The sequence below is a fragment of the Sinohyriopsis cumingii genome, chromosome 3 (assembly GCF_028554795.1).
Source record: "Sinohyriopsis cumingii isolate HCF-2022 chromosome 3, ASM2855479v2, whole genome shotgun sequence".
NCBI lineage: Eukaryota > Metazoa > Mollusca > Bivalvia > Unionida > Unionidae > Sinohyriopsis > Sinohyriopsis cumingii.
In genome coordinates, this window is record NC_142963.1 from 127,055,189 (window position 1) to 127,199,367 (window position 144,179).

Consider the following 144,179-nt stretch of genomic DNA (forward strand, 5'->3'; position numbering starts at 1 on the left):
ACGATTCAGTTAAAAACCTTGATATACTCTATAATGGCACGATGACTGTAAAAAGCACGTTTCAATTAAAAACCTTGATATATTCTAGAATGGAACCATTATCACTATGAATGCAAAAGGCGCGTTTCAATTAAACGTTGATATATTCTATAATGGCACGATGACTGTAAAAGGCACATTTCAATTAAACCTTGATATATTCTATAATGACGCGATGACTGTAAAAGGCACGTTTCAATTAAAAACCTTGATATATTCTATAATGGCACGATGACTGTAAAAGGCACATTTCAATTAAACCTTGATATACTCTATAATGGCACGATGACTGTAAAAGGCACGTTTCAAATAAAAACCTTGATATACTCTATAATGGCACGATGACTGTAAAAGGCACGTTTAAATTAAACCTTGATATATTCAATAATGGCACGATGACTGTAAAAGGCACATTTCAATTAAATTTTGATATACTCTATAATGGCACGATGACTGTAAAAGGCACATTTCAATTAAACCTTGATATACTCTATAACGGCACGATGACTGTAAAAGGCACGATTCAGTTAAAAACCTTGATATACTCTATAATGGCACGATGACTGTAAAAAGCACGTTTCAATTAAAAACCTTGATATATTCTAGAATGGAACCATTATCACTATGAATGCAAAAGGCGCGTTTCAATTAAACGTTGATATATTCTATAATGGCACGATGACTGTAAAAGGCACATTTCAATTAAACCTTGATATATTCTATAATGACGCGATGACTGTAAAAGGCACGTTTCAATTAAAAACCTTGATATATTCTATAATGGCACGATGACTGTAAAAGGCACATTTCAATTAAACCTTGATATACTCTATAATGGCACGATGACTGTAAAAGGCACGTTTCAAATAAAAACCTTGATATACTCTATAATGGCACGATGACTGTAAAAGGCACGTTTAAATTAAACCTTGATATATTCAATAATGGCACGATGACTGTAAAAGGCACATTTCAATTAAATCTTGATATACTCTATAATGGCACGATGACTGTAAAAGGCACATTTCAATTAAACCTTGATATACTCTATAACGGCACGATGACTGTAAAAGGCACGATTCAGTTAAAAACCTTGATATATTCTATAATGGCACGATGACTGTAAAAGGCACATTTCAATTAAACCTTGATATATTCTATAATGACGCGATGACTGTAAAAGGCACGTTTCAATTAAAAACCTTGATATATTCTATAATGGCACGATGACTGTAAAAGGCACATTTCAATTAAACCTTGATATACTCTATAATGGCACGATGACTGTAAAAGGCACGTTTCAAATAAAAACCTTGATATACTCTATAATGGCACGATGACTGTAAAAGGCACATTTCAATTAAACCTTGATATACTCTATAATGGCATGATGACTGTAAAAGGCACGTTTAAATTAAAAACCTTGATATATTCTATAATGACACCATTATGTCTATGACTTTAAAATATACGTTTCTCTCAAGCCTAGATATACTCTGTAATGTCACCATTACGTCTATGATTTTAACAGATATGTACTGTGTTATTGCATACCCATTTAATCTTATGCACTTCTTCTGGTGTTTCAAACAGATGTTCAATCCTTATTTCCGTATCGCACACCCAGACTCAAACTATTTAGGTTTCTTCTATGGCATCCATGTATGCATATTTCTTGACACAGTACATCAAAATTATATGAATCCCAATTAATTTTAAATTGCATTCATACAGTAAAGCTAAAAATATTTAGAAAACGTAAACGTGGGGGTAGGTAATTAACGCAAAACAGCATTCGTGTTTTGTTCTGAGTAGGGGAAAGACCTCATTTATATGGCGTATGAATATGTCTCGGCCTGACGACTTCGACATATTCCTACTCCGTATCAAATGAGTTCTTCCGCCGTTTCAGAACAAAACGCGTTGCAGTTTTATGTATGTATCAGGTCTTACAAAATCCATTCCCAAATGTACGCATGAATGATTTTGTATATATATATATATATATATATATATATATATATATATATATATATATATATATATATATATATATATATATATATATATATATAAGATTTACTTATTATATACTTTAATATATTTAATATACATCGTGCAGACATATAAAAAAATACAAGCGATGAAGTAATTACAAACTCGCTGCTTATTGTATAATACAATGCCAGATAAGTTGCAGCATCTGCCGCTGAAACCAGGTGATACGAAAATATGATTAGCATACAACTGAAAGGAAAATTTAGAAAAGAGGGACAAATTGCAAAATAAGATATATGGCATCTCAAACATTAAAATTTACTAAGAAAAGACGTAAAATTCAATGCACAAATTTGTTAATATATACTTGAATTAAACATCTGGCCCAGTAATGTCATGCCAAAATATGGTCGAAAATAAATAGCGGAGGAGAGAAACAGCGGGAAAATTTATGTTCCGATTCAATTGCTTCGTTGAAAGCAAACCTTGATTAGTTATATGCTAGTTGATATTTGTTTGAAAGTAGTACAACTGTGCATGAAAATTCTCATAACAAGTTAATTTGTTTAATGACGCAATATATTACTATATCAATTACCCCTTGTATGGCCTCTAAGACTTGTTTTTTGCCGTTTGACGTGGTATTCTCTGGTTGAGTGATGCTGTGGTTGTAGGAGTTCTTGTTTCGAACATATTCATCCATCCTATGAATTTCCAGAAGCCAGATAGATGGAACCGTCCCCAGCATATAAAAGAAGAAGCATGGACAAAACCTGCGATGAAAAATGAAATCAACAATCAAGTACACCTTTATCGAGGTGTGCAGAAGAATCATTGAACAGAGGATAATATAAAACAATACAGATTAATAGCGGCTAAAAGTGAATAAAAATAGATTTCTGCATTCTAGAACAGAATCAAATAATCTAAAATGTTCAATTTTACATATATACACATATCACCGTTTGTATTTTTTTAATTGTTTTCCTTTAAAACAACGTTAAATCAGAAATCCATCTCGTCGGAGGATTTAAAAAAATCTTGCAATAGAAAGAACAATTACTCTTACAACACTCTAATACTTTTTGCAGTCTTCGAACGAAAGATTCCATGATTCCATATAGTGACTTCAAATATTTCAAAAATAAGGGTGTTATTCATACTGGGCAAAATACGAGGAATGAAACCTCCACCAACATACTTAAAAACGTCAAACCCACTATTGGAGAGCGCCATCCCTCAGTGAGAATTTGTTTGGCTTTTGTGAGTTTTACGCTGTTTTTCAGCGCATGATAGGCTATACATGGCGTAAAGCATATTTGGTAGAGGAAGAACCCGGCTAGACCCCGAGACTCAATGAAGGCTACTGACAAGCTTTCTCACATACCCACGTTATTTGGATGAAGACTCAAACACACGCGACAGACGTGAGATGCGAGTGATCACTAAAGGCGAGTGCTTAAGACCATTCGGCCCCCACCCCCCTCGCTAGGTAAGAATAAATAGCAGAGATGATGTGGTATTTTGCCGATCGCATGTCGGCCACATACACCTGACTCGTGCATACCCCTTGAAAGGTGAACCTCGACCAGATTGCATACTCTGCCAATGGTCACTGACAGTGGAACACATTCTTGACGAATGTGTCGACTTCCACTCTGTGATGCAGAAAAAGTTTGATGCGCACTCGATGAAAAAAGGTTTGATGGTGCACCGCCGGAGAAATCTTGGGCTTTTTGAGGGAATGTGGCTTTTATGACAAATTTTGACCAGATGTATTAAGGATTTTATACCAATTGTTTTTATCTTTTATTTAATATACATTTTGAAGAATTCGAAAAAGTTTAACTTTTGTATTCTGTCTTTTCCTACTTCATGCTTATATTGAATTGGAAGAGTTTATCCTTTTAGAATTTATATGCGCTTCTTCATTTTTACATTTTCGAATTTCACTTTTAGTTGGCACCAAATAGTCACTATATTCATGATGTGCCGTTAAACACCTATATATGCATACTGAAGATTTCTTTCTTTTCATGTACAGAAAACGTTCAGAAATAGAATTCTATTCTAAATAGGTTTGCACATATTCTCAATATTTCATCATCATCATCATCATCATCATCGTCGTCGTCGTCATTATTATTATTATTATTATTATTATTATTATTATTAAAGCATTTACCATTTCCATTCCTTGGCTTTCTTGTAAAAAATTGTTACAAATCCTTCCAATATGATTCCAATATCTGCTGCAGCTAATAGCCAGAAGACTCGTCGTTTGGTGATGCTTGTGGTCAGCCAGATAACTAACAGACTGTGCACTAGAAGTACGAGACGAACCAGTACGGCACGAAGGACATCAAACAGATTCATTTCGTCATCTAAAGAAAAATTAGTAATTGAATATTCTTTTCCGTAGCTATACCACTCGCGTCTAAATGGATCAAAGTTTCAAGTAAAAAGTATGAACTTAAATATGTACTTGGAACGAATTAGGCGAGTACAATTTTCCTTGCGATTTATCCGTAGGTCTGTATGACATTGACGTGTGCATAAAAATTATAGACAATACAATAACAAAACACATACAGACACACACAAATCTTTCAGAATATTTCAAGAAACTTTATTTTCAAAATAGCTAAAATAATGTAATAGTCTGTTTTGTAGAGAATTTAGTCAAACTGTATAGAAGCTTTATTTGTTAGAAAAATTATTATCAACAGATCATGTAGCCTTGAGAATTAGAGAGTAGGCATTGAAGGCGTCTGTTTCAAGAGTTTCATATGTGGTTTTATTCTGAGCCAATTAAGCAGTGATGTATTGGATATAGAATAATTTTTCATTGGTGGAAGGCAAAGTCGTATCTTCACGTTTATATTCAAATGTTCGATTCAGTAGTATTTGCATAACCTAGTTACATGATGCCATAAATATAACGATGAAAGTAACGTTTGATGATGAACAATTCAGGGTCCATAAGTACTGATGGAAAGCCCGGGCAGCGAGAGCTCCGACAAGCCATTAAAATAACAATATATGTAAAAACAGAAGCCTTTTTCAATGCAAAAGCTTTCATTGAAAGTAAAATTATTCTGCAATATACACTGAAAATTTCACCGCCCAAAAATGAATAAAATTTTGATGTTATGACATCTGAATTATAAATGTTGTTATTTTTGAACGATTCATTGATGCTGCAAGAAGACATACGACAAACATTTTCGACCTGACTATAATCACGTCACCATCACAGCACTGGCAGCAGTCGGCAGACAATCGCTGGTTGAACTTTTTGAATGTTTGACCAACAAGTGGATCATTCATCGATTGAAAAAGATTAATATAAGTCAGTCGAACTTTAAAGTACGCAAGTACCAATCGCTGACCAATACTACCGGTGGAAAGCTGAGGAGCCTTGCGAAAATACGGTGGATTGAAAGAGTTTTGGTTCATTCAGCTCTGAATCTCCGTACACCTTGGGTATTGTCGTTACTTTTCGTATACTGTTTCAGTATTCATAAAACATTTTCCAACTATTTGGCATGAAATGTCTAGTTTATACTTATCGATTTTACTACTTCAAATTCATGAAAGTTTTTTTTATAACGTGCCATGCTATTGTTTATCTCAGCTCAGGTTATAAGTCAGTTGCTTGTGTATAGAGATGGACATTATTTCCAGGTAATTCATAGGTCTTAAATAATAATAAAAAAATAAAAACTCTCATAGCAAGGTACACAACAGTGGCTGTCCAACAAAAGAGGTCTTTATGGCCTTGAGGACTCGCTCGATAATTTCATGAGAGAAGCCGCAGTCGCCCAGTTGTTAAGGCATTAAACTCGTAGCAGCAATGTGGCAGGTTCGCTTCCCACCAACGAATAAGCCATTTTGACAAGGGACATTAATCTACTTTCTTCCGCACGATATAACCAACAAATTGTCGATCTAGAGCAAAACGCGAACAAATAAAAATAAAAAAAATTTCGCGGATGTGACGGAGCATAAAAATCATACAAAATAATTTAGAGTATTGCTCCCTAAAAATTCAAAGACTATATGTTTTAATTATTGAGAAGAACTCTACAAACATTTTCTTGTTATAAAGAATTCTTTTAAAATGTAATGTGTTCCCTATCATCATTTTCCATCCGAAAGAAACAACAACAGCTTAACGCCGTTGGGAGTAACACTGCAGTAACGGTCCTGTTATATGTGTGGTTCGTTCATTTGAAATTATCTTCATTCGCCACTTCAAATGAAGTCTCACATGAAAAGCACACACACACACACACACACACACACACATATATATATATATATATATATATATATATATATATATATATATATATATATATATATATATATATATATATATATATATATATATATATATATATATATATATAAATGTGTGTGTATATAAAATCATTGGGGTTTTTTCTCTCTGAGACCAGGTACGAGATATTTTATTTACAATAGATTATTTTGGAGTATTTTTTACTAATAAAAAGTCCAGTAGAGTAACTGTTTACCACTTGACTATCTGTTAGGCGATTCAGACTGATCAAAATGCCCCCCCTTCAAGCAACAAATTACAAATTCAAATGAAACAAAAATAAAACATTGACTAAAAACGTGTCAATATTTTGCTATCCCTCGTTCACGTAAAAACCCTGATATCCATATTTTTCAGAAACTGACCGGTTCTAAACAGTGGCGCACTAAGGTTAAATGGCACCCTCGGCGACGATGATGGCCCCAAGGTTTTTTTGGGCGCACCTAGACCTTTGACGCCCGAGGCAACCATCACCCCACCCCCCGTTAGTACACTACTGGTTCTAAGTACTAAACATAATTTTGCAAACTTTCTAAAAGGCCTTGGACCACTGTACTTGCATACACAAACGAGGTGGCTGTAGTATGCAGTCCTATGGCTGCATTATGTAAACGTATGGCTGCAGTATGTAATCGTATTGCTGCATCGTACAATTATTTGGCTGCACTATGCCATAGATGCAATCAAAGGGCTATACTATGCAATCGTATGACTGTATTATGCAATCATATGACCGCAGTAATGTAATCATATGGCTGCATTATTTAACAGTATGGATGTAGTATGCAAACGTATGGCTGCAGTATGTAATCATATGACTGCAATATGTAATCATATGGCTGCATCATGTGCTAGCATGAATGTAGTATGCAAACGTATGGCTGCACTATGCAATTATACGGTTGTAGTAAGCAATCATAGGGCTGTACTTTAATTGTATTGCCGCATAATGCACTTGTAAGACTGCATTATATAACGATTGAAAACTGCGTAGCTTGTCATTCAGGATAAGCCGACAAATACATAGGCTCTTTCGTTTCTTTGATTGTATCATAAACTGTTCAAGAGCCTAGAATATTTCATAATCCATGTCAAACTATATATATACACCACGGGTCAAACATGTACTGCGCATCGAGTAGTAACTATTAATATGACCGATCTATATTACGCGTGCAAACATATCCTCTGTACGTTGTTATCATTACGTCCTTATTGATGTAGGCCCTAAGTGCTGAAGTGCATTTTTTAAAAATAGTATTAACATTTAGTCTACGAATTACAAACCGTTAGAAGTACTGACCTAACCAAAGTCATCGAGTTCGTTACTATTAGTTTTTGGTATTAATTATAAAGAATTTTATATTTCATTTCCGTGCATATTTCATCTCATTTCCGCGAATAAATGATAATGAGATAAGAGTAAAAGATGGAGTATTATGTCAGAGCGACCTCTATTAGAACTTTAGGCGAGTACTTTAGACACGCAAATTACTGTACGCTGGGAGTGCTGCATTAAAAAACGATACTTTTGTTGACAGAGAATTGATATAATTGTGGATTGATTTACTTTTTAATTTTCATCAAATGCCAATATTTCTGATGGGATTAAATACACTGACCGTGAAATTTACTGAGCTGCTTATTTGGAATGAACAGTCAACAAATAAGTCTGATTCTCTCTAAGGAATAATGCCAGATAATTCAATATTAGACATACACGAACGACACAGAGACATTAATTACTAATATTACTGATAGCTATCAATAGTTATACATCAAATACTGATGAGTCAATATATGAGTATTCATCAATGCATCTTTCTCTCTCTCATTACTTCTACACTTCGACAAACATTAATATTGTTAAAAAAGTAGGATTGAAAATACTGATTAACCAATCGTCAACAGCTGAAAATTCAAAATGTACTTAACTTAATTTTTGTACAGGTCGTGAACATGATTTAATAAATTAGTCCAAATATTGTTTGTTTATAAGATTTCTTGAATTTCACCTCTTTTTGGTTTTTCCAACAACTTTTTAGTGACAAAATCATTGAGAAATGTTTTGTTATGCTTCTTGAATTTGATAAAAAGCAAATGAATTGTTCAGTGATCAAATCATCACTCGGCACTTATTCAAATCTCGTTGGGAATATAATTTTTGTTCATCACATAAGATAAAAGTATTGATCTTGGCGTTTTGTTGGCGGCAGGTGTTTGAAAATATGTAGCTTCGACAGCATTACAGCCAACTCTGTGTTGCTTAAAGTTATATTATCGAGTGCTTTATGACGTTTTATTCAGCTTAAAGTAATATCTTTTGAACGACTGATTTCCAGGCTCAGTAATTTCTATCTAAATAACATTTTGAAATAAATAACGTATCTGTGAAAAATGTACTTTTGTATTTATCATGACTTGATCCCAATTCCACGAGATCAATAACTATCACTCTACGCTCATGTTTTTTGTTTTCATTATTATTTTGTTAAAATAAAACAAATACCGATTGTTCTGACTTTACTGTATGACAGTTCTGGGCATTTGAACACACCAACTTCATATCATTTTTAAAAACTGTATCACCCTTCATTTTTGTATCATCATTGTTGAAGTTTTATCATCCTCAATTTTAGTCATCATTTTTTAAAAGTGTATCATCCTCCATTTGTTTGCATGATCATGTTTTAAATTGTATCATAAACCATTTTTGGATCATCATTAATTAAACTGTGTTATTCTGCATTACTAAAATAAACATTTAGTAGTAAAATAAATATTTAGTAACATACTTTCGCTTCTTCATTTCCGCTACAATGTGATGAAAGTTTCTCGCAAACTTGCCTAATATACTGAATAACAAGTCTATCAACTATTTATCTGAAAATATAATATACTTGTAAATTAGTGATTTTGTGATAACGGTAGATAATTGAAAACAAATGAAGAAAATAAATTTACTGTTGCTTTGGCTGAATACAGCTGAATTGACGGGTTTTAACATTTATATCAGTTGACAACGATTATGATGATCCATCACGTCAGTTAATGCGTGCCGTTTAGGGTTTAACTCGAAGTATTGTACACATGAAGGGTAGAAGCTAAGTCCTTGGTCTCTTGTTTGTAGTTTTTGAGATGTGTCCTAGAATTTACATGTGGACTATTCTACGGTGATGCTTTTTATTTCCCATTCTGGTTTTCCAGAGTAATGATTTTAAAACTAATCATTACACCACCCACCCACCCAACAAAAATGACTACCTTTCACTATATTTCTCTTCTGGAAATTGCTCTATCGCAGTTTTCTACCCAAAGTAATCAAGTAACCTAGAGTAAATTTTCTTCAGAATAAAAAGATCTTCGACAGTAAGTAGTGGCCCATTTAACGTTTACTAGTTATTGCGAAATGTATGGCTTCCTTTATCCCAAAGACCTCGTATTGACTTCGACACTGATCCGTCTAAAGATTGTTGTCATACTATGTTTGAAAAGACACGATGATATCTTTGACTTTTTTTTTTCTCTTAAAGCATTTGTTCACCCACAGTGATTTTGTTGGTAATGTTTCTTCCACAACAGAGGAATCTATCAGTCTTTGCTCATCGACGACATAAAACGCGCAGACGAATTTCGAGTGCCTTAATGATTAATTTGTATTTAACACGCTCATGCAGCGTCCTTTCTTTATTGTCACTGCTATATTATTAATGTCTTATATTCATGTGAAGGAATAATACATTCAAAATAGAAAAAAAAATAAAAATAAGACAGCGACATCGCTCAGAAGTAAGATAAACTACATTGTACGTCCATTAATTTCTGGCCGGTACCATGAGTGATAACCTGATCACTCAGTGTGTAATGTCTTACATCAACTCAGTCAAACCAGAATCTTGTAGTCGATTAAGACTTCTTGTGTTATAGTATTACGAAGTAAATGTCATCTACAACTTCTGCTTCTGGTCACGTTTCTATATATAGAATGAAAACGAGGATTTAAAAGTTAGTTACGTTTCTGACACAAAATGTCAGTCTCGATGAGCACCTAATTCAAAGGTTATTCACAATTTCAGCCAAATGGTTTCGCTCATTCATTTCAATTATGTTCAATGGCATTTTACCGTCCATTATATGTTATCAGACGTCGCGCGAACCTTATCAGGAAATGAATCGGGATCCGTTAGGTAAAATGCACGCGCTCGAACAACTCTAAGGCATTAAAGATAAAATGAAAGACTCCATATGAATAATATTTTTAAATAAAGTATACTTTAATATGCAAGCGTCAATTACTGTGATTTTTTTTTTATCCAAGGATCTCAGAAACCCAATTTTAGCAAGCGGATGTTATCATATACTGACAGAATGTACGTTTAGCCAACTTCTGAATTAATGTTACAGTTTACGTTGATTACAATTTGAAGATTTAAAAATGTAAATAAAAAAAGAGGCACAGGTTGTTGGCTTGAGATCGCTAACCTGATTGATATTAGTGAAAAAAAGAATCGTGTAATCTCTACCAGTTTTTGTCAAAATCAAATAAAAATTTCATGCCGAGTAAATTCTTGTTCGATTGGGTCAAAGTCTGTTCAGCGATTTATTAGAATAGTTAGTTTTAGGTCCTCATAGTCTTGCTAACGGCAGCCATATTTGCCAGTAGACCATTATATTTTGAACATAATTTTTTACGGGCTTTTTCACAATTTGGTCAAATTCTCTTGATTGCATTTTGAGAAGAAATTGATGAAAGACTTATTCTATTGTGCAGTTTTTGCGGCCATTTTTTATTGCGGATGTGAATTTGTTGGCGGATCAGCATTTAAAATGCCTGTTGACCAGAATCCATTCTTTAAAATGTGGTCCAGTGATGATTCGCTCATTTAAAGGAAGACGAAAATAGGAAATGTTGACTGACGGATAACACAAGACGCAAGACGATACAAGAGCATGGCGTAAGTTCAAAAGACATTCGGATGGTTGAAATAAAATTACATTACAAATTAAATTGAAATTTGAAGAAAAAAGTTAAGTCCAGTTGCTGGTTTAATTTCTCTTCATGCCTAGTAATGAAAATTGAGATCTATTTTTAACATCTTTTTCTCTCTTTTTTGAAAGGAAATGCACTGATGGAGAATCTCTGATACATTTCTGTGTTTGATTTTATATTCAATGCAAGAAAGAAAGAAATATTTCTGCAGAAAAGCCACAAGTACACTATTCAAAATATTACATCACATAATAGTACAACTTTCAACCGTGAAGCAATTTATTTGACGCACTGTTTTCTCTGTGTGTGTCACGTATCAGTTCTACAACTTGGGCAGAATTTGTGAACAAGTTATCAATATCGAAGTGTCGGTTTTAGACTCAATGATTTATACCGTTGCGATATTCTCATAGTTAATATTACTGAAGTATTGCTTTTGTTAAAGGTATCAAGCAGGCTACTTATGCAACAGTTACATACTTGAAGTATTAAAATTCCTTCTATAAGTAATAGCAGTCAGAATGATCGAGTTTAGTCGAATGAGCACAAATACTGACGATGATAAAATTAGTAGCAAAAGTAGTTATTGTTGTTAATATTACATGAATTGTGGTTGTAATGCTACGTTATGTAAAGGCTAATAATAGAAGTTATGGTTCTTGTTGTTACTGCTGCTGTTGTTGCAATTTGCTCGGTGTTGTGGCAAGAGAAAAGTTGTTGATAATCGTTGTTTCATGACTGAAAACAAGACCTAATTTTGAATGGGTGTGTGTTTGTGTGTGTGTGAGAGAGAGAGAAGGAGAGAGAATGTGTGGTGTTAAACGAAAATTATAAACATGTATACTTTACCTGTGATGGTTCAGTCCAGTGAGTGACAGCCTCCTACCGTGTTGCCAGTTCCCAGTGACTATTGACAATGTGCCGCTGTCAAGCGTGTTGCAAATATAATAGAGGCAGAGCGATTACCGTATCGACATGAATGTATTTCCTTTATAAGCACCGATCCATCCTGAGATTGCTTCAGCCATTTGCAGAAAAGCATGTAAAAGACAAAATCGAACCAATTAGTGCTTTAACAGATTACATATTGTTTGCAAAATATTATATTTGCAAGTTTAAGTATGAGATGAATTTGAATTAATTGTAGTTTGTTTTTTCTTTAAATTGTTAATTGTTTCTCTTTTTCATCTTATCGCAATTTGGTTGCAAGTGCGGTGGCCCTAAGACACCATGTATTCAAATCCACATTCACTCCCAGAATCACAATGATCATCCATTGTTCAAAATATTAAAACATTAAATGCTGATTCCCTGCTACATTTAACTACGTGTACATGGTTTTTACTCAACGTGAAATTAATTATATAGTTGACGTTCTTTGCTTACAACCTCACTCGTAGATAACTAAACATATTAAATATAAAACGTTCCTAGGATTTGTAAAAAGAATTTTCTTCATATTAGTTTACTGACTTAATCAAGTACATTGTTTAATTGTCTGTCTGTGACGCAAATGAAACATGGCAGAGGTTGGAAGGACATAAAGAGGTGTCAACTGGACGTGGGTCAGTCAAAGCTTCAGAAAAACTAATTATTTGTGACGTAAAATACTATTGGCTAATAAAACGTAAAGGAATTTGAATTTCGTTAAAAACAAATGAACAAAAGAAGCGCTGTGTTCTGATACTGCCCCCTCCCCCCGATTTTTCATGAAAAAATAAGAATTAGATTTAACAGTTCGGAATTTTTTCATATAATGCTCATGTGAATTAAAATTAATAGGATTTTCAAATCTTGTTTTTCTACATAATAAGCTGTTAAAAAGTAATTTTATTTAGTGTATGCATTTTACATTCCCGTTTCCTTCAAACGCAAGTAAAATCTTCATATTGTCCAGCCGATCTTGGGTATACTGCTGAAGTGCTGTTATAATGCGAAAATTGGAACAACCGAATCTGCCACTGACACTCAGATTGATCGTGATTAGGAAGTGTGGACCAATCAGGTCAGTTTAAGTTTAAAAAATGCCAAGGCCCCTAAATCCCATCCCATCATTGCCAAATTTGTTTTTAACGAACAGAAGGAATAATGTTTTCCGAAAAGAGGATATGAATCTGAGCACCACTGACCAATTTCCAAGATGTATATGACTTAATCGCAGCGTACAACTAACGAGAACAAATTTCCCAAATGTATATGGCTTACTCCCAGCGTACAACTAACGAGAACACATTTCCCAGATGTATATGGCATACTCCCAGCGTATAACTAACGAGAACCAGTTTCCCAGATATATATGGCTTACTCCCAGCGTACAACTAACGAGAACCAATTTCCCAGATGTATATGCCTTACTCCCTGCGTACACCTAACGAGAACCAATTTCCCAGATATATATATATATGAACCAATTTCCCAGATATATATATATATATATATATATATATATATATATATATATATATATATATATATATATATATATATATATATATGGCTTACTCCTAGCGTGCAACTAAAAAGAACAAATTTTCTAGATATATATAGCTTACTCACAACGTACAACTAATGAGAACCAATTTCCCATATATATGGTTGTAATCCCAGTGTGCAACGAACGAAAGAGAATCAATCTCCCAGATATACCTGCCTTTACCCGCAGCGTACAGCGAACTAAACTAATGAGAATCACAATCTTCCACATGTATCTGGCTTAAATTCCAATGTACAACAAACTAAAGAGAAACAATTTCTCAGATATATCCGGCTGTAGTCCCAGCGTACAACAAACTAACGAGAACCATCAGAAAAGCAGTTTTACATAAATCTGTAATGGATAGGACTCATCATATTAGCAAACATTAGCCCTAAAAATTCGTGTTGAAGGATTTTCTAGGCATTTAAATGATGATGACTTTTAATATTACTAGCTAGAGATTGGTATATTGCTTAATGACGACGACGACGATGATGATGATGATGATGATTATGATGCTGATGATGGCCTTTAATATCACTAGCCAACGATTAGCATATTGCTTAAAAAAGATGATGATGATCATGATGATGATGGCTTTCTAATATTACTAGCTGTAGATTATGATATTATTTCAGTTGTTAAAGCTTATCAGAGAATACAGGATGAATATTTTTATGGAAGGATATGAGGATATTTCGGTTAACTAAAGAAAGAGTCTCCAAATCAAATACAAAATATAATGGTGGATTACTTTATTCTATAAATGTCATCGTGATATTATTTGGGGGAAATATAAAGAGCAGTATTTATATTTGGTTTCCATGTTTTCTTGCTATGGTGTATATATTCTCTGTAGATTCGAAATGTTAATAGCATGCCGACCTCGATTTTGTGACCTTTTGGAAATTGACCTTGGGCAATATGATTAAAGGGGATGTGTATGTCTATGGTGACTTTACAGAATATCAGACTGTATAAGAAAACATATATATTGATAAGCATGTATGTCATTGGCATGCCAGAACAAGAGTGATCTATTGACATTGATAATCATGTATGCCATTGGCATGCCAGAACAAGAGTGATCTATTGACATTGATAATCATGTATGCCATTGGAATACCAGAACAAGAGTGATCTACTGATATTGAAAAGCACATAAGCCATAAGCATGCCAGGACAAGAGTGATTTATTGATACTGATAATCATGTATGCCATTGACATGCCAGAACAAAAGTGATGATTGCATTGGGTAAAAAATACGATAACTTTAAATAAATAGATTAATACACGTGGCCAAAAGTGGCTAATTCGGTCAAGTAATTCATAGTCTTATGGTTGAAAGCCTTTAATATAGAAAAAGTAAATGAAATGCAAAACTTAGCTACGGAAATCAGTTAAATCATTTGGAAAGAAATATATTAATATTGCTTCAGAAAACCAAGAAATAAAAGAAATTATACTATGCTTGCAAGTTAATGATTTTCTTTTCTTTGTTTTTTGCTGTTTTTTTTTTTCATTTTTGTTTATGTTTAAAATAATGACAATCCTTAAAACACTTATTCAGTTGAAAAGAAATCCTAAGACATAATCAACTCTTAGTAAAACATTCGACAATTTAAACGATAACTTCATTGAATTTGAAATTATAGATGCAATTTATACTTTTTACAATAATAGAAATGCTTGGCTTGATAGAGTAATAAGTGGAATATATATTAGGTATATAAAGAATTTCTGTCTTCAGTTTTGACAGGAAGTTTTAGTCGTATGTATGTAAATTGAATAATTTCTGGTGTGTGGGCTATAATCGTAACTGTTTCGATTCCCATGCAAATGGTTACTCCCTGATCAATGAGCTAAAGGCATTACAGTTTCTATTCCAAATTTTTTCTACATCCTAATGAGTGGGCTGAAATCGTAACTGTTTATATTCCAAAGAAAAATATTCACATCCTGATGAGAGGGTTAAAGGTACAACAGTCTCTATTCCCAAGAACATGTGTACATCCTGATGAGAGGGTTAAAGGTAAAACAGTCTCTATTCCCAAGAACATGTGTACATCCTGATGAGTGTGCTAAGTGCATAACTGTTGATATTACGAAGATAATGTCTACATCCTGATGAGTGAACTAAAAGCATAACAGTCTCTATTCCAAAGAACACGTCTACATCATGATGAGTGGGCTAAGGTGGCGCTCTACAGTCTCGTATTTTGCATGGGTTAGGATTTTAAAGAAAAATAATTTCCCCAGCTTTCCTCACTGGTTATACTGGCTATTTAAAAAAAGACCTTAAATATCTTAGGTATAATTCAAAGAACCTTTAATTCCCTTTATTTTGGTGTATGATTGATGGGTGTAATATGGGTTATAGATTATACAGCTTGGCCTTACTCCAGATGTGCACCTTTCAAAAAAGTGCTAGCTCCACTTGGTCATTTTCACTCACTGAACTTCAGAGGTAAATTGTATACAAAAGAGCCGATATTTTTTTTTTACATTTCATGTATTTGGCAATTCATTCATTGCGCTTTCAGAAGCTGGTATTGTCTAGTCTGGCAAAATTAATTTTCCCTATTTTAATAGCTGCTATGGATAGTGTACTTTAGCCTAAATCAGGCCGATTTTTTAACACAAGGGAGCAGTCATTTTAGTTAGCAGTGTGTTTAAATCATACACAATTTCCAAAAGTACAATATCCAAAGAAATATCATCCACATTACAATAAAGTAGCATAGAGGTATGCCAACATTCTCTCCACTGTGCATGTTTTAAATGCAAACAACTTCACCTTATATACGCCACTCTCTCAAAAGTACATAATAACTGGTGAGCATCCCCTAAAGGCATAACAGCTTGTATTCCCAGCTTGTGTCTGGATATTGATTAATGGGCTAAAGGCATAACCGTCTCTATTCCCAAGAAAATGACTTCATCCTCATGAGTGGGCTAAAGGCATAACTGTTTATATTCCAAAGATAATGTCTACATCCTGATTAGTGTGGTAAAGGCATAACTATTTATATTTTAAATAGAAAGTATCTACACCCTGACGAGTGGTCTAAAGGCATAACAGTCTTTATTCCCAAGACAATGTGTACATCATAATGAGTGTGCTAAAGGCAAAACTGTTTTTATTCCAAAGAAAACTTCTACAGTTAGATTAGTGGACTAAAGGCATAACAGTCTGTATTCCCATGAAAATGTGTACATCCTGATGAGTGGGATAAAGGCATAACGGTCTGTGTTCCCAAGAAAATGTGTACATTCTGATGAGTGGGCTAAAGGCATAACGGTCTGTATTCCCATGAAAATGTGTACATTCTGATGAGTGAGCTAAAGGCATAACAGTCTGTATTCCCATGAAAATGTGTACATTCTGACGAGTGGGCTAAAGGCATAACGGTCTGTGCTCCCAAGAAAATGTGGACACCCTGATGAGTGGGCTAAAGGCATAACAGTCTTTATTCCCCCAAAAATGAAGAACCCTGATGAATGAATACAATGCATAACAGTTTATATTTACAAGGCCGAACACAATGATGTCGAAACATGTAGTAATACTTCAGTCAGAATGTTTGCAGAATTATTTTCTATCGTGTTAAATAAGAGGCTGAAAAATTGTTCTGAGAATAATGTATACTTAATTTTCAGTTTGAATTCAATCTTGATTATATATCTATTACTTCTTATATTTATAATAAGATTTTGTAATTAAAACATAAGCTTTATGTAGTGTTCTATGGACTTTCGGAGAATATTTGAGATGGTATATCGCAGTGGCATTTAGTTCTCATATGAAATTAATCAGTTAGTATGTTTCCAAACTTTGCAAGAAACTCAAGTATTGTGTCACGTTATTTCATCTTCTAAATATTATATATATATATATATATATATATATATATATATATATATATATATATATATATATATATATATATATATATATATATTGATATAAAGCGGCAAGTCAATGTCGCCATTTTGTAATGTATGTATGCATGTATGTATGTATGTGTGTGTGTGTGTGTGTGGTCAACGTCCAATGGTATACTGGTGTATCCTTCAGTCGATGCTCTTATTTACAAGCATTAATCTTATCTGACGACGCCTGGAGAGTAGAAGCCCAATCAACAAATAATGCTACTATCAGACATGTAATTTTGCAAGAGAAACGCATTTGTGTTTTAGCATTCACCACGTTCCAATCCTCAAAAATACCGACATTATACTTAATACAGTTGTGTGACGCTCAGTGTTTTGGGATTTCGTGTATTCAGACTGTATTCCACATTTTAGTTACTTTGAAGCCGGAGAAGCTTTCACCAACGTGAATCGGTTTTCACTTCAAAATTATTATATTACGTTACAGGTTTCTCTCGAGATTTGTTAAAATGTTCGAGTATTAGCTCATGTCTAATGTAAACATATTTTATTACCCCCCTATAGTACATCAGACTCCGCTATAAACGTAACAATATGTTACGTTTATGTGAAGCATGTGAAATATGGAATTTTGAAAATAATTTGATCACTCAACAATCCAGATATACACTGTTGATTTTATCTGAGATTTATAATGATGTGTAGAACACGGTATATATTATGCAAAACTGATATGGTAATTATACATAGTACACCACTTAACGTGTTGTAATTCATACTCTTTATCATTCAAATATTTTATCATATCCATTTGGAAGTGATTCTCAATATTAAAATGATTAACATAATCGCATAAATGTCAAGCTTATAGTTTTCTTTATTTATTTGTATTACGAAATAACAACAACATCAATAATAATAATAATAATAATAATAATAATAATGATAATAATAATAATAATAATAATAATAATAATAAAATAAAATTGTGTTACGACAATGTATATCATGATAGTTCTAATAATAATAATAATAATAATAATAATAATAATAATAATTTATTATTATTATTATTATTATTATTATTATGTACGTTGTATTACAGCTTACAACTGGTAGGTTGTGTTTATAGTAACGGTAATTGTCACGCAAAATTTGCTTTTGAGCAAATTTACAAGTTGTAAATTTGTTTTTCATTTATTGCTTGTAATTCTGTCATTTCTCGCCGATTGTTTCGATTTTGATATCACCTCGATATTGGTCTTTTTCGAATAACATGACCAAATTCTAGAATAACTATCAAGAACTTTTCCAAGAACTTAAAGTTCGTTGTTGTTGTTGTGTGTGTGTGTTTATGTGTGGAGAAAATGTGGACCCTTTGCACTAAGGCCCCATATACAGGATAAAAAGGGTTCCTAATCACAATAAATTTGCCTTTCCAATAGTGTATCATAAAGAATCAACATCCGTTATTGTCGAATCAATATAACGAACGCTGTTAAAGAAAATCAATAGCAATGTTAATTTGACAAAAATAAATATTAATGTCAGCTAATTAAAGGATATAAAAATACTAAGTAAACAGTCAAATACGCAAATATGAACGTATACTTTGAAAGGTATGAAAAAGCACTGCTTCCTGCGAACAAATGTGTTAAAAGGTGCTACAGTTGGTTGTAGGGTGATATATTTGCCAAAAACTCTGATTAGCTCAAATGCTCGGTATTTGTATATGAAAACATGTTTGCAATCTGGCACTATTCAAACTTATTACTGGGTATTATATCAATAGAAAGTTCTTCTATTTTAAAAGTTTGGTTTAACCTTTGGCAATTACGTAATGTATTTTTACATTCTATACCACACACACACACACACACACACACACACACACACACACATATATATATATATATATATATATATATATATATATATATATATATATATATATATATATATATATATATATATATATATATATATATATATATATATATATATATATATATATATATATATATATATATATATATATATATATATATATATATTCTCAACAATTGTCATATATTTACATTCATGGTAAGTTCTTAAGCTACGGTAGAGAAGTAATTTTTTATTTTAAATAATATATATACTAGACTTATCCTCTCTCTCTCTCTCTCTCTCTCTCTCTCTCTCTCTCTCTCTCAATGACCATCAAAATGTCTGCTTATTTAGCATACACTGTGTATTTATGTATTGTAAAACACTATCTCGTTTTGTCTCAAGGAATAGATATTTGTTGAAAATAATGACTAAATTGGGCCAGAGTGTGCAAAGTGTGTGTCAGGTTGTTATGTATATTCAATCTGCATTGTTTGTTGGTTAGTTTAATTTGATTTTTTTCATTACATGCTATTGTAATGTAACATTGTATGTTCGGCTTGAACTTTTCCAAAATTGAGTTTGTTTCTGATTGACCCAAGTTGATTTATTTTATTTTATTCATTGTCAACAACTAATACATAGCTAATTTTTTCTCTATAAGTATGGGTTTAAAATCAGTGTTATTATTAATAGAAGAAGTAAATATGTTTATTTGGGTCTAGGTTTCGGAATTTTCTAAGTGAATTATACATAATCCAGGTTATTGTTTTGTAAATATCAGGATCATTCTAGCAGGTTATTTTCCATTAGGTAATTTATATATGTATGGAAAATGCTAATTGTGACCTGAGGTCAAGTAGAGAACTATATATAGAGTAACTGAGAGGATTTTATCAGTTGCTTTAAGATCTAGCACCTTGAAATTGTATTACATGTTGTGAATAGTAATAAAACCTGAAAGTCAGTGGAATCAAACGCACCAAATATGTTACATAGAATGGAATTTTTCTGCCTATTAACGTAATTATCTGTTTATGGATGGAAGCGTGGTTGACAAGGGTAAGTCTTGCCGATAGAGGATCGCCAAAGCATATTTTGTCTACGATGATTGATTTGACGTTGATGGAGTGGGCTTAAGTCAATATTGCAGGATATTTAATCATTTAGTAATATCTACTAAAGTCCTTTCCATGGGATCATGTTTTCCTATCACGGAAAATAGTAACTAATTAATTATCATTTTGTTTGATTTAAAACAACCTAGTGAATGATCATATTCGAACAAATATTTTCAGCCCTAATTTACGCAAAATATGAATGGGCCAAATCAATCCCATTGCGGTAACATGAATGAGTTATAATCATGCAAAATGGACAACATGTCTGGGGGGATTCATGACTAATGCTTATAATAATATTACACCAATATTGCTAATTCAGGCTGTCTGTTTGACTGTTAGCAATTCAGTAGTATAGAAAGTGTCGCTCCTCGACCAGTTAGCGAGATTAAACCAGACAGTCATTTTTACGATTTTAAACCACGTATACCTTTGCGAGAACGTGTCTGAACAACTTATTTGTTCTGATAAACAAAATACCCACAAATCCCTAGCCCAAGTATACGTTGGTGGTACCTTCACATTGATATTTAGAACTACAACTTTAATTCTGTTTCTCTTATACAGCATAAATAATGGTCAAGGTAATATATCTTAGTATGTGGGGAATGCTTTTAATACTAACTTTTATTGCTGGTAGCATAGTTATCGGAAGTTGAAGTAGGTTACTTTCCCTATACACAACATGTATCAAAATCAGAAAAACCAGTTCAATAAATGTATTGCGTTGTAGTTTAGTACGTCACCGTCTTTGTTTTCGTTAAGTTTTCCGTACAATTATCTTGGTACAATCATTTCCTCTAAGGATAAAATATGTATAAAAGCTAGTGACAAATATGGACAAAACTGATCATGTAATTCAAAATACAATTTAGATAGATATAGTCGTTTGTCTAAATAATATTCGACAAAGATTGATGATATTGGTAAACAGTTGAAAATTATATATGTGGCGAGAAATTGCAACAATCCTGTTAGATAAGTGGAAAAAGAGAGCCAAAGAAATTGTGACATGCAAATTATATTTAAATGAGCTGATCCTAACGAGGATAAAGACTTGAAGTACCATAATGCTGGAAAAAGATACTTCCCAAATTTGTTGTCTTTACTAATAAAGAGACATGAAAACATGTTTGTAAAAAAAATTTGTTTTATACAGCAGAAAAATTATCAAAACACAAAAGACTATATTACAATGTAAATAACTAGATATAATGCCTAAAAAGGTTCAGTTGTGTGTTTTTTAAAAATATATCTGCATCAATTAAACGTTTCATATTGTGTCAGAAAGATCAGTAATCAGACTGAAAACCAATAAAATCAAATTAACCAAACCTGTTTGGAAGATTTACGGCGTGAGTTTTATTCAAATGGTTGATGTATGAATTTTATGACAAGATGAAAAATAAAAACAGTGGTACATTGAGACTGTTAATGACAGGTACTGATGCATTGTTGTCTACTTAAGAGGCAGAAAAGATATTTAGAAAGACGTAAATGATGACATAAAGTTCAATGACTCCAGAGAGTTTTTATGAACAAAACTTTATCCTTTAAGACGTTCAATGTTTTAAAGAATGTTTGTAATGTAATAAAATAAAATGCGTTCAAGCAAATTTGACATAAAAAATAAGCAAATATTGCCTCTGTAATCGCAAGGAGAATTACGACGAAATTAATTTACCTGGATGGTATCATCAAGATATGTACAGCATCACAATAAAGAATATCACTGACTATAATGCATGATGATAAACATTTCCCTCCTGACAATGAAAACATGTACGGTCACTTGCTCACTCAATAGTCATTCACTTTAGGAACAGTCTTTGCCCAAAGCAAAGTCAAAACGATACTCAAATCTCACTGAGCGTTTGTTTATTTTGTTCTGTTTTAAAGTCTTTAACATTTCTGCTTTCATTTTTACCACTTGTGAACTAGGGGATGTAGATTAGGACAGATTAACTCACCTGTGTTTTGTAAGATTGATATTTCGAAGAGTGTAATCAGTGATACAAATTCGAGGATGAAGAATGGAAATCTTAGTGGCTGTTTGAGAGAAGAAACTATGATGTATTAAACAGAGAATATATATGTTCACAAGATTATGCGAACGCTGCGCATCCAGCAGAGAAGCAAGCTAGAACATTCCTGGCGTATAGGAAAATATGAATAGATGATTCCTTATTGTACACCACGGGAATGTAAAATGAGCTAGAAGATAAGAGTACAGAAGCTGATATCATGTTACTAAGCATACATTTTAAATGAGTATTAGGGATATAGAACACATTGTATATCATAATGGTGTCTGTCAAACGTTTTATTGTGTACTTTTTCCATAGCAAAGCATATGCTTCAGTTGGTAAAACACCCAGTAAACTCAGTGCAATATCAGCTTAATGCAAAAACGATGACCTCTCTCTAATGTAAGTATTTGCTGTGGGCTAGGGTTGCACCAGGTTTCAGAACCATACAATGTTTCATACAGAATGTTCTTTGTGAGTGGGTTAAAGCCATACTCATTAACACCAATATCTATAAAGCTGAACAAGCGTCTCTCTATATTATCTTTAGCCTCTTATATCCTACTATCAATATTTATGTACATAAATGCCTTTATACCTAAATCTCGACATGGTTTTGTTTCTAGTAGAGCATCATATCAGAGGAACCAACGCCTATGTCTCTTTTGTAGTCAGATGAGCTTACATTAAAAACAATAATATTACTTTTATTGGAATTGTATCTGAATCTCCACTTTATAGAGTACTGAAAAAGTTATCTTTAGATAATGATCCAAGCCTAGTTTTGAAAGACTCAGAAGAAGCACATCAACTAAAACAGCGGACAAGGACACGGATTGTCGAGGATTACAAAGCCAAAGTTGCAAGTTGTTAAAATATCAAGCAGTTGATTGATAAAGACACTATAAAGCCAAGGGGATAATAATCCGCCTTGCGTGTGACTTTTAAGACGGGAAATCGGTAAGAAATTCTTCTTGAATTGAAAACTATGCTGTACATATTTTATATAGATTGACAATCGCAATCCATAAACTGTGAGTGATACCGATCTGTAATAATTTATAGAATAATCCCACATGCCATAACGTGTCAAAAGTTTTGTCGGTATGAACTAAAGCTGCGTACAATTTGTTTTGATTTTCATTGACATAACTAATTAGCTCGTTACCATAAATGAAGTCATACTGCAACCTAGACCCTTCTGAAAGCCCCCAACTAAGAACAAATTATGTTTTAAATCAGTTTGTAACCAACTTAATAGAAAAAGATTTAAAAATTTTACCAACAACTGGGAAAAGTGTTATCGCCCTATAAGTGTTCGGTTCTCTATTATTTTTATTTCCTCCTTGAAAATGGTAATTATAAGACATATTATGCTTTAAGAAGTATATATTTCATTTTTGACGTCATCTGTCTTTTTAGGTACCTTGGTTAAATTATTCTTTATTCTGCATCTCTGACACTGTAATAGTATCTGGTGTTATCATGTTGTGTGTTGTTGAAGTCTTCAAGATTTTTACAGACATCATTTATTACCTTTTTAATTTTACGGTCATTTTGTTGGATTTTATTATTAAAGTCTTTTAATAAATTTGTATAGATGATAATGGAGAACGCCATCCTCTTCCTGCGATTTTCAAATGTATTTTTTTTCCATGTCGCTTTCAATGGCATCTATCTCATTTTTTTACTTTAGATAAATATATTCTCTATCGTTATGTAAATCATCCCTTATTTATCTTACCACGCGCAAGACTGATATAACTGTAGATTCCTGTGTGATTAATTCCGGTGCATTTCTCGTCAACATACTTTAATAGATATAGTTCTGTGTTACTTCTTTAAGTATCACACTCTGCTTTGTTCAATTGTAGTAAATATATTGACTGCATTAGTTCTCAAAGTCTTAATATATTTCAACGGTATTATCCCCCAAGGTCTTGATTATTTCAGTGTACAATTTTTTTTAAAACTTATATTACTAGCAAAACGTATATATTAGATTTTAGTGCATCTTCGTCTAGTAAAGGTTTACAGCGCCCATTAAGTAATGTCTTAATAATTAAGTAATTTCTTAATCTGGAAATAAATATGAAATTTGTTTAATTATTTGATTAGGTCATTTTTCTGGAATTGTTAAATGTTGTTGTTGTTGTTGTTGTAGGGTTTAACGCCATTTTTCAGCACAAGATATGCTATACATGGCGGCCAGTATAATTGGTGGAGGAAAACCCTGGAAAACCCCGGAAAGAACCACCGACCCACGAGAAGCTACTGGCAGGCTTTCTCACGTACCCACGCTAGCCGGACAGCGGTGAGATAGCAGTGATCCGTAACGGTGAGCGCTTTAGACCACTCGGCCACTCGGGGCCCCCTAAATGTTCTTGACATCCAAACTGCCCACTTTCGTTAATTTTGCTCAAATCTCATCTGACACTGTACTGTGCATGTTTTTATTGTGATTCATTTAGAGTATATGTGTAAATGACGAATGGTTTGTGTTAAAGAAATTGACTCAAGTGTTTACTCCATACCCTGATCAATTGGTGCAATAAATATACTTAGAGGGAAAAAAATTGGGTACTGTACTTATTATTCTTTGTTTTTAAATTTTAAGTTTAGTGCTATTTCTTATATGACATTAACTTTCTTTTGCAAATACATTGAATCTTTTTACTGTCATCCAACATTCACAAATATCATTTAAATCTTTTCTATTTTACGAAATCTTTAAATCACTGGTATTTTGTATTCAATCCTTTTCGTTGTTGTATTTTAACAGTTTGTAATTTGCTGTACCATTTATTTGTTCAGTTTAATTTTAAATAGCAAATGTTACAAATGTAAAATGAATGTTCTGATATATATATATATATATATATATATATATATATATATATATATATATATATATATATATATATATATATATATATATATATATATATATATAAAATCCTTAATTATTATTAATAAGCCTACATGACTTCAAAAGTGTGAATGATATCAGTTTGATGTTGATTCTTTGCAGACTGACATCGTAAAATTTACCAAATTTTCAGGTTAAACTCTCAGTTTGGCCGAATACAAATTTTTGTATTTACCTGCATCAAAAATGCATAATGTATTCCCTCAGTATACCGTAGTATTTGATCAGGGTTTATGACGTATTTCATTAAAATATGTTTTTCATTAAATGTTATATGTAAATCAGCATATTGTCTTAAATATTGTAATATATCTTTTGCAATGCTTGAGATAAAAGAATTAACATTTGTATTGTCTTGTGTGTCATTTTGTAATACAACTAGCTTTAACCACACATTTACTCCATCCGAACCCGTACACAGCTTAATAGCGACATTGTTGCTTGCGTGTTATACTCATGAAATGTTACTTGCATGTCTCTGAAAACTGGAATTTAATACAATATATAGTTTTTTGCTACGATTCATGTGGTATACAAATTTCAGAATAGTATTGTATATTATTTTAATTAAATATAACAATTATGCATTATATGATTCCCGGACCTGAGTTTTTTTAATTATTAAATTATAATGACTGTCTGGTTTAATGCAGTTTAAACTGGATGATTGGTCCAGTAGCAGCCATTTTTATACTCTAAACTTATAAAACTGGTGTATTATGCAGATCCTTTTCATCAGGACAGCAATAGATCCTTTAATTTATGCCCAGATTTCATATGAATATTAATAAATATTTACAGCCTTGGTATCCACTGATTGCCATTCAGTAAAGGAAAGTATGAAACATTCGAGTTTAATCCATCCACTGTCCCGGTATTCAAGAGCACAATGGAGAAAAGATTCTCCAATTAAACTAATTTCGCTTCCAGTGAGATAGAATATATTTAAATTTCCTTGTTGCCATAATGTTGATAGGTCTACATTAATGTCACATTTTATGAGTATCGAGGAGAAAGTTTTGTGCTCAGACATATTCAGGAATATGGGGACTGATATGTGTCACCAATATACCAGGGGAGACAATAACAGAATTCTATGAAATCTCGAGATTTCCGTTGCGCACAAAAATGGGCATAGTATATAGACATCTAAAAGAAGTGCAGGGTGGATATGTACTGAATTAATTGGTATAGATATTTAAGTAATAATATTGATCGAAGTAACTGCGGTGGTGGAGTGGTTAGTATGCGAACGAAAGGGTGGGAGTTTGTATTCTACCATCGGATCAATCTATCTAGAGTACCATGACTTGCCTTGGACAAATCACTTTACTGTAAATGTCTCGGTACTAAATAACCTGCTAACTGTGCCGTAAAGAACCAACCACACGAGATCAAACTATGCTCGTGGAAATTAACGCAAATCGATAATCTCATTATGTAACACTCTTCATTATAAATGCAATGCAACATTGCGAATGCATTATGCGTAAAGAAGTCGCAGTCACAATATCTTGTTTCACAAAGAAAAAGCACAACATGGAATTTCGAGCTACCGGAGAGAGAGAGAGAGAGAGAGAGAGAGAGAGAATGTGTGAATGAGAGAGTTTCTGTTTTTCCTTTATTCAGCTTACATATTGGGCCTAGGAAGATAAATCGTTTAAGACAGATGATAATGGATGTCCACTAATCCTTGCTATCTCATCGGGAGTCGAAAGCAGGACCATATAAACGCAAAACTAGTGGCTGAACCACCAAGCCCAGCAAGTTTCCTTTAAGCAACAAATACAAAGTACGCCATATAATATTTTTGTCATATGGTCTGTGCCTTGTGTAATTGATTAGCCTTTTCTGGCAATGACAAGCAAAATTTGATTAATACTGTCTGTAATGGGGCAATATGCGGAATGATAGCACTTACAGACATGTTTATTGTACTGTGTCAAGTCATGCATGTTTGAAGCGTACTCAATGATAAAATAACGCAATATTGCACATTTCCCTTGGGGGTCATAATATGATTTCTGTCCCAGACCAATATTTTTTTGGCACATTTTTGATAGCGTTATATGTCCATAAATGTATGATTACTTTTCTCCCAGTATGACCGAGATGTAACTCGTTCACACATTGACGACGAATAACGCAAAACTGCATCTCACCAGGCACATGAAAATCTACAAAAATAAAAATATTACTTTTTTTTCTTCAAGGCATGGATCATAAAGATGTCCCTGAATAAAGGACTCAACTCGAGAAAGGGATTTTATTGAACTCAGTACTTACTTACGTGATTGCTCTCCGTTGTGTCTATTTCTTGTATTTTATAAAAGTAATACTCCTTTTGTAATAAAATGTTAAACCACTTCAGGAGCTAGAATATATAGGAAAAGCAACATCAACTATCACGTGAAAAATAGACGTGACGAAAAATATAAGCGATTGGAATTTTTCCTCCTGGCAAAAAGAAGTTTACAGGTGAGAGACTGTATTTGGGAATATATTTTCATCAACCTATTCACAGAAGGCATTTCTTTATGAAACGTCGTTGTTTACTTATATCCCGCTTGGTAGATATTTTATCAAGACGTCATTTTGACTTTTTTCTAGCTACTTTAGAAAACTGTTTTTGTCTATTCTAATACCTTTTGGAGAAGGGCGGGAAAACCACTCATTCTGCCAACAATCAAGACATGTATCACTTCGCCTGAAACTCTTTACGTAAAGACTACAGCCAGTGTATTGTATTTTATAAAATTTCCAGCATATTTAATTGAGTACGGCATAAATGGCAAATGCAAAATGGAAACATATGAAATATACATCGTACCTTATTTTAAAATAGCTTTAAGATTACAGCATAATTTTTTTATAAAAAATACTCTCCACCATAGCATGCTGTATGTCTGGAATGGATATTCTGCTGCAGTTTCCCTCAGTCTTATTTCTTATCTATCCTGCTAGTAGAAATAAATAGAGGATCTCAAACGGACAATGATTAAATATTGCATTTTCGAAACGAATTGCATCAATGTTTTGTGTCAGATGGTCAGGTTAAGATTAAAACCAATCAGTCTAAATCAATACTTTTTTAACCATGTATAACCATATTCGAAAGAATCCTATAAGATTGTAATATTTGGAGTGACGAATTGTGGGAAACATTTTGGTATACATCGTTAGCAGCCAAAGGGCAAGTTCTGAGCTACTAGTTACTGTGGATCAAGACGTACGATACAAAGTGGCTATTCAAAGATGAAAATGTTATCGCAATAGATCCAAAAAATAAATTAGATAATTGGGTAGAGTCACTGCTTGAAACGTACAAAGAGGTACATATGCTGTTTTCATAATTGATGACGTTGGGAATCTTGACGTCGTAAAAGTAAGCTGCTCAATGTTCGTGGTAGACATTTTGAAATATATGTATTGCTGTACAACTCTGCGGTCAAGGACAACAAGTCTCTGAAAACTATCTTTATGAAAACGATCTCATCACAGATGATGTAGAAAGAGCGATTGAAATATGTTACTATGAGTAGTGAAGTGGGACGATTTGGCGTCAATGGGAATTAGCATTACAGACCCCCCCCCCCGGGACTATTTAGCGTCAATGAAAATGTAACATGGAGAAAAATCGTGGGACTGTTTAGCGTCAAGGGAAATTAACATGGGAAATAAATTTTGGGACTGTTGAGCGTCAAGGGGAATTGAACATGGGAATATGGGACTGTACAGCGTCAAGGGAATTTAAACAGGGTGGGACTGTATAGCGTCAAGGGAATTTAAACAGGGTGGGACTATATAGCGTCAAGGGAAATTGAACATGGGAAAAATTGCTGGGTCACTCTAGGGACAAGGGGAATTGAACATGGGAATAGAGTGTGGGTCTGTCTAGGGACTAGGGGAATTTAACATATGGAAATTGAACATGGTGGGTCTGTATAGCGTCAAGGGAAATTGAACATGGTGGGATTGTCTAGGGACAATGATGGTAGAGGGTCAAACACAACAGAGACAGAGACATACATACACTAGTACAAGCGTGAGACTTATATATAAAGCATTACCAAGACCTGAAATCTTGCTGGGGTGTTCAAAAATTTGCATAATTGTAATGATGCTATAAATAGCTATAATCAAGGAAATGCTCAACGACAAAATGGATGTGACTAAAAGTAACGCTAAAATGACGAAATTGTCCCAGAATTTAAAGGAAAATAAACATATCCCCGAAAATTAAGTTACAATGGTTTAGACTAAAATGGATAAAATTAGCAACTACTTACAATATCAACTTGTGTGACGATCGTGGATAAACACCCATGTATCTATTTATAGCTATAATCAGCTAAAATTCATATGAAATCCCACTATCTATTTATACTACAACTTGTGGGTTATTCCTTTGGAAAACCCCACTATCTTTTTATAGCCTCAGCTTGAGTGACGTTCCTGTTTATGAACTCTAGTACATATGTATAGCTACAACCTGTGGAAAACCCCAAGTCCATATTTATAGTATCAAAATTTCCAGCGTCAGTGACGTCACTGTACTGGAAACTAGGGGATAAATGGCAACAGTGTTGCAAGTGGCTGACCTGAATATGCGCTACTGTAGGTAGGTAGGTAGAATGTATTTGATAGGGATAAAGGGAGTTTTATAGGGACAAACAGAGACCAATACACACACACACACAGAAACACACACACAAACAGACACGCACACCACAGAGGGAAGAACAAAAAACAAACCCAAAATATACTATTTACACAGGGAAGAGGAAAAACCCAACAAATATACTATCCAGACGTTCTTACACTAACACATACACACACACACACAACAGATCGAAGAATAAAACCAAAATTAAAATATAGTATCCATACAAACGTACGCTAACGCATACAAACCCCAAATATACTATCCACACAACGTCGCTAACGCATACAAACCACAAATATACTATCCACACAAACGTACGCGAACGCATACACACCCCAAATATACTATCCACAAAACGTCTCTAACGCATACAAACCCCAAATATACTATCCACACAAACGTACGCGAACGCATACAAACCCCAAATATACTATCCGCACAAACGTATGCGAACGCATACAAACCCCAAATATACTATCCACACGTCTCAAACGCATACAAACCCCAAATATACTAACCACACAAACGTACGCGAACGCATACAAACCCCAAATATACTATCCACACAACGTCGCTAACACGTACAAACCCCAAATATACTATCCACACAACGTAGCTAACGCATACAAACCCCAAATATACTATCCACACAAACGTACGCGAACGCATACAAACCCCAAATATACTATCCACACAAACGTACGCGAACGCATACAAACCCCAAATATACTATCCACACAACGTCTCTAACGCGTACAAACCCCAAATATACTATCCACACAAACGTACGCGAACGCATACAAACCCCAAATATACTATCCACACAACGTCGCTAACGCGTACAAACCCCAAATATACTATCCACACAACGTCGCTAACGCATACAAACCCCAAATATACTATCCACACAACGTCGCTAACGCGTACAAACCCCAAATAAACTATCCACACAACGTCGCTAACGCATACAAACCCCAAATATACTATCCACACAAACGTACGCGAACGCATACAAACCCCAAATATACTATCCACACAAACGTACGCGAACGCATACAAACCCCAAATATACTATCCACACAACGTCTCTAACGCGTACAAACCCCAAATATACTATCCACACAAACGTACGCGAACGCATACAAACCCCAAATATATTATCCACACAACGTCGCTAACGCATACAAACCCCAAATATACTATCCACACAACGTCGCTAACGCGTACAAACCCCAAATATACTATCCACACAAACGTGTGCGAACGCATACAAACCCCAAATATAATATCCACACAACGTCTCTAACGCATACAAACCCCAAATATACTATCCACACAACGTCGCTAACGCATACAAACCACAAATATACTATCCACACAAACGTACGCGAACGCATACACACCCCAAATATACTATCCACAAAACGTCTCTAACGCATACAAACCCCAAATATACTATCCACACAAACGTACGCGAACGCATACAAACCCCAAATATACTATCCGCACAAACGTATGCGAACGCATACAAACCCCAAATATACTATCCACACGTCTCAAACGCATACAAACCCCAAATATACTAACCACACAAACGTACGCGAACGCATACAAACCCCAAATATACTATCCACACAACGTCGCTAACACGTACAAACCCCAAATATACTATCCACACAACGTAGCTAACGCATACAAACCCCAAATATACTATCCACACAAACGTACGCGAACGCATACAAACCCCAAATATACTATCCACACAAACGTACGCGAACGCATACAAACCCCAAATATACTATCCACACAACGTCTCTAACGCGTACAAACCCCAAATATACTATCCACACAAACGTACGCGAACGCATACAAACCCCAAATATACTATCCACACAACGTCGCTAACGCGTACAAACCCCAAATATACTATCCACACAACGTCGCTAACGCATACAAACCCCAAATATACTATCCACACAACGTCGCTAACGCGTACAAACCCCAAATAAACTATCCACACAACGTCGCTAACGCATACAAACCCCAAATATACTATCCACACAAACGTACGCGAACGCATACAAACCCCAAATATACTATCCACACAAACGTACGCGAACGCATACAAACCCCAAATATATTATCCACACAACGTCGCTAACGCATACAAACCCCAAATATACTATCCACACAACGTCGCTAACGCGTACAAACCCCAAATATACTATCCACACAAACGTGTGCGAACGCATACAAACCCCAAATATAATATCCACACAACGTCTCTAACGCATACAAACCCCAAATATTCTATCCACACAACGTCGCTAACACATACAAACCCCAAATATAATATCCACACAAACGTACGCGAACGCATACAAACCCCAAATATACTATCCACACAACGTCGCTAACGCATACAAACTCAAAATATACTATCCACACGGAAGGGAGGGAAAACAAAACCAAATATACTATCCATACAAACGTACCCGAACGCATACAATTCCCAAATATACTATCCACACAACGTCGCTAACGCGGACAAACCCCAAATATACCATCTACACTCGGGAGGAAGAAGAAAAAAACAACCAAATATACGATTTACATAACGTACGCGAATACACACACACAGACACACACACACACACACACACACACACACACACACAGGGAAGAGGCAAAAAACAAACCCCAAATATACTATCCACACAGAAGGGAGATAATACTAACCCCAAATATACTATCTACACATGGAAGAGGAAGAATACAAATCCCATACCTACTATCCACACGGAGGTGAGATGTAAAAAAAATAAACCCCATGTGTACAATCTACGCAGAGGGAAGAAGAAATAAATAACCCAATATACGCTATCCTCAAAGAGGGAAGAGGAAAAAAGCCATAATATACTAACCACACAGAGGGAAGAAGAAAAACATTATACACTATCCACACGGAGTGAAGAAATAACCCTTTATATATACTATCAACATAGAATGAAGAAAATAACCCATTATATTCCATCAACACAGAGTGAAGAAGAAAACGTTTTTTGAAAGCACCTAAACCCTCACCTGCAATGACCAACTCTGCCAAGCACCTACACCCCACCCCACCCCCAACACTACAAAACCCATTTAACCCGTTATTTTATGGTATCAGTGTGTGATTTAGGAAACATCAAGACACAAAATGATGGATGAATAGACTGACTATTGTTTACCGACTTGCATGCCTAAAGAGCGTGCGTGAAGGAAAACATCCTTTCATTTCAATTCTAACTAAAACATATTCCAGAGGGATAGAGATAGGTGAAAGAGCACAATTTCATAAAGTGCGAGTAAAAAACAAAACACGTCATCCTTATTATAGAATGTCAAGACTAAGAGACACTTACGTTTTCTTTCTGGTCTATTCTCTTTTAGAAGGTAGTGTGAAATTTCACATCAGGGCCAACGCATCGGCTCACATTGTCAATTTTTCCATTTCCATGTCTTTACTGGCACAAGTTCTTCATCATCTTCAATTTCTTCTTCTTCTGAATCCCTCTTCTCTGTTTCGTTTTGTTTCTGTTTCTTCTCTTTACTCGTAGGGCACTCTGAATCCCAGTGTCCTTTCTCCCGACAGCGATATTAGGCATATTGACTTTTGTCTCTCTTTCTTAGACGAAGCAGGTATTCTGGAGACAAATACCCATTTACCTTTGCAGATATAGCAAACTTCATCAGCACTTACACACTTTCGTATGACTCTCATCAAATCAACGACCAAAAGAGTATGTTTTGTTGCCACTTTCGCCTGTGAATTATGCTTTCGTATGACTTTTAGCAAATATTTGACCAGCAGGTCGATCTGTGCTGACTCTTCCATCTTCTTGATCGTTTGAGAGTGGAATGAATACTCTGACGCTAAGATACTCTCCCTATGTACAGGGACCTGCTGCGTATGAAGCCTAGTCAAATGTAATTTTGCAATAAGATGAAACGATTTCATTGAGAAAGTAAAAGGCAATGACGTGCCGTGTCGCCTCACACAAGAGCTGAAGTGTTAGCTCAAATCCGTGTCAGCGATTTCGAAGACGACACAACTGAGCTTTCATCAATGTTCTCCACATACGCCACAAAACCACGAGTCCAGCTTCACGCCAAAAGAAATTTCGTTCAGTCCGTAAAATATAGTATCACATCTGAGAAACGCAAAAACGAACTTCCAGAAAACTGAGAACGACGACTTACACATACAACGTAAATGTATGAGTTCAAGTAGTGCGTAAAACTTAGTCAAATTAAATTTTTATAGTCAAGACGAAACGATCTCTTTTCGAACAAGAAAGCAGACACCAAGCGACAATGGCGATCCGTGTCACACAACACTTTTCAAAATGTATATTATCAGAGGTTTGTTCTTGTTAGAATTGAAATGAAAGGATGTTTTCCTTCACGCACGCTCTTTAGGCATGCAAGTCGGTAAACAATAGTCAGTCTATTCATCCATCATTTTGTGTCTTGATGTTTCCTAAATCACACACTGATACCATAAAATAACGGGTTAAATGGGTTTTGTAGTGTTGGGGTGGGGTGGGGTGTAGGTGCTTGGCAGAGTTGGTCATTGCAGGTGAGGGTTTAGGTGCTTTCAAAAAACTTTTTCTTCTTCACTCTGTGTTAATGGAATATAATGGGTTATTTTCTTCATTCTATGTTGATAGTATATATAAAGGGTTATTTCTTCACTCCGTGTGAATAGTGTATAATGTTTTTCTTCTTCCCTCTGTGTGGTTAGTATATTATGGCTTTTTTCCTCTTCCCTCTTTGAGGATAGCGTATATTGGGTTATTTATTTCTTCTTCCCTCTGCGTAGATTGTAGATATGGGGTTTACTTTTTTTACATCTCACCTCCGTGTGGATAGTAGGTATGGGATTTGTATTCTTCCTCTTCCATGTGTAGATAGTATATTTGGGGTTAGTATTATCTCCCTTCTGTGTGGATATTATATTTGGGGTTTGTTTTTTGCCTCTTCCCTGTGTGTGTGTGTGTGTGTGTGTGTGTGTGTGTGTCTGTGTGTGTGTATTCGCGTACGTTATGTAAATCGTATATTTGGTTGTTTTTTTCTTCTTCCTCCCGAGTGTAGATGGTATATTTGGGGTTTGTCCGCGTTAGCGACGTTGTGTGGATAGTATATTTGGGAATTGTATGCGTTCGGGTACGTTTGTATGGATAGTATATTTGGTTTTGTTTTCCCTCCCTTCCGTGTGGATAGTATATTTTGAGTTTGTATGCGTTAGCGACGTTGTGTGGATAGTATATTTGGGGTTTGTATGCGTTCGCGTACGTTTGTGTGGATATTATATTTGGGGTTTGTATGTGTTAGCGACGTTGTGTGGATAGTATATTTGGGGTTTGTATGCGTTAGAGACGTTGTGTGGATGGTATATTTGGGGTTTGTATGCGTTCGCGTACGTTTGTGTGGATAGTATATTTGGGGTTTGTACGCGTTAGCGACGTTGTGTCGATAGTATATTTGGGGTTTGTATGCGTTCGCGTACGTTTGTGTGGATAGTATATTTGGGGTTTGTATGTGTTAGCGACGTTGTGTGGATAGAATATTTGGGGTTTGTATGCGTTAGCGACGTTGTGTGTTTAGTATATTTGGGGTTTGTATGCGTTCGCGTACGTTTGTGTGGATAGTATATTTGGGGTTTGTATGCGTTAGCGACGTTGTGTGGATAGTATATTTGGGGTTTGTATGCGTTAGCGTACGTTTGTATGGATACTATATTTTAATTTTGGTTTTATTTTTCGATCTGTTGTGTGTGTGTGTGTGTGTGTGTGTGTGTGTTAGTGTAAGAACGTCTGGATAGTATATTTGTTGGGTTTTTCCTCTTCCCTGTGTAAATAGTATATTTTGGGTTTGTTTTTCGTTCTTCCCTCTGTGGTGTGCGTGTCTGTTTGTGTGTGTGTTTCTGTGTGTGTGTGTATTGGTCTCTGTTTGTCCCTATAAAACTCCCTTTATCCTTATCAAATACATTCTACCTACCTACCTACAGTAGCGCGTATTCAGGTCAGCCACTTGGAACACTGTTGCCATTTATCCCCTAGTTTCCAGTACAGTGACGTCACTGACGCTGGAAATTTTGATACTATAAATATGGACTTGGGGTTTTCCACAGGTTGTAGCTATACATATGTACTAGAGTTCATAAACAGGAACGTCACTCAAGCTGAGGCTATAAAAAGATAGTGGGGTTTTCCAAAGGAATAACCCACAAGTTGTAGTATAAATAGATAGTTGGATTTCATATGAATTTTAGCTGATTATAGCTATAAATAGATACATGGGTGTTTATCCACGATCGTCACACAAGTTGATATTGTAAGTAGTTGCTAATTTTATCCATTTTAGTCTAAACCATTGTAACTTAATTTTCGGGGATATGTTTATTTTCCTTTAAATTCTGGGACAATTTCGTCATTTTAGCGTTACTTTTAGTCACATCCATTTTGTCGTTGAGCATTTCCTTGTTTATAGCTATTTATAGCATCATTACAATTATGCAAATTTTTGAACACCCCAGCAAGATTTCAGGTCTTGGTAATGCTTTATATATAAATCTCACGCTTGTACTAGTGTATGTATGTCTCTGTCTCTGTTGTGTTTGACCCTCTACCATCATTGTCCCTAGACAATCCCACCATGTTCAATTCCCCTTGACGCTATACAGACCCACCATGTTCAATTTCCATATGTTAAATTCCCCTAGTCCCTAGACAGACCCACACTCTATTCCCATGTTCAATTCCCTTTGTCCCTAGGGTGACCCAGCAATTTTTCCCATGTTCAATTTCCCTTGACGCTATATAGTCCCACCCTGTTTAAATTCCCTTGACGCTATACAGTCCCACCCTGTTTAAATTCCCTTGACGCTATACAGTCCCATGTTCAATTCCCGTTGACGCTCAACAGTCCCAAAATTTATTTCCCATGTTAATTTCCCTTGACGCTAAACAGTCCCACGATTTTTCTCCATGTTAAATTTCCATTGACGCTAAACAGTTCCGGGGGGAGGGTCTGTAATGCTAATTCCCATTGACGCCAAATCGTCCCACTTCACTACTACTATGGCATAGGAACTCGATGGTATTTTTGTTTACATGCAACGCTATAGAATGCCCAGAAAATCCTATATCGGATTAAATTTAAATTAAAAAAATCCCAAAATACTAATACTCATCAATCGATTTGGTTTCACAGTTACTAGTAGCTCAGAACGGGTCCTTTGGCTTCTACTAACTCAACCGAATCAAAAAAAATACTCGAATATGATCACGAAGAGCTTCATTGGTTGTGAGGATGAGGTAACAACGGAAATGCATTGCATGAACAATTTCACAATTTTATCATGAACAGTGCCTAATAAATTGACATCAAACAGAAAATTTAACCCAAGTCAGTGAAATGTAATATACGGGCTATAATGACCTACTTATGCTGTGAGGTGGTAGTTCTCAGCAAGATACATCCCCTTACAATGTTTCATTATTCTACAAACGATACTATGTACATTGTATAGACGAAATCTACCTGGTCGTGGGCTAAATACAAAAACTTAACCTAAACCAGTAAAATGTGAAATGAACGTCACAGTGGTATTTTTCTTTGTTTAATGATTCTAGTATGAACAATTAAAATGTAAAATGTAAATATTTAAAGCTTGAAAGCTGGGTTACACTGACCTACTTGTGAGACGAGAGTGTAATGCTCATCATGCACGTAAAAATATTTGGGTATGAACTAAACGCAGAAATTTAATTATAAAAATGGGAAATGAATGTCACAGAAACTTTCTTTTGATGTATGGGTGTGGTGCTCATTGAGATGCAAATATACATTTAATATATCTATCTAGTTTGAACAGAGCTTGAGTAATTAACTTTAAACAAAATTTAACCATGGTCAGCCAGCATAAAATATGGCTCATATTGACCGCCTTTTGGGATGAGGGTGTTGTGCTCATCAAGACAAGTATTATTACATGATGAGTACTACTCTTGTAATAACAAGTATTATTACAAAATGTGTCTAACGGCACAAGCGTGACAACAAAAAAGCGACCATTTCTTATTTATTTGTTTAATATACTAAGCATTTTCCGTATGTTCTGATTCCGTGTATGTATGTATGTATGTATGTATGTATGTATGTATGTATGTATGTATGTATGTATGTATGTATGTAATTTGCATTGTTTGTTACTATTTTTTTAAATTCATTATATGCTATGGGTTATGAAAAACTGTATTTTGTAGCTGACCTTGCCCAAAATCAAATTAATTGTCAACCTTGCCAGAATAATGGATCTTTCTTAATTCTGCATACAACTAATACATAGTTTATATTTCTCCGTTAGTGTAAGTTAATTATAAGGATCGTTACTTTGGTCTGAGTAAAGGACATTATGTTTATCATATTCTTTATGTTATGTATAATTGATCAAATTTATATTTGATTTAATTTAATTGTTTGTAAGTTTTAAAATCTTTTTATTTTTAATTTCATTGCATGTCAAAATAATGTAGTTTTGTTTTCCAAGAATTCGATATGTTTTCAGAAAATAGTATGACCTTGACTGTTCATTTGTAAACATCTAAAGCTGATCTAGTTCCCGACCTTAATTCAGAAATCGGTGAGAGAAGTACACAACTTTTTATTTTTATCTTATTTCTTAGAGTAAAACGATTGGTTCTTGTCAAGATCATACTGGGTTTACGTGGGTTTTTTTATATACATAAATACTTCTCTTAAGGTTCTGGAAAGTTGACCCTCAAGGGATTTGTTTTGGGTTTCGAGTTACTGTATAATAATTGTTTATAGAGATATTTCTCAGTCTGGCTTCTAAATACTGGGACGTAAAGGTGTTTCTTTTGTTGTGTCAGTATGGAGTTATATTAATTTTTATTCGAATTGTTTGGATTCAAACTGATTAATTCTTTCTCCTGAAAATAGATGAGTGCTCATACAGAATTCTAGGTCAAAGGCATTTCATTAATTCAAACACCGGCATATTGTTTGTGAATAACACAGAACTGTAGACATTACCACAGCACAAAGGATTCAGTATACGTCATCGCCTTCCATCTTGGATTCTTCGCCGGGACTCGAACTTGAATTAATTAGAACATTTTATTATTAGGACTTCTAAAATTTAATTCGTGGATTATTCTTGGATTATTTTTGGATTTGATTTTTAAAACCTTAAATTCTTTTTTTCTTTCATTTTTACAGTATTTTTCCATGGACATAAATTATTTGTTAAATTTTTCAAAGCTTGTTCTTTTCACCCTTTCTTTTGTTACTGTTTATTCGAGCCTAAACACGTAACATAACATTTATTACAATTTTAGTAACAGACCATGTCCAATTATAGCATGGATTGTTCTGGAAATGATCTTTTATCCTATAGCCATGCTTTTCTTTTGTGTCCTAATTTTTTTAAATTAAATCTTTTTTATATAGAAATTATTCATTAGTGGCGTAAGATCTTGAAGAAGAATCAATGTTGTGTTCAGAATTTGATTTGGCTGGAATGTATTTATTCACTGGAAATACAAAGTGCTTAAATATATTCTTGGACAGAGACATTATTCTTGAATTATAGTGAATTCAGACAACGAAACTTTCGATAATATTAGAGTGATTCAACAAACGACTGTTATTACACATTATTATCACATTATTACAATTCAGGCCATTTGTACATTTTTGTATTAGATACTACAGGACACTACAGGCACGTCAACACATTCAGCGTTGAAAATTAATTGGTATACCATTACATATTATTCGGAACGTTATCCATAAGGACTTGTGTTAGAAATTCTATGATTATCTGGGACTTAAGTCACAATGACGTAGGATTTGTTTTATACAGTTTCACTTTCTATTAAAGGTAAATAAATTATTTGTTGAATTTTACAAAGTTTGTTGCTTCTTATTATTATCTATTAATTATCCTAAGACCACAGAATCGTAATAAATTGACGTTCCCGTAGTGTAGCAAAAACAAAATTGATATGTTTAACAGCTTTTAAACTAGTACTCAGTGCAGACCGATAATTCCAACTTCAATAACACAAAACAATTGTTATATTTTACAGATTTAAACTAGCACTCAGTACATGCAAGGTAATCCCATATTCAATAACACAAAACAGTTTATATATATGACAGATTAAACAAACGCTCAGCGCAGAGAAGAATTATCCTAACTTCAAAAACACAAATAGAATTAATATATTTGATAGATTTTAAACTTGCACTCAGTGCAGACCGGGGGTAATCCCAACTTCAATAAAAAACAAACAGTGAAGTATCTGACACAGTTTGAAGTCAGATCCTCATCTTCCTACTCATACAATAATGTTGTCAATATGTAATTCAACATCTAGTAATCACTTTGATAACTTTGCAACTCTAATATTTACAACTATTTCATGTGTCTTCTTGATTTGATTTTGCCTGTCTATTTTGTCCATTTTTTAGTCAAATGTTATCCAGTTATCTCTTTGTATGTCCTTTTGTAATACTATGCTCAATTCTTGCTTGTATTTGTTTTCAATTGTGAATATAACTAACCTGATATGTTGTCATTTTAATTCTTTCTCCAGCTGACGTTCACTCATTTACCTAACGATAAACTCTTTAATCTTTAAAAAAAAAGTAAAACTGGCAGAACGTGGTGATACTTTGAAGATTTTGAAATGTTTGATGAATACATTATAGATGATTATGAATACATCCAGCAAATAAAGTATTGAATCAAACGTTTATGGGCAGCAGAAGATTTTACAACCCCTCAACAATGTCTTCAAGAAGAAATTATCCATAGATAGGAAAGTGAAATTATTTATAATTTTTTAAAGGAATCAACAACATCAGAATTGAAGACAATACGTTATAGTTTGTGATAAAGGGGTACAAATATCACAAAATACAAACATGGAATATATTGACTGAAATCACAATAAAAGCTGTACTAAGCATATGTAGATATAAAATATCAAAAATAGCATCCAGACATTTCGTTTCAGAGTGATTGGTTTATGAGAAACTCGAAGAGAAACAATTTATTAACACCGGTTATTCAAAAGATGTGGTTCCTACCGCAGCCTGTTTGATTCTTACTCCTGCAATAACAGATAAATTTCATAATATATTTAATTGATAATGTAAAGTACACCAGAAGCAAACTATTTGTTAGAACCTTTTAATGTACAAAGGTAACAAATTCAAGTCCCCGAGGATATCGACCGGCCCTAAATAGGCACAGATGAACCGTTTGATCAACTATTAAATGCTGAAAAATAACCAATCATTACCATAAAAAATAAAAGCAGAGAACTTTCACCTGCATCTAAAATATTAGTTAGTACACAAGAGGAAAGAGAATTGATGGGCTATGTCAATACTGTAGAAATTGTCAAATAAAAACTATCTATTAAGATCTCATCTTGAAATGTAATGACATGTATTGTAGAGCTTTGTAATTAAAAAAATACACAATCAAACTTTGAGATCAAAAGAAAGGAAAGTCGGAAAATGTTGAAATAAAAAGAGCGCAGTTAGTTGGAAATCTAACACAGAGAGGCATTTAAGAATTTTTTTAAAGAGAAAAATGTCTGACAAATGAAGGGTTGAAACAACTGTTTAATGAAAACAGTATTACAATAGCTACTACAGCCACCACAAGAGGTGTGACTATATAAAATATTGCTTTTATGTTTGTTCACGCAATCTTCAAAATACATATTACATAAGATATAATGCTTTTGTTTAATTCTGTCAGTCCTTCTTCTCTGGCATTACTATGTGGCATAAAAGGAGTAAGTTAATCATGTTTTTTCATGAACTGTTGCCAATGAATTAACCTCATCAACTGTTGCCAATGAATTAACCTCATCAGCTGTTGCCAATGAATTAACCTCATCAGCTGTTGCCAATGAATTAACCCCATCAGCTGTTGCCAATGAATTAACCTCATCAACTGTTACCAATGAATTAACCTCGTCTACTGTTATCAATGAATTAACTTCGTCACTTATGATGGTCTTCAGTATTCATCCGTATCTGCTCCAGAGTCGTAACTACACTAGTAAATGTTTAACACAACAGCTAATATAGGCTCCCAAACATTTTTGTGCAAAACTGTATGTTCTTCTGGCCTTTTATCGATTAAGTGTATGTTTGATATGTCTGAATTCTTTGGAGCATTAAACTCAATTGCATGGCAAATGTAACTTACTGTAAAACTACCACCACCCCACCAAAAGAACGAAGAATGTAATGTTACATTACAAGTAACGCCTATTACTTTATAACCAGAATCCACTAATTTAGTACTAGTGCTTATTACTTTAAGACTATTGCCTATTACTTTAGGACTACGTCCTGTTAGTTTTGACTGGAATCCATTTCCTTGGGGTCTAAAAGTAACAAATGTGTGTATGCTTGTACCTAATGTCCATTATTTACATTCAAAGCTTGCATTTTTTCTTCCATTTTCTAAATCTTTTTTCTATGACGCATTCTTGAACTCGATGGACTTCGTCCGTAATGTCCAATAATGGCTGTACCATTTATTTGTGCGGTTTAGCTAAACTGTACTAATAAACGTCAAATTAAGTTCTGAAAAGTTGTAACATCATCACATCTTCGCAATGGATTTGATTTGACCATATGACGAAAAATCTCTTCCCACATAACATTCCCCTTTATTCTGTTGTCAAAATCTTACAATTTATTAACTAGGTTGTGGTCTTTTACGTCATATCTGTTTCAACTTATTAATTATGCATATGGAAGCAATTTAATATTGTTTAAAATCGATTTCCATTTTTTCTTATTTTATTTTCATTATTATTTTGTCATTTTGCTAGGATATTGTGTAGACTGTATTCTCTTTATTGCGTGTTTGATGCGTACCATTTTGGTATTTACCTATTATGTACCTTATTTTTGCCTTTGCTTTGTGGCTAGCACAAATTCACATACCAAAAAACAAAAACCATTCTTGCTTTGACGCTCCATTCTTTTTACGTCACAATATAGAAACTCTTCATCTTTCAGTATCTCGATGTTTTCCTTTCCTTTCTATGACATGTGCTTATGCTGTCTTACACAAAGATAAAAACTAAATTACAAACTTTGACACTTCCAGATGCAATTTAAAGCTAACTTAGTGATGACGCTGGTCCGGTATCTAGACCTTGTTTTATGGTTCTCCCTGATGCGCAAGCTCCTAATCAGTTGATATAAATGGCCACTGAGCAAAGGGCATACATTCATATAGCTCTCTCTCTCTCTCTCTGGCTGATTATAAGACCTACTTGAATCAGATTTACAGATATAACTCTGTCATATCGTACAACTGGAGGTGGTTTCATCGTTCTAAACAATTCCGAGAATCCATGAAATATTACCCAAGTTTTGATCATCATTGTCTTCTGATGGGAGGTTTAAAGTGGCTGCTGTGAAGGGACAATTTATGATGTTCAATATAGAGTGGAAGATTTTTGTATTGTCAGAAGCATTTATGTCATCTGTTTTCAATATACTGATGAATTATTTAAAACTCAGAAAGGTTTTGCGAGATAAGTTCCGCCTTCTTAACAGTTGCTATGAAAAACACACACACACACACACACACACACACACAAGAATCGTGTTGAAGTCGCTAAACAGCTAATGGCACAAAACTCAAGAGTGACTAGGAAAGTTCTAATGAGATCGTCACTAGAGGTGAAACATAGATTTTAATTTTTTTAAACTCCGCTCAGCAAAAAAAGAAAGTCTGGATCGAAGAAAATGAGAACAGACCTAAAATCACTCGACGTCGTCGGACTTTAAAGAGAACTGAATACGGATTATTTTTCTCGTTACAAAAGGACCAATCATCCAAGTTACTGTCACTGATTCTGCTAGTGTCACTGGACATTTTATGCCTCCAAAGTATAGCAAAAACCTGCGGAACATGACTGAACCACTACGCTTAACTATTTGCATAAGTGAGACTCGTGTGCACTGACTGATTAAAAGCTGGTCGTGATCACTCCACACCCTTGGAAAATATTAAGAAAGTTAAACGTACCAGAACAGTGCCTTCACTAATTACATCTTTAAGTTTAAGCTGTGGGTTGTTTTTGTTTTGTTTTTGTATCTCTCTCATTTTTTTGGTAGCAATAGGAATCATACATTTTGTTGATACTAAGAAAACAATAAAATCTAAGTAGTGATAGGGGATGCTTTAGTGTCAATGGAAAATACATTAAAGACCCTCCTTGGGAAAATTTAGCGTCAGGACTTTTCAGATCACCCTGGGAACGTTTAGCGTCAAGGGGAATCAAACATGGGGGACATTGGGCCTGTATAGCGACAAGGGAAAGTTGGGTTGTTGTATAATGATAATAGGAATGGAACAGGTGAGGTGACGTGACGGTACTGAACATTGGTAACAATGTAGCAAGGGTTTGACCTCAATACGCGGTACTCTAGCAAGAGACCAATACAGAAGAGATATAGACATATATATATAACATATACAACACATAGACATAGATTGATGAACATCAATCTGTCATACCATATCTATAAAATCGACTACAAAATATTTTAGGCAAGAAAGCAAATCGTTTAGAGGCACGTGAGTGGCCCTAAAAAGGGCCTTTTGGTTTTTGTATGCTAACATCATTCCGTTAACATAGAGGGCATCGCATATGTCTTCTTCTCTTTCTCAAACTTCTTCTGATTTCTGGATTGTAGATAAGGACTCTCTTCAGACAGCCATGTCTCTCCACATAGATTCTTCTTTTCCCAACGCTCGTATCGGTGATCCGAATGATTGTCCATGATGATCTGACATACATGGGCAAGTCCGTACGGAACAGCAACGACGATAGGAGGGTAGATGATTCAACGTTAGTCCACATCTTGTGACGAGAATAGGAGAAGTGAATCAAATGAACCGCGGTTATTATAGTGGAAGAGCGTATCGAAACGAATTGAGTTTTTTCACCAATCCAAATCAATGTGCTAGCGTCTGTGCGCGGTGAATCAATGCGACAAAGTTTTCAAACATGATGGAACTAAGAAGACAATGAATTGGAGTGCACCTGCCGTGGAGCCGAGAAGCAATGGCATAGCAGCGGCTACCAAAGTCAACACAGTCCTACTTCCCGAAGAGACCGATTTTAATTGGGATTTAGTGGATTATCTCTCTTCTTCGCAAGAATTTGTTCTGGTATCAGCACCTTCGCCACGTTCTCCTTTTTTACCACAGGTCGAGCATTTTAAACAGAGACACACAATAAAAAAGAATTGGAAAAAGTTTTATAGCAGCAGAAAGAAGCAGAACAAGCTTTTCTCCTTCAACAACAACATCAACAACGAGAAGAAGAGACAAGAAGAACGAAACGATAGGAAGAAGAAGCAGCAAAAAAATTCTAGGAGAGAAGGAGGACGGTACAAGTCAAATGGTCAATGTAGTCAAAGACATTTTGAACAAATGCATCAGACTTCTTGAATACAACCCATAAGAGAAAGACCGTCCCGAGCCAAACAACCCAACCCTCTTACTACACGTGAGATACCAGCCCATGTGATTCTACCAAATCATCATAGACAGGAGCAAGTCCAGAAGTAGGTCATATCCGTGGCAAAGGCTTAAGGCAGTTAAAGCTGATTACTTCCCGTTCCTGAGCTGTTGTTTTTAAAATAAAAAAATTCCAACAGTCCTTTTAAGGGCCACCCACTTCTCTCGAAAAGAGATAGTATTCGTTTTGCCAACATCAGTTAAAACTCAAAATCCCCTTTTTGCCCATGATGTACGTGTTTGAGTGCGTGAATGTAGTTCCTTATTCTAAAAATTCAAAACCAAGAGACACGTTTTTCTGTCTGGTCTAATCTGGTACATATTTTACAATCCAGTTCACAACACATCACTTTAAAAAAGTTCATAGACTTCTTCTGTGTGTTTGTTTACTCTCTGTTTTTTAATTTCTTTACTTTCACAAGTTATTTCCTCCTCTTTTTCCTAAACTCTCTCCTCGTCTTCTTTTCTTTTTTCTCCTTCCTGACGTGACGGGATTCTTCCTTTAGGGAGTGAACATCTTCTTTCTGTTCTGAACCCTTCTCTTCCTCTTGCTCCTGGTGTTTTGTTAAGGCATTCTGAAGACCAGTGTCCTTTCTTCTTACAGAATAGCAAGTATCTTGACGTTGATATTGAAAGGATGGGGAGTAGTCCGTCAGCATGTCTGAAGAAAACTTTCGTGTGACATCTCGCAAAGCTCTTATCAGAAGTTCGATCTGTGTGGGCTCTTCCATCGTTCTAATCGGATTGAAATGAATACTGGGAGGGAAGACACTGGCCATTTATATAGGGAAGACACTAGTCTGACATTGATACAGGGGACCCATGAAGTCATTTGACTTTTTGCAGTCAAGATGAAACGATCCCATCATTTCGTGGAGAAAGGAGAAGAAAGTAAGAAGCAGAAACTTGATTTACCGTCTCGCACAGTAGCTGAAGTCTTGGCACAAATTCATGGCAGCGAATTTGAACATGACATGAATAAGCCTGAATCCAGACCCAGAGAGTCTACACCCAACCAAAGTTCACCAGTATCACCCGAAATGTACTACAACATTCGAGAGACCGAAAAGCGCTCCTTTAAAAAAATTTAGAACCATGGTGAAGTTTAAAGATTTGAAGTCCGACGTACCGTTTTAGAATGCAGAAGAGTTCATCACCGAGGTGTGAGATTCCTTGTTAACCACACTGAAACGGCAATGTTAAGCCAACGAAGACAATCGCATGAGACTTTCTATTCATCATGCCATCGTCGTAGGACGAACGTTGGCGACAAGGACGACACAGTAGAATGGAAAAGAGCCTGGAAAACTATTCAACAATCGGACCGAGCCAAACAACGAAGAGAAGCAGAAATCCTGTTATAGCAAGCGGGGATATCCAGAGACACACCCTGTGGCACTCCTGAAATGCAAAAATTGCTAGATCTCCTGGCTTCACGCTACACCTTGAAAGTGCACCCTCAAGAAATGCGCGGACCTCTGTTGTTTCTAGGCAACAATTTCAAAGACGTAAAATACATTCACGTCTATAATTACGATGAAGATTTTGATGTCATCACCAGTATCACTGCATTCCTGGAACATAGTTATTATTATGACAAATGTGACTATGACTATAACAATCGAGAACAACACCACAAGTATTGTGGATCGAAATGCTCAGGATGTTTTGGCCTCTCAACCCTGTCTTGACGAATGACAAGAACAGATGCATTGCCCAGCTTGTCGGCGCACTTTTGTCAGACATATCCTGTTACTAACAACATCTGAAGACCCATGTTTCATAGCAGAAAAGTGCTTGACAACTCCTGAGATTGTGCCCTACTTGTGGACAAGGCATAAGTACCAAAATTGAAAAGTTACGAGTTTGTCGAGGTAAAAAAAATGATGTCACATTTGGCGCCAAATCGTGGACTTGGAACATGAATGCTACAGTCAAAAATACAATTCCAAATATCAAGGGGAAGACGATGACAAGAGGAAAGAGAATTTCATCTTTTTCGATTTCGAATGCATGCAAGAGACTAGCATTCACATTCCTAATTTCTGCGTGGCTCACCAAGCGTGCGAGAAGTGCATCCAAAAGCTTATCTTCGGTCATTGCCCTCACTGTAGCAAGATTCCCGGAATACGTGAAAAAACCTCTCGGGGACCAAACACGATAGCCGATTTCGTCCAATGGATCTTGGACCCTACCGACGAGACGTGGAGCAAGGAGGACATCGAACATTTCGGAGATTGTCATCGCCATGACATGGCTCACTATTTCTCGTTATACGATGGACAGTTTCTTTTGAGATAATATACAGAACAAAGTACCGAACGTCCTAAAGTGACTTCAAATGGAACCAAAATCATTTCCATGCAAGTGGGACAAGTACAGTTTAAAGATTCGATGAGTTACTTGGCCATGCATTTGAGCCGAATGCCTAAAACGTTTGGAATGACAGAAATGACCAGAGGTTATTTCCGCACTTTTTCAATACCAAAGCCATTCAACGTGCCATTCTACCTCATTTGTCTGAGGCTCAATACTACGACCCCGACCAAATGCGTACCGAACAACAAGAAGCTTTCTATGCTTGGTACCAGACTCACGCCTCGGATTTCTTTGACTTTCAGGAAGAAATGTTCAAGTATTGTCGTTCCGATGTGGACATTTTACGGCGTTGTTATGGAAAATTTCGAGAGTTATTAATGGGACATGGCAGGATCGATCTTTTGAAAGAAGCCTGCTTCATCGCCAAAGCATGTTCCTTAGTATACCGCCAACGACTCATGCCTGAAAATACCCTGGCTGACATAAGCCCAAAACGACGAACTTTGTCAAAGGTCGATAATCGGTCAAAGCCCTACGCGCTGGCTACATTTATTGTGCGACAATTAAGACAAATGGATCCAACATGCCTGCAACGGAGGAGGCAAAAAGACCATCGGAATGTATTCGGTGGATGGTTGGGACTTAGAAAATCCCATGATCGTGTAAGAGTTTAACGGATGCTTATTTCAGGGATATCTCCTCTGCTACCCTGAACGTGACACAAAAAAATCAGTTTTTACAATGTACCATGGAAGACTTGTACGATGCCACTTGTCAGCGACGCTTGAAGTTAGAACAACAAGGATACCAAGTGCTGGAAATGTGGTAACACGAGTACGATCGAAAACAAATCCCGAGTATAAACGTATCGTGGAAAGTTACAAGCTGGTGGACCATCTGAACCCTCCGAATAGTTTGTACGGCGGACGGATGAATGACACCTGTTTGCTGTACCACGCCGACGAGGAGAAATGAGAAGAAATCAAATACTTGGACGTGTGGTCGCTGTATCCGAACTTGTGCAAATATTTTAATTTTCCCGTAGGTCACCCGCATTAGCTGGCGGAACACATCAACCTGGACAACATTCGACAATACGAAGGATTGATTAAATGTAAAATCCTACCTCCCACGGACTTGTACCATCCCGTCTTACCTCACCAGTTCTCTTGTTTCGTACCTGTGCCGACACGTGCAACCAAGACCAGCTTTGTCAGCACACCAAGGAAGAAAGCGCCTTCACGGGAACAGAGGTCAGCGTGGAATTGTTTAAGGCTCTTGATCTGGGATAATAATTGTTAGAAGCGTACGAAATTTGCCACTTTCCCAAGACAGAACAGTACACAAGGGTGACGAGACTCAGAAAGGCATTTTCGCAGACTACATGGATGAGTTTTGGAAACTGAAACAAGAAGCCAGCGGCTATACTTCCTGGTGCCACACACCCAAAGACCAAAAGATATTCAAAGAGAAATAATGGGAGCAGGAAGGCATCCCTTTAGACCACGTGGAGAAAAACGAAGGAAGGCGATCGTTTGCCAAAGTGATGTTCAATTGCTTGTGGGGAAAAATGGCACAACGACCGTGTTTATCCATGACGGAGTATTCGTCCGATCCATCCCGCTAGTTCCAGATGATTCACGACAAAACCAAATATATGAAACATATGGACGTCCTTCGTGGGGATTTGATCTTAGTCAATTACGAAGAAGAACTGGACTTTGTAGAAGCTCACGAATTTGGAAATGACATCATTGTGGCTTACGTGACAGCCCATGCTCGCTTAAAATTGTACAAACTTTAGAACTGTTAGGAGATCGTGTGCTGTATTTTGACACAGACAGTTACATCTACATCGATCGCCTCGGTCACTGTTGCCCTAAAATTGAAGAAGATCGTTGAGGAGCCTGGAAGGACGAGCATCCCGACGACAAGATTCTACGTTTGGCTAGTGGCGGTCCTAACAATTACGGCTACGAACACAGAGACCCACAAGGAGAAGTTCACACCAAATGTAAAGTCAAAGGATTTACTCTCAGTTATCGCACAAGTCGAGTGGTGAATTTTGGCTTACTGAAAGAAGCTTTGCAGTCTGGACAGGATTAAAACTTTAAAGTAACCACCTACGAACCGTACAAGATTGTACGTTAACCCATACACCAAATCGTCAGTCGACCTTTGGAAAAAGTGTATCAGTTCGTGTAGCAGAAACGTGTACGGCTTCCCAATCGACTTCATTTTTTTGCCGTACGGACACGCCGATATTGGCTAGCATATAAAGGGGAAAACGTCCAAGACCAGTACCTCATTGTAACTACCACCGTCAATTGAGAAAGATGAATACTTTTAAACAGACATCATTCAAGGTCGGGAATTCTCAGATGGTGTGCAATGCTGTGCCTTGCGATTGCAGGGATGCCGTACTCTTTGACGTTAGGGATTCAGTGCCACATCATGGAAACTTTGCTATGACTACTACGACTACCATACCTACGATGGAAAGTGATGATATGCGTGTCAAACCTGACGGATGTGAAAGCGATGCCACCCGTTACAGAACACCTTATCACTTTACTGGTTTTTATTGTCGGTGTCATTCTCCACCTGAAACCATGCACCTACTACCCTACGTATGTCATCCAACCCTAAGTAAACTCGTGCGAATTTCACCTTATCCTCTTCGAAATGAACCTGTGAAAGATGAATATTCGATACCTGTGTGTTTGCATGAATACTGCAACTTTGAAAGTCAATTCCAAACCTTCCAAGGAAAATGGCCTAAATATATATGAAGACATATCCCCGATGAATTAGCCAGAGCCGGATTTATCTACTTAGACGAAGAGGATAAAGTCAAGTGCTTCAGTTGCGGTGTCACGAATGGGAGCAGAAAGATTCGGCTTTCCTAGAACATGCTCGATGGTCTCCGCATTATCATTAGTTACCTTTAGTCTGACGACCTCAGTAACCTCTGGATGGATATTTACAAGATAACATTTATGGTTTTCCTGTAGAGTTGAAAGAACGCATTTACCAAGAGTTAATCAAAATACAAGTGAATCGCGCACTCATTTTTCGATTTATAAACTACGCTCTTTACCAAAGTAAACAAAGACTGATTATGGGAGGATACTAAGAGACTGCAAGAGCATTTATACACTTGGATTTTGTGTATTTTTGTCTTTCGTGTTGTTCCATTTTAAAAATGTGTTGAAATAAACGTGTCCTGAAAAAATTATAAAACTCATGCCTTGTTTGTCTTCGTGTTAAAAGTGAAATTCCATGCACTATGTCTACCTCTACTGCAGGGGTGTCCAAAGTCCGGCCCGCGAGCCAATCACGGCCCGCGGTAAGATTTCATACGGCCCGCAGCTTCGGTCATATAATGTATTATTTATGGCCCGCTAGCACGCGAACCCTTCTCCGCTCAATAATAAGATATTTTTTGTGTGAAAAGGGGCAACAAATGGAAGAATTGTCCGATCCTGTATGGCTGGCAGATTTGTCTCTTTTGGTTGACATAACGAAGCATCTTAATGGGCTGAATGTTAATCTTCAAGGACGAGATGCAGTGGTGAACCAGCTATACACTCACGTCAAGGCTTTTGGAACGAAGCTGCAACTTTTCCAAAGACGCTTGTCCCAAACAGAACCCTGCACCGCGCACTTCCCAGCTTTGAAAGAGGTAATTGACAGTTTCCCACAGAACAACATTGGTGTGCAAATGAAGAGTTATGCAACAGCTATCGCATCTCTTTCTGTGGAATTCAACAAACGCTTTCATGATTTTGCAGTTATTGAAAAGGACATGTTGCTTTTATCTTCTCCCTTCTCCGTGGACCCTGATGATGCTCCTCCACAACTGTTTTTTTTATTTATTGTTCTATAACAGTGTATATTTGCATGTAACTTTTGTGGTTAAAAAAAGATCAGAAGGAACGATTGGCCCCCGGGCATCTTCACTTTATCAAATCTGGCCCTGGCCCTCTTTGCAAAAAGTATGGACACCCTTGCTCTACTGTCTTTGCTTCCTCTCCCTCTTCTTTCAAAGTCATCTACGAACACTTAAATCGTGCCAGTTGAGAGGCCTTGTATCTTCGCTATCCCTTTACCATGTTAATTGCCGAACCCAGCGGTTTAGGCAAAACCGAATTTGTCAAACGTTTGATCGAACATGAACATCACTTGATAGATCGCCCACTACAACGGATTGTGTGGTGTTACAAAGAGTTGCAATCGGTATACAGACTCTTGCGAGAAATTCAAGGCGATTTCATCGTGTTTGTGGAAGGCATTCCTGGCGAAGACGACGGGATCTTGTCTGACCCCAGTCAAACCCATCTGGTTATCTTCGACGACATGTTAGGAGAAGACGAAGAAGAAATGAAACTGTGGTTTACGCGCAAAGGGCATCATCGTAATGCCAGTGTCATTTACATCACTGAAAATTGTATTCAACAAAGTAAAGCCAATCGCGTCATCAGTCTCAATGCTCATTATGAGGTCTTGTTTAAGATCCCTAGAGATAAATCGCAAGTGCAAGTATTAGCCAAAGAGTTAGAAACGCCTTGGCTGACTCATGCGTACGACGATGCCACTCAAACCCCACACGCCTATTTACTCGTGGATTTAAAACTTACCAACCTCGATTATTTGCGATTTCGTACCCATCTGTTTCACCACTGGTGCCAAGTTACCGTCGACTTAACAAAATAATCTATAAAAACAACGGACAGTTTGGGTCTGTCTCATACAACGTCAACATGACATCCCTTCAGTCTCATCTTCCCGTCAAATTGATTCGTGCCTTGTACTGCATCAGTCGCATGGTGTCCAAAGCTCCTTCACCCTTGCGAAAACAACTCAGTCAAACAGCCCCCAAAGATGTCATCTATACCGTGGGCGAATATTGTCTGACTGTCTTGAAAAGAACGATACCTTTGTCTAAACACCAGAAAGAATGCTTTGCCAAAAAACGACACATTCTTCGCCAAATGGTCCAAAAGAAATTCCCCCATCATTCAAAAGAAAAAAATGATGGTGCAACGCAGAGGATATTTTAGAACCTCTTTTCAAAGTAATAGCGGTAGCCATGCTGTGACGACTGTTGGAAGGTGTTTTACCCATCGGTCCAAGATAAAAGGACCAGGACGATAAAAGCGACTTCTGGAGTCAAAAGATCTCAGACTCAGACATGACCTTTGGAATCTAATGGAAGGACGAACACTGGCTTTATTGCCTTACAACGATGGATGGAATACCATCGTTGGAAGAACAACGGACCACGCATTTGCCTCCCAATTCGCATTTGACCGAGATGTCCCAGTTACAACACGATTTGCAATCGGTGATGGATCGCAACGATTTGTCCGAAACAGAAACATCACAAAAGTTCTGTCAACTGTTGCAACGACTGCAACTCTTTCACAGCTCAGCCGACCCTGAGGAAAAGTCTACCACCACCACTACCCCAGTAACAAAGACAGAAAAAAAGAAGAAGAGTTTCAAACTTTACCAGAAAAAGTACGCAAGTTAACAACACCACCAGAGAAAGTACTCAAGTTAACAACACCACCTACATCCAGAATTGGATGGATTAAAAAGATAACGGTCACCCCTTCTTCCACAGAGGAGAAAAGGAAGGCGAAGATAGAAGTTGAACTAGAACCGATTACCCCTGTTCAGACATCCACCTCCTCCTTGACATCTATTGCTCCCCGGAGACGCAAAGTATTACAATCCAAGAAAATACCACACGTACAAAAAAGAGTAGCATCAGTGAAGAGTGGATGTCTTATTAACAAAAAATGGAGAAGATGTTAGCCAGCATTTATTACGATCCTGAGTGATACCGAAGAGTTCAGAAATTGTATCGTTCTGCCAAAACTCGTCTGAAAAGTATCCGTTTACCTCAAGTGCATCGATGGTTACAAGAACAAGCCACGTGCACTTTACACAAACCCATTCGACGATAATTTTCCAGAAGTCGTATCCGAGTGGAGGGCATCGATCATCAATGGCAAGCCGATTTAGCCGATGTCCCTCATTTGGCCACTTACAATCGTGGCTACAAATATTTTTTTTTGTGTGTCATCGACGTTTTTTCTAAATTGCCTGTGTCGTTCCATATACTTCCAAATCGAGCAGTGAGTTAGCGCGAGCCCTCAAACTGATGTTGAAACAAAGTGGTCGGCACCCTCTCTGATGACAAACCGACAAAGGCACCGAATTTCTGAACCAAGCTTTCCAAATAGAATTAAAGAAACGTGACATTCATATTTCTACCGAGAATCCCGAAATCAAATGATCAACGTACCTTGAAAGATCAAAGATCATCTATTCCAAGGACAGTTACCCAAACGTTTGATCATTGGTATCGTCAAAAATATATCCTTCAATGAAGCATTTGAGGAAAGTCCTTTTGAGTTTCAGCACTACGTGTCCAAGATCGAAGTCAGTCGAGAAGGAAAACCTTATGTACTAGGCCTTTCGAACCTGACTTTAGTGACGAGGAGAAAAATTACTTGAGATCGTACTTGTCCATGTACGAAGCCACGGGACAGTTACCAACCAATACCAGTCACGGCATTACGTGCGAGGATTATGCAGATGCTTACATGTTGTGGGCCTTTGATTGCACTCCAGACCAAGGCAGCAACGAGGGATATTTCCACCCTGTAAATTCCGGCAAAATACGTGTTGAACTTCGGTTTACAAAGCCAATACCCGTAAACAACACGGTGAACGTCATCTTGCTTGCCTAATTCGACAATACAATAGAAATCAACAGTTTGAGAGAAATCATTCTAGATTATTAGAAATTATGGAAGACACTTATCTTTCTTTGAATGGTCGATAATCAGTGAAGAGGAATGGGAGGATACCGTGGAAGAAGAACCCCAAGAAAAAGACGAAGAGGACATGGTGATGAGGTCCAGATGGCAGGAACGAGAACAACATTTAGTCTCCTGCTTTGTCAAACACCTGGCAGAAAAAAACATTACAGAATTGATCAACAAAGATTGCTATGGATGTCAAAATGATCATCCCAGTCAAATTCAACACGATAAATGTATGATGATCAGTCAAGAAGAAAAATTGTACTAGTATGTGGAGGACACTTGGAGTCTCATCTCGGAAGAAGCCGTGGTACATCAGTGGTATAAAGACTTGCGTGATCGTTCCTTTCCTCCACTGACGGCTCAAGAGATCGATCACATCGAAGCTGTCTTGGCTCAAAGTGTGGAGACGAAACGAAGAAACGAGATTTTCAAGCAAAATGTCAGGATTGAATTGATGACTTATCATTACCTGTGAAACAAAACAAGAAGAAAAAAGAAACACAACAAATGGATACCTGGGCACTTTTTACCTTTTGAATAACATTTCGTACACTGCTTCTTGGAATCCAGTGGTGTGTGCTAAAGATGATCTGCCTCATCGCAAACCTCAAGACCATCAATCTTTTGTCATCAACACGGACGACAGTCATCTCCCAGGAACCCACTGGGTAGTCGTATACTTCCCTGAAGTGGTTGTGTAGAGTATTTTGATTCATATGGATTACCACCTTGGAAGACATCAGCGACTTTATGAGAAGAAATGCCCAGAAGACACGATAAATTAATGTGAAATTACAATGCACAGATTCCATTGTGTGTGGACAATATTGTGTGTATTTTCTTCATCAACGCAGTCTTGGATAATCTTAGAACATTTAGTGACATATTTTGATCGTTACTCTTCTAGGAATGATGACAAAGCAGATTGATGGTTTTGTGACCATTGTGGCTATCTCTTTCCTTTAGCTAGGAAACGTTGTACATCAATGGCTCAATGACTTCCATCAGTAGAAATCTCACTTCACTTAATGGTGTCACCTTTGCCAAAAATAGTTTATTTGTTTGAAAAATTGTTTGTTTGTTTGTTTGAGAAAAAAATTATGGTTAATTGTTGGTTGTTTTTTTACTTGAACAAAAAAATGTTGCGTTTTGAAAAAATGTGTATGTCGTTGTTTGTTTTCAATTTGCATCATTTTACATGCTCTTTGACTCTCTCTAACCTAAATTCAACAATCATAGCATTACGACCAAACAAAAATCGTAGGGATGTTTTCTATCGTGTCCGCGCTTGAACCATATAAAGCCAGGCAATCTCCAGTCTGACTATCCATTGCTAACTCATCCTCATATGAAGATGTGTACAAGACTATCCAAGCTGAACGAAGCTTGCATGAATTTACGTCATGTCAGGCAAAGCCTGATACCAAAGCCTAAAGAGGTCGAGAATGTCAGAATGTTAAAATTGACCGAAGAACCGATAGAATAGCTCTTCAGAGAGGAAATCAAAAAGGAGAAAGAAGAATGGACGGAAAGGTACAGACTACAGAAGCAAAGAGAGCAGAGAGAACAGCATCAGCAGGAACCAGAGGATCTGTCGACTGCCTTGTAGACATGAAAGAGTTCTCCTTCTCTTTCCGAAGAAACAGACCTTATCCTCTGGGAAAGCCTGCCGCCAGATGGGGACGCAATTTTAGACGATAAAAGGTTGCCATAACTCCCCATCCACAAAAACAGCCCTTTTGAGGGCTACCCCAGTACTCTAGAAAAGAGATACTAGTTCAATTGCCAAATATTTGTGCGTTTGTGTTTGTCTGCACGTTAAAAAAATAGAAATTTGTCTATAAGCATTTTGTTTCTTTTATGTTAAAAATATAGAAGAGTGTATATAAGCCCTTCGTTTCTTTGTTTTATGTCAAAAAATAGAAGTATGTCTATCAACACTTCCTTCCACTGTCTTGTCAAATAGTCAGTGTGTTTTTGTAGGTAGTTTGTGATTGGAGATACAAAGTGCGTGAGGTCAGCGCGTTCCATATTTGTTTTGGTAATGATATGGGTCTTGCAAGTTTTGGTATATGGGGATGTTTTCCTTCACGTTCGTGCGTAACATATATAAATGGAAGCGCTCGTCACTCTGGCTACTATGATGAACACCTAAATTGTGGCCACTATTTCCAAAACCTGATAAATAGCTGCATTAAAGACCTAAACCTGCTTAAAAACCTAAAAGTAACCACATGGGGATCCAATCAAGAAATCTTAACAAATATATACAGATCTCTCATCAGATCAAAATTAGACCATGGATGCCAGGTATATAACTCAGCTAAACAAAAATGCCTTAAAAACATGACACAATACGAAGAAAAGCACTGGCTATCTGTACAGGCACCCTCCCATCAACATCACTAGACGAAATGAAAATACTCACTGGAGAACAACCGCTGAAACTAAGCCGTCATGAGCTCATCCTAAAATATGCAGCACGAATATCAACCCACCCAAATATGCACCCCACCAGAATAGCCATACAAAAGTGTGATAAATCATTCAGACGCAAGCTAGTTCCAAATATCGCTGGAGGGAAACTAATACATGAACTCGTAAAACAATTACCAATCAATGACTATAAGCAGAACTATTTGAATACCCCAACCAGGCCTCCGGGATAACGTGTAAACTAATAATAAATATCAAAGCAACGGAACTTGGCAACAAAGTAGATCAAGAACTAAAGATGAAATCAGCTATTACAATGGAAATACTGAACACTTACTCCAGCTTTGTCAACATCTACACTGACGGCTCTAAAATTACTACACCACCCACGACAGCAGCAGCTGTAGTAATCCCAGAATTCAGCACTCACATGGGTGAAAAACTTCCTGACCACTGCTCCACCTTCATGACAGAATTCTGGGCAATCGTTTGAGCACTTAAATGGATTAAAAATGATAACATAAACAAATCTGTAATCATAAGCGACTTGTTCAGAGTCATATTATCAATCAAATCAAACAACACTGACTCAAGAGAAAATTTCCTAAGGAAAACATACATACTGCTAAAGAAACTTAACAACAACAACAAAAAATACAATTTATGTGGATATCATCCCACATAGGAATTTGAAGAAATGAATTAGCTGATAAAGCGAAGACTGGGATGATGAGGCCACTCAACCCGACTTTGCACTCCCAAGAACAAACATCATTTGGGAGCAGGACTGGAGTAGACGTTGCGTGTGTGGTCCCTAGGCCTGAGAGATGTCAGCATTAAGCAGGTGTATCTGAAGCTTAAAAAAACAACAGCCCTTCTCAGGGCTAACCGAATCTCTAGAAAAGAGACTATTCAAGTTGCCAATTGGCGTGAATGTGATTATAAACACTCACTCCTGTCCTGGTGTGATTGTGTGTGTTTGTGTCTGTATGCATTCGCGTAAGTTTGTGTGGAAAGTAGTGCGTATGCGTGCGCTTACGTTTGTGTGGATAGTGTATATTGTTTTTCCCTTCAATTCTGTGTCGATAGTAGAGTGTGTGTTTGTATGCGTGCGCGTATGTTTTTGTGGATAGTAGATATTGTGTCTGTTTTTTCTCCTTCCTGTGTGTGGATAGTATGTTTGTTTCTTCTTCTTCCCGTCTGTAGATAGTAGATATTGTGTTAGGGGTTTTTTTTTTTTCTTCTTCTTCCCGTTTGTGGATAGTATCTTTGGGGTTTGTATGTGTTTGCGTACGTTGTATGGATAGTATATTTAGGTTTGTTTTTTTTTTCCCGTGTGCGGATAGCAGATATTGTGTTGTTGTTTTGTTGGGTTTTTTTCTCCTTCCCGTGTGTGGATAGTATATTTGGGGTTTGTATGCATTCGCGTACGTTTGTGTGGATAGTAGATATTTTCCTTCCCTTCTGTGTGGATGGTAAATATGTAAAGTTATTGTAAGGGATGTTTTCGTCCATGCTTGACACATAAAGTCGAGCGTTAGTCATTTGCGCCATTCAACATTGAATAATCTAAGAAGATGGCTTCTAAAATAATGGACAGAATGAAGACGTTGCAGAAGTCGTGGATAATATGGGAATAATAGAAGAGATGTTGGCCAAACTGGATGTGGATTACTATTCTTATAGGCCACATCTACTCAAAATGGAGATCAACAACTTGAGAAACTCCAAGGAAAAACTAAGGGAGCTGATGAAACAAGAAAAGGAGGAAAAGGAGGATGAAGGAGATCGAATAAGAATGAGCCTGGAAAAAAAAGCTAGAAAAAGAAGAACAGAATGAGAAGAGGAAGAAAGAGGACGAGGAAAAGAATGAGAAGAGAAAAAATGTAATACAAAAATTGAGATGCTGGTGGTGCCTAAACATTTTTTTAGTTGGTTGTATAGTTTTTTGTTTGATAGACTGATGTTCATCAGCATATGTCTATGGGTTATATATGTCTACGTCTATATCTCTCCTGTATTTGTCTCTCACTAGAGTACCACGTATTCAGGTCAGAACCTTGCTACATTGTTATTATTATGAACTACCGTGATGTCACCTCACCTGTTCCATTCCTATTATCGCTATACAACAACTCAACTTTCCCTTGCCGCTATACAGGCCCAATATTCCCCATGTTCTATTCCCTTTGATCTGAAAAGTCTTGATGTTAAACATTCCCAAGGGGGAGGGGTCTGTAATGTATTTTCCCATTGACTCTAAAGTATCCCCTATCACTACTAATATATGCTCCCTATATTGCAAAATACTTCAGCAAGTATTTCCACATAATATGTATTTCATAGAAGTAAAGTAACTTGCTACACTCACATACTGAAAAAAGTCTCGAGATGAAATAAAATTTTTAAAAACTTGTGCTCATGCCACTCCCCATCTGCAGTTAAGAAAGTCAAAGCATTCCTATAATTACCCTTGCAATTCATATTAACTGATGTAAAATGCTTCAATCATACTGTAAAATGCTTCAATCATACTGTACAATGCTTCAATCATACTGTACAACGCTTCAATCACACTGTACAATGCTTCAATCATACTAAACAAGAATGTTCAACAGCAAAGGTCTTCTTCTTAAGAAACATTCTGCAAGCAATAAGGAGTATAAAATAGTCATATCATCAAGCATACTGAGATTTTTAATTACTTACATTGCATGCATCAAGAGTATGGAATGACCATCGTAATAAAGCATCTTCAATTATTACTGAGACTTAATTATTTCCCTTGATTCTGCAGGCATGAAGGAGTACAAACTGACCATCATAACACAGTATCTTCAATCTTATTTTGACTTAATTATTTCCCTTGATTCTGCAGGCATCAAGGAGTACAAAATGACCATCGTAATACAGCATCTTCAACGTTATTTTCTCTCCAAAACATGTGTCTGAATCTTTAGATTTCCCTCAACTCTTCTATATCAATAAAAAGATCTCTTGTGTACATCTGCATAACCACAGACTTTTTATAAAAGAATCTTTTTACCGTCACTATCTCTAACTAAAATCCCAATATTAAAATTATTATAAGCAAAGAGAAAGAACAAATCTCTATTTAGGGAGAAATTTAGTTAAATTTAGTGAAATCATAGCTAGAAATTTGAAGAAAAAAAACACAGGACTACATATGTGATTTGTTCCACGTTAATAAAAAGAATGAGTTTGCATTTGCACTGGAATATTTGAGCCTATCAGACTGCAACATTTTCACACTCCATATCAAAGTTCTTTCCCTTGACACAGAAAAAATGTGAATGCAGTTTTTACTTTATTACATACTCTATCTACAACCGTTTCCAACCTATAATAGATATACAGTGTGAATCTAATTTATAAAATAGGGATTTATCAAAGATTGATTAAATTCTTCCCAGAACATCAGCATGCATACCCCAGCAAAAACACGTAAACTGTTCCATTCTCAGTGTGAAATAAGGAAACAGGGACTAAACATTTGTAATAATACCAGACCAACCAATAGAAATTTAGTATCTGATAATATATCATCTAATAGATTCTTGTGAAGAAAGAAAATAAACAAAAAAGTTAACTCAGATTAATTTATTAATCCTCATAAAATTTAAAATACTGGTGTTTATCCGTCATTAAACAATGTTTTATCTGAAACAATAATACATATGCACACAAAGTACACATTATTTTACACAATATTAAAGTAGTAATACATACGCACAAAAAGTACACATTATTTTACATGTGTAAAGCAGTAATACATATGCACACAAAGTACACAATATTTTACACAATATTTAAGTAGTAATACATACTCACACAAAGTACACATCATTTTACATGTGTAAAGGGGGCAATGAGTGGTCTAAAGCGCTCTCCGTTATGGATCACTGCCATCTCACCTCTGTCTGCGTGGGTTCAAGTCTCAGATCTGAGTATGTGAGAAAGCTTGCTAGTAGCTTCTCGTGGGTCGGTAGTTCTTTCCAGGGGTTTACCCGGGTTCTTCCTCCACTATTAATACTGGCCGCCATGTATAGCCTATCGTGTGCTGAAAAATGGTGTTAAACCGTACAACAACAACATGTGTAAAGTAGCAACATAAGATAGCTATTCTTACTAAAAAATATGTACACAAAGAAGATTAGTTATTTGTGGTCCACAAAATTAAATTACTGTTCAATTTGACATAACATATTGGGTTTCTTTTACCAACTTTTTACACAATTATTTTTACAGACAAAACCACAATCTTTTAAAACAGTTTGTTTACAACAAAAACAATAAGCACAGTTTTACATTAGATTTTAAATAGACGACAGTAGTTACCTGTATTATTGCTCAGATTGAAGCACATTATATGGCCACATGTTTAATGGACCCCTGTGTAGATTCCTTCTTTTTGGAAAAAAAAAACATTTTTCTTCTTTCAAGAACACTGCTGTGGACCATTTGACATCAAAACTGAGAGGTTTCTTCCTTCCCCAAAGTGTAAGCCATTAACAAAGGTTGTTTCAGCTCTGTGATGCAAAACTAACATTACTGTGTGGAAATAATTTGTATTCTTCAGGCACAGTGACCATGGCCTCCGACTTTTTGCTCCCCATAATTAAAAAGCTTCTTGTATATGCCAAAAGGTTTAGCCTTGGTAAGTGAAGCAGAAGTAATGCAAAGTTTGCTAACTGTAAATGGTGGAAAACTGAAATGTTGTGTAAATCCTGCTTAATCCACTTTCAGTCATATTTTGAAACCAAAATTGATACAGTTCTTTCTTACTTCAAGTGCAGCCCACTGGCAACTGAAACTATTGTGCACAAATAATTTTATTTTCTTTCAGTTGGTGTCTTGTACCCATGACCATGAAATCATTAGTGTTTTACCTTGCTCCAAATATGTCATCCATAAAGTTTGGTAACTGTAAACAACCAGAGTCAATGTGAAGAAAGAGATAGACATCATAATACACTTCACCTTCTGGTGGTCTTATAAATATGATTTTTCCATAATGCCACATTGATTTTCACTTTCCTTGAATACATGACTATTTCATTTTAAGTGAACTAAAGCAAGATGCACACATATTAATCAATGTGCTGCAAAACTGAAATGAAAGAAAATGCTTTATAGCTTTTATTGTTTGTGACTAGACAGATCACTGTCTTGAAGTAACAACTCATTTTCATACTTCAGGTCTTAATTTATTTCACTAAAAACCCTGTAAAATGCAAGAACGAATAATTAAAAAAATTGTGGATCTCACATTTAGATTTCTAACTGAATGGCATGTATACATGCTACAATACTCACTGACCACTTCTTCTAAAATGAAACCAATGTTGAAAGAAAACCCTACGTACCTACATCTATACTGATCTTGAACAGAGAGGAAAGGTACTCTAAGGCAAGATATGTACCATAGGACGTATATACTTAAGTTCAAGAATGTATGGAGTTACTTGATATAAACGAAGTCAATTAATGCCCATATCATGAAATGGGTGCAAATGGAGCTGGTACTAAGATTTTAGCTATCAAATTTTAATATATAAATTAAACCTTTTAGCTGTCAAATTTATATAAACAGAACAATTTAGGTATCAGATTTAAATATAAAAATAACACAAGGAAAACCCAAAATAAAATCAAAACAAAACAAACATGAGCAAAGTTTGTGAGTACAAAGATTATTCCATCTTTGAATTTATACAAGCTTCAAAACATAGACTGATAATTTACTCAGTACTTATATAACTTCAATATTACAAAATCAGCTTCCCTGCTGTATCTGTATGTCTGTCAGTATAACCCTTGCTTCTGAATTTCAAAACCTTTCACACCGTTTATTATAATGACAGTGTCGCCATAAGATGACTACTACAGATCACCATGCTTATGAAGGTCAGACAACAAGTACATTTATAATATTTGCCTACATATTTCAGCACACGCTACTTTTCTCCCATGAAATATTTCTGCAAATTCTGGATGCTATTGCTTGTGTGGAACTATATTTCTAATGACTTTAGTAAATATCTAGGTCGTCTCTTTAAAACTTCTATGAATTGCAGGCAGGCTGGAATTAACTTGGGGTCAATAGTAAGTAAAAGTCATGCAATGTATACTGAGAAATGACGAGATTATGTGGAATGCTACATTTATACACTATGTATTGTACAGTTTCACATTATACAAATCTTAATGAAATCTTTAATAACAATATACTGTTAACAATGAATACATAAAGATCAGTCATGACAAATACATCTTAATACAAACTTACAATGCTATATAGAATCAATTTAAAGAGAACATGACAAATACCACTTTAAAACAGTAAAACATAAGCCAAAACACTTTTTAATTCATCTCAGTATAGGGCAAGATCTTGAGCATAAAACAGAAAGTCCTAGAAAGGTAACACTACAGCAACAAAATAAAATATCAGAGAAATTAAAATAACAATAGATCCCAACAAAATACATTTAAAGTATGTGACAAGTTGTCTGGTTAGGAAAAGATGGTTACTGTAACAAAGTAAAAAATATTTACAAAATGTACTATTGTGAAACTGTTTAAGAAATTTTGTACACTGTTATATGGGCATTTATTTATGATACAAAGAACTCTCATTCTGAAGCAGAAAGTTGGGAGTGAAATCTAATAAATACAGTAAATTCTAGATATAATGAAGTCCAAGGGACCAAAATATCATATCATTATATCAAGGTTTCGTCAAAAATATAACACAGAGAATAGGACTTTATAACAACCCTTATAATACATTATATTTCTGTATATCTGATTTTGTTTTCAGCTGAGTTTAATGTATTATTTTATCTCTAACAAATAACTACAAGGACATATTATTTCACTTTTTACAATATAATACTCATCTTTCTAAACCTGACTTTTTTTTGACTTTCTATGATAAGGCATGTCTTAAAGTGAATCCAAAATAATACTGAAAATATACAAGTTCTTGAATACTTGTTTGGCTACAGACAAAATATGGCCATTATACATACAGTATTTATGGTGCATTAAAATAATAAGTAATAAAAAATGATTCCAGTACACTAAGACATATATACATGTTCATATGAAACTAAACTTTTACGAATTATTAGTTCATAAATGATAATAAAAACAAATTATAAAATGTATATAAAGAAGAAAATATAACTGATCCTACAATATTTACATTAATTTGTAGAAAATTTATCTCTTATCAAAATCAACAATAACTGATTCTGTAATTATGGTAAAACCTCAAGTATCCAGACATATCTAAAGACACAGATTTTGTCCAGATAACTGGCCACCCAGATGATCAAATTCTGGTCTAAAAGTAGAACTGTGGACAAGTGTGAAAAAAACACTGCTCTAGGAAAAGGTGACTGACATTGATAAAGTGACTGACACGGATTCAGTTCACACCTGTACTGGAAGGTGATTAACTTTTATTCCATCAAATGACCACTGAGAGCTGACTGACAGTTAATTACATAATTACATAATACCTTTGATTGGACTGTTACGAGTCCTTAATCCTTCTCGATTAACTTGGGATTTCTGTATGACAAATTTCATATAGTCAGTGTCGAACTCACATAACAAATGGGTACTGGAATAAATTTTCTCTGTAACTTCCTCTCTCCTAATTACATTTATTTTCACTTTAGAAATATAATTTACTTATTCATAATATCATTATTTTGCATGAGACTATAACTGACTGTGTTTGTTTCTGATTTCTGCTACTCTGTTCTATGCTGGTGTAGTGAATGGCAAGTTACTTTCATTTATTGATACATCTACCATCTACACTGTAATAACCAACATTGGGGGTGGGGATGGGGGGTACTGTAGTAGTCCAGATGAGCAAACAATCTGAATAATCAGTGTTGGGTTAATCAATGTTTCACTCTATATATGTATGAACAACTGAAAAATCACAGGCATAGTTATTTCATTGTTACAACAACACAGAAGGCAAAATGAAGAAATAACAGTTTAGGACACTAAAATTGATAAAGTTGTATAAAAAAATTATCTGGATGCATACAAATAAAAAACAACCAAAATCTTAAAATAATTGTTCACTAAATTATTTTGGCAAATATTTTTTTCCTTTCTTTAAAAACTAAATAACAAAAACAACCAATGTGTGCATATAGTGTATAGATACAAATATGGGGGGGGGGGGAAGGGGAAAGCAAGCAATATGCATCTCTGGCCACTGTTTCTTTTGGGAACATAAAAAATATTGAATCCTTTGGGGAATACAGAGTATCTTACATGTTGAACTACTTAAAACTGCTTTGCTTTAATTTTCACTCCTGTATAACTCTTGAGCAAAGCCATCCTTTTGGGAAGTTGGGATTTAAGGGGACTGAGGAGTATCAAAATTTCAATTCAAGCCTACTGATAACTTCTGAAGCCCCTGTCAAACAAGGGCAATACTTCATTAGAATTGAAATATTTCTGAGAAAAACATGAAAATTGAATCAGTTAATTTTGTAATTATTATGAACATACCAACAGTTTTAAAATTTGCTCTCAATCTGCCTGGCAAGCTTGCATAAGAAAGTCTTTTTAATGTACCAATACGTATCATTTTTTAATAGATAAAATGTTTTAAATCAAAGTGACAACATCTCCAAATCTCATTATGATCAAAACAATACTTTCTATGTTTGGTCTGATGAAAGTTAAAACATTTCCTATATTTCAGTCAAGAAAATATAAAAAATGAACTGTTTTCAACCAAAACCTTAATGCAAACTTTCTATGACTGACATTGATGCCAAGATCTATGGAGCAGAAAAACAATATGCAACCTTCTGCTATTCCAATTTTCTCTTCACAAACAGCAAAAAGTAAGCCACATATTAAGCCTCTTGTCCAACATGATGACAAACAATTTAAAACTTGTCATAGTCTTGATAATTGAACAATAAAAGGCACATTAAGTTCAAATCTTTCAAGTAATATGAATGCAGCATTTCCAGATCATGATTCTATTCTCTGACCACTTCTTTTGTCCAAAATTCCCCATAAAGAAAGTTTCAGTAGTAAAATAAGGAGGGTCTTCTCAGTTCACCTTTTATTTTCTCACATTTTTGTTAACTTCTTCACAAAATTCACGAAACATTAAAATACTGCAAAACTGGTCTGTTCCCTAGCTTGAATAAATACAGACTGTACTTTATTCTGAGGCCACAAAAAACATCTGGTGCCAGTAACAGAGTTTTAAAAAAAACAGGATGGCCAATACAAATTTTTGAAAGGATGTGTTTTTTATCCAGTTCATACTAGTTCACATCACAGTTTTACCAATTCGAAGAAGAAAAACTGAACAAGTTCAGTACCAATTTTTTGGGCGTGTGTACATGATAAAAATGTATAGGGTCAGGACCAATAAAACAGGATAGATCAAGTAGCTGCATATATTTGTTTTGTGTGCCTGATAAAACAGTCTGTAATGAGTGGCATAAATTCATAAACCATGCTAAATTTTTTATTTATCCCTTTTGAATACCTGTATGATTTGTATGCTATTTCAAAAATTAAATTCTCATTTTATCTGCCTTTTTCATATTGCTTTTAGGACAAACAGATGTGTATCATTGCTACTAAGCGGTTTTTTTAAGGCAAGGGAGACAACTCTAATTTCCATTCTCCAGTTGTACTTTTTTTTTAACGGGTATGGTATAGGCATTATTTTGTACTACATACAAACGTGCTCCCTGCATGAAAATGAAAAAGAGATTATACAGACGATATGAGATTAATATGATGAATTATTATTAATGTTTGTTTTCACATTTCACAACTGGTCCAAAATAAAAAAATAAAATAAAAAAATCAACACAAATTCCAAACAAAAAATGACAGTAATGATGATATTTTAAGCTTTTCTCTCATGACTTCTAACGCCCAGTTTCACATAAACTGCTCATCTTGTATGATATGGTTTGACCCCTTCACTTTACTGATAGACGTAACAATCTTGATACAGTACAGGTCAATTTGTTTGCATCTACTGAGAATTCTATCTTGGCAATATTCAATAAGCATGCACTTGACAAAAGACTGGACTGTATATACTGGCCAACAAAAATTAAACCTGCCTCAAAGAATGTCATTAAAGACAGTTTTCTATATGATATCCATCCTGTGATTCTACCTAAATTACATAACACCGTTACAAGCTCATTGGACCATTTGTATCTCAGTAACTGAAGAGCATGAGTCCGTGTGTATATGATGCTAGTCCATCCAAGACTAACACTCCACCCACCTTTCAAATTAAGGCTTGTGCCTATCTGCAACTGTGCTAACTGCATGAACTAGAACAGTCTCATCCTTTTAGGAAAGAAAACCTTAATGTAATTCAACACTAGTTCAAATTTATTTGAAAACTGACTAGATCTAGCCGTTATTGGATATTTTCATCAATGTGCTTTTATCAGCAGTATATTCAAGCATGGCTTTTATTTCTAATTCAGTCTGCATTTTGTCATATTTCAATTAGTTATCCTCATGCTATTCTGATAAACACAATTAATATGTTAACTGAAAGAATGACAGGTGCCTTCTTTGTCATCTGAGACACCAATTTTGATGTTTTCAGATGACAGTTTTAAATCATGCTGTTTTTCATTTAATCTTCGCCATAGCCAACTCTTTTATTAGTATCCATTTAAATAGAAGAATCTAAGGTAGACATAGGCATATAGAACAGACTCATGGACAGACATCCTTTGCATTGTTTAATGTTCCCATAATAAGGAATTACTCAGACACTTCCTTTGGCTTTTTATCAGATATTTTTTGACCATAAAAAGAGCTATGAACTCTCCATTTCATATAGATATTTTACCTTCAGTAAAAAATGTACTAGGGTCAATGATTACAAATTGACTATTAGGTTGCATATATATATATATATATATATATATATATATATATATATATATATATATATATATATATATATATATATATATATATGGATGGATTATGTAGAATGAACATACAATGCTCTTTGTTGGCAGATGCTCCATCCATATTAATGTGGCTATGGAATGACATATTCATGACACAAATTTCATCCATGACAGAACACTTCATAAATGAACTTAAATTTACATGTGATGATAAACCCTGAATTCTGGTAAAAGCCAGTTTTACTCTTTTATAAAATGCAGCATATGAAGCTGAGCAAGTGACAGTTCAAACATAATCTGCCTTTTCTGCAGCAGTTTTGCATTACACTCCACCAGGTATACACATTATTCAAACAAATCTAGTTCTGCTTATTCCAATTGTTACATGTGATATTTTTTTCAGAGTTTGATGGAAAAGACAGAAGGATGTTCTGATTGCCAACTAAGATGTAAAGCACCTTGTCTGAGGGGAAAATAGCAACGATCACAACAAAACTGACACTTGTGACCTGACCATAAGTGTTCATAAAACACCTTAACTTGAGTCTGAGCTTGAGTTATGCCATTGGTCTTACAAAAGTAAAAAATGTAAAGCTGAGTAAAAGATCTCCAGCATAGGTCCTTGACTCTTATTGGGACTAACTTACTCTACTCTTTCAGCAGTCCTTAATATCGGAGTCACACCTATCAACCCTTTTCAAATTCTCAACTTCAGCTAAATTATTATAGACATGTTCCTTTAGGCTTGGAGCATTCCCAATTTTGGGCTGGAGATACAAATTAGTGTCTTTTACACCAGTGATGCTAGACATCCCATCACTACTGACAGATGTCATACTCATATCAACATAATTGTTCTCCGACATTACTGAAGATACCATTGCCGTGTCAACATTTTCTACCTTATCACAGGATATGTACATTTCCTCTTCACATGTTAAAGTTGGAATTGCATCCACAGATGCACCAGCAGTAAGGTATGCCTGCTCAGACTGATTGTTGTTCAAATTAAGCTCACTGTAATCCACAGTTTTTTGGACCTCCTCATACAACCTGGTCACCTCTTCTGGTTCCAGGTATATATTGCTGACTGGTCGCTGTTGTTCACATTCAGACTGGGGCACAATTCTATACGATGGATTCTCACATCTAGCAGCAACCTCTTCTGCTCTTGCCTTCTGCAAGTGTCTGCAATAAAATGAGATAAAATTTTCCTGGAAAATCTAATGAATGTAGATTCCTGATTTTAAAACATACTTTCAAGAAAAATGGTAAATGACATAGAGTCAAAATGGCTTTTAAAACAAATTGACTCCCATCACAATGAAAAATCTTTCCCTTGCAAACAAAAAAACTTTTTCAGGAACAACAGAAAAGACCCTCTAAAGACTGAAACCTCTATAAACCAAAATCCCCCTAAAACTGAAATATGTGTCTGGTCCCCTGAATTTTTCCATCTTTAATTGCAACTCACTAAACAGAAATAGTTTTGCTATGTAAACCTCATTAAATTTTCAATCCCAACAGTAAATTTTCCTTAATTAGACCATGCTGCCATCCTATGGTTTTCATAATTGTCTGGCCATTCCATGTAAAATTAAACCTCAAAACAAAAAAACCATATACAGATGCAATGAAATACCAACTGCTATAGATATCCCCTTTAAAATCTTACTGGCCATGGATGTTTCCTTCAAACATATGTCAACTTAAATAATAGGAGACCCACCCACATCCCACTCTAAGATAAAATAATGAACTCTAGAAAACTTAAAAGCCTTGAAAACTACACATTTGGTGCTCAGGGATTTTGATGTTGGGAGGTTTCACAGAAAACCCCTTAAAACTTAACATATGGTCCTCTGGGATCTTCATAGTGGGAGGTTACACAGAAAAACCCTTAAAACTGAACATATGGTCCTCTACCAGGGATCTTCATAGTGGGAGGTTACACAGAAAACCCCATAAAACTGAACATATGGTCCTCTACCAGGGATCTTCATAGTGGGAGGTTACACAGAAAACCCCTTAAAACTGAAAAAAAAAATCCTCTACCAGGGATGTTCATAGTGGGAGGTTTCACAGAAAACCCCTTAAAAATGAACATATGGTCCTCTGGGATCTTCATAGCGAGAGGTCTCACAAAAAACCCCTTAAAACTGAACATATGGTCCTCTGGGATCTTCATAGTGGGAGGTTACACAGAAAACCCCTTAAAATGGAGCATGTGGTCATCAGGGATTTTAATGTTGAGATGTTTCATTGAACCAGATTCTAAATAGGCCTATCCAATTTTCAATTCTACAGATCAAACTGACCACTATTATGTCAAGTAAACATAAATCATCAATAAAAAAAATCTTCCAGACATTAATACATTTTGTATCTTGGCATACTGATGACAAATTGCTGGCAAGAAAATGTAAAGCCCTTCATTTATCGAAAGAATTCTACAGAATGCTGTGTCTCAGGAGCTCACATAGTGCATGTTCCAAAAAATAAGCCTAGTCAATGATGTACCAAAAATCAATATGATCCACTTTTCTTTTCTGTGAAAAATAATCCTCAAGATATGAATTTTCAGGAGTTGGACATGAAACTACTGTCTGTCCAAGGTATGGAGATAAATGCAAAAATTGTAACAACAAATTTTAAGATTACTGATACTACTAAAGAAACATGATACCATATATACTCACTTATAAGCAGAGTCAAATTGAAAACATCAACGATAATGATCTGTCGTATCACAATGTGCTTGCAGATTAGGGCCAATGTTGTTTGTTCTACTGATTACTCCGAACAAACTGCAGAGACCCAGATCTGCTGGCACATTATGCAACAGCTTTAGTGACAGGTAACAAATGAACCACATTGCTTGTCACAATAACAAATTTTGGACAAGTACAACTAAAACCAATAATAAACAAAGGTAAAAAGGGTGGGGCCAGTTATTCTGTGCTAATGTGGAAAAAAAGGAACTTTTTCACCCATGTTGCAGCAGCAGTTAATTTCTCTATACATCCCTCTTATCGTCATATTTTGCAATTCAGCAGAAATGCCTACTATTATGCAAAATCAGTTGTAAAATGGGGATCTGTGGTAGATACGATTATGTTTATGTACAATTAAAAATAACCACCAACATTGTATGATGATTTGGTTTATCTAATAGTAAGTGGGATTTCTTTTTTCTCCTTCAGACTTCTTGCCACCTCAACCCAATTGTTTAACTTGTATGGCATTAGGCATAAGCTGAACACATCATAATGCCCTTTAGATCGTCCAAAATGGCAAAGCCACATGTTTGCCAAGGCTATAAAATCTGACTGCTATTAAAATGTGGCTTCATATTTTTCATGGCATTAAACTGATATACCTGGTAGACCTTCATTAACTACATGTACTCTGAACAAGAGATGGAAGAGGTTTTGGCTTCAAAGGTTGTAAATCTCTATCATTTCCTGTTTACCTTAAGAAGTTCATGTGTATTCTAAGGTAGTCATGAATATTGCCACTGTATTCACTTTGATTAGTGTAGTAATGACCATTAATTCATCCTTCAATCTATTACACTCCTTGTGGATATTTATGTTCATGTTAATTATGACCAGACCAGATTTTACAATACATAATAAGAAACTAAAAGGATACTAATACACAAAATTATCACAACTGAACCACACTGCGTTTCTCACTCAATAAGTTCAATATTTGTTTTACACAATCAACATAAAACATTTGCATTCAGAAGTTATTGTTTCATTTGAGTGTGTGTGTGATTTGGATTTTTAATGTAGCTTTTAAAAAAGATTCAGTCATATCACGATGATGTCTGCAGTTTACAGAGATGTCTAGCACTGGGGTATCATGTTGCAGACATGTAGCATCATGTCCCACCCAGTCACCAGTCATCCTGACACCAGGCCAACCAGTCCTAACACTAACTTCTTAATGCTGAGCGCCAAGCGAAGCAGCTGTTAGTACCATTTTTGTAAGTCTTAGGTATGACTCGGCCAGGGTTCAAATCCACAACCTCCAGCATCCAAGGCAGTGTTTCATTTGAAACATTGGTGCTAAAAATAACATTGAGGCTTAACACCTTCCTGACTGCCATTGTTAAGAAGTGAAGCAGAATTCAAAACAAAATTGTGGTGAAAAAGTGACAAAGAAAGATACCTTTTTCATAAAAATCACTACGTTTATTGCATGAACAGCCAGTGATAGACAGCAGACTTCAATACTGTCTAGATGAATTGGGCGCATAATTTTTATCATACTCTCAAATAATCAGCCACATACTTAGTTGACTAATAAAGATATGTGTATGCGGCAAAGCTGAGGAGTTTATCAAGGCCATTAGACCTTATATTCTAAATTTAAGTTAAATGGCTCGTCTCTCATTGGAAAAGAAACCCAATTCTATTCAGGGCTGGATAAGGTCAAGTGTTTGGTGGGGGGAGGGGTTTTCCAAAATTTAAAATGGCCCTGATTTTCCTCAAATGGGCACCAAAGCAAAAGTCTGTCTATTTACTCCAAGTGTGCAGACTACACAAATAAACACACACATGAATAAAGCAACTGTCAAATTTCAAGTGACTGGTGACATTGTATTTGTATGCTTCTTTATTTAGACTGAAGGGGGTGTCTGGAATCCCCTGACCCCACCCGCCAGGATCCAGCCCTGATATTTAATATTTCATGTAAGACTAGAGACTCGTTTTAAATGATAATATGAAAGCTTAACATCAACTGTTTCTCAGGTCAATGATTTTTTAAAAATAAAATATCATCTGTTTAGTTTTAAGTTGTGCGGTTTTGTGATATTTTCTCTCAATAGTTAATGTACATCTTGAGACTTCTAAATGCGACATTGAACATTAGCTTGTACATGTGCGAACTGTCCTGAACAGTAACAGGTGTCGTGGCCAATTTCCGAGTAAAATACTCCTTTAGCCAGGGCCTGGTGATGCATGCAGATTTCATGGAAAAAGTGACTACATGATGCTATGTTATTCTTGCAGAACAGACTTTAAAAGAATTTTGACATGCATGTCATAATGTTCCAGTGTTCTTGATTGTACATGTCTGATATAAATAGTACAGTATAAATAGTATGGTGTTTGTTTATAATCCCTTATCAAATTTTATAAGTATTACTGCATGCATTAATTTCTTCGAAGTGGGTATTGGAAATAGTATCCAAATGAAAAGGAAACCATAAAAAATTATTAACCAGCACACAAAACATTTTTATGAAATATCATTTATTGAGAATGTACACTGAAGATACTGCTTGATGCAGAAGAATATGTAAATGTAAAATGTAGCTAGGCAATTTTTCTTGTGATGTATGCTACTTAATAGAAAGGTATGATAATATAAATGAAATTTAGAACCTCATTTTTTCTATGTTATAGGCATTTGTTCTCCCTAGCTAGACCACTGATAAATATAACAAGAAAAGGTACCATGGCAGGGTTTATGATGTCAGGGTTTCTTCCATCTGTTTGTTTAGTGTGCTGAGAGAATACAATACAATCAGTGAGGGATGTCATAAAACCTACTACAGCTGCTATAAAATCTGTAATGGACTTCCACTAGATAGTGGGCACTTAATTCCCCTGCCCCTTTGTCCCCGTCCACCGGATTGAGTGCGTGATCCGTAAAACTATGATACATGTACCATACCTAGTAGGGAATGTGATTTATCACCTGCAAATGACATGCTGATTCTTATAATGGAATGTGAAAGGCATTATGATTCCTACTAAGGAATGTGATTATCACCAGCAAATGGCATTATGATTATGCTGGTCAGACAAAACTCCAAGCATATTTCAGCACAAATTTTTGACATATGGCAATATTCTACCAATGCTTTTGTTCAATTCATCCTCCAATGTCAAAGACATATGACTTTAAAGACTTTAACACAGCACCTTACAGAACTATAAATTAATGCTAAATGGCTGTCCCAATTTAAGCAATTTAGTTGGCAGACATTAAAATACCACAGTAACAATCTGTTGATAACAATACAAGTTCCTAAATTATTTTTACAACTAAATATGCTATTTTTGTTGAATAGAACTGCCACCTGAAATTCTTGATAACTAATGGTGATTTTGCTGATTGCTAGTGGCAAGAAATATCATGTCAGTGTTACATACAAGACATTGCCTTCTATATATTTATTAACACTTACCTTTTTCTATAAAGAATTAACATTGCTACTGCAAAAACAAGCATGACCAGTGTCCCTGCAATCACTAGTCCTATGATGATTCCTGTAATAAAAAAAGACAGATACTGTCAGATCTTTTTGATCAGTAAACTGTCCCTTAAAAACTAATTATTTTTCGACATGTGATAGAATCAACACTTCCAATGATATTTAGGTTTTTGGCATAATATGAGTCAGAGATGTATCACATAAAATGAAAAACACCCAACTTGGAAGCAAAAAGACCTAAATTTCAGAAGGTAGTGGTCAACAATTCAGGAGTTATCTCAGTATATATCAGGCTGCATTTACAGCTTAACCTACAATAGAGATCACATCTAGGCACCTGTATATAGTGATCTCATATTTACTTTTATATAATGGATACCTTCTCTAAAAGATCTGTTTCTTCCAGTCCTTTAAAGACATGATTGACAATAATACTTATTATTATAAATGTACAATTAAATCTTGGTAGTAAGCTAACACTGACAAATGAATGGAAGACAGAACTGCTTCTTGTGTCATATTTATACAAACCTGAAATGCACTGCTAACAATAATTTCTCGGTATTTGATAAAGTTAGAAATCATTAACCTTAAAAAGTGAAAAAATTTCAGTTTGTTTAAATGAAAATGTTGCTGTAGATGTATAATATTGAGCTTTGAAAATCTCCCCCCACCATTTTTAACCATATGTACACTTACTAATGATGACAAATGTACACCTTAATGGTGGATGTAACAACTGGAAAGTGCAGGGATACATCTATTACAAACAATTCTAGTTTCAGTTGGTTGAGTTGTTATAGTCAAGCTCATCACTCAGTTGTTACAACTTGGTCTTCATCCACACCAATGAAGCATATCTGGTATGGTGTTTCAGAAGATGACACCAAATGCTTTGGATCCTGGTTATTTCCCCCCTGGGAAGGAGCTGGTGGGTCAAGATTATGTTTTCATAAGTAATATTAAATCTTCCTTGTAACTTTGACACCATACTGACTGGGGGTAGATTGTGATGATATTTAGTATCATGTTTCACGAGGATGAGTGTACAACAACAAAATATTTCAATTATGCCTGCAGCTGAAGCAAGACAAAAAGAAAAAAAGTACAGATCTTTGTGACCATTTCCATTTTCAGTTTAGTTTATGACAATTATACTTTTATGTTGATGATGATATCAGCACTATTATACTCTGAATTTGCACTCAAGCTGAAAAACTTTGTGAATTCTGGGCCTATACCATTGCATTTTGATAAGGCAATCACTATATTTTTCCATAATCATATTTTTACAACTCCAATGTCTTAAATAAAGCAACAGAAGAGCCAAAACTAACTAGTTTTTTTTTTAAATTGAACAAATAATTTATTTCCCAAGAATACAAAGTGAAAATTTAAAAAAAAAACTTGTAGTAAAGTGAACTAAATCCCAAAATAATCCTAAAGTTCTATCATCAGTCCTAATAAATAAAGTTTTAATTAAATTCCAGTGGTTTTAGAAATAAGACCCAACCCTGAATGTGTTGATGTCTCTGTAGTGGCCTATGATGTGGTGATATGACAACAGTCGTTTGATGAATCACAACAATGTAGTCCAAGATGTCCTTGTTTGAATTCAATATATTCTAAGTTAATGTCTCTGTCCAAGAATATTACTGAGCACTTTGTAATTCTAAAGAAAAATAATTTTAAAACATAATTCATAACCAAATAAAATAATGAACACAACAATAAGACCGATTCTGCTTCAAAATCTTACAGCACAAATGAATAATTTCTAGACAAACAAGATTATAAAGCCCTCTACCTGACCGAGGTCACAATTAGCATTTTCTGGAAGAAACCATATTTTAATTGAATTATCCATTTTAAAACAATTTGTTACTAAAATTATAATATAGAATGTGGCAAATATCTGGTAGGCTAGGTATTTTTATGGGGGAATTTCAATAACCATGACCCAAACCCTATGTTTACTTCTATTGAGAATGATCCCAATATTAAACCCATACTCAAAGAGAAAATATTAACTATGTATAATTTGTTTACTAAAACAAAAACATCATCAGTGTGTGTGTGTGTCTGCATCTGTGTGTGAGATTTGGATTATTAACATAGATTTAACAATTTTTCAGTCATATCACTATAATGACTGCAGTGCGGCAGTTTAAAGTGATGTCTAGCCCTGGGGCATCAAGTCACAGACATGTAGCATCATGTTCCACCCAGACACCAGTCATCCTGACACCAGGTGGGCCAGTCCTAACACTAACCTCTTAATGCTGAGTGCCATGCGAGGAAGCTGTCAGTACCATTTTTATAAGCCTTTGGTATGACTTGGCCGGGGATTGAACCCATGATATCCCGCATCCGAGGCAGATGCTCTAACCACAAGGCCATCGGAGCAGTCATCATCAGTATCGCGAGTCAGGAAGACAGTGAACTTGAGTTTGGACAAGGTCAATTACAAAATACAAAATTACAATTATCCAAAGCATATAATGAATTATTAAAAATAACAATCAATGCAAATCAAATAGACATAACCATATCATTAAGAATTTTTGTGTGTAATTTTACAGAGGCTGTCCACAAAAACATTTTCCAAAACCGTTCTTACTTACAGCTCTCATAAGCATACTGGCAACATTTGGTATTGGTTTGAAATAAATTAAATCTTATAACCAAGAAACTGGCAAAGTATAAATTCAGCTTTCAACTTTAAAAATTAAAAACCATACTGTATGTTTATTTGCATCATAAAATGAAGCATATGATATATCAAGGAGAAAACTCAGAAATATATTATATAAAAAAATTTTTTGTTAAAGTTTTGAGAAGTGCTACAAAGATTTGTTTGAGAATTTTGTGATTACAGCTAGGGTGACTCTTTTGTACCCAAGTGCTGAACAAAACCTACCTATTTTTTTATCAAAGTGTTTATCTTGTATCAGACTGCATGCTGGCATTACTTCATACATTACAGTCTGCACCAGGGTTATATGGTATACATCTGTCTAATATTCAAAAGTTGCAAGTGCTTACAAAAGTGTGCACTCTATGACATGTACAGTTCAATTCAAAGATCACTCCCCATAAAACTAGCTACACAAATGTAGACTGTTCAGTTTTCACTGGGAATCTACGAGCAAAATGATAAAATATTTTGTCAGCACACTGCATGAAAGCCAGTCTGGGTCTATGTCATATGCAGTTGGTCACGACTCACACCCAGGATTGGTACATCCTATACTATAATGGGCACAGGTACTAAAAACTCTGTCATGATAATACTAATGCTGCTGCTACTGCTTCTACTACTATTTTAATACTACCACTATGGAAAACTCCCAATGAGAGGGTAATTCAACAAGTACAACTAATCTCACTTAAGACCCTCCCAAAAAATTACCAGTGAAAACTAAAACATAATAAAAACAGGATTCCATAAAGTGAAAACTGCCTTAGTGGACACCTGTAAACTAAACTCTAGAGGGGAAATATGACAAAAACATGAGGAATTCAGATCATGGTATGGTAAGCAAATAATGATTTGCAATTTAATGTTTTTGAATAAAAAAAGTATTAGATACTATGGTTATTTCGACCCATTTTTTTGTCCTAAAATGGCCTAACATATTTTGGGCCCTGCATTTTTCATTACTCAAAAGTTACCTTGGGCCCACATTTTTCACTTTGGGAATAAATACTGCATATATCACCTGCATGTAAAGAATAGCTGTCAATAAAGGAAATTATTTTGCAGTCCCATTAGCATCCTTTTTAGAAGGCTTTAAATCCAAACGAAAACTAATTGTACACATCCTAGATCTGGGTAGACATAATCCAACTTTTACTCCTTAACACATTAACCCCTGGAGATTTTTGTCATTTTCACCTGAAATACTAGCAGGAAACAACACAGTTTGGGGACTGCTTCTAACTACATTAAAATAATGTCCAAGTAATTTCTGTTTGGCTTGATGCCTAGTTGTGTAAGAAACATCGTTTTTCATTGTGGCAATTTCGCTTGCACATGTGCAGGAGGGTAAAAATTGGAGTTTTTTTTTTTTGTTGGCTTGTTGGACACACCATGTTCATGTCCTGGCCACTTTTTATTTGAAATCTGCAACTTATCCTACTTTGTGCAAAGCTTCACCTGTCTAGTGAAAACCCCATGTCAATATGACTTTCAGTTCAGGAGGAGTAGCAACAAGATTTGCAAGATGGCTGCTATGTGTGCATATAGTTTCATGGCAATCCTCCAAGTAATTATGGAGAAATAGTGATAACTTGTGCTAATACACAGATAGACAAATTAAGTGGCAAAAGGCCATCCCATAAGCACTTCTGGTCTACAAATAGCAGAACTAACAAAAAATGTGTTTATGGAACATAAATGTTCCACCAACAGTGCCAGAAAAAGAACTTAAACACAAAACTTCAGGACTGTTGGACTGATAAGAGTAGCATAAGGTGAAAAAAGAATTTCAAATGTATGTCTTTTCTCTTTATTTTGGGGTCAATTATTTTTCTTTCAACCAGGTTGTAGTTATCTGGGGCAATACTGCTGCCATCTGCTGACTATTTATCAGCACAAATGATATGGAATCATTAATTGCCATATCATATCCATGAAGAAATGTATGGAAGTGTACAGTGACATTTAAAATCACTAACTTAAGGTGCAAACATATCAACAGATTTGACACTGACGGATTATGAGTGGTATTCAAGCTGCAAACTTTAATTTGTTTTGTGTTTGCTTACGGCTGATATGTGTGCTTTGATACCGACAGTGAGGCAACTCCCAACTTTCCTGATGCATAAATTTGCAAGTACTACATTTCAGCTTGATTATAATAAACGTCATCAATTTACTATAATTCATTTACCATGATATAAAACCTGTTAATATTAAAATTTATTAAATTAATATTTTGTAAAATAAAGGAGATTACAGTTCTCATACTCATGAACCCTCCCTTGGCTGATGTTCATAAACCCTGCTGCTCATGAGCTGATTAGGAAGAAGTGTATTTATGACACATTCATGGTGGGATGTAAAAGAATATTCAAGCCAACAATTATATTGTTATATTAAACAGATATTGTCACTAAACATCACTTTGCATGTCCAAAAATGTCAATGTAATCAGCCAGTAAAAACTGTCCATGTTAACACCATCTTCATTAGCCAGGGTTATCATATATTAACCTATCTACAACTTGGCAAATTGATCAGATATTTCAGTGCTTTGGGTCTGTGAATTCCAATGGATGTGGCGGCAAGCCAATGCATCCAATCAAAATAAGTTGCTCAAATCTGAACACTGTTCCTACATGATCAAGACACGAGAAGCACACAACTGGAATGGACACATAAATAATTAATATTCCACTGCTGATCAGTGTTTGAAAATAAATCCCTTTCTTCAGCTACACCTGTAAAGGCTCCTCTCTTGTACAGTTATAATTTCGATGTTAAACTTATAAAGTATCCTTTCCAAGTCAATTACCTTCATCATATTTGGCCGATGTAAAATGCACTGCTATTACATGCTCTTGGTTAGATGGCATTACATACTAAGGGAGGCAACTCAAGAAGTCTAATAAATATCGCTAGGATAAAGCACTGAAACATCTGATCAATCCGCCAAGGTGTAGATAGGTTAACATATCAAAATCTTGGCTAACGAAGATGTGTAACACAAAACAAGACATTATCTTATCATTACAATTATTCATTACATCACTTCATCTCATCAGCCAATCTAATCACCTTTCCAAATTTTGGAAAAGCATCATTCTGGTGTTACAAGGGAAGCTTTTATTAAAATCAGACTCTCATTTATCAGAGATCTAAATTATTGCAAAATCTGTGGCTGAATTAAACTTAACAGTGGCGGTGTAAAAGTTAAAGTTTTGTATATGAAAAATACAAATAGAAATTAAATATAATTTTGCCACTGGTACTGGGAAAAAAAATCCCACTTCATACAACATTAAAGAGAATTACAACAAAGAAAGTTATGGCAAATTTAGACACAACATGCCATCCTGATGCTTCCCTTTAACAATTGGTTGCATTACACAAATGCATGGTACACTCTTTCTCTCCAGATTAATTTATGTTGTGTCAAGGATACAACATTTAACATTAATGCCACCTCTGATATATTAATTCTGTGAAAGTAATTGTTATAATTTAGCATGCATATTAAATGTATTTATTTTTAATTACTTTGTGATATGCATGCAGCATGTTATGTGCAGGGTTATCTACCTGTTTCATCTACTTTTTCATCTGGGTGAAATGCAGAAGAGGCTTCCCTGACCCCTTGAATATTTGGAGCCACAAAAGCTGCAAGGAAAAAATAAAATAATAATAATAATAATAATAATAATAATAAATGTGTCTATACATCACTAATCCCCTGCCAATATAATGCAAGTTAATGTCAACTTTCAAAGACAAATAGGGGCCATAACCTGTTTGTCAGAAAATGGTGAAAATCAAACTGGTTTAAAATGGGCATGTGGACCTTCCTGGGGAGGATAAAGTTTTTTCAAGTCACACCATATGATGATATTAATGTAACCAAATAAAACCATATTACGGGCCAAATGTGGCCTGCAGGCCTTAGGTTGCACATACCTGGTGAAAAGCCTCATATAAAATTTGGTTTCAAAGTCCTTCAAAAGGTCCTGAAACTAAACTTGGGACAGGATAGGCAGATGTAACATGACATGATGAACATGGGTAACACATGCTCTCCTCCACAAGTATGGTAAAGTATTAAAAGAATAATTTTAAAATGAACTAAAAAGGGCTTCCAATGTCCAATTCTGTACTAAGAGCTGAAACCATCCAAAAATGGGGAACATTTGAAAAAACTTCTGAAATGATGCATTTTATGTGAATATGAAACATGCTCCTGTTTTCTGCACAAAGATGAGATGTTATCTTTCACCTTTACTTTCAGTATTGGCATCATGAACTAGATGTTAGTTTATTGTTGCTAGCCAATAAATCTGAGAAAGATGAGAACATATGTTACTTGAACTCTCATTTCCTAAGCATGTCCATAGAAACAAATTTTAAAATTAAAAACTATTGGTTAAGTACTTCTTAAGAAAAAGCAGATTATTACATTCAAAATGTTTAATAGGGAAGCAAATCACAACTGTGAATGCATTTCCAGTCCTTTCAATTCAGTGCAAGGAATGTTTTGGGGGATAAAATAGGGCAGATATGCACATGAAATGGAGGATAGGGCAGTTATGTAGAAGGATGCATGCATTGTATGTTCTTGATGTTAAACTGAAACAGCACATCAATCACTGAATGAGGGGTTTTAAATGCATCTTCTAATGGTCTCGCCATGCATGTGCTTCTGTCACATGATTCCCATAATTTTCAGTCAAGCACAGAACATTCTCTGTTTATGGGCCAAGTAGACCTTTTAGAAAACAAAAACAGATACCATGGTTTGATATAGTTTTGTTATATTTATATATATAAAATACAGATCTTTGAAATCAAGGAATATGGTTATAAATTTACAAAAAAATTGCATCAAAATAAAATGGCATGGAAAAGGCCTCAAATGTCTCTCTTTCATACAAAGGCAAACACACTAAATTTTCTTATCTAAAACAAAGTCATATCATGTATTAATTATCTGAATCACGATAAGGTATGATGATTTGATACCAATATCTGTATCATAATTATTATCCATTTTTGAACTAAGTCACTGAATTTACCATAAACAAATAATATTAGTTACTCATATGTACTTTCTATATGCAAAATTAATTCAGACAATATATTAACCTAGTGCATAATGCTTTTATTGGAATTATGTCAGATGCATGAGAGGTCCTTTACTGTTCCTACCCAATTGCTACCCAAAAATAAACATTAACTTTGACACATTAAATTTAACACTTTGAAAAGAAAAAAATTATAATTTTAAGTATGAAAAATTACTGAAATTACTTGAAATAGACAACATTATATCTCTTATAATACCAGTAAATCCTATGGAATACTTTCTATTTTTTGAAAACTGATGATGGCACAAAGCATTATCTCTCCCGATATAATATCATATTACAAAGTACTGAATATAATCAGTGTATATACTAAAACTGCAAATAACAAAGATCCTGACCTGCCACATCATAATGCACCTGCAGATTATGATCTATATTATTTGTTCTATTCATTACTCTTAACAAACTACAAAGAACTAGATATACCAGCATACTCATAAATGAGTATATATGGCTAAGCTTTAGACCGTGACCATGCTGTTGGTGCTGAGAAAGTGGTGCCATGTCTTGCCCTGTTGTTGCTGGGGAGACAAAAAATTGACATCAAGCAATCATGGCTAATCATGTGAGAATGGACCTTTCTTCATCTTAATCAACCTTACATTCTTATACCATCACCAACAACCAACATCAGTGTTCTCTAAGTCATAGTATACACTATGAAACATGGTGTAATTAGAAGCACATGTTTGCTGGTGAAAAAAAGAAAATACCAGAGCACTCAGCCACACCTCAGCTGTAAAATGTGAAACAGAAAAACATAGGTTAGGTCAAGTACTATATAGTACACACCCATTAATGTTGTAAAAGGGAACACCAGTGCATTGCATGACACAAAATGTAAACTTTCTGAACAATAAAAAAAACATAAATAACTCAACCTATTCCTACAATAGGGATGCGGGGCTGGGGATAAATAACAGATGGTATGAACCCTCCTGTATGTCATAAAGTACAAGTAATGGGACGGTGTCAAGGTGGATATGTAGTTAGGGTTTTGGATTCAAACCTGAATAGGTGAAAATTGTAATCTTATAATTGGACGCAAAACTGAATGGGTGAAAACTGAAATCTTAAAATTGGATTCAAATCTGAATGGGTGAAAATTTTAATCTGAAAATTGGATTTGAAACTAAATGGGTAAAAACTGTAATTATAACATTGGATCAGCCTGTATCAGCTAATATGGTTTTTAGTCTGAAGAGCATAATAATTGTTTTGGATTAGTGTTTTACATAGAACAATACAAGCAGGTTATTTAGTGCTAGTTGCTTTGCCTTAAAAGAGAGACACAACAGTGTAGCTGATCCTGGCTGATATAATGGTAGGATTCAAACCCAAACTCTTTTAGTCACAATTCCAGACTAGTAACCAATGATATGCAGTCAGAATAATTATACTTTTTCACATATATATATTTCTTAAAGCTGCAACAATCTGTGTGTGTCAGGGGGATTTCTCAGTGATAAAAGCAAAACTCTAAAGTGTTTTATAAAATTATTATATCCCACATTGTGCCAAGGGAATCGAAGGATCAAATGCCTCTGAAATGCAAACAACCACAATGAAAGTAGATGGGGTACTCCAATGAAGATTACCGGTAACTTAATCTTTCATATTACATCTGCACTACACTTTCAAACAATAGAAAATCTGAGAACATGGGTCCATACCAATACCTGATAAGGAGGGAAATTTGTGTGGAAAAAGGTTTCTTGCTCAGAACTTCCACTTAACTTTAACACAGAAAATTACACTCTATATCATGATTGCCATATATACTCACTTATGAGTCAAACTGAACTGCACAGACCCAGATCTACGGTTGCATAATGTGCAGGCAGATCTGGTTCAGTACAGTTTATTAGGAGTAATCATTAGAACAAACAACACAGACCCCGATCTGCAGGCACATTATACAGATCAGGGTCTTTGTTGTTTGCAATTTGACTCGACTTACAAGCAAATAAATACAGTACTACAGTATATGTAATTTCAGCTTCAAAGACTTGTGTGTTGAAAACAGTCTGATTTCACAGCTTTATATGTTGAAAAATTCCTCCAACATAAAGTACATTTACAAGATATCCTGCCAAATGTAGTCTGTTTAATGTATCCAATATGATAGAAGAAATCAGAATCCATCTGAACAGTAAAGGAAACTTCCAGTAAAACCTACCATCAGCACTAATGCTCACAAAAACAAGTCCCGGATGAGACTTAATTCTATGGACAAAAAGGAATTTCAAGGAATTCAAGATAAGACCATTTCTTCTCTTTAACTGCTGAGTGTTGAAATTATCTCTGATTTTTCTGACCAATAATATGATTTTCAAATCAGCCATTGTGTTGGCCCATACTTGATGTAAGATCAACATAATTTTAATTAGGGACCAACTAAACATCATTAAGAGGGTTTTAAAAAAATGAAAACCTCATGTAAGTATGACAATACATTCAGGTTGGATTTCAGACTGACATAATCTTTATTCAGGCCCAACCAGACACAACAAAAGTCTCCTGGTGAAAACCCCCATGTTGATAAGATGTTCTATTTATGACATGGAACAATAACAAGATTTCAAAATGGCTGCCATAGTGGCCATACTGTCTGTCAGACTAACACCATTTTGGCTTACGACCATGTATACATCATAAAAAGTTTTCTGATGAAAACTCTCTCTTGATATGACTCTCAGGAAGAGTAACAATGATAAAAAGATTCTGAAGATGACTGCCATGGTGAACATATTTGACATAAGATCATCACCATTTTCATTATGACCAACAACACCATAGCAAGTATTTTTTTGAAAACCCCACATGAATAGGACCATACAATCAAAAATAGATTTGACAAGAAAATTTTTAAGCTAGCCATTGCAGTGAGCATACTGGATGTCAGAAGAGCACCATTTTCATTTCAGACCAACTAGACCATGGAATAAATGTGAGTGTGTAAAGTTTCATGGCAATCCTCCAAACAGTTTAAGTGGAGAAACAATAATAAACTTGTGCAACAGATGTAACTGACAGACAACAAAAAGACAATGGACAACAGTCCATCCCATAAGCAATTCTAGAGATGACCAGTAGAGTTGATAACTTTAAAGGATTAGATTTAGAGAGGATTCTGAAGGGTGGTGTGGTGTTTTAAGTTGAACCCATCCATCTGATCCAGTTTAATTTACCAAGTACATTCTATAGCAGTGGTCTTCAGCCCCCAAGTCACGACCCAAATCAGGGACACGAGGAAGTTCTGGCAGGTTGCAGAGGGTCTGAAGTATTTGTTTTCCTTTAGTGGGCAAAACTTATCAAAATTTGGAAACAGGTCATGATGCTCATAAAATTTTTGTTTTAGGGTCATGACCAACAAGGTTGCAAACGGGGCCCCAAGTGGCCTAAAGCGCTCATCATTACAGATCACTGCCATCTCACCTCTGCCTGTGTGGGTTCAAGCCTCAGGTTCAGCCAATGTGGGTATGTGAGAAAGCTTGCCAGTAGCTTCTCGTGGATCAGTGGTTCTTTCCAGGGTTTTCCTGGTTTCTTCCTCTACCATTTATACTGGCTGCCATGTATAGCCTATCCTTTTCTGAAAAATGGTTTTAAACCCTACAACAACAAAGATTACAAACAATTGCTCTAAATAGTTTAGAGAAAAATACAATCAAGAAAGTCCTCCGTTTTAAGCAAAGCACACCAACCTCTATTTAGAATCTAACCCTCTAAGAAGAAGAAAAATTCTGATCATGTCCCAGCTTTAGTACTACATTTCCATATGTACTGTATGTATACGTTTAGAAGTCTGGTTCAACTGCAAACATAAGAAACAGCCCTGCCATTGCATATTGTGTCAGTAAATCAGGCTGTATGTAGTTTTTTCTACTGATTACTCCTAATGGTCTGCATAGACCTAAATCTGCCATTGCATAATGTACCAGTAGATCTGGGTCAATGAAGTTTGCATTTGGATGACCTATAAGCAAATGTGTATGGTAGTACAAGTGTAAAGCCATAGTGTTGATCATCAAATAGAATTCCTACAGTCTGAGAGCTGATGACCAACTCCATGACTAAGTCCCAGATTGAATGGAAACAATATTGCAATGCCACTAAATGATCAATATACATTTACATACAAAGCACATCATCCAACCTAGTTAAATGCCAAACTGAATGATGAGTCAGAGCTAAATTAGATCATAAACAACATTCTCCAAGAATAATATCCTGCCTGCAAGTATGGTACACTTTTTGTTATCACAAAGAAAGATAAAAATATGAAACATAATATTCATATGTGCCAATGTTTGGCAAATTTAGTTTTTAAAAAAAGTTTGCTGTACAAAATAAACAGTGGTGAATGAAAATTTGAGAGGATACAACAAATCACTGACAATATATGGGCATATATCAAGTGACTAATTGGTAAACCTACTGTAAGAGAAATTACAAAAACCAAATTTCTAAAGCAAAACTGAAATCAGCAATACACTCAGCTAGTTAAAGGATAGAGATGGTGTGGGGGATCTAGAAGAACTTATGTTTGGAATTCATCCTGTTTTCAGTAATTATGAACTTGTTCTTTAATTTTGCATTGAGGAGGGTTTTTTTTGTTGTCTCAAGCTACCCAAGTTAATGATCCAGCTGAAGTACATGGTCAATGATTTTCATTGTCTTTTTGAAATACAATATGTCTGTTGATTCTTAAATTTGCTGATGTGGGAAGGGGTCATATTGTTTACACTAAAGGTGGCAGGGGCTAGTTTTGTAAATTGGCCCCATGGCAAATTTCTTAATTTAAGGCTATGGTGTGACTTCTTCAGCTATTATTGTTTACTAATTAAAGATATACATATATTTGTGTACTAGGTGTTTCGGGCTTGTGTTGTTCTTGACATTGATGTCAGGCATGTACACCTTCCATAGTAACTCTGCAGTATGTAGATAGTGAAATACCAATAGTTGTCTCGGAAGAAGAGTTAGCCTCCCATAGCAGTGAACACGTGGGTTCGGGGAAAGTAGAATATCTCAAAAACAGCTTGGATAACAACTATTTTCAACTGCATCAGCCTGCACCGTTTTGTAGAAATGTCATCAAGGAAAAGGGCTTGTGTTGGTACCGTGAGCATCACACGGTGTCAAAATTGACCTTCAGGCAATAAAATTGCTGGTATAAATTTGGGGTTGGGGTGGATACACTTTTTCTGCAATGAACTGCCATTGACTTCTCTGGTTAAGTGGATAATATTCTTAAATGCTTTGTTTTAATATAGGTATCCAAAAATATGGACCTTTTTGACCTCACTTGTATATTTAATTTTTTATGATTTTTTTTATACAAGGCCGGTGATTGCGGCATTAAATTTGTGCATAAAAATTGGCCCCTTCTCCCAAAAGGATCATTGTTCATTTGGTGTTTAAATTTGTTATTTAGGGCAACCACCAAATGCACACAAATTGGTATCACACTGAAAAATGGTGAACTTGCACTAATTCGAATAACAAAGAAAACATCAATCAGACAATTGAAAAAATGCCTTACTTACAAGTACTTGACACTCACTTTAGGTATGTTTTGCAGCATATGTAAATATAATTAAAAGATCAAGGCGTGCTTTAAGAACTTCATTTTGAAAGTCAAAAATAGACTGGAGTGACTTGATAAGTAAAACTGTGAAGAAGGCTGACTGTCATTAAATGGGCTCCAAAGTGTGTGGGTCTGAAACAGGAAACATGTTGATGCAAGGAGGCTTATTGCCATTAATAGGACTAAGAGTGTGGGTGTGAATCACGAAACATGCAGAGGCAAGGAGATATGTAAACTTAAAAGTTATCTGATAAAACTGAGACAAGCTAAGGGCTCTGTCTATTTATTTTTGTTTTACATCAATACAAGCTTTTACTAAGCAGAAATTTACTGACTAAATGTTTGAGGGAACACAATTTAGAAATAATCAAAATTCCAAATGTCAAAAATACTAAGGCAATAGTACGATTGATAGCTCCTTTGAGACAGACTGCTAAATCCTGCATCCAGCATTCTGACAGATTATCTAAAACATTTCCTTGCAATGAAAGGATTAAACATACAATATATACTCGCTTATAAGACAAGTCCAACTGCAGACTACATAGACATACATTACTGACGTTATCCATAATCTCACCGACTTGGAATTAATAGTTTTGGTGTTCCTAATGTCAGTGTTCAACATTATCTTGAAACTGTACTTCTCTTTGTTTTCCCGGGTTCTTCCTCCACCATTAATACTGGCCGCCATGTATAGCCTATCGTGTGCTGAAAAATGGCGTTAAACCCCACAACAACAACAACAAAACTCTTTGTCTTTGGACAAATATTTGAAAGAAAAAATATTTAAACATAATTTTCTCAACTTTATTTGAAATGAGTAAAACATTAATAAAATTAGAAGTTTAATACACTTGTTTGAATAGAACAACCATTACCCTTCAATGACTGGCACTGAAAGCATTGCAATTTGTTTTATTTTCTGTGTCTGCAAGCAGGACAGATAGGAAAAAGAAAACTAGCTGAAAGCATGCAAAACACTGACTCCTGAGAAACAGATTGCTTATTTGTTTGTCTTTAAGTGCACATAAATACAAGAAAGGTTACAGTGTTCTGACAGCCTGACACACGATGGCCTGGTCTGTGTGAGATTCAAACCTGCATGCATCCTTCTGTTCATGAGTACCACTGAGCCAGTGGCTCAAATCTTCCTGACTGCAAATGATCCAATGATGCATGCTTTAAATATGACTTTAACACATTAACCCCTAGCGACGAGTCAACATGGCAGGAGGTAGTAACCTACTGCCGAGCTCTGTAGTGTCATGGTCATGCATGATACGCTAAAGTGGGTGGTATTATAGAAAGGTAGACAGATATAGCTCTACAATGATACCAAATAATCTGGAATATCTAGTTGCACTACAAAATACAGATGGAAAAACCTCATTTTTTGGACCCAATTTTTTTCTACCCAAAATTTGACCGTGATCAGAACCTGATTTTGTGTCTGGATTTTATACTTTTTGGTCTCAGATCTAAGGCAAACCGGTATGAACTGCAAACAGACAGATGAACCTTTGCAAAAAGTAGGATAAGATGGGCATTTGGAATAAAGAGTGATCTCGATACAAAAATAATGGCTCTGTTTAGCGAAAAAAAGAAAAGAACTCATGTGTAAGCCAAATAGCTAATGAATAGGGCATAACCGATTAGCATTTTTCTACTGATTTCCAATTCTGGATTTTGGGCATGAAATTTTTCCGATTCCGGATATGATTCAATTAATCGGAAATGCTAAATTAAAAGGTTTTTCAAATTAACTTTTTAAACCGTGTTACACACGTTTTGCATATCACACCGATGTCACAAGGGGAAGGACATGGCAGGACTATAGCAAAATGCAACGAAGTTCAAAGCCACAAAGAATCCATGAAATTTTTTATTTTTTTGCCAGTTCCGACCCATTCTTTGTTCAACAATTAGATGATCTTGCCGCCAGGCTTTTATTTTCCCGCCTTAATCATTTATGTCGGCAAGCAGCCAGTTCCATCCTGTACTTTATTCAACAATTAGTTGATCTTGCCGCCATGCTTTAATGTCGCGGTCAAATAAAAATAAAACAGGCTTTTGTTTGGTCCTATAAAGTTGGCCTCTTGCGGAATCATTTTCTTTTAATACCTCATTAGCATGTGTCAATGTATTCAATATTATGCCTTCATTATTGAGGATGTTGACATAAACGGGTAGGACTGTATTATATATTTTAATAAATTTAAATCTTTCGGTCTAACTCAAGTATTATCATTTCACACCGTTGTGTTGACCATATTGGAATTTTCTGACTTCTTATTTAACTTTATTAACGCACTATCGAATGACACGCAGTGTTAGACACGGTGCTATAGAAATTCAACTTTATTATTTTTATTATCCGAATCGGTCGTTCCTGCCTTGTCCGACTCTGATTAATTGGAAGTTCATACTATCCGGTGGAATCCGATTTCCGGATCAAAAGTCGGTTATGCCCTACTAATGAAAAACCATGTTTCTAACACAACTAGGCAGTATGTTATTGAAAGATCACCTGGGATTTGGTGTCTTCAGAAATAGCTTTCAAAATGTGTTTCCTAGTCAATTTTCAGGCAAAAATGACAAAAACCTCCATGGGTTAATGTGTTAAAAAGCATCAACACAAATTAAACAATGATGTCTTGGCTCTGGCCAATGTGATGCTGTCACCACTGGAACATTTGCTACAGTAAATGAGACAAGAATTGGCTGAGCCTTCCCGAGATAACAAAGGTTTCTTGAAAAGTGGTGTGTCACCAGCAATATGTATTCTCACTATACTTGTATGACTTCTGCTAAATATACAGAGAGACTGGACAAATAATTACATGCAATGGAGAATTTAAAGTGCTCAGACAGGGGCACATATTCTACTTTTGTCCCTAAAGGAAATCTTTACATTCCAGACAGAAAAAATAATCAATCTGGGTCTGGTATCAGAATATCAATTTAATGCGGGTCATTATCAGTGTGCTTGATATAAACTATAATCATTATACCAGATATTCTGTGTGACTGGATATGTATCCACTCCCACAATGGATTAATCAGAAGCAGGTTCAGAGAACTCCACCTCCCTCCCTGAGTGTGTTTATCAAGGAAGACTACAAGTAGGGTACCATACTTAACATACTTGTGGTTTATAGTTAACTATATATTAACAGCCTGGCAGTAAGAGGTCAACTGAATATCAGAATAAGGCCACAAACTAAAGGCAGGCCACAATGGTTTTTCAAACATCCTCAGCACAGTTGGAAATTACTATATGTTATTGTTGTGGGCGGAGGGCAAAACAAGCTTATTTAAAAGATCTCCCTCATTACATGACTGAATGACAAAATGGTAGGAATGCAAATTGTAGATATATGTGTGATTTCCTTTTTTTAACTCAAAACATTCTGTATTTTGCAACCTGAGTGAAAAAAGCACATTTATCCATTGTCAAAAGATTTACTCAGCATACTCAGAGTTCTGTTTTTCTGGGCAAGAAACATAACCCAGTACATTAAAGGCTATTTCACAATAATTTAATTCAGGACTAAGTAGACATTATAAGAGTTCTTTTCATGGGAACATCATGCTGATATAACCATCCATCCAATAAAAGTACATGTAGTGATATCAAGACTTTCAAGATGGCCACCATGGAAGCTATATTAATGGTTAAATTTAGGACCAACCAGATATCAAATTCTGATGAAACCCAATGTCAATATTACTTTCATTCAGGAGAAGTAGTAATAACAAGATTGTCATTTAAGACCAATTATAAATCGTAAGAAGAAAAAGAAAGAAACAATATGTTTACATAACCATCCCTATGAGAGGAGTAGTAAAGAATATTTTTAAATGGTCACTGTGTTGGCTGTACTGAATGAAACCAGTTTCATTTAGAAGCAACAAGACCATGGGATGAATGTGTTAAGTTTTGTGGGAAATCTCCAAGTACTTTAGCTGGAGTATTAACAACAAACTTGGATGGATGAACAAAAGATAAATTGATGGACTGCTGGATGCAGATAGATGACAGGCCATCCCATAAGCTCTTGTAGTTTATGACTAGTCCAACTAATAACCATGCATAGTCACTGGCACAAAGAAAGATGAACAGCATGACTATAACAGTAGGTCAAGGAGGTGATAAATGTTCCTAATATAGAAACACCAAATTTCATGACAGAGGGAAACAATTGTGTCCAAGGACCTGAGCTTTAAATGTAAATGTAAAATGTATGCAACTGCTAGAGCATGAAAGTAGGTAACCATGACCTTATTTTGTCATTTTGTCAAGAAGGCAAATGAGTAAGAAACTGGTTGTACCCTGGAAGACTAAGAAAATCAGCACTGAGTTTCATGACCATACATAAAATGGCATCAGATAAACTAAACTAAATGCAAAAGTTAACATGATCAGTGGAGTATTAAATGTTACAGTGGTCTGCCTTGTATGTGGATATACCATATCATGGCAAAACTGGAGCGCTGTATCCTTGGTGACTCACATCATCATTACAGTACTAAATCCTCATAAAAGTATCTACCTGCTTCAAAAGCTAAATAGAGGATGCTCTAATGACTAATCCCAAATCAAACTTTCATTTAGCATATTTTGCACATTTATGCTGTACAATCATACTGTATATATTATGTCAGTTGTCTAATGAGTAAGCAGTGAGTGATGCTGGCTAATGGCAATTGTGAAATCTCAAACAACCATATTTATACTAGTGAATCTTCTAAGTATGTTTATTTTTGGTATGCCATTATTAATCTAACACAAACTGGGTGCAACAAGTGGGCTACTTAATAAAACCTGGAAGGCCCTGCTTAAATTCAGTAGCCCAAAGAAGGCAAATGAGTAAGAAACTATTAGCTCAGGGACTCTTCTATTCCTTTATATGTGTCATTAACAATTAGTATTCTTTGTAAAACATTTGTGTAGATGTGTTTATGTGTTCTGAAATATATATATCATTTCATGTGAGCATTTAGTAGACTTCTGGGCTACCTCACTTTCATATTGCCTCGAACCATCATTCTGGTGCCAAGAACACTTTTCTTTGCAAAATTATCACTTACATGGAGTTTAACACACACCAAAATGTTCACTAATAAAATCAAGTTTAACAGACATTATTATCACCTTTGCTAAGCAGATGTTTCTAATAATCTTGGGAAAATTTGTTTTTCTGTGGTTTGTGAGTTCTCTGGAAATCCACAACTCTGCTGTATTTGCACCCACAAAATCATAGTTATCGTTAGATACAACGTTCCCTCTAAGCTCCGCGCGCACACAGCCTTGCAGTTGCTCAGGCATCACCACGCAGCTGAATTGTTCTCTGCGCAGCAGATCAAAATTACCAAATATTCAATCCGACATTGATACTCAAGTCACCGTAATGCTTGCACAATGCATGCACATCTACCATTCGCTTAGAAGGAATGTTGGTTAGATGCCTGGTATATTCAAAATGAAGAGACACTGAATTCAAAGCAATGTTGTCTTTGCACCCACAACATTATAGCCACTGAATCCAATTTACTGCTGACTTAACACCCACAAAATTATAGCTGTCTAGTATATAGTCAACAAAAGATACACTGAATCCCACTGAATCCAAGTACTTGGTACCAATGGGTCTCAAAGAATTCAACCTTTGGTCACAGTATGCAGTCTTGAAGTAAATTTAATGTGCAGAAATTGTCATTATTTTCTTATCAGACTCAATGCCTGTGACCTCTAACCGTTAAACCAGAATCTACAGGTCTCTTTGTTACCATAAGTGCAAGTCATGCAAAACATTTGGCCATGGAACTTACTACAGCACAAAAATTATTCTGTAAAATCCATTTTTCTTTGAGCCACAATGACCATGGCCTTTACTCATTGACCCAACAATCAAAAGGACTCTCTGGGTATTATGTGCCAGCCGTTCACAAACATTGGTCAAAGTATGTTTACTTGTACTAAAGTTATTGAGATAAACCATTTTTTTCTTTCAGTCACAGTGACATTGACTATCGACGTTTTAATTCCAAATTAATAACCTTCTTTTTTTATTCATGTCTTCCACCAACTTTGGTAAAAGTACATGGTTGTTAACTGAAATTATTGTGCAGAAGCCATTTCTCTTGTCTGCCAGTCACAATTACCTTTGACCTTTAACCACCAAAGTAACAGGCTGCTTGGTGCAGGTCTGCCATGTAGAACTAATGCTATTCTGCAGAAACCATTTTTGTTCTTTTAGTCATATTGACCATGACTTTGACTTTTTGATCCCCAAATCAACAGGATACTTCCTTTCTCCAAATGCAACCAATCAACAAAGTTTGTTCTCTGCAAACTTGAGTTATTGTGTGAAGATCACTTTTCCACTTACAGCTACAGTGATCTATAACCTATTGATCCCAAAATTAATGTCTTCCTTACTAAAGCTTCAAGTCATTCAAAACGTTTCAGTGTTTTACCAAGGGATGCAAGTAAAAATCCTCCGGATGTCAGAATTGGGAGTCATATAAAGGGAAAAAAAACTAACCTTAGTGTTCAATGGGGGGGGGGGCAAATAGAAATGGGGGGCTCTGACACAAATGAGGGTAATGGGTAACGAGTTTGTAAACCATATATAGTGGAAAATTCAAGTTAATGTGAAGAAACCTTTTCCTTCTTCAGTCAGTGACCTTGTTATGTGACCTTAAAAATCAACAGGTTCTTCCTTGCCCAAAGTGAAGTGCAAGCCATCCAGAGCTTGGTAATTGTTGATATTGGAGAATTCAAGTTAATGTGTGGTAGCTATTTTTCTTCTTTCAATCAGTGACCTTGAGCCTATGACCTTTATCCAAACTCAATAGGGTTCTTTCTTACCCCATGTTAAAGCCATCACAAATAAGTTTGGCAACCACAGATGGTGGAGAACTCCAAAATTTTATGGAAACAAAACTGGTAACAAGCAGAATAACTATGGGAATACATCACAACTAAATATGCTTCACTCTGTGGCAAGTGTATGAAGTGAGACTCACAGATTTCAAACATCTGCTAAAAGCACTGTGAAATGTATGTATGTATGTGTGTGTGTGTGTGTGTGCATGCATGAATGCGTGCATGCTTTCATGCGTGTGTGCTTGCCTGCATGTATGTGTGTATAACTAACTCAAGGTCATGATGTGGTTGTGCAGTACTGATCCTGGAGCTAGCTTTCATTCTGACACCACAGACCCTTAAGTGTGCTGCAAAATGGTCCTGGCCTACACTATTATAAAATACTGACATAAGTAGCACCAAAAGTGGATGTCGGTTTCAGATCCACCACCACTGGTAGCAAGCATTCTGTATACAAATGGGAGCAACAACAACAACCACAATAATAATATAAATAATAATAATAATAATAACTTAATAACTTAATAATGAGGGTAAAACCAGCTACATAATAAAACTAATTTACCCTAAGGCCCTCCAAGAGATACAGATATATACAAAGCACAATCAGTCAATACCCATCTTACACATGCATGTGTATAGACATACATTCATATACACACTGTACACATAAATGGGTGTAAATTGTATAGACACTAACAGATGAAATTACTATCAGTGTTAACTAGTCAAAGTTACTCATGCGTAGCACATACCGACATATACAACAAAGTAGCTGGAGGATGAGGCTAGGCCTTGTGGTATTAATTAAAGACTTAGATTTCATCCATTCAATATATCTATGGTGAAAGCTGATAAGCTAGACAATTCTTTAATTTCTTTTGGGATCTTATTCCATAAATTGTTCCAAAGCACCGAAACTGTTTTCAAATGATTCTTTCTTTGGATTTTGGAATTTGGCCTCTGAATGTCACTGGTTTTAAGGTTGTGGGTGTTGCTAGTTTGTCTTTATTAAAAAAGTATTTCTCATGCAAAATGGATTGGCCTTGCCAGAAACTTTATACAACATTTTGGCTTTTGAAGGTCAAATCATTCTTGAAAATGTAAGATTTTTAAAGTGCCCACTGCCTTTATTATGCTTCCTGCTTGCCAATCAAGTATCATTTGAAAGGCTTATTATGACACTGAAATATTTTCATAATAATACAACAGACATATTTCCCTATATTATATTACAGTAGTCAAAATTAGGCTAAATGTAACTCTTGTAAAACGTGACATCGTATTATTTTGGAATAAAACACTTAATTTTTTGTAATAGCTAAAGATAGGATTTTAATTGTATTGACTCTTGTACAATCAGAATAGAGCAAATAATGATCAACAAGAATACCAACAATTTGTCCTAAGAAACCATTTTCAGTCTTTTATTATTGTAGAAAAAGCTCAAGTCACATGTCTTTATCTTTGCTCTTTTGTTATTAATTAAAAATTTGATTTAATCTGTATTTACAATCATAAAATTTCTTATAACACATTTTCAAGCCTCCTTAACCTCATCTGAATATTATTTCTAATTCAGTTTTGAAGCAGTGTTCATCAGTGATAGGAATATCATCAGCATATACTGTATATGCTTGCTTATAAGTTGTTGTTGTTGTCGTTGCTGTAGGGTTAAAAGCCATTTTTCAGCACACAATAGGCTATACATGGCGGCCAGTATTAATGGTGGAGGAAGAACCCAGGAAAACACCGGAAAGAACCACCAACCCATGAGAAACTACTGGCAAGCTTTCTCACATACCCACATCAGCCAAATTTGAGAGTCGAACAGACGTAGACAGAGGTGAGATGGCAGTGATCCTTAACGGAGAGCGCTTTAGACCACTCGTGGCCCCTGCTTATAAGTAGAGCCCATCTGCAAACTGCAAAGACCCAGATCTGCCATCACATAATGTGCCAGATCTGAATCTATGCAGTTTGATAAGAGTAATCAGTAGAATAAACAACACAGACAGGAGCATCATAATAAGCAGATCAGGACCTTTGTTGTTTGCAGTTTGACTCTACCAACAAGTTAGTATATAACAGTGGATCAGTTGATGATTATTTCCAATCTGTCAGGGAAGATTGTTGATGAAAACAACATAATAAGGTCTAACTATTGATCACAATAAGTATATGCTTTTTATTAAATTAACAACTTGTCAGCTGTATCACAATGATGGATTTTTTTAAAAAAAACATCAAGAAAGTACCAATTATAAAAGTTTCTTTTCTAAACTCAACTTTCTATGAATGGATTTTTTGAAAACCACAGTTTCAATGTCAAGAGTGTGCATTCAAAGTCCAATTTTTCCTTACTATTTCCATGTGATGTGCCACAGATACTCGCTTATAAAAATCAAGTCCAACTGCAAATAACAATGATCCTGATTTTCTGTAGCATTATGCACATGATGATCAGGATCTATGTTGTTTGTTCTACTGATCACTGCTAACAAACTGCACAGACCCAGATCTGCATTTATGTGATGGCAGATCTGGGTTTGTGCAGTTTGCAGTTGGATGTGACATGCAAGTGAGTACATATGGTTCATGATGATACTCTTATGCTGCAAGTCTCCATCTTATTTCCACCTAGCTTTCCATGTTCCAATTACTTGTACAAGTCAGCATGTATACTTTCCATGACATTTCTCTGTACGCCAATCTCCATGTTGATTACATGGAAAAGTTGTGTTTTGTCATGTCAGTTTTTTTTTACATGAAAAACTTGAGTACAGGCCTGGGATATGGGTAGGAGGCAATTCTTCACATTCAAACACCACAAGGTTGCCAGGTGTCATTTTGGATGGCTATTTCCTTAATCTTCTTCATGCTCTCTCCATCCTTAATAAGATTCATGAAGAATCAGAAAACTGCATATGCAGTACAACAAGTCCTAAAAATCTCTTAAGATGTGATTCAATAGAATAGATTTTACTCACACAAAATGAGTGGGGGTGAGGATTCAATTAAATTTTAGAACAGTCATTTGGGCCTGTACAATACAGTCTTGATCCAATGCCAAGGGAATCAGGTAATGATGCAGTGGAGAATACAATTAGTAACGCTCATGATCCATACACAACTATCCTACCTAGGGCAGATTCCAGTCATTATCAAGTGGTGATATAAGTGGAGAGAATGACTCCTACACACAAACAATTGTTGAAACTACCTTCAAGACCATCATCAGTTATAATTATTCGTCAAATAACCATAGTATATCAGCTCTGGAAATGTTTCAAAACCTGGGAAAGGCTTTACAAAGGATTTAAAAAAGTCGTATTCCCATGGTTCCCAAGCAACACAACAATGACAGGTGTAACAAGTGAATGAACATGTACATTTAATGTTTTACTCTGATGCTTGTGAGCTGTAAGAATGAAACTTTTCAGACTGTTTTCAAAAGTCAATAAAAAAGATATGTACATGACAATAATTAAGACATAGGTAGGGTAATACATAATTATTTGAGAAACTGTTGATACTTACGAAACTGACAAATAAAATTGTAGTGGTATTTCAGAAAATGACAATGGTAGTCATGCCATCGCCAACCATAATTCCGTCTCATAAGTGCACAGTTCTCCAATGAAATAATGAAAAGGGTTTTGCTTGGCTGACCTCTATCCCAGAAACCCCAAGAGAGTTTCTCTCCTGTAAAATAAAAATTCAAGCTGTAGTAGTCCTGCTTGATAAAATTTAACACCCCATGCCCCACCACCTAATCTAAATTCTCAAGCCTTTTTTTATACCAATAGTTAGTACACATGTCTGTAATCTTGTAAGGCCTTATGCAAGGAAGCTTTCTGTACCCTTGAAAGGCCTTATGCCAGGAAGCTTCTTTAAAAGTTCATCAAATTCTGCTGACCACCTTTTGAGGAATTCAGTGTCTATTTTAGAACTGAAATTTATGGGATGATATTCCTACATCCATTGCACACAAACAAAAAATTGAGGGTGGGGTGTGGGAGATACTAAATATATGAGGGATTTAATGAAGAAATAAAGACAGGATTTCAAAAAATAATTTGCGATTTTTGTGGAAGAATTGACCCGGGATATTAACATTTAAAAGGTCTTTCTGTTTGTATCAATAATGGCTACAATTAGCAGTGAATCAGCATTATTTGTGCAAAAACTGGAGGGCATTCATACCAGGATTCATTGTCAAATCTGGTCAAAGTCAAAGTGGATGTACTGCTTTCTGTGTGTATAACCTGCATCCTGATTTTCCATCCCGCACAAGGTGAGAAACTAAGTTTCAATGTATAATGTACATGTCATATCCTACATTTCAAAATAGTGATGCTTTGCCCATTTTTGTTTAGATTCAAGATCAAACAAGATACTATATGAAAGTTCAGGTACAATATTTATATTTGGCATAACACCTCTGAACTACATCTCGATGTCCAAGATAGACATTACTCAGACAATACATTGCAACTAATTCTGTTTGGTGTATATTTTAAGAAGTCACTGTCTGATTGTCACCATTTTCATTCAAGACCAGCTAGACATCATAAGAAGTCTTGTGGAGAAAACTTATGTTAATCTGACGTTCTGTTCAGGAGGAGTAGAGACAAGATTTTCATGATGGCTGCCATACTGGATGTCAGATGGAATCAGGTCACAATTAGTACTTCCTGTTCAGTACCCAAATGTAGTTCTAGTCTATTTTTAGAACATTTTTTCCTCTCTCATCTTGGTGGTGATAGAAGAGTTATATTAATGCATTTTTGGTAGGGATTTAAGGGTAATTGTTTATTCTTGAGAATATGAGAATATGAGTTCAGGGTGTGGTGTTCCGTGTGTATTTCGGCAACAGTGCACAGTGAGTAATATGCCCTGGTGATGATCCGGAAGTGAAATCTGTGTTCTGTTTACATGCTGCTCTGTTGACAGTCCAGCCTCTAAAAAAAAATGCAGGTCAACCTTTGACAAGAACTTCACCGTGAAGTCATCTTTGAAGGTATTTTAGATTAACATATGATTTGTATTGATTGTCACACAAAGGATAGGTCAGTATTGAGAAACAAATGCAGAGAACATAAAGTAAAATTAATTGTGTTCTATGTCCAGATTAACACACCATTTTCATTTGGGACCAATTAGACATCATAATTAGTCTTACCATAAAAATCCCATATCAATCTATTTGTTCAGAAGTAACAGAACAAGATTTTCAAGCTGGCATTTGTAGTGGCCAAATTGGATGTCGTTGAAACATCACCATTTTGAACCAACTAAACCCTGGGATAAAGTTCCCTACAAGTAGTTCAGGAGGTGTAGAGATAACAACTTGGATGAATAAAGGACAAGCATATCTCATAAGTTATTTTGCTCTATAAAAGTATTTGAATAATATATACATGTATAGCAATGTGAATATTGCCATCTGAAATTATATTGCAGCATACTGTGATATAAATGATTGTATTGCCAGATGTATATGGTCCAAATGGACCTGATAAGACTCACCTGGTTTACATAACAGTTGATGTTTCACACAACTTATAAGTGAGTATATACAGTAATGTCCTTTGCCTTCCATTCTGAATCAAGCAAAATATGGGCCTGAACAAGCATGTACTTCAGTAGCAATGTACATTAATAAGCAGTTGTGTAGTAACTGAGCATGCAGCATGATTCTCCTCTGTATAATAGCTTTACTGACCAAGCTAGGGCAATGCAGTAAGTGTTGAAGAACATTCCACATTTTGCTTGTGTTTAGCATGATATATCAACGTGGTACATGTATTTCCTTTCAGAGTTTAACTTGGAAGCTCAATGCATGATGACCATTTCTTGCATTTTTGCACTAAAGTTTTTGACCCTGTACAAGTTCTTTGTTTTCGTAGCCACCATCTTGATAAGTGTTTAACTTCAGTTTCTCCTGATGATATTTTCTATCATTTAAGTTAGCCTTGGTCATATCTGCATTTCAGTCAGTTTGGCTCACACTTAGTTTACTGCTGACTAAATTTTCAATATTGGTATCAATTTTTCATTTTTCCATATGTTTCATTAGCCAAGGTTGATTGCACAGGTCATGTATAAGACTGAGACTGACCATTTAACAGGATTAAGTCATGCTAATCACATGTAAAGACAAAGACCTAGAGTAGGTACTAGAAATCACACAACCAAAAAGGAATTATGATGTGCAGTAAATTGCACCTGCCAAATATTTTTAGTGTAAAACATGTTATATAACTGTAATTAGAAAAATGATGTCATTTTTTTAGTTGCAGAATAGAATGACAGAGGGTGACAAATTACAATTTTCACTTGCAAATTCTAAAAGGTAGGTCATGGTGACATTCCCTGTTTGTAAGGATGTAGTACTAACAGAAATGTATCCCAATAACTTTACAGTAAACGCAATTTCAACAAAGTCCCTGAGGCATTAAATATAGGTCACATGAACCTCTTTGCAATACAGGTGTACTACTGGTGATGCCAGTTGCATGATTTTAGTATCAAATACAAAACTTAACCGTGTCAGTGAAGTCTAAAATATAGGCTATAATGACCTACTTTTACAATCTGGGAGTAGAGCTCATCGCATCTAGAGGTGATATATATATATATATATATATATATATATATATATATATATATATATAATGCAGAAAAAAGTGTAGTCATGAGCTTGACAGAAAAATGGCAACTACTAAAGCCAGTAAAACATGAAACAGCTAGAGAAAGATCTTTTATTATATGGGTGCAGTACTAATATAGATGAATGGTATCATCTAGTTTATTAATAGTTCTAACCTTAACATTAATTAAGAAAAAATCGTTGTTGTTGTTGTTGTGGGGTTTAACGCCATTTTTCAGCACACGATAGGCTATACATGGCGGCCAGTATTATTGGTGGAGGAAGAACCCAGAAAAAAACCAGAAAGAACCACTGACCCACGAGAAGCTACTGGCAAGCTATCTCACAGAAAAAACTGTAAACATAAAATTTAACCATAGTAAGCATGAAACACGGTGCCCATTGTCTGTGATGATGGTGATGTATTCATCAAGATACATCCCAATCACCATGTTTAGGATTCCTGTTGTATCAGTACATGTACTGTATGTATACAGAGTACCATAAAATCCTGCCATAATATCAGGAACAACTGTATTATAATGTGTGTGTGTGTGTGTGTCTCTCTGGATCGATCTATCTTGCTAGCTAACTTAGCCCTCTTGGTCCTCTCTGGGTATTGGTAATATGAAACCCATTCCAAAAACAGTTAACTATGACCTAAAGGTATGCTAATAATGAAAGGGCTTCATGCCAGGATGCATTTGCTAAGTTTGGTAAAAACTGGTTCAGTGGTTTTTGATGAGTTGACAAGACCAATTGTTAATGGATGACACATGCCAGCTGCAGGGCCAAAACACAACCTAGCTTGTCCTCTTCAGCTTGTGAGCTGAATATTGGGAAGTACAATGCAGATTTTCACATATTTCCAAGATTCACAATTTGAAGGGTCAAAAAGAAACCCTGTAATGTGCAATAGATAGCAGGCATCCAAACACTTGCGAGTACAACATTCATTATACAAGTGCCAATATTGATATCCGACCCGTTTCTTTAAATATTGTTAATTATTTAAAAATTATATTATTACTGCTCTTCAACTAATGTATGTTGATTACCTGTTGTCCATTCCCATCCTCTATTCCTTAAATCACTGGCTCCATTCCAGACTCCATTAGAATCCCATCCTAGCTCATGTGAGTTAAGGACATTTATCAAAAACGTCATGGTTTCCATGTTTTGGACCTTTACAAGCTCTCCTCCCTGGCTCCAACAGTAGTCTCTAGCATCATCCCAATATTTTTCTTCATTAACAAACATATAACACGTCCTGTTAAAAGTTTTAAAATAATGTCGACCATCCCGAACCACCTGCGGGCAATTCTCATATTCCTCTCCTGAAAGAAATTATAAAGTTGTTAAGGTAATGAACTGAAACTAAGTAGTAAAAAAAAGCAAGACAACTTTGCATTAGATTTTAAAATTGGAAACCTGATGTCACAGTTCTCAACAAGGGTTTCAAGTGGACTTGATAATAATCACCTGACATACACAGGTCAAAAAGGCAGAAGTATTACTAATAAAAGCAAGTGACTTGGGTTAAAAGAAACCCATGCCAGGATAATTTGCACAGACCCATCACTTTGAGTAGAATGAAAATCGGGATAACGAAGTAAAAAAAAGTCAGGATTTGGAGGGAAAAAAATCAGGATCAGTGTTTATGACCATATATCTACAATAAATTTTATAAAGGAACTGACATCTCCACTGTCGCTTGTTATTTACTTAATGTAAGAAACATGCTACAGCCGCACCATTTCAATTTTGATCTTTTATGCCGATATTTAGTGTTAATTCAATTAACATGCTAGCCAGCAGCATAAAAAAGATGAAAATGAAAAAATGACTGATTTTCATGCTAGAAATGTGGTGTACTCCATGCAGAATTTCAGCATCACTTTGCTCTCATTAAAGGAGGTACAGCCAGTATGAATCAAAATGTAATTTTGGGGCCATTTTTAAAATTGGAGAAAGAAAGAAAAAAATTGGGGGGGGGGGATAAGAAAATCTGAATATTTGGACTTCTATACAAAAATATGGGATGATTTCAAGTAAATCGGAATAAGTAGCTGGTCTGGTTTGCTGCAACATGCTTAAAACTGAAAGTACATCAGTCCCTCATTAGAAGACCCTTCACTGTAACACAATGTGCTAAACCATATGGCTCAGAGAGACAACATTAAAATGAGGACGTCTTTATTTGACATTATTAACCAACCTGGGAATGGTCAACTCTTTTTGTTATTGATTTTGGACATAGTTACAAGGTTGATGTCATCAAGGGACCAGTTGTTATAATACTGGTTTTAAAATTAATGAATAACATCATTGTTTATATCACTTTTTATAAATATTTTTGGGTTGGAAAGGTTTTTTGGATAAATAAGCAAACAAGAGGCATGATGTGTTTATCTAAATATTTTTTAAATTTCATATTTTATTTGGTCAGAGCAATAAAAAATAAACAATGATGAATCCTAATGTTTGATTAATAAGACCAGTACAATAAAATATATACTGTCTTTTAACAAACTTTTGTTATTATTAAACAGATACATGATTCAGACACAAATAAAGGAGGTATGGTCTTAATTTTGATCTGATTAAAATTCCAATAGCTGCATTCTCAGCAAGTTTCTGGTGAACTTGTTCTTTGATCACTCTGTTTCTGCAAAGCAACTATCAATCCTGTAATGTCCGGGTTATTAAAAAGAGTCCAAGTGATTGTAAAAGGATTAGGTGAAATTGTGTATATTTGGAGAAATGGAGATTAAAACACCTAGTAATAAACATGTTTCAAATCACCAACAAACACAGGTTTCTGCATTGTTTTGTTGACTGACTTCAATGTGTAGGGCACACTAAAGACAATGGTGGACTATTAAAACCAAACAGCCAACTTACATATGGATTTAATGGTCCTAGTTAGAGTAAAGCCTTTAAAGTCAAATTAAATATAAAAATATTTTTAAAAAGGGTCAGATGATAATTACGTTTTCATAGCTAGATATTATACTCAGGTCAACAAATAAAGCAAGTATGTAAAGCTGCAACATTTAGCAAACATTTCTACACAGTTTACAATCATTTAATTGATCCCATTTTTATCAAAATAATAAGAAATTCAACCTTTCCCCTATCCACTAGTTTGACTTACTGTATCAGAATGCATGTCATATACCAGTCAGCTTACAATTATTTCATTTACTGTACTTCTACATCTTGATGTGTCAGCATTCAGTTTGTAAGACATGTCTATATTAGATGTACAGTATTTAGTTTCAGTAAAGCATCCATAGGATTATCATGACATTCTTTCCTTTTTTTACATATGATGTACATGTACTGATGAAAAAATTGAAAATAGAACTAGACATACTGCCTGTGCATGTCCGTGGAAAGCTTTGGTGGGATCTCAATGACTGTGAAACTATGCAATGGCTTACAGGAATCCAGTACTAATGATAATGAAAAATGGGAATCTGTCTAGAAATGGGTGATGATAAAACAGAGTATGTATGGGTTTGTCTGGTCGGTTAATGATGAAAGATAGATGTTAGTAAAACATATCTTGTGAGAGCTTATCCCAGTCGTAACAGAAAAAAAGAGACAATGTTTTATGGATGGAATTTCAGACGTATTACAGTCTTGAGTTTAGAACATTCATGGCTGAAATTAGCACCTGACTCTTTGGTGTTGAACTGAAGGCAAGTTTCAAACACAGTTAGATCCAGAAAAAGCAGTGGCTTGTCTTATGTTACATGTTTAGGCTCTAATAAACAGTAGCTGAAAAAAGAGTGAAAACAACAAGCTTTGAAAAATTTAACAAATAATTTATTTCCTTGGAAAAACACAGTAAAAATGAAAAAAATAAGAATGTACGGTTTTGAGAATCAAATCCAAAAATAATCAACGAAATAAATTTTAGAAGTCCTAGTAATGAAATGTTCTAATGAATTCAAGTTTGAGTCCCGACGAAAAATCCAACACAGAAGGTGATGACATATACTGTAATCAGTATAGAGCTGATGTGTACAGTCCTTTCTGAACTAAAGAAAACAATATTCTGGTGCTTGAATTCCGACTAAAATTTAAATAAATGTCTTTGTCCAAGAATTCTTTATGAGCACTCAAATATTTCCAAGAAAATGAATTACTCTTATAGAATCCAAATAATTTGAATAAAAATTAACATATAGCTCCAAACTGCCAAAACAGACTTTCCAGTGTAATGAATAATGCCCAACTGAGAAACATCTCTACAGACATCAATATAAAACCTGACTACTGCGCAATTTCGGAAAACACAGAATTGTGAAATAGAGGCTGTTTACATATAAAAATATCATGTACTCCTAGCATGACCTTGATAAAAATCAATCATTTTACTCCAGAATAAAATAAAAATAAGAAGTTGTTTATTTGTCTCAACGATTTCTGAATCAAGGTCGGGCACTAAGTAAAAAATAGAAACGGTGTTTCTATTATTAGGTGTTTATAAAAAGATTCAGGTCAAACTGAATTTTCTGGAAAATATCAAATTTCTAGCAAACAAAATTACATTACATTGACATGTAATGAAATTAATGATAATATTTTTTTAAACTTACAAAAATAGACAATTAAATAAATTAAATCAAATATAAATAACACTCGCATGGTTCTCTCTACACAGAAGCTGTTTGATATCCACCCAGGCCAGCACAAGTTTGCTTTCTCTGTAATTTTGAGAAAGACACTTAGATCCCATTTCTTTTGCATGATATTGACAATAATGTTAAAAGTGACATTAAAACCAACAGAAACATTTTTTTTAAAGCTGAATTTTGTATTTGTCATAGCTAATACCTTTTCTACTCATTCTGCAGTATTGGTCAGCTGCCCAAGGATATCAACATGTTTTTCACTCACATTCAGCAATAGGTTGAATGAGCTTCAAGCATGTATAACAAGCAAGTGTACAGGCACAATTAAAAGCACAAAGACAAATTCACACGGACACCAATATCTGCCAATACAACGACTACCACACAAGCAAAGCAGCTGAAACACAAATAACATCCGACCACTATATACATGCATCAAACAGTGTAGAAAGTTCAGTCAAATATCACTACCTGCTAAAAGAGAGGAAAGTACATGTACATGTATTGCAGCCCAAAATAGGTTGAGCATGTTGGATCATGTTAAACAGTAGTCTGAATGCTCATCTAAATGAAGAACACACAAACCTGAGAGTAAACCACATTAACAGCAGGATCAATGATTCCTAAATGACACTGATCAAAGTTCAATGCTAGGAGAGGAAACAAGACTCAAAAATATTTAATCATTCTTTGTTAAAGGTATGGAGTCCCAGTGGCTCCTTAAGACAGATGACAGGGCCTTGAGAGATGCTACAATCAACAGCTAAAGGTATAAAATGGCATTTTCAACACTTGGTCTGGCAAAATCATGCAATGGAAATGGCTTGTCCCAAGGACTTACTGTCATAGGTGACCAATGCTGACCTGGATGGGCATCAAACCCATGACCCATGGATTGTGAGTCTGACACCGGACTTAGCAAAATAAGACTCAGAGTCTTCTTGATGAAATTGACCTTCATACATACAGCAAGAAAAATATTCAAGATGGATGTAACCATAAAGATGTCAATGAAGGACACTACTAACTCCTATTAGGATAATAAACTGCTCTTACGGGCAGTTACAACTTCCTATCCTCAAGAACCACTCAAATGGCCTAAATGGCTGAAGCATCCACCTCAGATGCAGGAGGTCGCGGGTTCAAACTCCGGCCAAGTCATACCAAAGACTTATAATATTGGTACTAATGGCTGCTTCGCTTGGCACTTAACATTAAGTGGTTAGTGTTAGGACTGGTCAGCCTGGTGTTAAGACAATGTGACTGGGTGGAACAGGATGCTACATGTCTGCGGCATGATGCCCCAGTGGTAGACATCACTATAAACTGCCACAATGCAAAGATATGACTGGAAAATTGTTAAAACTACAATAAAAATCCAAATGACACACACCCCACCATAATAGTATCAGGTCCAAGAACTGATGCTGATGTATATACACTCAATAACATCATGGTAATGTCTGTAAAATGTTTCTACATTCAGCACATTCCTCAATACCATTCATTTTTTTTCTTCCTCATGGAAATACATAATCCATTATTCTCCATGCATATTACCCATGATGAAGTATGTCCGAGTGGAATTAAGGAACTGATCAGACAAGTATTTAAAAATATTCAAAGTGTGAGAAAAACTATCAATAACATGGTAAAAAAGGCCACGTGATCCATACATGTTGCCATAGGAAAGCTACAGTGCTTTAAATGCAGTTGACACAAGCACAAACTTTGAAGTTATATCTTCAACAGGGTATTATAAAGATAGCAATAAGACAGTTACTGAAACGAATGCTAATTGTTGTACGAATGATTGACTTCTGCAGAAAAATAAGGACAATATTTCAGTACTGACATTCTAAACTTCTGACAGTCGGCTAAGTGAAAATATTGGTAAATATGGGTCCTGGGTTTTTCTTTTTACTGATCAATAAGATAACCAAAATAACATTTGTACTGACCCTGCTGACATTTAACTGATTCTCGTAGAAGGTTAAAATACTGCACACTTTTGTATTTCTCCGAAAGTGCACAAATTATTTTCTGGTTCATATTTCAGCCATTCATATTCATATGCCAAGTATTTCAATGCAATTTTAAACTCTCATTTTTTGATGAAATTTCACTGCAATCTTTTTGTCAAAATTTAATTTCGGATGTTTCAAATACCTCAACAAAATACTGCCACATTTTTCACATTGTCACCACATAATACAGTAAATGTTTATCAACAGCAAGCGCCAAGTTGTCAAACATAACCTTCACCAACTGATTAAGTTTTGGCACCAATACACTACATCATTTGATATCATCAGTACTGAAATTAATGCATTTGTACCAGGCTAGTTTCACACGTGTTCTGATTCTGATAATCAGCATTCTTATTTACTTCATGCATGTAAAAACCACTTGTCTATTTTTCCTTCGGGTATCCACTGTACTCTGTGACGTGCAGGGTCTTGTCAGATACTCAATTACCACAATAAACAGATCAAATGGAAGGGGTCTCAGGTGGATAAACCAGTATATGGCACAGTGCAACATTCACGTTTATAGATCACAGACATCTTATATCCAATGACGTGTGTTCAAATCTCAGCTTGGACAGCATGGGTTTGTAAGAAAGCATGGGCTTTTTATTGTGGTAATTGGCTGCCATGGAAAACAGGAGTGTAGTGGATAATCATCCATGGCATGCAATAATGAACCTGGTCTGACTTTACTGGTTTATCTTTAAATCTGATGGGATGATGTCCCTATCTATTTATCATCAAAAATTTCCAAAAAATGTGATATAATATACAACATAAATCAGACCACATAAATCATTCAGACAAGGAAAGCTTCAACAGGTTGCTGGCAAAAGTTAACAAGTGATCTTATGTTAGGTGTTTCAAACAAAACATGAGATTGCATTTTCTTTTATGGTTTGGTTTTGTGGGTTTAACACCTGCGCACGATAGGCTATACATAGCAACCAATGCATTTGGTGGAAGAAGAACCAGGAAAACACCAGGAAGAACCACCACCCCATGGGAAGTTACTGGCAACAACTGAAACACAACCAAAACTCATGTCCATTTCACAGGCTCATTATTCGATTTTTGTGTGCGTATGTCATTGCCATTGTAGCTAGAATTGTGTTGCATTCATCATGAATATGGATGTCCCACCACTGTACTTTGTATTACTTAAACGCAAAACTCAATAAGGTGCGACAAACGAGCCAAGGGTAGGCCTAATGTTTAGTCCTACAATATAAGACTATCACATGTTGTTTATCTTTTGGTGTAGGACCCCAAAAAAATATCATGAGATACATCTTATGTTGTATGACCAATGTATACCATTTTTTGTCGTGGAACGTTGACACCAAACGTAATTCATCATAACGTTTATGTGCGCTGAAATTTTCTGATTAACGTTCAAATTTTGTTTAAAAGACAGATCAATAACATTTCTATGTAAATTTCATGCTGAGAAGAGCCAAAGAGGGCAGTCTGCAATGGTTGTTCCAAGACAACAGTTAGAGGTCGCAGATTTGAAACCCAGCCAAGTCATACCAAAGACTTATTTTTAAAGAAAAGGTAGTGGCAGCTGCTCTGCATGTTAGTGTTATGACTGGTCACCTGGTGTGTGTGTGATTTGGATTTGTAACGTTGCTTTAACAATTTTTCAGTCATATCGCTACGATATCTGCAGTGTGACATTTTATAGTGATGCCTAGCACTGGACATTACGTCGCAGACACCTAGCATGATATCCCACCCAGTCACATTATCCTGACACCAGACCGACCAGTCCTAATACTAGCCTCTTAATGATGAACGCCAGGTGATGGAACTGTTAGTACCATTTTTGTAAGTCTCTGGAATGACTCGGCCGGGGATCGAACCCACGACCTTCCGTATCCGAGGCGGACAATCTAACCACTACGCCACCGGAGCGGTCGACTCGGCCTGGTGTAAGGATCAAGTACCTGAGTGAGACATGATGCTATACGTATGTGGCATGATGCCCCCGTGATAGACATCACATTAAACTGCCACACTGCAGACATCCTTGCGATAAAGATACGTTAAAAATCCTAGTCGCCCACCCACCCATCCAAAACAACACTTTAAACACGCATGGGTTTTGAATCGTACCCAAGTGGGTTATGGGGACTGTAAGTCGGCATCCCAATTCCTACCCCGCCTCTTGTTTAATAAACAAGCTTGCAAACTCTACGTACGCTGATGCAAAATAACGTGTGACAATATTTATATTATAGCACCCCTTTCAGTGGAGTGACCTACGAAAATACAGAACATTGTAATTTAAAGATACATACCTTTAGCGAACGACAGCAGCACTAACCATACACACCAAATCATCCTTATTTTCGCTGTACAATGATATGATTTAACAAATGAATGATTAGTATTTAACCCTTGCTTTAGAACCAGAAACCGTAAAACAAGAGCCTTTGGCAACTTAGATTGTATAGCACTAAATAGCGACCCAAATACAAGTTATGTCAACAATGTCAGCCGATCAATTCTCATTGGTTGGAATAACAAGGTATATACTATTTTATTTGAGGGAGAGAAAGTCATAAAGAACAAGCTAAACAAATAAATATATATTGCCGAAAGAATATGGGCGTTTCTTTGAAAAAGTTGATTAATTTTGAGACCAAATATCGGCAGATTATTTTCATCTCCATTGTGCATGAAGGTTTTCTTTGCGAAAAGATAGGACTGAATTTTCCTGGCAAATAATGGCTGGATCTATCTTGCGTAGGAGGGGAGGAGTCACCAACTGACGATTTCGTCATCGACGGTGTTTATCGAAGATGTTATTCATCGGTCGAACATAAAGGCGACACATTTCCAAAGCCCCAAACCAGTTAACCTGAAACAGAATATAGTGCCTACGTTTCTGAGATAAAATAACTGTACTACGCATGCAGTGATGGATCCAGAATTATCGTTTAGGGTCACCCACCACCCACGGCTAAGGCATATGAAGCGAAGCCCCCTGAGTTTACGTGTTTCCGTGGTATACTTTTACCATTTAACGGTAAAGAATACTTGCATTTCTTCATAGAAATATTCCGTTTGTTGGGGGATAATTTTTTTCTGAAAAAAGGAGGGGAGCAGCTTTCAAGAATTTGTAATAATTTTCGTACATAGTGCAAATTATGTTTCGAGCTGACGACCCCCAAAACATACATATCCTCGATGTTTTACAATGTAGAATTGTATGACTAACTTCCATGCTGTACTGTTTAAGTGATTTAATTAGACTGATTGATATCTTTATTATTTATGTGTATTACGAAGAGTACAATCGACAGTATAAAGAATAAAGCAAAAGAGTAACATTAATTAAAAGTGAGAAATAACATATTTTTACAAATGATCATTTATAAATAAATGCCTATATCGTGAGAACTAAGGAAAATTAACTTGATGTAACGTCCAGTCAGTTCGTTTTCAACATTTTTCTGCACATTATAACACTGGGATTACATTTAAGTAAATGCTTCCCAACCTTTTTGACAGCGACCTTAACAATTATTATTTTTTCTTTTCTGAGCCTGGAGATATCGTATCAACATACTGATAAGTTTTGGTACGTTCAAACAAAGTTCCTACAGTAGTATATATAAAGGAGGTTATGAGCACATGTCCATCAGTTTCCATCCAAGGAACCCTTCTTTTTAACCCTAAAAAGCCTTAAAAACCCGGGTTTTATGGCCTACCTGACACCTGGCATTTTTTGTTAATGTTTTACGGTCATTGCATGTGAAAACGCTTACAAAAACAACGATTTTATTATTACCCGCAGAAAGTAAAAACGGCCGGTTACTAATTTCTTTATCAGTATCACAAGCAACATTGCCAGAGCTGTCCAAAATCAATTTCACGGGCTGCAACAAGACTACACCGTTACTAATAATACACCTGGTACGATTTTGCTTGTTTGCTAAGAGCACAATCAGGGCTGAGTAAATCCCATAGCCCGACGTCCCGGACTAGTCATTTTTGAAGTCGGACAAGTAAAATTTTCCAAGTCGCTAGTCCCGGACAAGTGCGTTTTAAAAAAAAGTCGGGCTAGTCCTTATTTTCGTGCTTTAATCACTATATCTGCCTTTATTTGGCCAATCATGCCTTCTGGGCGTACTGAATACTTGATTCTACCCTTCTTAGTGTATACATTTACATCCTTTAACCGCTTGACTGCATATTGGGCTAAGCGACCAAATTATCGGCAAAGGTGGCGCTCTACAAATTCGTATTTTGCATAGTTAGATTTTTAAAGAAAAAGAATTTCCCCGGCTTTCCTCACTGGTTATACTGGCTATTTAAAAAGAGACCTTATATATCTTAGGTATATGCAAAGAACCTTTAATTCCCTTTGTTTTAGTGTATGATTGATGGGTGTACTATGGGTAATAGAGTATACAGCTTGGCCTTACTTCAGATGTGCATCTTTCAAAAAAGTGCTAGCTCTACTTGGTCATTTTCACTTCCTGAACTTCAGAGGTAAATTGTATAAAAAAGAGCCGATAACTATTTATGCATTTTATATATTTGGTAATTCATTCATTGCACTTTCAGAAGCTGGTATTGTCTAGTCTGGCAAAATTCATTTTCCCTATTTTAATAGCTGCTATGCATAGTGTACTTTAGGCTGATTTTTTAACACAAGGAAGCAGTCATTTTAGTTAGCAATGTGCTTAAATCATGTAAAATTTCCAAAAGTACAATATCCAAAAGAAATATCATCCACATTACATTAATGTAGCATAGAGGTATGCCAACATTCTCTCCACTGTGCATGTTTTAAATGCGAACTCCTTCATCTTACATACGTCACTCTCTCAAAAGTACATTTTATCTGGTGAGCGCCCCCAAATCAAAACACGTCAAACAAAAGAAAGCCAGTATGATCAATTAGCAGTGTTGTAAGCGGTTTTGTTGCAATGAGTTTACTCAATCTAGATCATAACAAGCGGCTCACTATGATTTTAATCCAGCGAGTCAGTGTAATTAAATTAATGAAAGGTACTTTACCGACATCAGTGTTGGTTTCCTTTATGAACTGATTAAATGACAGTAATGATTCTTTAATTAAAATTGATTATACAGATGATTAACTTCCACGTGCGATATTGTGTTTGAAGCGAAACAATTACGCTAATTAATGAGTTGTTTCAGTTCGTATTTAAAAGAGAAAATTGATGTTATGATCACTTTAGAAATAGTTGTCAAGCAAGCTGATAGTTACTCTGTGGATAAAATGAGTTTGCTAAATTATTAAGTAAGGTAATAACGGCGATTCGGCGAAGGTAAATTTGTTTGAAAATGGAGGGATTAAACGTAAGACGGATACTGAGTGTGCGGTAGCTATTTCTGAGTGTGAACGAGGATTTAGTTACTGAACTTAATCAAGACGTCTTTAAGGAATTCCTTAAACCAAAAGAGTTTACAAATGCTAATGAACATTTCTGGAAATGGACCAGAGCTTGAGGACTTAAACCCAGACACAGCTATCAACTGCTCGCTCAGTGCTGGTGCAGGTGGCATACGTATACATAGACATAAGTAGTGAATGGGGATACCCTAGCGACAATGGGACTTTAATGTTAAAATAGGGGGGTTGTACCCTGGCGACAATGGAAAATTTAACATTAGAGAAAAAAGTTTGTACCCTGGCGACAATGGGAATTTAACATGGGGAATAAATCGTGGGACTGTTGAGCGACAAGGGGAATTTAACATGGGGAATATATTTTGGGACTGTTGAGCGACAAGGGAAAATGGAACAGGGTCGGGACCCTATTTTAATACGGTCCCGACCTGATGGGTCTATGAAAAGGGAACATACGAAATTTGAAATAGGGAAGGGTCTCTATTTTTTTTTTAAAAATAAAAAATAAAAAGGGGTAGGCAATGAAAGTCAAGATCTTTTCGAGACCTATGAATGGCTCTGAAAAGGGCCTTTGGTTTTATGTTAATATATCCTTAATATTATATCGTGGATAAACACCCATGTATCTATTTATAGCTATAATCAGCTGAAATTCCTATGAAATCTCACTATCTATTTACACTACAACTTGTGGGTTATTCCTTTGGAAAATCCCACTATCTTTTTATAGCCTCAGCTTGAGTGACGTTCCTGTTTGTGAACTCTAATACATATGTATAGCTACAACCTGTGGAAATCCCCAAGTCCATATTTATAGTCTCAAAATTTTCAGCGTCAGTGACGTCACTGTACTGAACACTAGGGGATAAATGGCAACAGTGTTGCAAGTGGCTGACCTGAATACGCGCTACTGTAGGTAGGTAGGTAGAGTGTATTTGATAGGGATAAAGTGAGTTTTATAGGAACAAACAGAGACCAACACACACACACAACGTACGCGCGCAGACATACGCGCGCGCGCGCACACACACACACACACTATAAAATGGATAAAATTAGTAACTACTTACAATATCAACTTGTGTGACGATCGTGAATAAAAACCTGTGTATCTATAATCAGCTGAAATTCCTATGAAATCCCACTATCTATTTATAGCTCCAACTTGTAGGTTATTCCTTCGGAAAATCCCACTATCTTTTTATAGCCTCAGCTTGAGTGACGTTCCTGTTTATGAACTCTAATACATATGTATAACTACAACCTGTGGAAATCCCCAAGTCCATATTTATAGTCTCAAAATTTCCAGCGTCAGTGATGTCACTGTACTGAACACTAGGGGATAAACGGCAACAGTGTTGCAAGTGGCTGACCTGAATACGCGCTACTGTAGGTAGGTAGGTAGAGTGTATCTGATAGGGATAAAATGAGTTTTATAGGGACAAACAGAGACCAATACACGCACACACACACACAACGTACGCGCGCAGACATACGCACACACACACACACACAGAGGAAAGAGGAAAAAACAAAACCAAACATACTATCCATACAAACGTACGCGAACGCATACAAACCCCAAATATACTATCCACACAACGTCGCTAACGCATAAAACCCCAAATATACTATCCACACAAACGTTGCTAACGCGTACAAGCCCCAAATATACTATCCACACAACGTAGCTAACGCGTACAAACCCCAAATATACTATCCACACAACGTCGCTAACGCATAAAAACCCCAAATATACTATCCACAAAACGTCGCTAACGCATACAAACACCAAATATACTACCCACACTCGGGAGGAAGAAGAAAAAAACCAACCAAATATACGATCTACACAACGTACGCGAACACACACACACACACACACACACACACACACACACACAGAGGGAAGAGGAAAAAGCAAACCCCAAATATACTATCAACACAGAAGGGAGATAATACAAACCCCAAATAAACTATCCACACAAACGCACGCGAACGCATACAAACCCCAAATATACTATCCACACAAACGTACGCAAACGCATACAAACCCCAAAATATACTATCCATCCAAACGTACGCGAACGCATACAAACCCCAAATATACTATCCATACAAAAGGACGCGAACGCATACAAACCCCAAATATACTATCCATACAAAAGTACGCGAACGCATACAAGCCCCAAATATACTTTCCATACAAACGTACCCGAACGCATACAATTCCCAAATATACTATCCACACAACGTCGCTAATGCGGACAAACCCCAAATATACGATCTACACTCGGGAGGAAGAAGAAAAAACAACCAAATATACGATCTACACAACGTACGCGAATACACACACACACACACATACACATACACATACACATACACACACACACACACAGGGAAGAGGAAAAAAACAAACCCCAAATATACTATCCACACAGAAGGGAGATAATACAAACCCCAAATATACTATCTACACATGGAAGAGGAAGAATGCAAATCCCATACCTACTACCCACACGGAGGTGAGATGTAAATAAAATAAACCCCATATCTACAATCTACGCAGAGGGAAGAAATAAATAACCCAATATACACTATCCTCAAAGAGGGAAGAGGAAAAAGCCATAATATACTAACCACACAGAGGGAAGAAGAAAACCATTATACACTATCCACACGGAGTAAAGAAATAACCCTTTATATATACTATCAACATAGAATGAAGAAAATAACCCATTATATTCCATCAACACAGTGAAGAAGAAAACGTTTTTTGAAAGCACCTAAGCCCTCACCTGCAATGACCAACTCAGCCAAGCACCTACACCCCACCCCACCCCCAACATTACAAAACCCATTTAACCCGTTACTTTATGGCATCAGTGTGTGATTTAGGAAACATCAAGACACAAAATGATGGATGAATAGACTGACTATTGTTTACCGACTTGCATGCCTAAAGAGCGTGCGTGAAGGAAAACATCCTTTCATTTCAATTCTAACTAAAACATATTCCAGAGGGATAGAGATAGGTGAAAGAGCACAATTTCATAAAGTGTGAGTAAAAAACAAATCACGCCATCCTTATTATAGAATGTCAAGACTAAGAGACACTTACGTTTTCTTTCTGGTCTATTCTCTTTTAGAAGGTAGTATGAAATTTCACATCAGGGCCAACGCATCGGCTCACATTGTCAATTTTTCCATTTCCATGTCTTTAGTGGCACAAGTTCTTCATCATCTTCAATTTCTTCTTCTTTTGAATCCCTCTTCTCTGTTTCGTTTTGCTTCTGTTTCTTCTCTTTTCTCGTAGGGCACTCTGAATCCCAGTGTCCTTTCTCCCGACAACGATATTAGGTATCTTGACTTTTGTCTCTCTTTCTTAGACGAAGCAGGTATTCTGGAGACAAATACCCATTTACCTTTGCAGATATAGCAAACTTCATTAGCACTTACACACTTTCGTATGACTCTCATCAAATCAACGACCAAAAGAGTAAGTTTTGTTGCCACTTTCGCATGTGAATTATGCTTTCGTATGACTTTTAGCAAATATTTGACCAGCAGGTCGATCTGTGCTGACTCTTCCATCTTCTTGATCGTTTGAGAGTGGAATGAATACTCTGACGCTAAGACACTCTCCCTATATACAGGGACCTGCTGCGTATGAAACCTAGTCAAATGTAATTTTGCAATAAGATGAAACGATTTCATTGAGAAAGTAAAAGGCAATGATGTACCGTATCGCCTCACACAAAACCTGAAGTGTTAGTTCAAATCCGTGTCAGCGATTTCGAAGACGACATAACTGAGCTTTAATCAATGCTCTCCATTTATGCCACAAAACCACGAGTCCTGATTCACGCCAAAAGAAATTTCGTTCGGTCCATAAAAAATAGTATCACATCTGAGAAACGCAAAAACGAACTTCCAGAAAACGGAGAACGAGTGTTAAAACCTACAACGTAAAGTTATGAGTTCAAGTAGTGCGTAAAACTTAGTCAAATTAAATTTTTATAGTCAAGACGAAACGATCTCTTTTCGAACAAGAAAGCAGACACCAAGCGACAATGGCGATCCGTGTCACACAACACTTTTCAAAATGTATATTATCAGAGGTTTGTTCTAGCGATCTGCACGGTTAAATTAAATGTTGATGTATTTTGCAATAAGACGGACACAATTTCCATGGGATCGCCCATGGTACGATTGTTCGTGCATTAGTTTAATTTTTAAAAATATTTTTTTTTATATAAATCGCCTATAGGATAGACCCAGTAAAGCATGGCCATTCTCGTCACTGTCTGAATAGCTACTCAAGTCAATTCGAAGTGAACGCGGTAAGAAAATAAGTATAGCCAATGAAATGGCTTACAACGGGTGATGCATTGTTTTGTTCTAGGACTGTGTGGCATAATAATCCCTATGTTCTTGCGTTGTTACCATTACAGTGCAGACACTGAAATGTGAACTTACAAGCCCTCTGTGTGTGTGTGTGTTGTACCATTTCTTCTTACCACATCAAAATACTGAGCGTCACAGTATTGGTTCGCGTTTTCAAGCTGACCACTTTTTTATATCTCACTTAAACCTTTTAACATAAACACTCACACTCACATCGGTAGAGTCAGAACAGACGTGTTACAGTATTGAGGGGCATGTTATCTTTTTTTTTTTCTTCTTCAAACTAATAAATTTGGGGTTTGTATGAAGTAAAGAACCGAAAGTACAGTGAACCTCTAGGATGATGACCCAATCTGTCTGTCTATTGATGCGTGTATTTACTTAAGAAGAAATATGACCTCTAAAACACAAAGAGATACGGCAAGCATGATTAGAATGAACACAACGATGTTTTCCTTCACGCCCGTGTAATTTAGAGTTTCAATCGTCTTTGAAGACAAACTTGGTCTCCTTTTGTAGGGCTTGAAATAATAAAAAAACTGAAAAATCTTAAGCACCTTGCTATAGATAATTTCATCAACAGACTAAACAACATAAATACCGTTACAACAATAGAAAGCCTTAAATCTTCTATCAAAAAGAAATGCATCAAAAAAATTAAAGATTAACGATAACTAACCAATGAAACCGAATTTAACAAAGGCAATGACATGTGAAGAAATGCCTCTCGCTTTGGAAAGGTAGGCGAATGTACTCTGTCATGCACCATCAACTTGAAAAAATTATAAACAGAGAGAAACCTGAAATCAAAATTCAGTTGTTTTTTTCTTCAAAATTGTTTCGTTTCCTTTTTTTTTTTTGGAACAAATCTAAGCACTAATATAGAGTGGAAATGGAAAATGCACATACAAGCTTTGATATTTCTGAAAAAATGAGGGGATATTCCTAACGTTCATAACCGCCTATATATGCTTGGACTTGTCTGTGACTTATCCACAAAACAAGATGTACATATTTCTGGTCAAGCTGCAAATGTGTGCGTGTTTTTGAAAATGGTAAAAATTGGATATACAATTTTCTCGTGATACTTATAAAGTGAAGAGTCTGTGCAAGTGTCAAAAGCCAAAGTCATATAAGTTTTGTATTTTGTACGGCTTGTAAAGATTTCCACTTTAGAAAATGTGAAGTATCACAAGTTATTATCACAAACAGAAGTGGAACATAGGGGCTTGCAAGAAAGAAAATAACCTAGACAGTTGGTGTCATCAAGAGTGCTAGAGACGGTACCCGAACTTGCTTGCTTGCTTACTTGAATTAAAGTGATTTTCGCTCTAATGGAGCATGTATCACTGGTTTAATAACGCACCGCGTGATTTTTAATTACTCCTGGGGAAGGAAAGAGAGCCTCATCCACCAGGCTTTTATGTACTCACAGACTATTTTTAAATTTAGCCACTCAGGTGTAGGACTAACTAGTCCTTAACAACCTGACTGAAAGGCTTTAAACATGAGTGGGAATTGTCTCACCACGCACTCATTTTTCTGTCCGAGCGTGGTAAAGGAGGAAAAAGGTGCTCAGCAAGACAGCCATGGATGTTAAGTACTCACCAAATCGCTAGCCCGTACTTATTTCAAATCAAGTCGTGTCACCAAAAAAGACTGTGTACGACATCGAAAGCATTGTCAAACGCAGAAATCATAAAGTGGGCAAACGACGTGTCAAAGAAGTCAATGTACGTTGGAAAGGATATCCACCCAGTTTTGATTATTGGATCGACGCTTCGCAAGTCATCGGCTATAAAAAGAAGTGACCATCATGCCCTTTCACACAGACGCAACTACGTCGACCACTCCTTCACCCAGTTCTTCTCTGCAAGATTTACAGAAACAACCCTTGTGGGTGTGGTGCGGAGAACGTGTGCCTAAAACGCAAATCGTCTTTTTTTGCCAAATCTTCGTGGCGTACTGTGTCATCGGGGCAGCCATCGCCAATCTGAGTTTGCAACAAGGAGACAAACAATTGTGGACCATTGTATTGAGCAGTTGCATCAGTTACCTGCTTCCTAATCCCTTCCTGAAATTCTCCTCGAACGGGAACAACGGGAACCTTGTGTCCAGTGTCAGTGCCAGTCACCACTCCAACAAGACCCCATTTTGGGCGGAGACACTCCTCTGACTTCCAGTAACACCTCGGAGAGCCACAAAAGTCTGGAATTATGAGCAATAACAACCAATTTTACTTAACCTTACCCAGTGACAGTTCCATGGAGGTGTTTCCCAAGAACACGTTGTGCTGTTACACGGTCAAATTACCTCAGACCATCCAGTTAGATCACGAAGCCCATTGGGAAGTGGCTTTAGTGGAAATCATTCACCCAACACAAATCAAAAACATCACCGAAAAGCAAAACACTTTCGAGGTGGAAATCCTGAATGCCCAATTGGAGGAAGAAATCAATAAAATCGGGTTTTTAGGGGACACAAGACCAGCCAACAATCCAGCCTTCATTATCTACACCTTGAAAATTCCTTCAGGTTATTATTTTAGTGGTGAACATTTGGTGGACACTATTGCGGACAGGTTCAACTTAGCCTTTGGCAAAGCACTGAACAGAGCCAAAAGAAGTGTGAAGATTGAGTACCATAAAGTGGCTCATCGTCTCATGATCAAATTTCAAGATACGGACACATTGTCCCTCAGGTTCAATGGTAGTTTGTTTGAAATTTTGGGTGGACATGCAGAAATGGTCGCAAACAATTTGAGCCCCAAGATCAACAGTAATATGGATTTTTACAGAGCTTTTGGAAACCCGGTAGAACTAAACCAAGGACTTAATTTGATCTTTGTGTATTCCCATGTGGTGGAGTACAACGTGGTGGGACACACCTCTGTGCCGTTACTGCGTGTCATTCCTTTCAAAGTGGATAGTACCACAAACAATGACCAGGAAGGTGCAAACACCTATCACGTACACCGAGAATTTGTACATCCTCACTATTTGCCCGTCGGTAAGTCGTATTTAGACACTGTCAACATTGCTATAAAAGGAGATCTGGGACAAAATATTCCATTCTGCAAAGGGAAAGTTACAGTGAAACTCCATTTTCGAAAACGGTTCTCTAATGAATTATAAGTCAAGACAGCGAAGAGGGACATTTTCACCCTATAAAATCCGGCCAGATGCGTGTGGAATTTCAGTTTGCAGAAAATCTACGCGCAGATAATACGGTGAACGTCATCCTGTATGCTGAATTTGACAATACGATATAAACCAACAGTTTGAGAGAAGTCATTCTAGACTATTAGAAGTCATGGAAGACTTTTATCAATGTTTATATAGTAGGGATTCTTTGGACATGGAATGTGAAGATCCTGAGGAAGGAGAACCCCAAGACAAAGACGAAGAAGTCATCATGATGAAGTCTAGATGGCCAGAACAAGAATTACATTTAGTTTTCTGTTATGCTATAGTCTTGACAGAAAAAATGAAGGAATTGATCAAGAAAGATTGCTATGGATGTCATAACGATCATCCCAGTCAAATTCAACACGATAAATGCCTGGTGCTGAGTCAAGAAGAAAAATTGGACGAATATCTGGGCGAAGCTTGGAGTCTCATCTCGGAAGAAGACGTGTTACAACAGTGATATAAAGGCTTGCGTGAACATTATTGTCCTCCATTAACCACTCAAGAGATCCATCGCATCGAAGCTCTCTTGGATCAGAGTTGGGAGACAAGGCGAAGAAACGGTTACTTGTCAGACATTTTCAAGCAAAAAGTCAGGATCGAATTGATCACTTATCATTACCTGTGAAGAAAAAACCCACACAAAACAGGGATACCTGGGAACTTTATTACCTTTTGAACCACAGTTCGTACACTGCTTCTTGGAATCCTGTCGTCTGTGCTAAAGATGAACTCCCTCATCGCACACCTCAAAACCATCAAGCTTATGTGATCAACACGGACGACAGTCATCTCCCAGGAACCCACCGGGTAGCCGTCTACTTTCCTCAAGAAGGATGTGTGGAATATTTCGATTCGTATGGATTGCCCCTTTGGAAGACGATATCATTGACTTTATGAGAAGAAATGCTCAGACCACACGATTCAATAATGTGAAATAACAAGGCACATATTCCTTGGTGTGTGGACAATACTGTGTGCATTTTCTGCATCATCGTAGTCTGGGCTATTCTTTAGAACATTTAGTGACTTATTTTGATCGTCATTCTTCTAGAAACGACGTGAAAGTAGATCAGTGGTTTTGTGACCATTCTGCTTATCTTTTGTCTCAAGCAAGGAAACGTAGTGTCCATCAATGGCCTAATGACTTCCAACAGTGGGAATCACAATTTCATTCACAACGTTGTCAACCCTGTCCAAAATAATGTGTTAGTTGAAAAAAATGTTTGTTATTTGAAAAAAATGTTTGTGATTAGAAAAAAATGTTTGATGTTATATTGTTGGATTATTGTTAAAAAATCTTAGAGTTGTTTTTTAGTGTTAAGTGATTTTGAATAAAAAATGTTGTGTTTTGAAGAAAAAAAATGCCTGTGTGGTTTGTTTAACTATAGGTATCCTGATTTATGCTCTTTGACTTCTCTCTATCCCTCCCATAACACTATTTGAACGGTTCGACTCGAAAACCGTGTAGTAACGTTTTCCTTCACGTCCGCGCTTTGACCATAAAAACGGGGCAGTCTCCACTCTGCCCATCCATTGTCGACTCATCTTCCTACGAAGATGTGCTCAAGATTAGCCAAGTTGAACGAAGCCTATGTGAATTTGCATAGGATCATGACAAGTCTGATACCGAGACCTGAAGAGATAGACAATATGATAATGTTGAAAGTCACTGAAGACCTGAAGGAAGAGCTCTTCAAGGAGGAATTCAAGAAGGAGAAAGAAGAATGGACGGAGAAGTACAGACTTCAGAAACAACACAGAGAGAGAGAGAGAGAGACAGCAGCAACAGCAGCAGCAGCATGAACCTGACAGAGGCTTTGTCAACAGTTGTATCGTCACCAAAGAGTTCTTCTTCTCTTTCCGAAGAAGCAGACCTTATCCTGTGAGAAAGCCTGTCGTCAGAGGAGGCCGCCATCTTATAACCTAAGCGATCGCCATAGCTTCAAGTTCCCAAAAAAAAAAAATTCAGGGCTACCCCATACCCTCGAAAAGAAATAATATTCCATTGCCTATGATATGTTAGTCAGTTAGAAGAAAAAATACAGAAATGAGTCTATCAGCACATGATTTCTTTATCTTGGTTAGAAAGTGTGACTCTAAGTCCTTCGTTTCCGTCGCTTATCAAAATTTTAAAATTAGTAATGTTCTGTAAAAAGTGAGTGAGTGTTTCTTTTAGGTCTGTGCGTTTTTTTTTTGTTTTTTTTTGTTGGTGATAATATGGATAATGTAAGTTCGGGTACAACGAAATTAAAAGAATTAGGCCCAGAACTCGGTGTGGAGGGAAGAAATATACCCAACAGTAGAGGGAGCAAGAAATGCAGACCTAGCCAGTTAGCACTCCACCCACCTCGAGAACAAAAATAAGATCTAGTCAACAGCCGACTATACCTAACAAACAACCCGCCCCGGAAAGAGTGGTGGCAAAACAAAGGGCCAATTATGTTAGACAAACGGTATGGCAAACTCAAATGTAATTATCGGAGGCACTACGTTCTTTTCTCACTCCGATACTACAGGCAATCTCAGCTGAAAGAACAACCACAACAACAATAACAGCGACAGACACCATAGCAGCGGATTTGAAACTATCTACCTCAACTGAAGAATTAGTATCAGAACCAGAAGAGGAAATTGAGGCGGTTGAGGAGGAGGAGGGGGACGCTGACCCTCGTTGAGAAGTACACCGAAATGGGGCTAGATCAAGCATTGTATGACGTCAACAAAGCAGGGCAGTTTATTAGAGCCATACAATACGTTGCCTACAAATCTCTAGACACCTTTAAACCAAGACCTTCTCAATGGGGATTAGGGGTCAGAGTTCTTCCCCAATTCTACAGACAAGCCTACACTGGATACCCCTTCAGTCAACTGGTAGAAGCCGCTGCTTACATTGCCGCCATCATGGCTACGCATTTCCTGATATCAAGAATCATGAGACTAGGAGTGCGGGAAAGAACGTGAAAGCAAAAGAGAGACGTGTTACCTTCTAACAGAAAAAAATAGCCTTTTTTAGGGCTCCAAAAGATTGCTTTTTATTAAATAGGGAACCATATTTGGCTTGGTATCCCTCCTTGACTAAACTATTCTTAAAACAAACTTGACCCATTGGAACACCGCAACAAAACTTAACTTTTTAAACCTAACAGTGACCAAACTGGTATATGTCGCTTAGACATAATAATTTAAATAAGATCAGTATGGCTATTTTTATGTACACTAAGTACTAATATTAGACAGATATGTTAGGAAGTAGGAAATTTAACAGACTCGTTAGATTTAAACTAATTGCACAGGTGGTTAACACATTATTGGTACTTTTTATTGTCCATTAGCAAAAACGGGACTTGATTTTAAATAAGTACGGGCTAGCGTTTTGGTGAGTACTTAACATCCATGGCTGTCTTGCTGAGCACCTTTTTCCTCCTTTACCACGCTCGGACAGAAAAATGAGTGTGTGGTGAGATAATTCCCACTCATGTTTAAAGCCTTTCAGTCAGGTTGTTAAGGACTAGTTAGTCCTACACCTGAGTGGCTAAATTTAAAAATAGTCTGTGAGTACATAAAAGCCTGGTGGATGAGGCTCTCTTTCCTTCCCCAGGAGTAATTAAAAATCACGCGGTGCGTTATTAAACCAGTGATACATGCTCCATTAGAGCGAAAATCACTTTAATTCAAGCAAGCAAGTTCGGGTACCGTCTCTAGCACTCTTGATGACACCAACTGTCTAGGTTATTTTCTTTCTTGCAAGCCCCTATGTTCCACTTCTGTTTGTGATAATAACTTGTGATACTTCACATTTTCTAAAGTGGAAATCTTTACAAGCCGTACAAAATACAAAACTTATATGACTTTGGCTTTTGACACTTGCACAGACTCTTCACTTTATAAGTATCACGAGAAAATTGTATATCCAATTTTTACCATTTTCAAAACCACGCACACATTTGCAGCTTGACCAGAAATATGTACATCTTGTTTTGTGGATAAGTCACAGACAAGTCCAAGCATATATAGGCGGTTATGAACGTTAGGAATATCCCCTCATTTTTTCAGAAATATCAAAGCTTGTATGTGCATTTTCCATTTCCACTCTATATTAGTGCTTAGATTTGTTCCAAAAAAAGAAAAAAGAAACGAAACAATTTTGAAGAAAAAAACAACTGAATTTTGATTTCAGGTTTTTCTCTGTTTATAATTTTTTTCAAGTTGATGGTGCATGACAGAGTACATTCGCCTACCTTTCCAAAGTCAGAGGCATTTCTTCACATGTCATTGCCTTTGTTAAATTCGGTTTCATTGGTTAGTTATCGTTAATCTTTAATTTTTTTGATGCATTTCTTTTTGATAGAAGATTTAAGGCTTTCTATTGTTGTAACGGTATTTATGTTGTTTAGTCTGCATATGAAATTATCTATAGCAAGGTGCTTAAGATTTTTCAGTTTTTTTTTATTATTTCAAGCCCTACAAAAGGAGACCAAGTTTGTCTTCAAAGACGATTGAAACTCTAAATTACACGGGCATGAAGGAAAACATCGTTGTGTTCATTCTAATCATGCTTGCCGTATCTCTTTGTGTTTTAGAGGTCATATTTCTTCTTAAGTAAATACACGCATCAATAGACAGATAGATTGGGTCATCATCCTAGAGGTTCACTGTACTTTCGGTTCTTTACTTCATACAAACCCCAAATTTATTAGTTTGAAGAAGAAAAAAAAAGATAACATGCCCCTCAATACTGTAACACGTCTGTTCTGACTCTACCGATGTGAGTGTGAGTGTTTATGTTAAAAGGTTTAAGTGAGATATAAAAAAGTGGTCAGCTTGGAAACGCGAACCAATACTGTGACGCTCAGTATTTTGATGTGGTAAGAAGAAATGGTACAACACACACACACACAGAGAGCTTGTAAGTTCACATTTCAGTGTCTGCACTGTAATGGTAACAACGCAAGAACATAGGGATTATTATGCCACACAGTCCTAGAACAAAACAATGCATCACCCGTTGTAAGCCATTTCATTGGCTATACTTATTTTCTTACCGCGTTCACTTCGAATTGACTTGAGTAGCTATTCAGACAGTGACGAGAATGGCCATGCTTTACTGGGTCTATCCTATAGGCGATTTATATAAAAAAATATTTTTAAAAATTAAACTAATGCACGAACAATCGTACCATGGGCGATCCCATGGAAATTGTGTCCGTCTTATTGCAAAATACATCAACATTTAATTTAACCGTGCAGATCGCTAGAACAAACCTCTGATAATATACATTTTGAAAAGTGTTGTGTGACACGGATCGCCATTGTCGCTTGGTGTCTGCTTTCTTGTTCGAAAAGAGATCGTTTCGTCTTGACTATAAAAGTTTAATTTGACTAAGTTTTACGCACTACTTGAACTCATAAATTTACGTTGTAGGTTTTAACACTCGTTCTCCGTTTTCTGGAAGTTCGTTTTTGCGTTTCTCAGATGTGATACTATTTTTTATGGACCGAACGAAATTTCTTTTGGCGTGAATCAGGACTCGTGGTTTTGTGGCATAAATGGAGAGCATTGATTAAAGCTCAGTTATGTCGTCTTCGAAATCGCTGACACGGATTTGAACTAACACTTCAGGTTTTGTGTGAGGCGATACGGTACATCATTGCCTTTTACTTTCTCAATGAAATCGTTTCATCTTATTGCAAAATTACATTTGACTAGGTTTCATACGCAGCAGGTCCCTGTATATAGGGAGAGTGTCTTAGCGTCAGAGTATTCATTCCACTCTCAAACGATCAAGAAGATGGAAGAGTCAGCACAGATCGACCTGCTGGTCAAATATTTGCTAAAAGTCATACGAAAGCATAATTCACATGCGAAAGTGGCAACAAAACTTACTCTTTTGGTCGTTGATTTGATGAGAGTCATACGAAAGTGTGTAAGTGCTAATGAAGTTTGCTATATCTGCAAAGGTAAATGGGTATTTGTCTCCAGAATACCTGCTTCGTCTAAGAAAGAGAGACAAAAGTCAAGATACCTAATATCGTTGTCGGGAGAAAGGACACTGGGATTCAGAGTGCCCTACGAGAAAAGAGAAGAAACAGAAACAAAACGAAACAGAGAAGAGGGATTCAGAAGAAGAAGAAATTGAAGATGATGAAGAACTTGTGCCAGTAAAGACATGGAAATGGAAAAATTGACAATGTGAGCCGATGCGTTGGCCCTGATGTGAAATTTCATACTACCTTCTAAAAGAGAATAGACCAGAAAGAAAACGTAAGTGTCTCTTAGTCTTGACATTCTATAATAAGGATGGCGTGATTTGTTTTTTACTCACACTTTATGAAATTGTGCTCTTTCACCTATCTCTATCCCTCTGGAACATGTTTTAGTTAGAATTGAAATGAAAGGATGTTTTCCTTCACGCACGCTCTTTAGGCATGCAAGTCGGTAAACAATAGTCAGTCTATTCATCCATCATTTTGTGTCTTGATGTTTCCTAAATCACACACTGATGCCATAAAATAACGGGTTAAATGGGTTTTGTAGTGTTGGGGGTGGGGTGGGGTGTAGGTGCTTGGCAGAGTTGGTCATTGCAGGTGAGGGCTTAGGTGCTTTCTAAAAACGTTTTCTTCTTCACTGTGTTGATGGAATATAATGGGTTATTTTCTTCATTCTATGTTGATAGTATATATAAAGGGTTATTTCTTTACTCCGTGTGGATAGTGTATAATGGTTTTCTTCTTCCCTCTGTGTGGTTAGTATATTATGGCTTTTTCCTCTTCCCTCTTTGAGGATAGTGTATATTGGGTTATTTATTTCTTCCCTCTGCGTAGATTGTAGATATGGGGTTTATTTTATTTACATCTCACCTCCGTTTGGGTAGTAGGTATGGGATTTGTATTCTTCCTCTTCCATGTGTAGATAGTATATTTGGGGTTTGTATTATCTCCCTTCTGTGTGGATAGTATATTTGGGGTTTGTTTTTTTCCTCTTCCCTGTGTGTGTGTGTGTGTATGTGTATGTGTATGTGTATGTGTGTGTGTGTGTATTCGCGTACGTTGTGTAGATCGTATATTTGGTTGTTTTTTCTTCTTCCTCCCGAGTGTAGATCGTATATTTGGGGTTTGTCCGCATTAGCGACGTTGTGTGGATAGTATATTTGGGATTTGTATGCGTTCGGGTACGTTTGTATGGAAAGTATATTTGGGGCTTGTATGCGTTCGCGTACGTTTGTATGGATAGTATATTTGGGGTTTGTATGCGTTCGCGTCCTTTTGTATGGATATTATATTTGGGGTTTTTATGCGTTCGCGTACGTTTGTATGGATAGTATATTTTGGGGTTTGTATGCGTTTGCGTACGTTTGTGTGGATAGTTTATTTGGGGTTTGTATTATCTCCCTTCTGTGTTGATAGTATATTTGGGGTTTGTTTTTTCCTCTTCCCTCTGTGTGTGTGTGTGTGTGTGTGTGTGTGTGTACGTTGTGTAGATCGTATATTTGGTTGGGTTTTTTTCTTCTTCCTCCCGAGTGTGGGTAGTATATTTGGTGTTTGTATGCGTTAGCTACGTTGTGTGGATAGTATATTTGGGGTTTTTATGCATTAACGACGTTGTGTGGATAGTATATTTGGGGTTTGTACGCGTTAGCGACGTTGTGTGGATAGTATATTTGGGGCTTGTACGCGTTAGCGACGTTGTGTGGATAGTATATTTGGGTTTTTATGCGTTCGCGTACGTTTGTATGGATAGTATGTTTGGTTTTGTTTTTTTTCCTCTTTTCTGTGTGTGTGTGTGTGTGTGTGTGTGCGTATGTCTGCGCGCGTACGTTGTGTGTGTGTGTGTGTGTGCATTGGTCTCTGTTTGTCCCTATAAAACTCATTTTATCCCTATCAGATACACTCTACCTACCTACCTACAGTAGCGCGTATTCAGGTCAGCCACTTGCAACACTGTTGAAATTTATCCCCTAGTGTTCAGTACAGTGACGTCACTGACGCTGGAAATTTTGAGACTATAAATACGGACTTGGGGATTTCCACAGGTTGTAGTTATACATATGTATTAGAGTTCATAAACAGGAACGTCACTCAAGCTGAGGCTATAAAATGATAGTGGGATTTTCCAAAGGAATAACCCACAAGTTGGAGCTATAAATAGATGGTGGGATTTGATAGGAATTTCAGCTGATTATAGATACATAGGTATTTATCCACGATCGTCACACAAGTTGATATTGTAAGTAGTTACTAATTTTATCCATTTTATAGTGTGTGTGTGTGTGTGTGTGTGCGCGCGCGCGTATGTCTGCGCGCGTACGTTGTGTGTGTGTGTGTGTGTGTGTGTGTGTGTTGGTCTCTGTTTGTTCCTATAAAACTCACTTTATCCCTATCAAATACATTCTACCTACCTACCTACAGTAGCGCGTATTCAGGTCAGCCACTTGCAACACTGTTGCCATTTATCCCCTAGTGTTCAGTACAGTGACGTTACTGACGCTGGAAATTTTGAGACTATAAATATGGAATTGGGGATTTCCACAGGTTGTAGCTATACATATGTACTAGAGTTCATAAACAGGAACGTCACTCAAGCTGAGGCTATAAAAAGAGAGTGGGATTTTCCAAAGGAATAACCCACAAGTTGTAGTATAAATAGATAGTGAGATTTCATAGGAATTTCAGTTGATTATAGATACATAGGTATTTATCCACGATCGTCACACAAGTTGATATTGTAAGTAGTTACTAATTTTATCTATTTTATAGTGTGTGTGTGTGTCTGTGTGTGTGTGTGTGTGCGCGCATATGTCTGCGCGCGTACGTTGTGTGTGTGTGTGTGTGTGTGTATTGGTCTCTGTTTGTTCCTATAAAACTCACTTTATCCCTATCAAATACACTCTGCCTACCTACCTACAGTAGCGCGTATTCACGTCAGCCACTTGCAACACTGTTGCCATTTATCCCCTAGTGTTCAGTACAGTGACGTCACTGACGCTGGAAATTTTGAGACTATAAATATGGACTTGGGGACTTCCACAGGTTGTAGCTATACATATGTACTAGAGTTCATAAACAGGAACGTCACTCAAGCTGAGGCTATAAAAAGAGAGTGGGATTTTCCAAAGGAATAACCCACAAGTTGTAGTATAAATAGATAGTGAGATTTCATAGGAATTTCAGCTGATTATAGATACACAGGTATTTATCCACGATCGTCACACAAGTTGATATTGTAAGTAGTTACTAATTTTATCCATTTTATAGTGTGTGTGTGTCTGTGTGTGTGTGTGCGCGCATATGTCTGCGCGCGTACGTTGTGTGTGTGTGAGTGTGTGTGTGTGTGTGTGTGTGTTTGTATTGGTCTCTGTTTGTTCCTATAAAACTCACTTTATCCCTATCAAATACACTCTACCTACCTACCTACAGTAGCGCGTATTCAGGTCAGCCACTTGCAGCACTGTTGCCATTTATCCCCTAGTGTTCAGTACAGTGACGTCACTGGCGCTGGAAATTTTGAGACTATAAATATGGACTTGGGGATTTCCACAGGTTGTAGCTATACATATGTATTAGAGTTCATAAACAGGAACGTCACTCAAGCTGAGGTTATAAAAAAGATAGTGGGATTTTCCAAAGGAACAACCCACAAGTTGTAGTATAAATAGATAGTGAGATTTCATAGGAATTTCAGCTGATTATAGCTATAAATAGATACATGGGTGTTTATCCACGATATAATATTAAGGATATATTAACATAAAACCAAAGGCCCTTTTCAGAGCCATTCATAGGTCTCGAAAAGGTCTTGACTTTCATTTCCTACCCCTTTTTATTTTTTATTTTAAAAAAAAAAATAGAGACCCTTCCCTATTTCAATTTTCGTATGTTCCCTTTTCATACACCCATCAGGTCGGGACCGTATTAAAATAGGGTCCCGACCCTGTTCCCTTTTCCCTTGTCGCTCAACAGTCCCAAAATATATTCCCCATGTTAAATTCCCCTTGTCGCTCAACAGTCCCACGATTTATTCCCCATGTTAAATTCCCATTGTCGCCAGGGTACAAACTTTTTTCTCTAATGTTAAATTTTCCATTGTCGCCAGGGTACAACCCCCCTATTTTAACATTAAAGTCCCATTGTCGCTAGGGTATCTCCATTCACTACTGACATATTTTCAAATCCATCAGATAAAACATATATACATGAACCTGAAGAAGCCAAATGTATACCAACCAATGTTTTTGAAAAATTAAATTCTTTTAAGGAATAATTATGTTGTATATCGTTGTTTTTTTCTTTGTTCTTTTCTATGGATTAAGCACATACGTCTCATCAAATCTCGGCGAGTGATTACCATTTTGAGACCAGTGAAGAATAAGGTGGGAGTAGTGACGAGTAAGGTTGGACTAGTGAAGAGAAAGGTGGGACTAGTGAATTTTCTGAAACCACTTGTCCTGGACTAGTGGTTAAAAAAAAATTTTCTCAGCCCTGACAATTTAATGGGTAAATGGGAATCTTTCTAATAGATTAATTTAAATTTATATAACTATCATGAAAAATCATAATGACTATCTACGTTACGCTAAATCAGGAGTGTATTTTTGAAAACTTTTAAGGATAGACTTAAAACTTGAGAATTATACTGCGATTTCAATAAATACGGTTTTTCTGTTACTAAAGTTTGTGTGATTTGTATAAATCTAACGGGAAAGCGTATCGTTGAATACGGTGCTAAAAAATATGTCGTAGAAACTATTGGTGTTAGTATGCCTGTCCTTAATAGGTGGTAATGATTATTTTCAAACGCCTGATGATTGTTTTCAGACACCTGATGGCTCATATTGGACTGCCTTTAAAATATCTGATCCACGATTAATATAGATTGGACAAGTGATCTGTTTACAGATATTTTTACAAATGTTATTAATAGCCTTACAGCGGCTAAAAGAGACTTCTTATTGAAAAAAACAACTGCTCTCCTCCTGTCAAATATACCATGTTGGAGTTTCCAAAAGTAAATATCTATTACCCATATTCTAATATTGTTATCAAGAAGCCATCGTTGCATAGTGACCCAGCGCTAGTGTGTTAACACCATCAGTACAGTATCGTTTATCATCAATGTTAATTAGCCCTTGCTTAAATAAATGCTTGAACAAATTATGGGTAAAAGTTTTCTTGACAATAGCCTTTTTAACACCTTTCGCTTTCATCATATTTTTCTGCTTGAACAAATTATGGGTAAAAGTTTTCTTGACAACAGCCTTTTTAACACCTTTCGCTTTCATCATATTTTTCTTTGTATTCTGCGACAACACCGAACACATCTTTGACCGAAGTCCAACGAATTCGATAATCGGGTCGAAACAGAATTCATCTTTCATTTTACAGATTACTTTTTTGTTAGGGTCATGAAAACCAGTGCTCGGCAGGACATCAGGCAGATCAAATTCATTTCGGTAGTCGTAGACAACTTGATACACATCTTCGGTGGGGATCTCATACGCGAGTGAATCCGTATCAGTAAACAATCATCTTGCGTCCGGCCAAACGTTTTTTTTTACAAATCGATAGTGAAAATCAAACATGATCCACTTTGAGATTTCCAACACAGACGCGCCAACATAGATAGGCTTGTTAAGAACCAGGTTGGTTTTAAATATTTTAACCATCGTGAGGTTTTTAGTAATCGGAATTCTTCCAGCAAACTTTTCTGAAGCAACTAGTTTATTGAGCCGTTTAAATCTGTTAACGAGCTCGATGTCAACTCGGTTACGAATATTCTCCATGGTTTTGCCAAATACAGCATTATTCATCAGCTTGAAGAAATCTTTTTCAAAATCGGTTTTACCGCGGTTCTCATATCCGTGTTAAATTTAATATAATCTGCCATCCAGCGTGATTATTTCATCTCTAAGATCTTATGAAACTTTGTAACAGGAATGCCATAATCGATAGCCTGCTTTAGGATTCTATAATGGCAGACATACTTTTTCTTATCAACTAGATCAGCGACTAATTTTTCCATCATGCAGGGTTTTCCAGCGCGCGCGGTTAATTGTTCACGAGATAACAAACTATCCGGTATTATCATTTTTTTTTTTCTTCTGGTAGGAACGGATAATCAGTATGTAGATCATGCAGGTGTTCATGATAATCAGTATCAACCTCAACATAATAACTAAAATCTGAATCAGAAAGATCCTTGGTTAAATTTTCTGTTGCGGCGAGGAAGTCTTCTAAAGCCACACAACGATTACAGCAAGTCGGCATTCTTTCTGACGTTAGCCACCCGCACAAGTTGTTTTTATCGTAATATTTTATATATGTGGAGGGCTTTGTTGGATCATAGTCAGGTAGATACTTGTTATTTGCACGTGCGTATTTTCCAGTTACGACACTTAATCCACCTCTGATAGCTTTTTCAATAAATAAGTGCATGTCAGCATCAGTTATCAGCGGTAATTCAACCTTGGTAAGTTTTAACATTGCATATCAGGCTAAGCCAGTCGATGAGAAATACCAACACGGATCTAACTTGTACTTGCTGATACTTGTCCGGCGAAAGCTCTGAAATATATCATCGAGTATGTGAAGTTCTATGTGACCCACTGTTATGCGTTGGGGTGGGATGTTCCCAATATTTATTTGAATTACTGTGGAATTCCCACCCTGGCTCATTTTGTAGAAGTGAAATTAGTGATAGAGAGAGGTAAAGCTCCGAGCCCGCAGTCAGCAATACCGACAATTAAATTATTAAGAACACAAAGGTGAAATTCAAAAGAATAACAATTTAATACAAATTAAACGATATTAATTTCTCAACCAATCTTCTTCCTCTCGACCTTGTAACAACCTATTTCATCACGTGATTATAGTGTGAGATGGCTTTCCCCTGTACTTGGTTTCTACTCACCTGTGTTTACTCCGCCAATTCCTTTCCTCCTTCCGGCGTTCTCCATACTCCGATTCTTCCTATCCTCTTCCCCTTTTGTCTCCTTTTCTCCTCCTCTTTCTCTCTCTCTCTGTCTCTTTCTCCAGCAACTAGGCTGGTTCTCGGCCTACTGCCTTGTTCTATCCTGTCTCTCTGAGACTCGGGACTTGACTACCCGGCAGCTCTGTCCCCAAAAGCTTCCTGCGAAAAACACAAGGACGTTAGCATTTGTGTTAGCCATCTCGCCTCATACTACATCAACAATCAATCATCAGATAAAGGCTATCTACATCTTCGGTCACGCATTCGTGCACATCGAAACCACACACGTTCTTATAGAAACAACGTTGCAATAAGAGCGGTATCCTACTTATCATACATAAATCACTAAATTGCGTCACATCAATATATATATATATATATATATATATATATATATATATATATATATATATATATATATATATATATATATATTCTTAATCTCATTATTCTCAACAATATCACAACAATCAGACGCATTTCTGTACATTACACTCCCACAAGTGTACACAAATATTCAAATATCCATATTATTTAATTTTACACACTGCAACCATTTCTAAAGTTACAATTCAATTCAACAATTGCAAAATCTAGAATATCACATAAATAAATACACTAGTTTACCACGAAGTAACTAAATAGCGAATTACAATATTAATTCTGACGAGCGAGCAATCTACATAATCATAGCTCATTTCTCAAGTACGCATGTAAATTAAACAATACAAAGGTAATTCTACGTACTAACGATTCTAGTAAGTAAATATACATACTGCACATAATTACAATTACAATGCCGTAACATTCTGCAACAATTGAGCAAATAACTCACTGACCTTTACGAAGCTTTCTGTCCTTGAATGTGCCAAGGTTTTTCCCACCAAATCACGAGTGGCTCCCGGAGTTATTGCTACAACTTGTCAGCACGATGCTTCACAATGACTAATTCGTTCAAAGCCCAAATGACTGTTAAATTCTGGTTCGAATTGATGGCCCCACCGTTTCTCAGTTCTGATTGGATATCAATTCTACCCCAGTCGGTCCACGTTAACAGACGAGCCTCAGGCCATCTGTCAACGCGGGGAGATTTACAACAGCAACAAGGGTCCTTTGTTCTAGCACAAAGCTTCCAACGTCTACATGTGAGTTTTAACAACTAACGGAGGTGTACAAACACGGATCGCCACGGCAGTGCAGGGTCGACATACTCATGGCGCTAACTCATTCCTTTGTTCCTAACTTACATAATCGCGGGCACGCAAACGTGACAGAGTAATAACACATCCTAGATCAAATACAGATCGAGATAATCACCGATTGTTTTACAGCCGAATTCATTCCAGTGCAAACTCAGCATCGGAGACATTTTCAATTACTAACGACGAGGTGAATGTATAATGTGTTGGCAGAGAGGTCTCGTTGAGGGGCGTAAAGCTATCTAGATACTCTTAGGGGAATGTGCCTTTTTGTTTCGTCGAATCTGTCTTAGTACCAAAATACTCTGACAACGATGGGAAATTACTACAATTTTTCGCGAGCTGATCCAACGAAGAGCTCATAAACTGTAAACTATCAATAAAACGCAATGTTCCAGCGGACAACAACATAAATTTTTCAGAATTAGTTGGAATAACGTCTATTTTTCTACCATCGCATAATTTGATTATATCAAGAGGTGCAAGCGCGCTAATGATAAAATGATCATCATAGCTGCGGAAATTGTGTGCCACACACGGAATAAAACTTAGCGCGTGAAATTTACGATTACAAATATTACGGGCTGCTCCGTTGTATTCGCCTCTTATATGACAGTAATCATAAAACTTTCGTTGATCGTCGGACTCACCAAACGGCTCTTCACAGCAGGAGCAACATGTAGCTGTTTCATAGTCGAGTTGTTGTGGTGGTGGTAATTTTTTCATCCGAGTTGGATTTGAGAGCCGATTGAAGATTTTATCAACCACGGCGAAGAGATTTTTGATTAACCAAACAGCTGGCTCTGTTTCAGATTCACCACCACGCCGGTATAATCTGACAGGCGTTGACAATGATGGATTAACCGTGCAAGTATCCTTATAAGCAACAGACACCGGAACATGCCTGTGGGTGTGGGCTGTTGTTCTTGATCCTGCATTGTTTGTCTGCGACAAGATTGGTTCCTGGATTGATTCAAAATCATAAGTAATTGTAAAAGGAATCACAAACTTCTTTCTGTGGTTTTTAAATTTTATGATCTTGCCACGGTCTTTTTCTGGTAATGTTACTCGCTGGTCATGGATACAGTATTTGTTATGCTTGACGATTAGCTCTTCGCTGGAAAAACGCCACAAACAACGGTAGCAAAAGTATTTTTTACTTCGCTGTCGACTAAATTGTTTTCCAACCAACCCGTTGAAATTCTTTATCAATGAAAGATGTCCCCGATAGATCAGCAGTTTTATTGTTTAGCTGTTTGCGGACTTTGATATTCGCCAGGGGGAGATTTTAAGGTCGTTATCAACCTCGAAGACATTTATTTCACCTGGTAACATTTCAGGATTGTTCTTTTCAATGATGTCAATTAGTTCAACCTTCACCGGAAACTTTATTCCAGTCCAATTTAGTTTTGACTCAACGCGCTTATAGTTTGACACCCGGTTTGGGTTTCTGCTTGTCGGGAACAGCACCGCCAAGACGCTCCATATTACACACTTGTTGTCGTCGTTGACAAAGTTAATGTAACACTGAGTGTCTTTAATCTTCGCTGGATGTTCAACAAATGTACCAACCCGCAACGGATCATACTTGAAAACATGAAGCAATACTCGCTGTAGCTCAATCAAAACCCAACCTCACCCCGAGTTCGTGTACTCGTCCACGTGTAAATCATGCTCGGCGGCAATTTGATCAGCATGTGCACTGATATCATCGTTTAGCAAGACGATACGAGGTCGTTGTGTTAGTTTAGACACTGAGTATTTTTCTTCATTGACCGCATGCTGAAATAACACCTTCTACCTCAACGATTAGCTTAATGCTCGGATTATCCTGTAAAATCGACCTGATGATGTTTTTGAGGTTAACTCGGAAATCCCCAGATGGTTCCCACTGGTAGGTCTTATCGAATCCCTCAAATGCTGAACTGACCACTGTTAGATTTAATTTTTACCGCCTGAGTGACTCAACCTTGGCTTTCAGCTGATCTAGTACAATATTTGTTGTAGGGTATTTAATGGTCGTCCCAGACAGTTGTCTGAATTCCTCAATCAGATTTTTCACTAAATCATCTCTGGTGGTTTTAGTTTTCATGGTTGTACGCCGAAGCGGTGGCGCGTTTGTTATTTCGTCATTCACCTGTTTGAACCGGGTTCTATTTCGCTGGGTTAATTCTTTTTCAACTTCATTGCGGAGATGGTTTCAATGCTGTGTTTGTTTCGTCTTGCTAGCCATTATACTATAATTCTGTGTTTAATTATGAAATCAAATATCACTAAGGCAGAAATAAATTTAAATTAAAAGTATATTTACTATGAGTATAATGCCATTTCAGATCGGATTAAACAACTGCAAGTGGCTGTTAGTAAACACAACCGAGCACTGCAAAAGGAACTGTTACAAAGAATACTGTGGACTTCATCTTTATTTGCGAAAAAATCCACAAGCTGGTTCAAATACCAGCATTGGTTGTGGTAAAGGCGTAAAAGGTCCTCATCGTATTTGTGGTGGCTGCGGTGGTAATCAGTATGGGTCATTAATATGTTATTATCGTACAAGGTCCCCGAGACATCTTGTGCGGCGAGAAAATCTTCCAATAGTTGAGGAGTTTTTAGCTAGCAGACAACAATAATTTTGTGTAATCCTTTTTTACTAGTGTCTTACTGGATTTGAATCTGATCGCGTATTAGTGCCTTATAACGGTAAGTTTTTCTTATAACGATTTATCTATTTGAACCTTATTTGTTATTATTGCTTATGACGATTTGCTTGTTTGACTGTTATTCACCGTTATTAGACTGTTATTAGTTAAATAATGTCGAAAATTGGAGAAGCCTTCACCACTAGACTAGCTCGAGAGCGTCTAGAGGCAATTAAGAAATATCTTCCCGTGTATAGTTCTGTTAACCAAAAACTATAAGCGCGAGAAGATGCTCAACAGGGGTTTGCAGAATCATCTGAGCTGTTATTTAAACCGGCAACTAAATCGTTGGAGAAACAAGACGCTGAAACAACGCGGTCAGCGGAATCAGCAGCAAGAGCAGCAACGGCAATCGAGGAAGCTATCGAGAAAAGTGCAAATGCCACCGAGGACATCCCATCGATTTACGAGGATGAACCACCTGTTTATGCCTAAAGCCGTGAAGCCAGGTTCGAAAAATCAATCGTGAATAAAATACGGTTAAAAAACTATGATGACGCGATAAATATAGCCAGAAACTATTCCACTAGAGACTTTTATTTGGAACCAAATCCTCCACCGATGAGCATAGAACAATGGGATAGATTGGTATTTACCACCCACAATGGCATAAAACGGGTAACAGCGAGGTATCAGGATGCCTTTGACGCATTTAAAACTGAAGTAAAAACGGCACCGTTTGGCCAATAGTAAAACCATCTGAGGTAAAAACAATAGCAGAATCACCGTCTGCAGATTTTGCAATACCACCATCATCACCAAAGATGACAAAACAACCGATAACCAGCTTTGCAGATGCTAATAGCCAGATAGTAACAGGTAGTGGGCTTGCTACAAACTGTCCTGAAAATGTAGTGCGAGATGTTGAGCGACTTGAGGTTCTCATAGGAGGGAAACGAGCTGGTAATAATTCCATCGAGATAATCAGTGAAGCAACAGGTATTTGTCAGCGGCTATTCCGCGGTGGTATCATGGATATTGGCATTTACCGAGAACTTATTGATGAACTAATTGAGGAAGCCAATACTGATTCTGACCTTATAAAAAAAAGGCTGCGCGGATTGGAGAGATTTTAAAACTAAAACGCGCTGGGTTATGCGATGACAGCATGGCAGCAGAAGCAACAAGCCGTTGTAGTGAGTTATTTGCAAGTGGTGATCTAAGCAAGTCCACTTATCGAGAAATCGTTGATGAGTTACCGGTACTAGATGATTAATAATATCAGTTAAGTAAAACTGGAAAAATAATTATAAAAAGTAAAATCGAAAAAAATAAAAATATAAAGTAAACATAACAAGTAAAAATAAAAAGCAAATCCAGTCGGTTAAAGTCTCAAAGTCAGTAATGGACTGTTTAGTCGCTGATTGTTGTGCTGTTTTACATACAGGCATCTGAGCTCGCTTGTAATAGATCAACACCATCGGGTATATAACTATGGCTGAACTGGAAGTTATTACTCGCGCGCTTACTTTTCTATTTTTTTTTCCTTTATTATTTTTATTTTTTATGATTACTTTTTTATATTACTTAACCATAATTACCTTTCAAATATGCCTAGGCTCGCCACTTATTTATCGATCGCCGATGAGATGAAAATTGTAAATTTGCGAGGGCGTGAGTCACCGCTGGTTATCGCAAAAAGATACAGCAGCAGGGAAGGTGAACAGACCAATTTCTTTTTCACAAATAAACACTCCTACGAGAATTATCTTGTAGGAGACCTTTATTTTCATTTTTAAAGGCTTCTACGGGTGTCATTTTTCGTCTCAGTAGACCAGTGATGCATAGTGAACCACCTAGTGGTACCACCTCCCTGCCGCTCCTCACAGTAAAATTTAGTTGGATTAATAGATTTTATCAAGCCAAAAAATATCATTATAAATTAAAACTATTTGAATACAAATAATAATGGATGTTGGTGAATCTCTTACTACTAGATTAGCACGAGAACGATCGGATGCAATAAAGAAAAATATTCCGCTAAAGGCAGCTGTCAAACAAAAAATGAAAGTTGTTGATGATGCAAAACGTGGTTTTAGTGATTATTCTGCGGAATTATTTGAACCGGTTACTAAAACCACAAGGGAAATTATATATGGAGAACAACCCGACCCTGATTTATTAAAACAGGGTATTTTACCTGCATTGACAACTACTGCACGAGCTGCCGTGACAACAGCTAGAACTCTTATGCGACAACGACGAGCAGCACAACAACCACCAGGAGGAGGACCACCACAACCACCACAACCACGACGACAACTTCCGCAACCAACGCAACAATCTCCACCTCCACAACAATCACCAGCGGTCCCCATCGCCACAACATTCTCCCGAGGATGAAGATGAGCCTCAGAGGCATCCACGTGGATACAAGCGCAAATATGATGAATATTTTACTCAGGATTATATGAACGAAGTACTTGGTGGTTATAGACTTAATGATAACGATTATTATGAAAATTTTGGTGCTGCTGTCTTTGAGTTGTATAACACTGGAAAAATAGATTTAAAACCTGGTGTTTCTTCCCCCAAAATGAGCGAATTTCGTGATTGGGTGTATAAAGCAAGAACAGGTATTAATCGGTTGAATCGTAATGATATGAAATATTCAATATATGAAAGGGGGTTTCATACGAGATATAATGAATTTATTGACGCAGAGCGTGTAAAAAAACAATTTTTTAGTAAAATTCCAGAGAGGGAATCACCTGAATTAATGAAAGAAGATGAGGACATGGAAAAACGCCCCTCCACTCCCTGGATGACTGATGATGAAATATTAATGTTTGCTGCGCGTGACCCCCGCCGTATTTTTAATTATCAATTTTTCACAGCTTTAAGAAGACGATCGACTAACTTACTTCATCTTGCAGATTATAATTTTGATCGTAAAGAAGGTTTGTTAAATGATGGTGTTAATATTCGCAGAGAGATATGGCCTGCTGCAGTATTTTACGCTTATCATTTCGTGAAGAATCCAGGATTATTTAGTAACAAACCTGATGATTTTGATTTTTCAAATAATCTCACAATAAGAAAATTTATGCGAAGGATTAATGATCAGGAAGAAAGAAGAATTGTTTTTGAAGAAGATCAAAAATATGCTGATATGATGGCGGGGGAACCAAAGGAGGGTGATCCATGGTGGTTGGAGGCCGCACGGCAGCAAGATTACGATGAACATTATTCACAGCCAATACCTGGTTGGCCCCCTATTGAAGATCCGTCTAGGTCAGTGAGACGCACAGGGGATTTATATGAACCAGAGGGAGAAAAATTTGCAGCTTCATCACGAATTCCTATAAGAATAAAACCCGCGAAGGGTGATTCAAAAAAGGGTAGCGGTTACAATACAATTTGTCCCGACAGTGTTGTCAGCGATGTATCTCGACTAGAAGTACTTGTTGGAGGGAAACGAGCTGGAAACAACTCTCGTGAAATAATCAATGAAGCCTCAGATATTTGTCAACGATTACTTCGTGGTAATATTATAAACGTTCATGAATACCGAGAACTCATTGACGAACTAATTGATTAGATTATAGTAAATAAATAATGATAGTTCACAAATATCAACGTAGGCCGACTCAGGTCCGCGTAATGAATTCTAGATTACCTGTATATAGATATATTTACGGCAATGGAGTTGGTGACGTCGCGGCTGGTTTTGTTACGCGAGTTGTTCCTAAAGTAGGACCTATTGCTAAACAACTTGGAATGAAAGCAATGAATTTTATTGGCGAAAAGGTTCTTTCTGGTGCTAGTGATTTAGCTACCAAAGGTTTCAATTTCATCAAAAATAGATTTTTAAAATTGATAGGTAAAGGAAAAAAACCACCTCCGGCAATTGAGCCCGTCAAATTGCCTAGCACCGATGTGATGCCTAGTGATGTTGGTAAAATAATAAATGGCGCCGCGAATCAAAAGCTAGCGGAATTAGTAAATAATGAAGCTAAAAAAGAAATAATACGCCAGGAAATAATGAATACCAGCGATATATCGGGAAGTGGTCTTCGTTTTAGAAGATAATCTTTATAATAGAATGTTCGCGAGAATATCTAATGAGGCATTTAACATGAATGAACAGATAACCAAGGACGATTCTGTTCGCGATCATCAATATTATTCGTACGACGCAAAAACACCGAATCAACGCGGACGAATTGAACTTCAGGTTCACGACACAAGTAGATATTTTCTGCCATCTGAGGCTTTTATCGAAGTTGAAGGAGAGATTACGACAACTGCCGTTGTCGCGGGGCTTCTTGTTCCGTACGCGATAAATGTGCAGGTGGGACTTGTTAATAATGGAATTATGGCTTTGTTTAAGAGCGCTGCATATATGATTGACGGAAAAGAGATTGAAATAATTCATGATAATGTTGATATTGCCACGACAATTCTAGGTTTAGTTAGATATTCCGATGATTTCACCAGATCGGCTGGTCCTAGTATGATGTTCGCAAAGGATAATACCGGGGATGCTGAAAACAGGCAATTTTTAATAAGACAACCATTCGATCGTGCTGCTCCCGTCGCCCAACCAAACGCCAACATTGAGAACATGATCATTCATACAAGAGATAATTACAATCTTGGATTTGCTACGCGTTGTAAAACGTTAAGAGGTGATAACAGAAGATTTTCATGTGCAATTCCACTATCTCATATATTTGGTTTTTGCAGAGATTTTAGAAAAGTAATTTTTGGAGCTAAACACACAATTGTTCTTTATAGAAAAAAGTGACGATAACGACGCAGTCTGGCGGGATAATGCTCTTGCTGCTGGTGTGGTAACATTATCTAAACTTTCATTGTGGATGCCAGTGATGACTCCATCAATTGCCGAGGAAAATAAATTACTTGATTTCATGAATCAAGGCGGTAGATCAATAATATCGTGGTTATCGACGAGCACGGATAGTATTCCTTTCAATGTTCAAAGTAATTTTACCTGGGATATAGCGTCACAACAAGGTATTGCCGCGGTGAGGCATATATTTATCGCTCTTCAAGAAGCTGCTAGAACTACTCCACCGAATCAAAATCAAAGTCATATGATATTTGATCATGTGGGTGCCACTGAAGTATCATTAAGAATAAACGGACATCAAGAACCATCCGAAGATTTGATAGTAAATTTTACCGATGATCATTATTCTGTGGCTCGCGCATATCATCGTTTATTAAGTTTTATGGGAAGAGATCAAAATATCGATACAGGATTGCAAATATCGCAGGTAGATTTTTTTACATTGTACCCGATTTATTATTTTTCACTAGAACATCTTGATTTGATGAGGCAATCCGTCGTTGATATTCATTTCAAAGCTAGGATAAATAATACCCCCGGAGCAAATTATAGAGCATACGCGGTGATGCTCAGCGATAAAACAATAATTTTAGAAGGAATTGGCGGCAGAATGAGAGTAATAGACGCTCCTGTAGAAAAAATGTGAATTTAGGTCAATGTAAGAATATAGATGCCATACGATCACGTTAGTGTTACCCTGACCCCTGGTCAGTCAAAAAGACTTCAATCGTCGATGACGAAAAATTGCGGTACAACATTGACGTTAAAAAATGATCAACTTCACGGTGGACCAAATAAATTATCACTAACTAAGACGCAACACGGACGTTTTAATGCAGCTAAATCAGCAAATTCGGGCGTCCAAATCAAACTCAGCCCTGGTGCCATCGCTGATATGATCAAAACCGGCGGAATTCTTCCTTTACTAGCCGCAGCCGCTCCACTATTAATAAAAGGTGCAATAACGGGCGCAGCTGGACTTGGGGCTAGTCAGTTACTGAAAAAAATATTCGGAGGAAGATACGGTGG

At 36.2% G+C, this 144,179-nt stretch overlaps 2 protein-coding genes across 2 annotated transcripts in view; both read right to left on the bottom strand.

Annotated features, from left to right (window-relative positions):
* The window catches only part of LOC149803806 (transmembrane protein 26-like), a 10,138-nt gene extending 5,725 nt beyond the window's left edge, over positions 1-4,413 (bottom strand). The window contains exons 1-2 of the mRNA XM_089951439.1: positions 4,223-4,413; positions 2,636-2,810 (exon numbers count right to left, since the gene is read on the bottom strand). Of these exons, the coding sequence (XP_089807565.1) occupies positions 2,636-2,810; positions 4,223-4,413 (366 nt within the window). The remainder of the gene's footprint in view (positions 1-2,635; positions 2,811-4,222) is intronic.
* A 56,797-nt stretch (positions 4,414-61,210) lies between these two features.
* Positions 61,211-110,973, bottom strand: LOC149803807 (uncharacterized). The gene is made up of 6 exons (XM_089953617.1): positions 110,783-110,973; positions 102,862-103,140; positions 98,689-98,853; positions 81,108-81,185; positions 74,795-74,876; positions 61,211-69,774 (listed from the first exon to the last, which is right to left on the bottom strand). Exons 1-6 carry the CDS (start codon positions 110,823-110,825, stop codon positions 69,243-69,245), a joined length of 1,179 nt encoding a protein of 392 aa, XP_089809743.1. The 5' UTR covers positions 110,826-110,973; the 3' UTR covers positions 61,211-69,242.
* Positions 110,974-144,179: the final 33,206 nt, after the last annotated feature.

Bases quoted from the DNA above. Each gene is read 5' to 3' on its own strand.
- LOC149803807 (XM_089953617.1), bottom strand. From the start codon at position 110,825: ATGATTTGGTGTGTATGGTTAGTGCTGCTGTCGTTCGCTAAAG. The intron at 103,141-110,782 runs GTATGTATCTTT...AATTTCTTTCAG, and splicing joins GCTGCTGTCGTTCGCTAAAG to GAGAGGAATATGAGAATTGC. The intron at 81,186-98,688 runs GTAAGTATCAAC...TTTTCCTTGCAG, and splicing joins CAATTTTATTTGTCAGTTTC to CTTTTGTGGCTCCAAATATT.